The sequence below is a fragment of the Motacilla alba genome, chromosome 22 (assembly GCF_015832195.1).
Source record: "Motacilla alba alba isolate MOTALB_02 chromosome 22, Motacilla_alba_V1.0_pri, whole genome shotgun sequence".
Classification (NCBI taxonomy): Eukaryota; Metazoa; Chordata; class Aves; order Passeriformes; family Motacillidae; genus Motacilla; species Motacilla alba.
Genome location: NC_052037.1, coordinates 386,481 through 508,376, shown reverse-complemented (window position 1 = coordinate 508,376; position 121,896 = coordinate 386,481). Strand labels below are relative to the sequence as shown.

General features: G+C 57.1%; 3 protein-coding genes and 1 long non-coding RNA gene across 10 annotated transcripts; 3 read left to right on the top strand and 1 right to left on the bottom strand.

Annotated features, from left to right (window-relative positions):
• Positions 1-2,941: 2,941 nt before the first annotated feature.
• LOC119710854 (tumor necrosis factor receptor superfamily member 10B-like) lies at positions 2,942-12,848 on the top strand. 3 transcript variants are annotated; one of them, XM_038160325.1, is made up of 10 exons: positions 2,942-3,133; positions 7,348-7,486; positions 8,251-8,379; positions 8,765-8,879; positions 8,958-9,043; positions 9,146-9,238; positions 9,661-9,698; positions 10,220-10,333; positions 10,740-10,812; positions 10,897-12,848. In XM_038160325.1, exons 1-10 carry the CDS (start codon positions 3,086-3,088, stop codon positions 11,172-11,174), a joined length of 1,113 nt encoding a protein of 370 aa, XP_038016253.1. In that variant the 5' UTR covers positions 2,942-3,085; the 3' UTR covers positions 11,175-12,848. The 3 variants fall into 3 exon arrangements, with proteins under 3 accessions (XP_038016253.1, XP_038016254.1, XP_038016252.1); XM_038160326.1 differs by having other exon boundaries at positions 9,661-9,701; positions 10,235-10,333; XM_038160324.1 differs by having other exon boundaries at positions 9,661-9,701.
• Positions 12,849-14,301: 1,453 nt separating this feature from the next.
• Positions 14,302-28,840, bottom strand: RHOBTB2 (Rho related BTB domain containing 2). Of its 5 annotated transcripts, none has more exons than XM_038160321.1 (11): positions 28,760-28,840; positions 25,422-25,499; positions 18,988-19,189; positions 18,708-18,811; positions 18,437-18,622; positions 17,326-18,350; positions 16,368-16,486; positions 16,146-16,296; positions 15,974-16,062; positions 15,344-15,449; positions 14,302-15,264 (listed from the first exon to the last, which is right to left on the bottom strand). In XM_038160321.1, exons 2-11 carry the CDS (start codon positions 25,478-25,480, stop codon positions 15,026-15,028), a joined length of 2,280 nt encoding a protein of 759 aa, XP_038016249.1. In that variant the 5' UTR covers positions 25,481-25,499; positions 28,760-28,840; the 3' UTR covers positions 14,302-15,025. The 5 variants fall into 5 exon arrangements, with proteins under 5 accessions (XP_038016249.1, XP_038016247.1, XP_038016248.1 ...); XM_038160319.1 differs by lacking the exon at positions 28,760-28,840 and adding an exon at positions 25,841-25,994; XM_038160320.1 differs by lacking the exons at positions 25,422-25,499; positions 28,760-28,840 and adding an exon at positions 23,975-24,533.
• An 8,968-nt stretch (positions 28,841-37,808) lies between these two features.
• On the top strand, positions 37,809-79,377 carry LOC119710968 (phosphatidylethanolamine-binding protein 4-like). The gene is made up of 4 exons (XM_038160542.1): positions 37,809-38,433; positions 40,259-40,386; positions 43,785-43,917; positions 79,135-79,377. Exons 2-4 carry the CDS (start codon positions 40,265-40,267, stop codon positions 79,360-79,362), a joined length of 483 nt encoding a protein of 160 aa, XP_038016470.1. The 5' UTR covers positions 37,809-38,433; positions 40,259-40,264; the 3' UTR covers positions 79,363-79,377.
• Positions 79,378-110,733: 31,356 nt separating this feature from the next.
• On the top strand, positions 110,734-117,721 carry LOC119710969. Its single transcript, XR_005259642.1, has 3 exons — positions 110,734-110,773; positions 111,700-111,816; positions 117,441-117,721. It is a non-coding gene; the product is annotated as an uncharacterized LOC119710969 (long non-coding RNA).
• Positions 117,722-121,896: the final 4,175 nt, after the last annotated feature.

Genomic DNA, 121,896 nt, shown 5'->3' with positions numbered 1-121,896 from the left:
AATTGAGCTCCGTTCTCATGAAGTTCACAGCTCGCCAGAGCTGGTTTTGGTTTTGTTTTTTTTTTCTTTTTGCTGTTTCAAAGAGGAACTTGGAATTTATGAGCCAAATAATTCGTTTGTCAGGAGGAAGGGGGGGAAGGTCAAAATTGTCATGTGGCCTCAGAGCCCTGGCGGGCGCCAAAACAGGCAGGAGGCAGCACAGAACTGAAGGTATCACTGGATGGTGATGTTCAAAAATAAAACATGAATGGTCACGTACCCAAGCAGCTCCCCGGGGTGTGCTGAGGGTCACAGCCCCGAGAGAGACGCTCTGGAAGGGGAGATTAGAGCCTCCCACAGCCCCAGTCTTTGGTAGAGCTGGATGTTGAACAAAGGAAAGCTGAGTCAGACGGGATAGGAACGTTTGCAGAGTCTGGAGTGAGCCAGAGGAGGAGGTTACCCATTAACTGAGGCTGATAAGGCGCAGCTTCCCCAGTCACCTATTTACTGCTCATTCCCTGTGGGAATTTCATGCTCCAGACTCCCTTCTCTCCACAGCCAGAGTGCAGGAGTTCAGCCAAGCTCCTGCTCCAACCCTCACACTTGTTCTATTCTCCACTTGCAGCAGAACTGAGCAAGCCACGGGAGGATTTAAGACCCCAAAACTGGAGGGTCCCCTCATCTCAACACGCTCAATTTCCCCCCAGTGTTGTGCTGGGGTGCAGCCTCCTGGCTCCAGGGGATTCCAGGAGCAGAGGGAGCTGTGGCATAAACAGGCTGGGGGTGATAAAGGCTGGAGGTCTGGCCCTGGGAGATAAACACACACCCCATTCTCACTTGTGGCCAGAGCCTGCCCAAAACCCGCCTGAAATGAAAACCACAGTGGTTTTGTGCTTTTTCTGGGATGGGAATTGTTCCTGGGAGAGGGAAGGATGTGTCTGCCCAGTGTCCCGCTCCTGGGGATGGCTGGGGACTGGGCGAGGGTGACCACCCTGACCTCTCTCCACAGCTTTAAACCCCACTGAGCTGCCCTTGTGCAAACATTCCCCCTGTGGTTTGTCAGCACAGAAAACTCAGTTTTATAAATGGGGAGACCGAGACAGAAAGAGAAAACCCTGCGGCTTCCCGGCAGTGTCTGGTGGGAGGAGGATGGGATCCCAGGCTCTGGATGCTGGGGGGTGGCCTGCCCCCGCTGGGATGGCTGTGGGGCAAACTGGCATGTTCCACTTCCATGTGGAACACATCCCGGTGTTTCCTGGTTGAATTCAGGCACAGCAGTTCCCTAAAGAGCACCAGGTTGATTTTCAGACAGGACGAACAGAGAGGATGAATCCTTCCCCATCCCATTTGCACATGGATTAGCATTTAGCTGTAGTCCTAGACCTAAACCTCATTCTAGTTCTGCTCCAAGTGAGAAATGAATCATTCTCCGAGGACTCCAATGATTCAGCTGCAGTCAGTGGTGCCCAGAGCACAGAGCACATGGTTTTGGTTAAACAAAAGGCAGCACATACTTTTTGGGGCTTGTAATAGAAGTACCCACCCAGGAAACGAGCAGGAATTCTTCTCCTCGAAATCACGCTTCAGCTTCATTAACTGTGGCACAGCCAGGCCGAATAATTCCCCGTGCGAGGAGACAACCAGGTGGCCGCGGCTTGTCCTGCCACGAGCACAGCCAGCAAGGAGAAGGTGCTTCCCAAATATCCACATCCGGAGTGGGTTAGCTGTGATCCTCCTCATCCAGCTCAATCCAAGGAGCCTTCCTGCCCTCCTGCCAGGGCGGGGTGCTCAGCAGCTCCTTGGCACGATCGATGCAGCGAGCACTTCGTTTCCCGAGCGGTATTTTTCATGCCTTCGTGCCGGGTGCGTTTTTCAGGCTGTCTCCTGCAGATTTCCCTGCCTTGGGGCGCTTAGGAAAGCAAAAGCAAACCTGCTTTTCTACACCCTCCTATGAGTCACCGGAAGGGAACTCACGAGGATCAGTCCACAACTAGGAAAACATTAACAAGATAGAGTTCTCTGCCCCGGCTTTCTCTCAGAATCCTGGTTCTGGAACGATTTGGGTTGGAAGAAACCTGGAAAAGCTCTCTTGGAGCCCCTTTAGGTCCTGGAAGGCGCTCTGAAGTCTCCGGTTCCTGTCCTTCCTAAAGCTCCTCTACTGCTCCACTCCAACACTCCCACCACAGCTTCACCATCTCGGTAGAATCAGACTTTTCTTGGAATCATTTTTATAGCGTGCAGCCGCAGAGCCGTTTGTGTAACAGCAGAAAGCCCGAAGATGTAACTTCTTACATTGTTTTCATCCCGAGTTCTGCCCCACCAAAAAAAAAAAAAAAAAAAAAAAAAAAAAAAAAAATATTATATATATATATATATATATATAGAAAGAAAGAAAGAAAGAAAGAAAGAAAGAAAGAAAGAAAGAAAGAAAGAAAGAAAGAAAGAAAGAAAGAAAGAAAGAAAGAAAGAAAGAAAGAAAGAAAGAAAGAAAGAAAGAAAGAAAGAAAGAAAGAAAGAAAGAAAACCAACTACCAACGAGGCCGAACTTCCCCACTTCCCAGCTCTGGGGTGAGATGGCGACTTTTTTGCAAGGCTGCCGTGCCTTTGCGCCTTGAACCTCACCGGCATCCCGCGGGATTATCCACTTAACACCCTTTTCTCAGAACACAAAAACCCGCGGCTTTGCTCGTTCCAGCCCGATGAGCGATCGGGAAAAAATGCGAGAGGAGAAATCACTCCCGAGCGCTCCTGTGTGATTCGGGTGTTCTGGAACTCATCTGGTCACTTGAGCGGCGAGCGAAAATAACGAGTGGTTAAAAACTAAAAGGAAGGGGAACGGCGAAAGCCAATTCGGCTTCTCGGGCACCCCAAACCGCACACGAGAATTTAAGCGGTTTTCGCGCGAAGGGCGCGCACAGACGGGACCAGCCCAGGTACTCTGAGCTCATCCTCGTCCCGCCCCGTCCCTATAAAAGCTCCGCTCGGCGCACTCCTAACACACTTTCCTCCAAGTTGGGGGGAGCGGCGGTTGTCCCGGACGAGTGGCACAGCCCGTGTCCGGCCCTCGCCCGTAGCCCGCCCCGCGGAGCAGCGCGCTGCGCTCGCCATGCGCCGGCCCCGACGGCGCTGCCTCCCTGCGCTGCTGCTGGTCACGGTGAGCGGGGACGGGGCTCCTGGGGACCCTCCGGGAGCGCGGCCAGGGGGGTCCGGACCCCCGTCGGGGCCGCGCGGTGTTGTCGCGACATGCCCGGACTTGCCGCGCTGTCGAGGGGCTCGGAGCGGCGGAGCGGGACGGGGTCCGGGGAGGGGCTGGGGGCGAGGGGAGAGGGTGGGAAGGGGCATCGGGGTGTTGGGGGGCTGCCCTGGGGAGGCTCGGCCGAGCGGCGGGGGCTGTGCGAATGGGGGTGCCCCCGGATGGGTGAGGGGGGTGGGGTTACCTGGGCAGAGCGGCCGATGGGCCGCGCCTTCACCTGCGATTGCGGGGGGAAGGGCTCGTGTGACTCGGGGGAAACTGAGGCACGGAGGGGCTCACCTGCTCCGGGAGCCGTGGAGGGGAAGCTGGGCCGCTCCCGTGGTCTGGAGGCGACAGGGAAACGGGGCCGGTGGGGCTCACCTGGCCCAGGGCTGGGGGGGTTGAGGCGATGGGGCAGGGGGGTTCGGATGGACAGGCGGACCAGGGGTGTTCGGATGGGCCTGGGAGGACCCGGGGGATTCGGATGGACAGGCGGACCAGGGGTGTTCGGATGGACTGGCGGACCAGGGGTGTTCGGATGGGCCTGGGAGGACCCGGGGGATTCGGATGGACAGGCGGACCAGGGGTGTTCGGATGGGCCTGGGAGGACCCGGGGGATTCGGATGGACTGGCGGACCAGAGGGGTTCGGATGGGCCTGGGAGGACCCAGGGTGTTCGGATGGACAGGCGGACCAGAGGGGTTCGGATGGGCTTGCGAGGACACCTGGAAGGGGAATTTTTTTAATGGGAAAAGCGATCGCAGCCTCCCGGCTCCGAGCGCATGGCCCCGGCGGGGATTTGGCGGTGATAAAGGCGGCAGGCTGGACCTGGGGCTCATTGTCGCAGCCCAGGGAAGGGGATTTCCACTCCCAAGCCGTGTTTGCCATTCCGTGCTGGCATCTGGTGGCAGCACCGACACCCCTTTGGGATGTTTTAACACAAGGAATGCTCCCGGAGCAGGAATGCAACTCGCCCAAACCATGTCCCAGCCCTCAGCACAGGGGTTTAGGACATAAAATTCCACCTGGGCATATCATATTTCCCCGTGGATTGGAGAGTTGGGGAATACCTGAACTCTGTTGTCACTTGAAGTCTGACTAGGAGGATCCTGCCCTGAGTTTTATCCCAGAGATCCTGCCCTGACTTGTACCCCACGGCCCTGGAGGAGCCCAGCGGGCGCAGCTCCCGTGCTGGAATTACATCAGCGCTGCCCAAAACAGGTTTTCAGAGGGAGCTTCTTACCCAATTCATTCCCTACACTGTTCAGCAGAGTTTGCTTAGACTGGCCTGGTAAAGTCAAGCCTCACTAAACCCGTTGCCTAAGGGCACGCTGGTAACAGCCTCAGGGCTTTTTTTACTTTTTATCTCGTTTTTTGGAAGCAAGGTGTGGTGATTCACAGGCATGGTCCGATGGTCCGATGTTGCGTCATGTCCTCTCTCTTGCCTCATGGCTGGGCACAGGCCACGCGTTTTGAGGCTGGATCTTTGAGTTTGCTGGAGCTCGAATTCTGCTGGCGTGCGGGAATTCCAGGGGAAAATCCCAGCCTGCCCCGTGTCCTTGGAGCAGATGACATCAGGTGCCTGCCTGGCGCCGCTTTTATCCCGCTTCTCTTGCTGCCGTCAGGGGCTGTGGGAGGTGTTTCATCATCTTTCATCTCCGGAGTTCAGCCAGGGGTCTCTCCTTGGCTGCAGGGTCCAGCTCGTTTTGGGATCACCTCGGGAGAAAAACAAGTCGGGGATGGAAGCAGGGGAAGTTCAAAGCTTGATGCTTTCCTGAGCTTTTTCTCCAGACTTGATCCCCCAAGAAGGAAGAGCTGATGAAGGATTCCTGTGCCTCTAATTCTTCTGCCTCCAGGCTTTGTCGAGTTGTTTACTGTGGGTGAAAACTCCTCAATTCCGCCCTGCTGCATTCTCCAACTGATCGTTTGGTCAGGGATGGCAGCGGGGTGCTGTGGGCTGATAACCTTATCATGCACGTGTTGTGTTGTCTGTAAAGAAATGAAATCCTGTGGCTGAGGGGCCCTCCCGAACTGCAGAAAACGCTGTGGAGTCGCTGTGATCACCCTCACAGCGGGGCACAGTTCAGGTGGGGAAGAAACACGGATTTTTTTATTCCCCCCCCGTGGAAGTGGGACCAATTGTCCTTCACACCCAGGACTTCAAGACCAGAATGGGTGAAGCTGTTGTGGCTGGAGCTCCTCTAGCGGATAAAAAAATTTTACAAACTTGCCAACGTTCCTAGCTGGAGAAAAGAGGAGCAGAGGCAGATCCTGGGAGTCGTAGAGCTGGAAGGCATTGGAGGAACATGGATTTGATCCCTCTGAATCAGGGTCCAGAGCTGGCCCTGTTCCTGGCCAGGGCTCGGGGGCTCTGTGGCCTGGTCGTGGTGGGTGTTTGTCCTTGCCATGGCCTTGATGCCTTAAGTTTTAGCTTTGATATTTTTCAGATTCTGTGCTGCCTAGGTGTGCAGTTCTGAGCTTCATATCGATTGGTGTAAGCTCTCTTCACAGAGTAGCTAGACAAAACAATTCCTTTTCTCGCTTGGGGCCAAGGACAACCGATACAAGTTTCAGGCCCGAAAGCATAAACAATGGTGAATTGAGAGCAAAACAACGAGGATGGCACTTTGTAACCTAAAGCTACAATTGGACAATTGCTCCAATGTGCTGATGGACCAAAACTTCTAAAAGTGAGAGACCTCGTGTCTGGTCGTCCGTTTTGTGACCATTTTGGTTCATCCTGGGTGCAGCCCTGGCTGGGCTCTTGTGCTGCCCAAGGTGGATCATGGAGGAGATCCTTTCCATCAATCCCTGCTGTATTCTTCTGCCCAGCCTCTGCTCTAGGCCGGCCTTCCCAAGGCATGGGCCTGGCCATGTCAGTGGAGCTTTGTGGTGTCACCCTCTGCAGCCAGTTCTGCCTTTTCCTGTCGCGGGAAGCAAGCGGAGGAGGAGGAGGCAGGGGCTGGTGGGCAAACTCCATTGTTTCAGTGTTCCAGGCAGCTTCTGACTCACGGCAGAAATATTTGCGCATTTTACCCGTGTGTTGGGGAGGGGAGGGGAGCGGTGAAGTGTCTCCTGCAGCCCGTGAGGTTGTGACATGTCTGTCCCTGCCACCCCGGTGAGCTAGGGGCAGCTTTATATCCATGGATATCCCACTTTATATCCATGGATATGCAGCTTTATATCCATGGATATCCCGCTTTATATCCACAGATATCCGTGGATATGCAGCTTTCTATCCACGGATATCCCGCTTTATATCCACAGATATCCATGGATATGCAGCTTTCTATCCACGGATATCCCGCTTTATATCCACAGATATCCATGGATATGCAGCTTTCTATCCACGGATATCCCTGGAGCAGCTCTGTGCTGGCTCAGAGGCCAGTGGTGTTGTCCCCGTTGGGGACGTTAGGTGCCCAAAAGCCTAAGGGGACAAATGGCCATTCCTGCTGAGCGTCATCCCCCAGGAGTGACCCCGCCAGGGCGGAAGGAGCTGAGGCAGCACAAAAAGGGTGTGGAGAGCTAACGGAAATGTGACTTTTCTTCCTGATCCTCAGCAGAATAACAGGGAAAACACGAGGCCATGCTGTCCCCTGGGAGCCCCGAGTGACAACCCAGGGGTTTGTGCTGGGCACCGGAGCCACCTTCCAGCCTTGACACGGGGCTGTTTCCTCCCACAAACCCGTTCCTCTTCCCGACTCTTCCCTTCCACTCCGGCTGTTGGTGCACTCAGAAATTGGGGAAGGAAAAGGGTCCTTCTCAGAAATTGGGAAGGAAAGGGATCGTTAGTGACTCTTTGCCCTGCTGATAACCTGGCAGGCAGAATTCCCCTGCAAACCTCCAGATCTCTTCTTGGCTTTGCCAAAATAAAACTGGCCCTGTTTTGTGGGGAATGCCTTTGGCCGAGGTGGCTCTGAGCCATCCCAAAGCTCCTCCACTGCCATGGGGCTCCAGGCCAGCCCTGGGATACAAGTCAGGGCAGGATCTCTGGGATAAAACTCAGGGCAGGATCCTCAGGATCCTCCTGACTTCAAGTGACAGCAGAGTTCAGGTGTCTCACCCTGCCCTTTCTCCCTTTGCCCCATGGATTGGGGTGGTTTTTAACCCGAGGTTTTCTGCGTTTTTGAACAGGCGGCCGCTTTGGGAGCTAATGCTGTCACCCTGAGGAAGAGGGACAGCTTGGATTCCTTGGATTCCCCACTAGGCTGGGGAGGGGAAGATGATTACTACAGGAAGAGCGACGGGCTCTACTGCCGGAAGTGCCCCGCAGGTGAGATGGACTCTGCACTGATCCCATCTCTGCAGCCTCTCTGTGCTCCTGTTCCTGTCCTCGCTCCTCCTGAGGGGCAGCAGAGCTCCAGCTCTGCCCTGCTCCACTGTCATGGATCTAAGCGCTCCTTTTGGGAATATTTTCCTTTTCCTGGCTCGTTTGCCTCTGAGCTTCGCTGGTGGTGGAATCACAGAATCCTTCAGGTTGGAAAAGCCCTCCAAGGCCACCAAATCCAACCAGTGCCCGATGCCCACCCTGTCACTGAGTCCCCCATCCAGCCCTTCCTGGGACACTCCAGGCATGGGCACTCCAAACCCCCCTGGGCAGTTCCAGGGCCTGAGCCCCCTTTCCATGGGGACATTGCTGCTGTGCCCACCCTGAGCCCCCTTTCCATGGGGACATTCCTGCTGTGCCCACCCTGAGCTCCCTTTCCATGGGGACATTCCTGCTGTGCCCACCCTGAGCCCCTTTCCATGGGGACATTCCTGCTGTGCCCACCCTGAGCCCCCTTTCCATGGGGACATTCCTGCTGTGCCCACCCTGAGCTGCCCTGGCCCAGCCTGAGGCCGTTCCCTCTGCTCCTGTCCCTGTTCCTGGAGCACAGCCCGACCCCCCGGCTGTCCCCTCCTGGCAGGAGCTGTGCAGAGCCACAAGGGCCCCCCTGAGCCTCCTTTGCTCCAGGCTGAGCCCCTTCCCAGCTCCTTCAGCCTCTCCTGGGGCTCCAGCCACTTCCCTGTGTGTTCAGAGTTTCCCTTTCTCTTCAGGAGAGTACATTGCCAAGGAATGTGAGGAGCATAAGGGCTCTGGCAAGTGTGAGTCCTGCAGAGCCGGGGAATACATGGAATATCCAAACGCCTTCCAGTGGTGCCGGGACTGCTCGCAGTGCAGGGAAGGTACGAGCTGGGGGGCAGCAGGGCTGATGGCTCAGGCTGGGTCCAGCTGAGCTCTCACGGAGCACAGTGTCACCTGCAGTGTCCCCAGAGAGTGGCTGGGGCTGCTGCGATCTGTGCCAGACCCACATCTGTTAAAGGCCACATCCCTCATGCAAAGCTTGGACACGAGACTCCGCACAGAGCAGGAGGACGAGGCTGCCAGCAGCACTGGAAGCTGCTGGTGCAGTTTGATCCAGGCACTGCTTTTCCCTTGGTACGGGCAGCTGTGGGGCAGGGAAGGCTGGCACTCAACAGCAGGGAGGGACTCGGTCCTGCCCGGGCCTGCGGCTCAGTGGGGGTGGGAGCGCAGGAGCCAGGGTGGAGCCGTGTCCCCTCTGTCCCACAGATCAGGTGGAGCTGAGTCCCTGCCAGACCACCAAGAACACGGTGTGTGCCTGCAGGAACGGCACCTTCTGCCCCCCGGACCACCCCTGCGAGATGTGCCAGAAGTGCCAGCCCAGGTGGGTGCTGCGGCGGCTCCTGCGGGGTCTGTGCTGCTGAGCCGCAGCTGCTGAGCCCGCCCGTGTCCCCTCTCCCAGGTGTCCCGAGGGCCAAGTGGTGCTGAAACCCTGCACGCCTGACAGTGACCTCCAGTGTGGTCCTGACACGGACACCTCCCGCTCCTGTGAGTGGGGGCTGCTGGGGGAGGGCTGGGGGACGGGGGTGGGAGCTGCTGCTGAGGCTGAAGCAGGAGCAGCTGCTCACACCCCTGTTTTATCTGCTTTAGACCTCAAGGTCATCATCCCAGTGACTCTTGGGATCATAGCTGTGATCCTGTTAGGGATTGTGTTCTACAGGAAACAGCTCTGCAGCTCCCCAGGTGGGTGCAGGGGACCCCTGGAGCACCCGCCTTGGCCAGGGGCTCTGCACTGGTGTGGGCAGGGTGGGAAGAGAAACCCCGGGAGCACCCACCTGGTGTGGGCAGGGTGGGAAGAGAGACCCCGGGAGCACCCACCTGGTGTGGGCAGGGTGGGAAGAGAGACCCCGGGAGCACCCACCTGGTGTGGGCAGGGTGGGAAGAGAGACCCCGGGAGCACCCACCTGGTGTGGGCAGGGTGGGAAGAGAAACCCCGGGAGCACCCACCTGGTGTGGGCAGGGTGGGAAGAGAGACCCTGGGAGCACCCACCTGGTGTGGGCAGGGTGGGAAGAGAGACCCCGGGAGCACCCACCTGGTGTGGGCAGGGTGGGAAGAGGGTCCTGCCTGCGAGAAGAGGGATCACAGCGCTCTTTCCATCTTCCAGGGGATGGGAGACCCTCGAGCAGGAAGCCCTATGAAATGGTGGTGAGTTCCTGGGATGGCAGGAGGGAATGGCTCTGTTTGTGGGCTGGGGTAATGTCCCCGCTTCCCTTGGCTCCCCACTTGGCCAGCAGCTCCTGGGATGGCTGGAGGAGCAGGGGAATGAGGCTCATCCAGCAGTTTCTGGGAAGGCTGGAGGAGCAGGGGAATGAGGCTCATCCAGCAGTTTCTGGGAAGGCTGGAGGAACAGGGGAATGAGGCTCATCCAGCTCCTGGGATGGCTGGAGGAGCAGGGGATGAGGCTCATCCCTGCAGGGTTGTGGTAGAGCTGGGCCAAGGAGGAGGCTCTCTGGTAGTGCTCTGGGTGCTTCCAGCCCCCTCAGTGCCATTAACACTTTCCTGGTGGCAGTGCTGGCACATCCAGGATCCACAGTGGAGATCCCAGGGTAGGGGGGGGCTGTGCTCACCTAGAGCTCCTCCAAGCTCGGGATCCACACCCTTGGATCCATGGCGGGTTCCTGCCTTCCCAAACCACCACAGTTTGTGTTTCTCCCTTGCCACAGAGCTCTATGTTTCAGAAGCTGCTGTGGTGCAAGACAGAGAACGTGGGGGCAGAGGACAACATCACCAACACCCATGTAGAGAGGCATCAGCAACACACGGCAGCAGAGAGACAGGTACATGAGAGGCACCCTGTGCCCCGGCGTGCCAGGCCAAGATCTGATCATCCTGGGGGGCTTCCAGGGCTGGGATGCTCAGGGAGATGGTGAAGGGTCTCTTTGCGGGCTCAGGATGGCAAAATCTGCTCGTTGCAGTCGAGAGAGTCCTCGGAGGATTCAATGCTGATGCTGAGCAAACACAGCTCTGGTCTCCCCATCTCGGGGCCTGCTGCCACTGCAGAGACAGGAAACACAGGATGTCCTGGGGGTGGGTGGTGATCTCCTGCCCCAACAGCCCTGGGACAGGGGGAGAGGGCCTCCAATCCCCATTAATCACACATTGCTGCTGGGGCTTGGTGGGTGCTGTAGGACACGTCATTGCAGGAGTGACACTGTCATTCCAGGAGTGACATTGTCATTCCAGGAGATGCTGCCAAGTGGGAATGAGAGACCCTGGAGGAGTCTGGTTCCAGCACCAGAGGATACAACCGGTGAAAGTGAGTGCTGGGGCCCAGGGGATGTGCTGGGGCTGGGGCTCCTGCCCACTGCCCGTGCTCTGAGCTGTCCCTTTCCCCCTGCAGTGCTGCGCCGCTCCTTTTACATCTTCGCCAGGAAGGTGCCCATAGAGGACTGGAAGAGATTCGGCCACAGCCTGAACCTGGAGGACAATGACATCGCCACGGTCAACTCACAAGATGATTTCTACAACATGCTGCGCAAGTGGCAGAACAGGGAGGGGTCCAAGGCCTCCGTGCACACACTGCTGGACACCCTGGACTGGCTCAGCCTGGGCGGCGTGGCAGAGGAAATCTCCCTCATGCTGATCCAGAATGGACTTTTTCAGGATGCAACGAGCTGAAGGGAGCAGGGCACATGCTGCAACTCTCTCCTTCAAGCTACAGCTGTGAAGTACTTCTCCCAAGTATTAAGTTACTCAAGTATTCCCACTTGAACAGTAGCTGTTTGTAGCTTTCCTGTGGCTCCTCTCCTTTTGAAGCCACTATGAGTTCAGCTGAGCCAGGAGAAGCTGATCCTCATGTGAAGCATGAGCCCCAGGGTTCTCTGCTGGAGTTACAGGTTCAGTGTTGGTTCTTCCCCGTGGAATGCAAGCTGGTTTCTTGATTTCACTGGGTCAACACCAAGAGTTTCAAATAATTTCAATCTGCTTTGGACCATCTCTCTTAGAAGCATTGGTACTACCCGGATTTCTTTGGGATCCATGCAGAGAAGGGCTTTTGACATCCCTGTGCTTTTGAACTGGATCATGATGTGGAGTCTTGTGTCCAATCAAAGGATTCCTGGTGTCATAATGGCTTCTGCTTCTAGAACATCTCTAAGTAAGCTTCATTCTGCATGCTTGGTGGTTCTGCAAGCTCAGCTGGGGTCTTGGGTCTTTTTTTGTGAGCTAAATGTTCTTGGTTTTGTTTTTGTTTTACATGGTTCTGCTTGTTCTTAGGAGTCAGTTTAAAACTGCACTTGGAGGGGACAGGGGGAATGATTGATTTGCACTAGGAACACTGGGGTTGCCTGGGGAAAGGGACAATGCTGGGGTCACCCAGCCCAGCCCCCTGCCAGGGCCAGGGACATCTTCCACCAGGTTACTCCAAGCCCCATCCAGCCTGACCTTGAATATTTGCCAGGATGGGGCAGCTTATCTGGGCAGCCTTTCTGCCCGTGTTTACTCACCCTCATTGCGAAACGCTTCCTCGTAATATCTAACATAATGTGATCTTCATTCAGTTTAAAGCCATCCCCGTGTCCTGGCACTCCAGGCCCTTGTCCAGAGTCCCTCTCCAGCTCTCCTGGAGCCCCTTTAGGTACTGGAAGCAGCTTGAAGGTGTCCCAGAGCCTTCTCCAGGCTGGACAGCCCCAGCTCTCCCAGCCTGGCTGCAGAGTGGTTCCAGCCCTCGGACCAGCTCCGTGGCCTCTGGGTTTGCTCCAAGACCTCCACATCCTTGTGGAGGCCCCAGAGCTGCAGGTGGGGTCTCCCCGGAGCTGAGGAGAAGGGAAAAATCCCCACGTGGCCCTGCTGGGCCCAGGTTAGCCCCGTGGCTGCGGGGTGGCTCTGCTGTCCCTGTGTGCCCCACGAAGGGGTGAATGCACTGAGTGTGAGCGTGACTGTGGTACCTCCTGCCCACCACAGCCCGTGGGCAGCTCCTCAAGCACTGTGCCTCACACAGAGCTCAGGGACAACTAGCTGTAAAAACAGCTGGGAAAACTACTGCATTCTTTGAGCTGCCACCCCAGTCCAGCCCAGTCCACCAGGACCTTCCCCGGTGTGGTGGGAGGGCGCTCAGCACCCTTCCTGCTGCTCCCGTTCTCCCCCACCCTCCAACACGACAAGCAGGAATTTTGTACTTATTTATTTAGCAATTGTAAACATTACATATATTAACTTAAAAGTGATATAAAAATATTGGTTTTTTGTTATGCATGGTTGTGTGTTTTGTACAGAGCTCTGGCCCAGCCAGTTTGCTTTTCCAGTTTTTTACATTTCTCTGTTTATGAAGGGTTCACTTTTAAAAAAAAAAAATCCTGCCGATTTTCTGGTCTGGTTTGATTTGTTTTCCCCCCAGAACTCTGGTGAGGGCCTGTCTGGGGTCTCAATGGACTCCAGGGTCCAGGGTCCCAGTGCACATCAGCTGCTGCTCCATGTGGCGCTGAGGACTCAGCCCATGGAATTAATGCTCAGCCACCCCAGCATCCCGCCAGGAATGGCCCCCACCAGTCCCCAAGGGTCCTTTGTGCCAGGGAAGGCCCTCAGCAGCCATCCTGGCCTTTATCACCCTGCACCAGAGCAGGGGGTGCCACCCGTCCCTCGCGCCGGGGGTGGCACCGGCAGCGCCGCTCGGGGGCTCGGGCTCCTCCCAGCCAGGGCTCTGTGTGCTGCAGTAGCTGTGTTGCAAATCCATGCAGTGCTTGGTGAGAAAAGGGCTCTGCTCAGCCCCCACGAACGCCCCTGCGGCTGCTCCCGGCCCCTGTGCCGCGGAGGGGATTGTTAGGAGCGGGGGGCTGCGGTGAAAAGCAGGAGCTGTCCTTGACCTGCCCCGGGGGTTCGTGCCCAGGGGCCTCTCCTGGGCATCCCCTGGGCATGCAGACCGTGCCCGGGGCCTCTCCTGGGCATCCTCTGGGCATGCAGACCGTGCCCGGGGCCTCTCCTGGGCATCCCAACCGTGCCCGGGGCCTCTCCTGAGCATCCCCTGGGCATGCAGAGTGCCCATGGGCCTCTCCTGGGCATCCCAACCGTGCCCAGGGCCTCTCCTGGGCATCCCAACCGTGCCCGGGGCCTCTCCTGGGCATCCCCTGGGCATCCCAACCGTGCCCAGGGGCCTCTCCTGGGCATCCCCCGGGCATGCAGAGTGGGCAGCGGCTCCTGCAGGGCCAGGCACATGCAGGGCTCAGTGCCAGGGCTCGGGTCCTGGCCGGGGGAAGGCAAACAGGCCTCGGAAGCAGCGGTGGGCGCCCAGACTGTGTGAAAAGCAGAGAAAGTCGTGGTCCTACCTGCTCGCTGGGGCTGCCAAGGGACAGGACACAGAGGGTGAGGAGCCACCTCGCTCCTGCATGCCAGGCCCGAGGCTGAGGGCGTGCGTGCACAAGGGGAGGCTCCGGGGTGCTCCACGAGGCCAGCCGGCAAGAGGAGCAGCGTGGGGTGCAGGGGACACCACCGGGAGCACCCCCGGGTGCCCCTCCAGCAGCAGCCTCTGCAGGGATGGGCTCCGAGGAGCTTTCCCTATCCCAGCTGGGGAGGGTGAGGAGGTTTGGGTGCCTCCTGCCCTGCCTGGCCGCCCTGCAGGGACACAGGTGGGACGGGCAGAGTTAGTCCGATGGAAAAGCCACCTCGTGTTGAACCAGGGTTTGGGTCCTGCCAGGCCTCGCTGTCCCTGCCCGTCCCAGGAGTGCTGGCAGGGGGTGATGGCATCACCCCGAGCCTGGCACAAGGATGTGCCTGTCCAGCTGCTCCTCCCACACACACAGGGACCACGCCGGGCTTTTAAAATACCATTTATTACAATGGAGCCTTCCAGGCTAAAATCCCAAGCCAAGGGCTCGGGGTTGGTTTCTGGTGTGGCAGATTGAGGGGAGTGGGGTTTGGGTTTGGGGTTTTTTTTTTGCTTTAAGTTTCTGTCTAAACGAAACTGAAGAGTTCAGAACAGGGAGGAGAGGACTCCGGTCCTCTCCGTGCCCTGAATGAGGACAGACCCCACTTGTAGGGGAAATGCTGCAGTGCCTGGAGGCATTTGGGGACCAGGGTCCCCTGCCCTGTGCCTGACCCTGCTGTGAGTCCAAGGGGGTGGCAGGACCCCCACGGTGGCTCCAGGTGGTGAGATGCCATCAGACACCCAAACCACATCCCAGAGCTTCTGGTTCCAAATCAAAGTGGAAGCTGGATGTGTTTCTTCTTCTTCTTCATCTTCTTCCTCATGCTGATGATGTTCCAAAAAAACAAAACCAATTTCCAACAAAAATTCCACATGAAATGAAACCACAACACAGCCCTCGTGCTCCTGTAAACGTGAGTTTCTCCTGCTGCTCGGGCTCTGCCAGTCCTGCCGCGGGGAGAGCAGGGCCGAGCCCCTCCCCAGCGACCGCCCGTGGCCACCGCCGCCTGCGGGGCCAGTGCCGCTCCACGCCTGGCGCTGGGGCAGGGCATCCCACCCTTCCTCCTCCTCCTCCTCCTCCCCGTCTGGAGCCACGGCAAGGACGGGGCTTTCAAACCACAGCCGAGGAGGAGGAGGAGGAGGAGGAAGAGGAGGCTGTGGCTGCCGACGATGAAGGAGAGGAAGAAGGGGAGGAGGAGGCGTTCCAGAAGAGCCACCGCCTCTTGGGCTGCCGTTTGAGGTGGAGGTAGTCTTCCTTCTCCCGCTCCTTCTTCGCCCGCTGGTAGTGATCCTCCTCCTTCAGGTACCACACCGGCGGCCAGCGGTGCTTCTCGAAGTACTCCTGGTTCTCTGCGGGCACACGGGGTGGGTGAGGGCGGCGCCAGGACCGCAGGGACACCCCCGTCACCTCCCCCTGGCTGCCACTCACCTCCCGACATGGCCTTCATGTCGCGGGGGAACTTGCGGCAGACGTTGTTGTAGTTGGTGCAGATGTGGTGCAGGCACCAGTCGGCGAGCTGGTAGGCGCAGTGGAACTGGGAAAGGAGGGGACACCAGCTCAGGGCCACCAGGAACGGGCCAGCACCAGGGATTCACCTCATTTCTCCATGGACATCCAAGGCCAGACCTGGTTGCCCAGCTCCTGGAGCTGCCAGACCCCTCTGTGTGTCACCTGGAGCACCCCCAGCCCTGCCAGACCCCTCTGTGTGTCACCTCTTGCCCTGCCAGACCCCTCTGTGTGTCACCTGGAGCTCGTCCAGCCCTGCCAGACCCTTTGTGTCACCTCCTGCCCTTCCAGACCCCTCTGTGTGTCATCTGCAGCATGTCCAGCCCTGCCAGACCCCTCTCTGTCACCTCTTGCCCTGCCAGAACCCTCTCTGTGTCACCTCTTGCCCTTCCAGACCCCTGTGTGTCACCTGGAGCACCTCCAGCCCTGCCAGACCCCTCTGTGTCACCTCTTGCCCTGCCAGACCCCTTTGTGTCACCTCCTGCCCTTCCAGACCCCTCTGTGTGTCACCTGCAGCACCCCCAGCCCTGCCAGCACAGGCTCCTGTCCTACCTGAGCCAGCTCCAGGAACACGAGCACGTCCCCATCGATGTCCACCATCATCTGCGCCGCCTCCATCAGGCCGGTGACCGTGTACTGCTCTGCACAGGGGGACACGCGGGCTCAGGGGGTGGCTGGGACAGGGTGACAGTCACCCTGCCGTGCTGCGGCCACCCAGACTCACCTGTGAGAGCCACCAGGTGCGGCAGGCAGAGGCGGTTGGCGAGGATGATGAGCTTCATGTCGTCCAGGTCGGGGCTGGAGCTGAACTGCCCCGTGTACAGGTACTCCAGCACCGCCCGCATGCAGCTCTTGCTGGTGTGAGGAAGTGCCACCTGCCAGACGCACACATGGTCACCTCCGGGCCGTCCCCACCTGTGCCACCCTCCCAGGCAGCTCTCCTCACCTCGTTGGTGGAGCTCTCCACGAAGGGGCCGCCGAACATCGCGGCCATCCAGTCGCAGCTGGAGATGAGCAGGGGCTTGTGGGCACTGATAGCACCGTCATCCAGCACGAAGGTGACATCTGGGGACATGCACAGGGGTGCTGCTGGGACCGGCCCTGGCACCTGGGGCTCAGCCACAAAACACCTCACCCAGGGGAAAGCAGAGGGCAGGGGATGGAGCCTGCCGTATCCTGGATTTTCCCTAAAATATCGCTCATTTTCATCCAGCGTTCCCTGCCAGCTCAGAGGAGCTCGGGGAGGAGCCTCAGCGGTGCTCTGCCTGTTCCAAGGGCTGTTCCCAGGTCACCCCACAACACATCTGCCACATTTGCTGGGAAGCCAATGTCACACCTAAACTCGAGTCCTTGGAGAGCTGGGAAGGAGGCCGGGGATCTCCTGCCTCGCTCTCCGCAGCTTCTCCCAGGGGTAGGCAAGGGCCACCACACGTCTGTCCCTGACACGGACAGCCTGACCACATTAGGAGCCATCTCCATGAAACAAATCCAGCCGGAGGGAGGCTGGGACATTCACGTCCCCCTGGGATGTCACCTCGTGCTGGTGGCTCGTGGTGCTCACTGGAAAGCTGGGGAAATCTTACTAAGGGCACTTGCTCCTCATAAATCAGGATGACCCTGTGAAAATCCGAGCTGGGAGAGAGGGAAGTCGCCTTTGCAGCTCTTCCATAAACAAACAGAGCTGCGGGGCCAGCTGGGGAGCAGGAAACCCTGGGGAAGGCCTTCACACTCACTTTCTCAGGAGAAAAAAAAGCGATACAAATCCCCACAAAGCAAACTGTGACCAAAAACCCCGGGGGAGGCACAGCCACCTGCCCACGCACGGAGCAAAGCCAGGAGCTCCGAGCCCCCACCCACCCAGTGAGCCCCCAAAAAGGACCGGGCTGCTGCTCCCGGAGCCGTACCCGAGAAAGTCCCCTTGGCCAGGCATTCCTTCACCCGGTTGGTCCTCCGGACGTGGAAGGCTTTGGTGATCTCCTGGTTCATGAACGCCTCGTTGTTGAGGATGTTGGCCACCATCATGCGCAGGTCGAACACCTCCAGCAGCTCGGCGATGTGAGCGATGTGCATGAGGTCCCGCTCGTTCTCGTCCAGCTCGCCCGTGTACAGGTACTTCAGCACGGCCCGGAAAGGACCCGGCTGGATGGACGCGTCCATCTTCACCACCACCATCAGCTTGGACTTGTAGGTCAGCGGGTCCTCGGCCATCTCCTCCTGGATGCTGGTGAAGGCCCTGCTCCACGAGGAGAGGTTCCGGCCCCGCCGCAGCCCGCGCTCGCCGTTCTCGTAGCGGTTGCCCCGCAGGATCCCGTCACTGGTGGAGGCTCTAAGGCACGCTTTGCGCTGGCCGGGTCCGGCCTCCTCGGCGCTCTCGCAGATGTCGAAGCTGGCGGCCCTCAGGAGGAAATCCCGCCCGTGGTGCCTCTCCTCCTGGTGCAGCATCCGCTCGGCGGCCGCGGTGACGGCCACCCCGAAGCCGTGCCCCGCGGTGCTCTGCTGGTCCTCCTCGCTCAGGTCCATGAGGAACAGGTCGTAAAACTTGGAGGAGGAGGTGGAGAGGTAGATCTTGTGTGCGTAGATTTTGATCTTCTCTTGCAGCACCAGGATGACGTCCGCGCACAGGGGGTCCTCCAGAAGGTGGGCTGGACGCTCCTCGTTGTTGGAAGGGGGGTCTGGGACGATGATGATGGGAGGAGGGGGCTTGGGGGGCAGGAAGGGGGCTTGGAGCAGGGGCCGCTGCACGTTGCGCAGGTGGGACTTCCAGAACTGCAGGTGGCGGCGGGAGATGAGGGCGGCGCGGATGGCGTTGTCAAAGACGTCCTTGACGCCGAACTGGGCCACCACGCTCGTCTCGTAATAAGGGATCCCCAGCTCCTTGGCGACCTCCCTGCCTTTCTCCGGGGGAAGGATCTCGTTAGGTTTAATTGGCCTGAAATAGACAGGAGATAATTAATGAAGAGAGCTCTTGAGATAAGGAGGGCAGGCAGGGACGTCTCCAGGGCACGAGGGTCCCACCTGGCCAGGGGTCGCCGTGCCCGGTTGACGGCCTCCAGGTCGGCGTAGCGCAGGTCGAGCTGGCAGCCCACCAGGATGACGGGGGCGCGGGGGCAGAAGTGTTTGATCTCCGGGTACCACATGGTCTTCACATGGTGCAGGGAGTTGGGGTTGGCGATGGAGAAGCACAAAACCACAACGTCGGACCTGTGAGGGGACAAGGGAGTGGTCAAGCTCCGGTTTGGGGCCCCCCTCCCTGCCTGGGGTAGCGCCGGGCTCCGCCTCTCCCTACCTGCCGTAGGCAAAGCGCCTGTCCTTGTGGTGGTCACCAAAGGTGTCCCAGAGGCGCAAGGACACGCTGACATCATCTACCACATCCCGGGAGCGCTCCAGCACCTGCGGGAACAGAAACCATCCAGCTCCTCAGTCCCTGAGGCTCACAACCACAACAGCAGGGCCGTCCCCACCGCGGGGAGTCAGTCACAACCCGCTGCGAGCAGGACACGGCTCCACCTCCTCGGGATTCCCACGGGGTGTCCACGAGCCCCCCCAGCACCCTCGGCAGCCCTCACCTCCTGGCAGACGCGGTACTGGTCGATGGCCCACACCGTGGGCACGTGGGTGGCGAGGAGCTGGTACTGGGTCAAGGTGGCGTTGCAGGCACGGGCACAGATGAGCCGGGTCTTGCCCACCGCGTTGTCCCCGACCACGACGCACTTGATGGTTTCTACGTTTGGCCTCTCATAATCCATGTCAGAATCCATTAATTGGGACCTGTGGGGGGAACGAGGGCTCGGCAAACGCAGCCAGGGGGTGTCTCCAGGGCACCACAGGGGCACGGAGCAGGAGGATGCTGACACTCCCTGGCAGCCCGAGGAAGCTGCAGCAGCTGCCCAGCCCTTCCCAGCTCGCTGTGCCCGCCAGTCCCCTTTAAAATTTCATGTTCTGGTGGCAGTGTAGCTGCTGTGCCACGTCAGACACATGGCCTGCGTTGGATTGCGCCCTCCTCCCTCCCGGCTCTCCGGCTCATGCTTGTTCATGTGAGATGAGGTTTTTTTTTTTTTCCCTCTGCCTTCCTCCTCTTCCTTTTCTCCATCTCCAGCGTTTGCAAGAGAAGCTTCCAGAGCCGCCTGAGCGAGTGCACACACGGGCACTGCCCGGCTCCGCTGTCGGGCAGGGGACACCGACCTGGCCCCCTTTTCCCACCCCATTCCCAAGGGGATAGTTGCTCCCAGCTAAGAGCAGCAAGAAGAAACTCCTTAGGTTTCCCAGAGGCTCAGAAGCCACAGGGATTGGGAGAGCTCCCAGGAGCTCTCCTGAGAGAGAGCTGGTGCTGTGGGTGCTGCAAAGCTGATGAGCAGCACCCAGGTGTGCCCAGGTGTGTCACCCATTCCCTGCTCAAAGCCAGAGCCTAAATCAGCCAGAATTAACTCATCACAGCGTGAACCCGAGGGTTTATGTGGTTTCCAGGGGGAAAAGCACAGAGGGATTGAGAGATAGCAAAAAGGACAAAAAACCCCACATCTCAATTTCTCTGAGTTTTCCAAGGCTACGGATCTCTTCCCCCTTGGGATAACAAGGACAAAAACCCCCACATCCCAATTTCTCTGAACTTCCCAAGGCTATGGATCTCTTCCCCCTTGGGATAACAAGAAGGACAAAAACCCCCACATCTCAATTTCTCTGAATTTCCCAAGGCTATGGATCTCTTCCCCCTTGGGATAACAAGGACAAAAACCCCCACATCCCAATTTCTCTGAACTTCCCAAGGCCACGGATCTCTTCCCCCTCGTGGCTCCCTCCTGGCAGCGGCCTCCCGAGCTGCTATAATAAACCACCAGCGCAGTGAGCGAAAATACCCGGTAACGATGGCAACCGAGCCCTGCACGTGGGACCACAGCTCCCCAAACCGGCAGCCTGGCAAGGACTTCCCAATGTTAGCGCCTCCCTCCGTGCGCAGGCTCCCTGGGCACACCTGGATCCACGGGGCAGGAGCCACGAGCCCCGTGGCCAGCTGGAGGCAAAGGCAGGTGGCACAAATCCAGGTCACTTCGGGTGCCAGCGCTTCCACGCCGGGCTGGTCCCGAGGCAAAACTTCTCTGAGTAGCTGTCGCCACATTCCACGCCCCCTCCATCCTTTGGGATGCGGGGAATTCATCCCAAAGGGCACTGCAAACCAGGAGCGGCAGCAGGGCGGGTGGGCTCCTTCCCCATCAGCCCCTCAAAAGCCATTTCCATCCCCCTCTGCTGCCATGCCCTGTGCCCTGCTCCTCCCAGGGATCAGCTCGGCTCTGGAGGACCGGAGATCTCCCGGCTGGGGGGTGGGAGCTCGGGGAGCTTTGCTGTGGTTATTTTTAGGCCCAGCCGTGCTCCCGAGTCAGCCGAGCCCATCGGGATGGAGGGGGAAGGCACAGCAATGACAACCGCAGTTGGCACTTGGGATGTTTGTCCCTCGTGGGGAGCTCAGCCCACCCCCGGCCGAGCCAGCTCGGAAAGTCTGGTGCCTCATGGGAATTAAGGGCTAAATCCTGGTGGGATCAGTGCCTGCCATGAGGAGGGGAAGAGGGGGACAGCAGCAGGGGTAAAAGGGGTTCTCCCTCATTGGGGAGCTCTGTTGGCCACACGGTGGGGGGGTCACAGCCCCTCACACACGACACCACCCCAGGAGGGGCTGAACCTTCTCAAGCCCCCTCCTCACCTTCCCCACCATCACTTTTCTCCAGAGAACAGCTCCAAAATCCACCGCAGAGTAAAAATAACCCGAGATGGCGAGAGATTGGAGTTCCCCCAAAGGAAAAGCTCTTCCCAGAGGAGCAGGGCTGCTCCAGCCCGCAGCCCCCCAGCCCTGCTCTCCCTGCCCGCCGCAGCCCCCCACCCAAACCGCGGGCACCCAATTCACACCCACACCCCCCCCCCAAGGAGAACCCCAAAATTGCTCCTTCCAGGCGCCCAGCCCGCGGTTGCCAAGGCAACTGCACCATCACCCCGGGAGCCGTCGCTTAGCAACTCCCAGGCTCCAAATCCTCCATCCCGCGCCTCGCCAGGGGAGGAGAACCCCCAAACCGGGGCGAAACCGCCCCGAAACGGCGGCGATGCCCACAAATAACGGGGCGCTCGGGGCAGGCGCGGGGTGCGGCAGGGCCGGGGCCCGGGCGGCCCCGCGGAAGGGCCGGGGCTGGGGAGGCCGCGGCGGGAGGCGGTGCGGGAGAAACGGGGCCCCGAGCGGGGCTGCAGCACGGCCGGGCCCGGGGGATGCGGCGGGCGGGGGGCACCGGGATCGGGGGCGCGGGGCATCGCAGAGGGCACGGGGAGCACCGGGAGCATCGCAAAGGGCACGGGGGGCACCGGGAGAAGGCGCGGGATTCGGGGAGGGAGCGGGGAGCAGCCGGCTCGGGGGTGCGGGGAATTGCGAGGTGTCTCGGGGGTGCTCGGAGCATCCGGCTCGGGGGTGCGGGCATCGCAGAGGGGTCGGGAACACCGGGAGAGGGTGCGGACACGGCGAGGGGGCTCGGGAGGATCCGGAGCGGGTGCGGGCATCGCCAGGGGTCTCAGGGGTGTTCCAAGCAGCCGAACCGGGGCTTTGGGGCATTGCAAAGCGGACGGGAAGCACCGGGAGAGGGTGCAGGGCACGGAGAGGAGGTCGGGGAGGACCCAGGCCAGGCGTGCGGGACGTCACGAGGAGGTTGGGGGTGCTCGCAGCACCCAGATCGGGGGTGCGGGACATCGCAAGGAGACCGGGGAGGACCTAGGCCGGGGACGTGGGGCACCGCGGGGAGGCTCAGGAGAGCTCGGAGCAGCCGGATCGGGGCTGCGGGGCGTCGCGAGGCGGACGGGAAGCACCGGGAGGGGGTGCGGGACACGGCGAGGGGACTGGAGAGCACCGGGAGCCGGCGTGGGGCACGGGGAGGCGGCGAGGGGGGCCAGAGCCACCCGGATCGGGGCTGCGGGGCACGGCGGAGGGGCCGGGCCCTCGCTGTCCCCTGTCCGGGAGCCGGGCCGGGCCGGGCGGCGGGGCAGGATGCGCGGAGGCGGAGCGGGACGCGGGGCGGAAGCGCGGGGGGGTCCCCCGGTACTTACACCAACACAGACGAAGCGGCGGCTCCCAGGGGCCGGGGCCGGGCTCGCCCCTCCGGACATGGCCACGGCGCAGCTTGCGCGGCTCGGCTGGGCACGGCTGGGCGCCGCGCTGCGCGGCTCAGGGCCGGGGCCGCGGGGGCCCATGGCGGCTCCTCGGCCGCCCCGCTCTCCGCATCCGCGGCCCGCTGCGCTGCGCGGAGCCCTGCGCGGATCGCGGCCCTGCGCGCTGCGCCCAGCGGTGCGCGCTGCCCTGCGCGCTGCAGTCGCGGCCGCCCCGCCTTTCATTCACAAAAAACAAGCGGCCCCGGCCGAGCCCCGCCCCGGCCCCCCCCGCTGCCGCGCATTGGCTCCCAGAGACGCGGGGGGGCTCCCGGGGGGGTACGGGCGCGTCCCGCCGCCCCTGGGGACCCTCGGCAGGGCCCTTGCAGGAGGCTCCGTTGCGGCCCCGAGTCCTGCCGTGGGATCCCCATCCTGCCCCTGAATCCCGCCCCTGCTTTGTCATGCCCCCTAAATCCGCCTTGAGACCCCATAATGCCCTCTCACCCTCCCTTGCAGGGGGCTCCGTCAATTCTGCCTTCGGACCCCCTCGTGTCCCATCGTGTCCCTAATTCTCCCTTGCAGGGGACTCCTCTGTTCCCCTGAATCCTGCCTTCCATGTGACCCCATCCTGCCCCTAAATCTCCCTCTCAGGGGGCTCTGTTGTGCCCCCAGTTCTGCCTTGGGACCCCCATCCTGGCCCCCAACCCCTCATTCCATGGATCCCTATTCCCCTTCTGCATGAGACCCCCACCCTGCCCCCGCTCCTCCACCCTGCCCTCCATCCTCTGTGACATCCATGGGGGGGGATGACACCCTCACCCCCCCTAAATCTCACCTCCATCCTTCTTCTGCATCCCATCCCACCCCCCGTGCCCCCCAGTCCGTATCTGGGGCAGGGGTGCACCCTCTCCTGCATCCCTCTGGGACCTTTCCCTCTCCCCAGATTTCAGGGAGGTGCCAGCTCCCAGCTGGGCCATGTGTGGTGCTGCCGGTGGAGGAGACCCCTCACAAACCCCACAGCCCCCCCGGAACACCCCCAAACCCTCGCAGGGCTTCTCGCGGGGGGGAGCGAAGCTGCTCCATCCCTCCGTGCCCTCCGAGCGCAGGCCACAGCAATCCTGCCCTTTTACCCTTCTCTACGGGGCTTATTGCAGTCCCCTCCTCACCCCCAGGGCAGCTCCCCGAAATCTGAACCCTCGGGGCACAAAAAAATCTCCGAGTCATCTTTGCAGGGCGGCTGCCGGGAAGGCGGCGGGCAGCGCTCTGCTCTGACCCCGAATATCCGCGTCATGTGATCCTCGCCATCCATCCCTTCCCGAGGCCTTCAGCCGCCCTCCCTGCCCGGCCCGATCCCTGATCCCGGAGCGGGCCCGGCTCGGGGCTGGCAGCGCCGCAGCGAGCCAAGCACAGCCCCCCCAGCCCCGCCGCCGGCCCCCGCCTCACCGAACTCGCAGCACGGGGATCTGTCTCTCCATAGCAGAAGGAGATGGAGCCGCTACTTTGGGGAGGGGAAAGCCCTTTGGGGTTTCGAGCCGGCGAGAGGCGGCTCCCGGCGCTGCCTCGGTGCCCGCGCCGGGACCGGGAGGCGGCGGCGGAGCTCTGGAATCGCTGCCCCGGGAGCCGCGAGCAGCCGAGCCGCAGAGCCTGGAGCTTTCTGCTTCTCGGAGTGGGTCACGGGGAAGGAACACGTAAAGCTTGTTTGCCAGCCGCATGATTTGGCTTATTTGCTCTCTTCTAGCAGGTGCTTAATTATGGCAGAAAGGGTTCCCGGCAGCTTTCCGGGCAGCCAAATTCCCGCCTGCCCCTCTCGCAGCCAGGCAAAACAAAAGCACGATTGTCACCCGCAGGCGGAACGCTCCGGCTGCGGAGCTCGCACGGGCCTCCTTCCCGGGAGAAAAGGTTTCCCGGGAGGAGAGAGCCGGCAGATGGAGGCACCGAGGCGGGCACGGCCCGGGGAAAGGGGTCGGGAGCAGCTGTGCAGCACGTGGGTGCCGCTCACAGCCCCTCTCCTCCGAGGGAGGAGGACAACAAGCCCCAGCTGACTGTTCCCCAGCGAGCCCACGCTGTGGCATGGCTTGGCATGGCATGGCACAGTGTGGCACAGCTGCCCAGTGCCATCCCCCTCCCTCGGAGCCGCGATCCCCAGCAGGGCTGGGATTAAAAGGCCTTTTGCTTCCCACTCCCATCTCTCCAATTTAAGCCTCTTGAACCTGTCCCCAAGGAATTCCATCTGTCCAGCTCAATGATCCTGACTCCACACCCAAGGCTGAGCTCTGGGGGTCACACCAAGCCCCCTTTTCACCCCACAGCATCCTCCCTCCTCCTCCTCCCCAGCCAGGAATGAAGAAGCCCTCAGGATATCCAAGATATGAGTGGACGTTGCTCCAGCCCCAGTAAAATTTATCATGCTCCACTTTAAAGCCAAGGGCATTTCCACCCCTCCCAGGTGCTGCCAGGACCCTGCCCAGCCTCGCTGGGGACAGGACTCAGCAACCCAAACCCAAACCCAATTTTCCTTATGCTCCTTGGATGCTCTGCAACCGCTCCAGCTTTCCTGGCTCTGCTCCCCACCCTGCCCCCCAAATCCAGCATCGTTCACCTTGCAAGGGGCTGGAAGGCTGGCACAGCCCAAGGCAATTCATCCCTCAGTGAACAGAGCGGATTTAGGACAGGGCGACACCCCAAAAACCCTGGACCACACATTCCCAAAGCCCCCAGCGCCAGGACCCTGCCTTTGCCTTTTCTCTGACGTTTTCCACCTCATCCACGGGGAACGGAGGCGTTGCTGTGGCGTGGGTGGGATGGGAGCAAAGAGCAAAGTCCCCGGAGAAGGTGACCGGAGGAAAAGTGCCAGGAGCAGGGGCGGGAGGAGGCAGCGGGAGATACTCACAGGCTGTGAGCCATGGCTGTCATCTTCCCGGCAGGGCTGCCCTTCCCCGGGCTTTCCATCGCTTTCTCTTGGCAGGCTCTGCAAGGAGAGGGCACCGGGATCTGTGAGACCACCCCAAACACGGATTCACATCCTAAAGCCACCCCCTCCCCACTCCGGGGTGTCACCTGCCCACTCTGGAGACACAAAGGTTTTGGGAAGGCGAGTTCTGGGCTGGCCAAGCAGCGTCCTGGTGTGGGGACACCCCCGTTGTCCCCATGTCTCGCTGCCAGCTCTGCCCTCCTCCTGCCACCCTACAAATCAGCCAAAACATGGAACACGCACAGACCTGTCCCCTGCTCTGGAGGTTCCACGGTGACAACCTCCCCTCGGCGCCAGCGAGGCTCTCCCAGCTCCCACCCCCTCTCCAAGCACCTCACCCTTGGCCTAGGAGCCTTCCCTGTGCATCGGAGCTCCCCGGGCAGTGCCTGGCTCCTGGGGTGGCCAGCGGGCCACCGAGTCCCCTGGCATGGTGGCTTTGGCCAAGGCTCTGGAGCGAGGCAGGGCAAGGGGCTGTCCCTCCTTCCCCGTCACTGCTCCTGCTCACGTCACGAGCAGAGTCCAGCCGGGGATTTGCTCCTGGCACAGCCAGCAGAGCGCTGGCTCCTGGCAGGGAGGGGTTCCAGGCACCCACCACGGTGCTGGATCCACCCATGGATTCACCAGGAGGAGCAGCAAGGGTCATCCCTCCATTGTGCTCCTCTAGAATCCCAAATGCTGCGGCTTTGCTTCCTGGAGGAGGCTACAAGGGGTCTCCTTGCTCGGGAGAGCTGCTCCAAGCACCCCATGGGCCCCCAGGCCCATCAGCAGCCAGGGAGGGGGGTGGCAGCCCCGAAAAAATGGCATTTACAGGCTCAGTGTCCAACTGGAGCCGGGAGAAATCTTCAACCAGACCTTTGCAAAAATGGCAGAACCCAACCTTGACGGGGGAGCAGTGGGGACAAAAGGACACATCGGGATGTGCCACCACAGTGGCGGGGAGCAGAGCCTGGGAAACAGCTGATTCCAGAAGGAAAGGTCTAAAACAAGCAAAAAAGAACATTTTTGCACCTTCTATCCCCTGCCCTGCCAAAGCAGCAGGGCTGTCTGAGAGCCAGGAGTTTGGGGGGCTCTGGAAATTCCCTGCAGGCAGGAATTCTCTGCCCCAGCCCTGTCCCATGTCCCAGCCCTGGAATCAGCCACCTGACACCGCCCGGGTGACAGCTCACCCTGCCATCGATAGGGCTGCAGAACTCCAGGGAGTCATCACTCAGCTTATAAATATTTAAACGCAGAAGGAGCCGCGTGCTCCTGCGAAACGCGACTCCTTACACAAGCCCAGATCCCTTCGCCCCAGCGCTGAGCTGATCAACATTTGGGGCTCTCCAGACGGATCTTTTGCAGCTCGAAACCAGGTCAGGGCGAAACTCAAGGTCTCGATCCCCCCGTGCAGGGTCTCTGCACCCTCCAGCTGGGATCTGCTGTATTTACCACCCCGAGGGGTGCAGAAGGAGCTGCTGGGGTGCAATCACAGCCGAGGCTGCGCTTCCAGCTGCCTGTTCCCCACAGCCCAGGCAGGTTTTGGGGGGCACGGGCAGCCCCACACCCGGGGAGAGGCTGCAGCTGCAGCCCGCAGCACTGACAGGCTCCGCGGCTGCTCCAGGCAGGATTCACAGTTTCATCCAGCATTAAGAGCTGCTGACGCCTCGTGAAAAAACTGTGAAAAGCTTCTATTTTGGGGAAAGTTCCTCTTAGAACGGTGCATCCTGCGGCTTCTCTGTTTCCCTTTTCCTCCTGGTTTCTCTTGCTACGGAGAGCAGTGCAGAAAATAGGCGGATAATGTTGCCAACCAGCCTGGGCTCTTGGTCAGGAAAGGAAAATAACCCTCCAAGCCACCCCCAGCCGAGGAATTCATCCTCATGCCGCACCTGGGTGGGAGCCTGGGGCGAGGAGGGAGAAAATGGGACCCTCCTAGGACTTGTTCTGGGCACGAGGGTGGCGGGGCTTGGTGAGGTGTTGGCTATTTCCTGATGAGGAGGAAATGCTGGTTTTGCTTGGTTTAGACCTTTCCCTCTGGTGTCAGATCTTTCCTGGACTCTGCTCTCAGCCGGCGTGGTGGCACCCACCGTGCCATCGTCTGCCGCTATTCCCCCATTAAAAAATAAAAGGGATTAAAACATCAAAGAGCCAGGAGTCTGTCTCCAAGCAACTGTCTCCAAGTAGGGATGGAGAGCAGAGGAGAAGCTGTGTGGGGAGAAAACTTCTGGAGATCCCAGCGGGGAGAGGGAGGGAACAGCAGGAAAAGAGGGACATGGGGGTGACAGCCCTGGGAGCAGGCAGGAGCCCCAGGGCAGGAGGATTTCCCTCTTTCCTCACCCAAGCCCTGGCTTGTGAAACAGCTCCTGGCTCCCCAAAGGCACTTCCTACCCCAGGGCCGAGGGAGCAGCGCTGCAGGGCACGGGGAGGTGACCCAGCCCTGAGTGGCTGCGTGGCTGTGCTGCTGGAGCCACCAACAGCCCTGAGTGCCTTCACAGCCATGCTGCTGGCCTGCCAGGAGCCACCAACAGCCCTGAGTGCCTTCACAGCCATGCTGCTGGCCTGCCAGGAGCCACCAACAGCCCTGAGTGCCTTCACCACCCTGCTGCTGGCCTACCAGGAGCCACCAAGAGCCCTGAGTGGCTGCGTGGCTGTGCTGCTGACCTGCCAGGAGCCACCAACAGCCCTGAGTGCCTTCACGGCCGAGCTGCTGGCCTGCCAGGAGCCACCAGGAGCCACCAACAGCCCTGTGTGGCTTCATGGCCGTGCTGTTGGCCTGCCAGGAGCTGTCAACAGCTGTGACTGAAACAGGGAGCAGCGCCCGGGGAGAGGCACCGGCTTCATCCGCGGCTTTATCTCCCCTTCCCGTGGGAGAGCACGGCCAAATTCCGTGCTGGAAAACTCTTTGCCTGCACATCTCGGTGTCTCCTCACACGTGGCTCTGCCTGAGCAGCCTCTTCTCTGCCCTGAGGGCCGCCAAGGCACCCCACAGGCCCCACACCCCAATTCTCGACAGCTCCGAGGGGTGGTGAGGGAAGGAGGAGCTGCCCCTGCCGCCGCCCCGGAGGGGCTGCATCGCCCCTGGGCGCTGGGAGAAGCCTTGGGGGCGCTCGGAGCCGCTCCTAGGGCAGCATCCAGCCCTTCTCCAGCACAATTCCCCCATTTCCCAGCTCTCAGAGGCTTTGCATTCCCCTACAAATTGCCAGCGGAGAAACCCTGGCCCCCTCCGTGCCCCCCGGGCGCTCCCCGGGGAAATGGGGGATGATTCTCTCCGGGGAGGTTACCTGAGCGCAGGCCCTGCTCTGTCCCGCGGCTCTTCCTCTCTCCAGCAGCCGCCTTCCCTTTCCAGGTGCACGCTAGCCTGGACAGGCAGCACCCATTTTTATACGCTCGCCCATGTGATCCAAACAAATGCCCTAGGGATGAGTTTTTGCACTGACACAACTCAAGGGGCCGGGACTAAAAACCTGTTGGACCACAATCCCAGCTCAACGGACAGGAATTTTCCACTCGGAGCCGTGCAGGCCGGCTCTGGGTGCGCCGGCACGCGCCGGGGCCCGCGTCTCCCTGCTCCCCTCAAAAAAAATCCCATTTTTTCCCTGCAGTTCCCAAGTCTTTCAGACTCGTTCCTAAACGTTTCCTCTACTACAGCCGGAGAACAGGAACCATGGGATGGTTCCACGGAGGAAGGGATGGATGGGAAGTGTGAAGGAATATGTTTGAGGCACTGATTGCATCTAAATTCTGCAAAGCTTTTCATTTTCCCGTGATCCGTGGGAGAAAACAAACAAACAAACAAACAAACAAACAAACAAACAAACAAACCCCACAGCGCCAGCTAGGGTGAGAAATGGGGAGAAAAGGAATCTGGAAAAGGAAGCTCCCTGCAGCCTTGAGGCCTGGGATTAGCACTTTGCACGGGCTGGGAGGTGATTTTGGAGCTGCCCAGCCTGAGCGTCCTGCTCTGCCGTGCTCCTCGGGGATGCAGGGAGGGAAGGCAGGTCCCGGGCGAGCCCGAGTGACCAGAAATGCCCGGGATGGGAGCTGGGAAAGAGAGGGTGAGCTCTGAAGGGGTGAGTCAATGGGAACCGAGGCACCGGGGAAGCGGCCGCGGGCCACGGAAAGGAGGCACGGGCGTGACTCAGGGGGACCGAGCGGTGACTCCGTGGGAAAGGAGGGAGCGACGGGATAATGGGCAGCCATGGGATAATGGGCAGCCATGGGATAATGGGGCAGGAGGGGCCCCTCGAAGGCGCTCCTCTCGGCTGCTCCGCTCGCAGCGGCGCTGGAGAGCGCTGGCAGCGGGAGCTGGAGCTGCTCCCGGCGGGTTTGATAAGAGCAGGAACGTGCAGCCCGGCACACACGGGGCAGCGCTCGCCTCACCTCCAGCCCGAGGGGCTGCGGGGCTCTCGCACCTCCAGGATGTCCTGGCCCCACTGCGGGCACAGCCTTTGCTCCGGGAGGCGACTGGGGGGGATTTTTCCGCCTGATTTGGTGGGAGGCGCTGAAAGGCGGCTGTTTGCAGGGTCACAGAGCGAGGGAAACGTTCCCCGCCCGGAGCAAGGGCGGGTTTGCGACCGAGTCTCGGAGCGTCTGCAAATGGCCCCAATCTCGCCCAAATCGCCCCCAAATGATCGCCCTGGGGCGATCTCAGCCCCGGGGCTCTGCCGGAGCCGGCTGGGCACAGGCTCAGCCCTGCCCTGGCGCTGGGGATACTGGAGCTGGGAGGAGGGAGAGGTGGGAAAGGGGGGCCTGCCTGGCTGTGTTGGGGACCCCAGGCTGTTCTCGCTCGCTTTGCAGTTTCGGGGTTTTTGGGGCGTAGAGGCAGCGGCTCTGTGACCCTGCTGGTGTGAGGAACTGTAAATAGGGGAGATTTTGGGGTCCCCTTCAGAGCCAGGGGGCCAAGGAGCTGCGAAAAAAAAAAACAAAAAAAAAAAAAAACAAAAAAAAAAAAACAAAAAAAAAAAAACAAAAAAACAAAAAACAAAAAACAAAAAAAAAAAAAAACTTGGCAAGGGAGAAGCTGGAAAATGTTGTGGAGAAGATGCTCGCGTTGAAGGATTCCCCCCAAATAGAGGAAGTACCCTCACCTCCTTCCAGCCCCCAGACTGGTTTTGAGGGATCATGAGGGGGCTCAGAGCTTCCACCACCGCTGGGACTCAGCTGTGAGCTCGTTAAAGCTCTACCAGCCCCTGCCGCAAACCAGTTAAAGCCATTTAGGGAAGGGTTAAGCCAGTTCAGAGTGATTGGGGAGCCTATTGATGCAGAGGTTAATCTGGTATAAGTGCATCAACATCGGGGATTTGGACCAATTTAACTGTTCCAGCTCCAGGTGTTCCCTGCCGGATTTAGGGAAGCGTCCAGCCTGTGCTGCGGAGAGCCTTGGGAAGAGGGAGAAAACCAACCGGGGGCCGAGGGGAAGAGCCTGATGGAGGCCGAATGCGGAACGCTGCTGTTCTCAGCCCACCCTGCCCGGGATTCCAGGCGGGTCCCGGTGCCCAGCTGGCGCAGGGGAGCGGCAGGGTGGGCAGTGGGACCCTCCCGGTGCATCCCGGCCCCTGGGAGCAGGCTGAGCCCGAGCTGAGTCAGAGCAGAGGATGCTCCTTCCTCATCCCGGCTCCTCATTATCCCGCTGCCCCAGGGCTTTCCCACGAGCCTCATCCAGCCGGGCCGCGGCACCTGCAAGAGGTGTTTGTTTATTTTTTGCTGTCATCGCTGAAGGGCTGTAATCACAATTAGAGCGTCCACGAGGCACGGGGCACAGATTCATCTCCTTTCCAAGGCCGCGGTGCTCAGGAGAGTGGGAGGGGAAGAGGGAAAAGGTGGAGATGCTTCCATGCCGATCCCTGCGCCCACACGGCATCCCTGGGGAGCGCGGCGGGGTTGGCAGAGGTCACACCTGAGGGTTTCTCAATGCTTTCCCTCCACGCTGCTGTCGCGTGTCGGTGTTGCAGCAGCTCCCGGGGGCTTTTCCCGGCTGCAGGAGCCGGGAGTGGGGAGTGCTTAATGCAGGAACTCGAGCCGGGGACTTCCAGAGGGGCTCAGCGTGTGGGAGCGGAGGGATGGGACCGGGATTGGATCGGGCAGCACCTGGAGAGCCGCGGGCCGGGCTGGGCTGTGCCAGCACCGCTGGGATCCTGGGATCAGGGAGCTGCCAGGCTGCGGAGCTGCTGCCGGAGGAGAAGCGGCTCCCGCACCGCTCTGCGCTGCCTTGTGACTGCGAAATGAATGTGCTTAATATAGGCCAAGTGAAAACATTCTGCCCAAAATAGAAGCCCTTCCCCAGAAAGCGCCGCAGCTCCGGCAGGAGCAGTCACAAGGTGCCTGCCGTGGCACGGGGGGCTGTGCCAGGTGTGCCTGTGCCGCGCCGCACATCCCCTCCCGCCTGTCCCCAAGGTCACCTCCCCCGGGCTGCGGCTCCCCCCGACCCTCCCCGACCGTGCCAGAGGAGTTCAGGGGTGGGGCAGCCGCCCCCCGGGGCTGGGATTGGGGTGGGGGCCGCATCCCCCAATCCTGTGATCCCATGGGTGCTGCGGGGGATGGGATTGGGATAATGCCTGCTCCTGCTGGACCTGAGCTTTGGGATGGGAAGGGGGCGGCTCTGGGGGCTGCTGCCAGGCTCGGGAGGCTCGCTCAGCTGGGTGCTTTTCCCCAGAAAATATCGGATATTCCTCTGCTGCTGCTGGCTGCTGGGATGCCCGGCTGAGGCAGAGGAGTGGGGGCGCTGCCACGGGCGGGTTTGGGGGTCGCAGCAGCCCCGGGGCTGCTCGGTGCCGGGTTTGTGCCGCACTGGCAGCTCCTCCTGTTGGGATCCGTGCGGCAGCCGAGCTGCTGCCAGCCCCGAAGGCGAGCAGCACCGTGGATCCCTCCCCTGATCCCACGGAGATTGCTGCTCAGAGGGCGCTGCGGGCCGACCCCCTTTTCGGGGCTCTGACCTGTCCCCCGCGGTCACTCGTGACCTTCCTGGTGACAAGGTTTAATCCAGCTCGACCAGGCACAGCTGCCGGCCGGGAAAATGGGCCAGGAGGGGCCGAGAGTTCAGCGCTGGAGCTTTGGCAGGCATGAAGGGAAAAGGCAGAAATCCTTCCCTCGTCATCTCAGCCCGCACCAGGGATCTGCGTCCGCTGTCTAAAGCCCTGCTGTTCCAGCCTGCGGCTCGCAGGAGGCGTTTGGGGGGATAAATTCAACCCCCTCAGCCCAGATTTTGCCCCAGCATCTTATTAATGCTGGAAAACCCCAAAATTCCCCTTAACATGTGGCTCAGCCTTTTGTGCTGTGGGGTCTTTAACCCCTGCCCCCAAGGGGGCTCTGGACAGACCCAGGGGAACTCCCGAGCGCCATAAATCTGTCACATCCCTGAAATCCACTTAAAAATTCCCCAAGGAGCAGAGCCGGCCCCGCAAATCGCTTCAGATGCAAATTTATGGCGTGGCCCGGGCCAAGTGGGGTTTTTGATTCACAAAGCTCTGCCCAGGGGCTCGGCCAGGACAAGGTGAAGGCGACCTTGGGGCGGGTGGCTTGGGGCAGGGACCGAGCTCTTGGCCAGGGAAGGAGGGAAACGTGAGGACAGCCATGGAGAGGGCAGATAAGGGGCACAGGGAGCCCGGGCACAGCTGGAGCCGCTGAGCGAGGAGAGAGGATGTGGGTTTTGTTTCCTTTTCTGATTGCTGGGGAATTAAAGGGCTGGGAATGGGCTTCCTGCAGGGCCCAAGTGGAGGGAATTCCCCCGGCCACCAAGGCTCTGCCAAGCGCTTGCCTCGCTGCTGGGTATCAGCAGTGTAAATATGGTTTTTAAGCGATTTTTCAGCCTGTAGGTGTTGGTTTTTTGGAGTTGCTCAGGTGATTTGCTCAGTGGGCTCTGGGGCACGGAGGTGCCACCTGGAAATATTCGGATTTCTTCTCGAATCAGAGGAAAATGCTGGATTGCTGAAGGAAGAGCTGGGCTGATGCTTGTGGGGCTTGTTGGTAGCCCAAGGAGCATTTCTGTTGCTCAGAAATAACTGTGCTTGTGAAAGGCAGAACAAATCCTTATTTTCCAGAGCTTTGGCTCGCTGCTGAGGAAGGATTTGAGTTTTTTAATGGCTACAGTTGTGACTTCAAAATTTTGTCCAGCCTGAAGCTGGGAGCAAAAAAAAACCCCACGGAAGTGTGGACAGCAGAGCGTGGTGTCACCTCCGTGTCCCTGCAGGCCATGCACGCCTGGGCACAGCTGAGGCCACAACGAATGGGGTGGGAGCAAGCTGAAAATTCCAAGAAAATGGCTTTTTTTTATGGAGCAAGGAGAGCAGAAACCCGGAGGTGGGTGCTGGTTTATCTGGATTTCACATGAACAGGAAGCCACCTCCGGGGGGGGCGGGGGGAAGTTCCAAACAATGCTTTTCTGGGAAGTAAAACCAAGATTTTAATGAACTTTTAAGTGAAACTCTGCTCAGGAAGTGACGGTTCTGCATTAAATAAACAAAGAGCTGGAGGCTCTGCACGTGTGGGGGAGCTCTGAGAGCTCCTCACTCTCAGCTGATGGTCATGGGGAGCCTCGAAAATTTGCTATTTTTGCCTCAGCTGGATCTTAAAGCTCCCCTGAGGAATATCGCGGCTCCTTGGCAGCGATGGGAGAGTGCCCGGGGGGGATGTGCTGGGGGGTTTTGCCTCCTCTGCCCCTTCCTTCCCCTCTCAAAGCCCCGTTTTTGGCCCCGTGGCTCAGCCCGGGTGGAACTTGGCTCCCAGCTCGGCTGATTTGGCTTTCACGGGTGCTTTGTTGCTGTTAAAACAAGCCCCAGCCTTCTCCCTCCCTTCCCTGCCTTCAGGTGCTCGCCTTTTATTAAGAGCTTTTTAATCTCTGATATGAGCAGGAAAATCATTTCCTCAGCTACCTCTCGGTTTTGTCAGCTCTGGGAGGCTTTCGAGCAGCTTCTGGAGCTGTTTGCTGGGGATGCAAACGCAAAATATATTTATTTTTGTGTCTCTATTTAAATATCTGCTCCCAAATGAATTGATGTTGGGACTGCAGTGATTTTATTCCACTGATTCCCTCGTCTGATTAATTAAATTAATCTTGTGCTGATTACTGTGAAAGCTTTATTTTATTTATTAATTATTATAATGTGTTATGTATTTATTTTATTTTATTTTTGTAATTATTTGTTTTATTTCCAGAATATTGGGAAATGTCCCTCATGAAAGCTGGGAGAACTGAAGGGTTTTAAACAGGTTTTCAGTGCTGTTTTTATCCAAAGAAAAGTGAACATTTTGAAGCACAGGGCAGCATCTCTTTGTTTCTTGTCCCAGCCTGGAACGAGGGGGGAATTCCTGGACTTCCCTGGGCCCTGAACATCACACCCAGCTGGAAAAACCAGATTCCTGCGGTCCCACGGGGTTTAGTCAGGACAGGGAGCCTGGGAACACCCCGGGGTGGCCGGGACAGGAGCGGGGCTCGGCTCTGATGTCCTGGAAAGGCTGAGCTGGAGCAGAGGCTGGGCAGAGCTGAGGAATAGAGCAGGGATTGATGGAAAGGATCTCCATGGATCCACCTTGGGCAGCACGAGAGCCCAGCCGGGGCTGCACCCAGGATGAACCAAACTGGTCCCAAAATGAACCCAAAATGGTCCCAGGATGAATCAAAATGAACCAAACTGGTCCCAAAATGAACCCAAAAGGGTCCCAGGATAAACCAAAATGGTCCCAAAATGGTCCCAAAATGAACCCAAAATGGTCCCAGGATGAACCAAAATGGTCCCAAAATGGTCCCAAAACGAACACAAAATGAACCAAAGTGGGTCCCCAAATGAACCAAAATGGGTCCCAAAATGGTCCCAAAATGGTCCCAAAATAAACCCAAAATGAACCAAAATGGTCCCAAAATGAACCAAAGTGGTCCCAAAATGGTCCCAAAATGAACCAAAAGGGTCCCAAAATGAACCCAAAACGGTCCCAAAATGCACGACCGCTCACAGGGTCTCTCACTTTGGTCCCCTTGCATATTGGAGTTAATTGTCCAATTGCAGCTTCAGGTTATGAAGTCCCATCCTTGTTTTGTCTCCTCAGTCCACGTTGTTTCTGTTCTTGGGCCTGAAACTTGCACTGATTGTCCTTTGTCCCCAGCTAGAGAGGGAATTGTGTCACCCTCGTATTCTCTGGAAAAATCCCTTCCCCCAGGATTTCTCTCCTGGGAAGCTGAGAGGCCTCAGAGAAAAGGAAAACAATTTTATCTGCTTTGCTTCTGCTGTGTTTTGCTGCTGTGGAATGTGGCTGGGGATTGTTCACCCACAGGTGATTGTTCCATTGGTTCCTGGGAGTTGTTTTCACTCTTTGGCCGATCAGGGCCAGGCTGTGTCGGGGCTCTGGAGAGAGTCACGAGTTTCCATTATTATCTTTCAGCCTCTGGCTGTGTCCTTTCTGTATAATAATGTAATATAATGTAATATAATGTAATATAATATAATGTAATATGGTATGATATGATATGATATAGTATAATATGATATAATATAATATAGTATAATATAGTATAAACATAATACAATATAGTATAAATATAATATTAATATAATATAAATATAATATGCCTTTCTGTATAATATAATATAAATGTAATATAGTATAAATATAGTATAAATATAATCTAAATATTAAAAATATAGTATAATTTGCCTTCTGAGAGCATGGAGTCAGACTCATCATTCCTCCTGGCACCCCGCCAATACGACAGAATTGTTTTGTCCCCCTGCTCTGTGCAGAGAGCTCACCACCCCCAGTATGAAGCCCAGACCCACGCGCTAAAGAGCGCAGGATCTGAAAAACAGAGAAGCTCAAACCCGAGGGATCATTTCCCCCCACCCTGGTTTGACACCAAAGCTGCCTTTTCCTCCAGCAGGATCCTCTTCCAGAGGGGAAGCTGCTGCCTGCAGCCTCTGCTGGGGTTTTTCTGCTTCTGCCAGCTGGGAGAGCTCCAGGCACAAGCAGGAGGAGGAGGATTCCGGTGGAAATCACCCATCCCTGGGGTCGGATTTCCAGGAATGTGGCAGGGACAGCAAAGCCAGCAGCTCTGGAGTCACCCTGGCCTGGGTTTGGAAACCACAGGGGTTTAAAAATTAAATATCCCAGTGGTTTCCTGCCCCTTGGGAGCCTCGCACAGCAGAGGGTGTCTGGCCCTGGCAGCATTTTCCCATGGGTTTTTTATCCTGGTGGAAGCTGGCCACGTTTCCTGCTGCCCTTTAAACTCTCTCCTGAGTGGAGGAAATAAAATCTTTGTTTAAAAAAAACCCCAAAAAACTATTTTCTGTTTTTTTCTTTTTCTTTATTTTTTTTCTTTTTAGGGTGGAAGCCATGGTTCATCCTACATGGGAAGATGAAAAATTGTACAATTTTACATTTTTAAAAATGTAAAACCGTTGCTCCCATGAGCTTTGCTTCCTGAGCATCCCTGGGAGATTCCCCCTGCACCTCTTCCATCGGCAGACCCTTTTGGGATGATCTGTGAGAGGCCTCCAGGGGAAGCGGCTGATTTTGGCTCTGCAAAGGGCTTTTCTCAGCCTCTGGGCTTGGGAAAAAAACAAAACAAAACAAAACCAAACCTGTTCTGAGTTCATCCTGTTTCAGATTCTCAGTGTTTTTTGGGAACCTCTGCAAAGGGTTAACGAAAAAAAGAAAACCCAAAACACCGCAGAGGGTCTGGAGAGGATCCTGAGCCAGGCCTGGGGGCCACAGAGCTGCTCCAGGGCTGGAGCCCCTCTGGATCCTGGCAGAGCTGGGAATGCTCCTCTGGAGAAGGGAGGGATCCAGGAGAGCTCAGAGCCCCTGCCAGGGCCTGAAGGGGCTCCAGGAGAGCTGCAGAGGGACTGGGGACAAGGCCTGGAGGGACAGGAGCCAGGGAATGGCTCCCGCTGGGAAAGGGGAGATTTGGGTGGCATCTTGGGAAGGAATGAGGGTGGGCAGGGGCTGGGATGGATTCCCAGGGGCTGTGGCTGCCCCTGGATCCCTGGCAGTGCCCAAGGTGAGTTTGGAACACCCTGGGACAGTGGGAGGTGTCCCTGCCATGGCAGGGGTGGCTCTGGATGGGATTTCAGGTCCTTCCATCCCAAGCCATTCCATGTTTCACCAGGAGTCCTTTGTCCACATCTCCACCTCTCCCGGTGCCCAACTGCCCTGCCCTGCCTCTTGTTCAACTTCCATCCACATCCCCGTTTCTCCAAGGAAATTCCTGCTTTCCCCACCATTCCACGACCGCATTTCTGGGCGCTTTCTGCTGATCACCAGCTTCAGCCCGACGCTGGGGACCCCGAATTTTCCAGCCCCCCCATCCATGTGACACGGCGAGGGCGCAAACCCCAGCCCTGACTCAGCCCGCCCGGCACTCCTGGGAAAGCCTGACTCACGCGAGCCCGTTTGCCGGCTCAGGGCGCTAATTACGGGCTGTGCCCATCTCGGCAGCGTGGGAACGGGAGCCATTAAGCCCCTAAAAGCTCCCGATCATTCCCAATCCATTAATGTTTCTAATTAGTTAAGCCCGGCGCCTCTTTCTGTCGCTCGCGTTCCCCGAGCGTGCGGCCGCCGCTCCATTATGTAACGCTGCTGTAATCCCGCTCACACCGGGCTCTTTCCCGCTGGAATTTCATTTCATTTCATTTACTCGCGTGTGCCTCTTCCCCGGAGCCCATCGGGCAATGGGCGAGACGGGCGAGCCCAGGTTGTGCCGGCAGCGCTGCTGAGCGGCCCGAGCGGCTCCGGGGGCTCCGGGGGCTCCGGGGGCTGCGCCGGGCGGCGCCGGGGCCGCTCGGGGCCGTTGGGGCGGTTGCCGGGGGTTAAAGAGCCGTTGGCAGCCTCGGAGCAGCTGCTGCCCCTCGCCTGGGCTCTGGCTCTCGTTCCCAGTCCCCGTGTCCCTTCCTTCCAAGGAAACCATCTCCACGGCAACCTCAAACCTCCGGGCTCTGCCTCGGAGCTCTCAGCCGTCCCCAGGACCCCGGTAAGTGGCTCGCTGGTGGCCCGTGGCTGCCGGCTCGGCCAGGAGCTGGGGGCTGGCGCTGGGCTTGGCAGGGGTTGGGGGACCCAGCCCCGTGTCCCCCCGTCCCCCTCGAGGCTTAAAAAGGGGCGGCCGGAGTTGTCCCCGTGTGGGAAAAGCGCCGCAGGGGGTGGCCGGGTCAAGGTTCCCCCGCAGGGACCGTGCCTTGCGTTGGGGACGCATCCTGGTGTCCTGGCTGGGTGTGCGTCCTTGGGGACAGACCACAGCCACCCCTGATCCCGGCTTCCCACCGTATTTGGGAGAGCAGCAGGTGGAGATGGGGACTCGGTCCCCTCTCGGAGCGCGGTGTCCCCGGGATCGCCGCGGTGTCACCACGTGGGGACATTCCCGGGGCCACGTGGAGAATGTCCCCAGCCTTGCGGGAAAGGCTCCTCTGAGCTGCGCTGGGGCTCGGGATCTCCTGGCACAGGGGAGCAGGGAGCGGCTCCGTGCTGGAGTGAACGGGGTTGGAGTTGTGGAGCTGGAGGAGGAAATGATGGGCAGGTGTCAGGTCGGGTTCTGTTCTGTTCGGGGATGGGGTAAGTGAGGGGTTTGACCTGCCGGTGTGAAAAACGCCAGCCACTTGGGTTTAGAATTTTCAAAGTTTAATAGTAATAAAATGGTTATTAAAATAGCAATATAATAAGAGTAATGAAAATTTGAACAATTGAGGTTAGGACAATATGGGACAACAAACACAAAGAGTTACAGATAGTCCAGGTACCTTTTCTGGGCAAAATAAGCCCGAAAAAGGACCCACGTTCACAGAGGATTAACCCTTAAAAGCAACAGCCTCTTGCACATTCACACACCTCACCCATGATGCAGAAATTCCATTCACACCAAGGATTCTGGCTGGGCAGTGTCAGCTGCTTCCTCTGAATCCTGACGGCGTCTGCAGGGCTGAGCAGGCGGGAAGAAGTTCATTTCTCCTGATAACGGAGCAATAAATTCTCTTTCTCTGAAAGACTGAGCTGTCCTGTGGCTGCTGTCTGGGTGCGAGCACCTCATTCCTTTCTTTAGAAAATATCCCACATGTGTAGTTTCTGTTTTAACTACAAAAGTTACATTTTAACATTTTTAACTACATTTTTAACTACAAAACTTCATTTAGCATCCCATTAAAATGTTAATACAGCACTACTAATCAATACAGCATAATACACCTAGTAAATATCTGCGGAGAGCCATATAATATGCACTTTTCAGAGTTTGCAAGCCTTGAGATAAGAAATACTGACTTAGAAATACCAAAATATAGGACATTTTGATGAGAAATATAACTGGAAACAAGTTTCAAAGGATGGGCTCACGAATAAAACTAAATACTTTAGAGAAATAGAACAGTGAAAGATGCATTAGAGTAAAACCCACGAGGAGTAATTCTAGATAATTAACTTTAAAGCATTTACAGTATGGCATGGCAAAAGCTGATAGGCCAAAAAATGCTTATAATGTATTGTAATTAAAAAATAGTTGGCTTCTGATTGTAATGGTGTGAATGATAACAATTGAATATATAAAATATATATACTAGATATATAATATGTATGAATATTTAATATATATATTAAAAATATGTGTATAAATTGAATTATATCTGTATTGTCTCGCCCTTCACGTGAGACTAAAAATAAAATAAAAGTTTTTAAAGTGCTCCTCAGCTACCCCATCTCTAAATCAAAAAAGAACCTGATCCGACAGGCAGGGATGGGGCTGGGCCTGGGCTGGTTTGGGCTGGGGGCGCTGGCGTCCCGTGGGGCTGACCCTGCTGTCCCCGTGTCCCCAGGGCAGGATGAAGCTGCTGGGGGCCGTGCTGGTGGCGCTCACCCTGCTCCTCCCGGGCGCCCGGGGCAGCGAGGCCTCCCGGACCTGCATCTTCCAGACCCTCAGCGAGTCCGACCACGAGTTCTGCAGGTGAGCCTCGCCCCGAGGCCTCTGTGCCCTGCCTGTGCCCTGTCTGTCCCCTGCCCAGCCTGGCCTCTGGCCCCTGCCTGTGCCCTGCCTCATCTGGCTTCTGTCCCCTGCCTGTGCCCTGCCTGGCCTGGCCTCTGTCCCCTGCCTCATCTGGCCTCTGGCCCCTGCCTGTGCCCTGCCTCATCTGGCCTCTGTCCCCTGCCTGTCCCCTGCCCAGCCTGGCCTCTGTCCCCTGCCTGTGCCCTGCCTCATCTGGCCTCTGTCCCCTGCCTGTCCCCTGCCTCATCTGGCCTCTGTCCCCTGCCTGTCCCCTGCCTCATCTGGCCTCTGTCCCCTGCCTGTCCCCTGCTCAGCCTGGCCTCTGTCCCCTGCCTGTCCCCTGCCCCATCTGGCCTCTGTCCCCTGCCTGTCCCCTGCCTGTCCCCTGCCTGTGCCCTGCCCCATCTGGCCTCTGTCCCCTGCCTGTGCCCTGCCTGGCCTGGCCTCTGTCCCCTGCCTGTCCCCTGCCCCATCTGGCCTCTGTCCCCTGCCTGTCCCCTGCCCGGCCTGGCCTCTGTCCCCTGCCTGGCCTGGCCTCTGTCCCCTGCCCAGCCTGGCCTGGCCTGGCCTCTGTCCCCTGCCTGTCCCCTGCCCCATCTGGCCTCTGTCCCTTGCCCAGCCTGGCCTCTGTCCCCTGCCCGGCCCTGTGGCGGTGTCTGTGGGTCCCAGGACGAGGGAAGAGATGAGAATCTTGACTCTGTGTTTCAGAAGGCTGATATGATATGATATGAATTATATTATATTATATTATATTATATTATATTATATTATATTATATTAAAAATGCTCTACTGAAACCATACTAAAGGAAATAAGGGATACATCAGAAAGCTGGAATGAATGAATAATAAAAGCTCGTGACTCTCAGAGCCTCGACACCGCTGGACCATGACTGGTCATCAGTTACAAACAATCCACATGAGCCCAATCCAAGGTGCAGCTGCTGCTGGAGCATCTCCAGAGCGTTCTGCAGCCATCAGATAGTTACTGCTCGCATTTCTTTTCTGAGGCTCCTCAGCTTCTCAGAGAAAACCCTAGCAAAAGGATTTTCATAAAATACCACAGTGGCACAGCCTGGCCATTCCCTCTGTGTCACCTCCTGCCCGGCCATTCCCTCTGTGTGGTTGTGATATTTTATGAAAATCCCTTTGCTAGGATTTTCTTCTCCTGAGAAGCTGAAGGGCCTCAGCTTCGAGTGTGACCAGTTTGTGATCTGCTGCTGTGGGATGCAGCAGGTGCTGCCTCCATTGCTCAGTGTGGGATGTTTCTGCTTGGTGGCCAATCCAGGAGGCAGCAGCTCTGGGACTCTCTGGAGTCACAGAACTTTGTTATTCATTCCTCTCTATTCCTGTCTCGCCTTCTGATGAATCTTTCTCTCTGTTCTTTGTAGTACAGTTACAGTGTGGTCTTTTTTAATGTAATATATATCATAATATAATAAACCAGCCTTCTGAAATGGAGCCGAGATCTCTCCTTCCCTTCACCAAGTCCTGACTGCCCTGAAGCCCCACAGCAATGCCCTCTGTGTCACCTCCCGGCACCGTTCACTCCGGTGTCCCCTGGCTGTGGGTTCTGGCTGTTTTCCTCCTTTTCCCTGTTCCTGGCGTGTCCCTGGGGTTGTCCCCCAGCCCGCTGTGCAGAGCTCTGGGAGTGCCTTTGGCAGCGTCAGGGATGGCAGAAGTTTTCCATGGAAAGCTTCAGAGGAAGGAGGCTGCTTTCCCATGGAATCCTGGAGTGGCTCGGGTGGGAAGGGGGCCTAAAACCCACCCAGCTCCAACCCCAACACCTCCCACTGTCCCAGGGGGCTCCAGCCTGGCCTTGGACACTTCAGGGATCCAGGGGCAGCCCCAGCTCCTCTGGGAATTCCATCCTGTCGGGTCTCACCCCCGGATTGGGGTGACCCCGAAAGATGGAAAAGCCTCTCCTCCAACCCGTGCCTTCAAAGAAAGACTCAGCAGTCCTCTGTTGTCCGGTCTCAAGGTTGTTTATTGTTGGTTATCTAAAAGATTCTTCTCCTGAGCTGCTGTGGCCCGTTCAGCAGCTCAGACAGAGGCACACTGCCCTCCCAGGGGCTGCTGCCATCTTTTATATCACACATTCCGTGTTCCATGTTTATACTTTTCCCCCAATGCCTCCTGTCTATATTGAATGGTGACTTTCTACTCTAAACCAATCTGTGAGTGCCAACAGCACCAAAGACATGGAGGCTGGGAAGGAGAAAGAAGGAGGACAGGGCACACCCAAATCCCTCCATCTTAGAACCCCTGACCCCCATGTACAAAACTTGGACCCCTGGGTACAAGGCTTAAACCCCCCTGTACAGCACTCAGAAATCCTTCCTTTCACTTCGGGACTACTTCTGCTACAACACCTGAACTTGTGTGCCTCCTTGTTCTTCCTGCAAAGTTGGTAAACTGTTCCGTGGGTCAGATTCAAAGCCACAGGGGTCTCTGGCTGCATGCCAGGGTCTCAGATGCTTCTGACCTGGGTCTGGAACATCCGAGAATGTCTGCGGGACATTCTGGGTTCCCACACCATCCCAGCCCCTCCCCACCCTCTCAGGGAGGAATTCCTTCCCAAAATCTGCTGAAGAACACCCAAAAAGCACAGGAATTCAAATGTTCTTCAGCAGATTTAGGGAAGGAATTTATAATTATAATAATTATCACCCTTAGACCCCGCTGGCACTGCCAACCCCATCCCCAGCCCTCCCTGGCACCCGCTCCCACCTCCAGCTCTCGGTTTGTGTTGCTGAAATGGCTCCCGAGGTATTAAAGAGCCTTTTTCCCAGCCCTGTGACCGAAGAGAAGTGGAGATTCTCCTGTTCTGCTCCTCAAGGTTATTTATTTTTTCTTATTTAATCCATTTTTTCTCCAAGCTGCTGAGCTCTGGCTGGCAGCTCAGCCCGTGGCACCCTGACCGCCCTTGGGGCCGTGTTAGTTTTTTATACTAACAACCACGTGTGCTTTCTTTACAATGATTTTCCAATACCTGTCACCTGTGTTGGACAGTCTGTCTCCACTCTAAACCAATCCAAAAGTGCCACCATCACAGCAGAAGGTGGAGGACAAGAAGAAGGCCCAGATTCCTCCATTTGCCTCTTGAACCCCCATTCTAAACCCCCAAAATTCTACTTTTCCACCCTGTGACAAATCCACTATCACTCCACTCAAACTCTGTGGCTTGTAAATCCTCCCACAGAGCTGGAATTGTTTCCAGGGGTTCAGATCCAGGGGTGGCTGTGACTCCGTGCCGGGGTCTCTGAGCCCCTGCCCGGCTCTGGAGCCACCCAGGGCGGCCAGAGGGATCTCCTGCGTTCCCAGCTCCAGCCTCATTCTCCTCCCCGCGCCCTTTTCCAGGGGGGATCTGGAAGTCATCTACCCCGAGGTGGGCGACGTGAGCTGCTCCTACATCCCCAAGTGCCACGGCTACCGCCAGAAGCTCAGCCGGGACTGGGCCAAGCCGCGCGTCCGCTACCCCTGGGCCAAGAAGGTGAGGCCGCGGGGCTCCGGGGCCTGGGGAGCTTTGCCCGCCTCCCCTCCGTGGCTCAGGCCTCGGGCCGGGGGCTGAGCTGGGCACAAATGGAATTGCCTTTTTCGGTGATTTTTTGAAAATAATTTATTTTTATTTTTTTCCTACACTGTGGCCATTAAATCACCTTTTCTCACATTAAGACTTGTTTTTACTACACTGAAACCACTTTTATATTTTTATATTTTATATTTATAGTTCATATTATACTTCATTATTTTTCTATTTTATCATTTTTCTATGTTATCATTTTTCTATTTTATCATTTTTCTATTTTATCATTTTTCTAGTTCATTATTTTTATTTTTCTATTATTTTAATATTATTTTTCTATTTTTCTATTTTATTATTTTTCTATTTTATTATTTTTCTATTTTATTATTTTTCTATTTTATTATTTTTATTTTTCTATTATTTTAATATTATTTTATCATTTTTCTATTTTATCATTTTTCTATTTCATTATTTTTATTTTTCTATTATTTTTCTATTTTTCTATTTTTCTATTTTATTATTTTTCTCTTTTATAATTTTTCTACTTAATTTTTTTATTTTTCTATTTTTCTATTTTATTATTTTTATCTTTAATTATTTCTCTATATTTCATACTTCTACCTCTTTTTATATTTAAATTTTTAATGTTATATTTTTCCATTTGGCCATTTACTAACATTTTTTTCCTTTTCCAGCCATTCCAGCCACGTGTCCCATTTAATGAATTCTTTCCCCGTATCACCACATTTCAGTTTAGGATATTTGCTGCATTTTAACCATTATTTCCCCTATAAATCCAGCAATTTACAATTTCCCCACATCCACTTTTAAAACAATTAATTAAATTCTAACGTTCTGTGACCGTTTCAGTGGCCAGGATGCAGCAAAGCAATTAAATTCTTTTTTTCTGCTGCGCGTGGCCACTCAATAATTGAATTTTTTTGCTCTTTGTGGCCTCTTGATTTCATTTTGTGCTCCATCCTGGCTATGTTTAAAAAGGAAATAAACGGCCACAATGTAGGAAAAATAGGAATTAAACGGCCAGAAGCAGAGAAAATTTAATTAATTTTATATTTATGCTGTGGCAAGCGAATATTTCTAATTTTTACTACATTTTGCCCATTTCAATTTTATTTCCTCTACTTCAACCATTTAATTTTTGGTCTATTCTGGCTCTGGATTTTTTTTCTCTCCCTTGTGGCATTTTCATTTCTTTGCCCCAACTCAGCCAAAAAAAAAAAAACCCCAAAAACCAACGAAACCGAAAACCCCAAACCCCAAAGAAATTCAGGCTGAAATTTCCCACCGCGGATTTTATTGTGACGAATTCCTTTAATCAACTTCTCCAAACCCTCCCGCCCTGGGGATCCCTGAGCTCCGGGATCCGCGGGGGAGTTTGGGATTCTCGATGGAGTTTGGGATTCTCGATGGAGTTTGGGATCTGCTGAGGAATTTGGGATCGGGCTGGAATTGGGGATCCGCTGTGGAATTTGGGATTGGGGTGGAGTTTGAGATCTGCGTTGGAATTTGGGATTGGGGTGGAGTTTGAGATCTGCGTTGGAATTTGGGATTGGGGTGGAGTTTGAGATCTGCGTTGGAATTTGGGATTCTTGATGGAATTTGGGATCCGCTGTGGAATTTGGGATTGGGGTGGAGTTTGAGATCCGTGATGGAATTTGGGATTCTTGATGGAATTTGGGATCAGGGTGGAGTTTGAGATCTGCGTTGGAATTTGGGATTCTTGATGGAAATTGGGATTCTTGATGGAAGTTGGGATCCGCTGTGGAATTTGGGATTCTCGATGGAATTTGGGATTCTTGATGGAATTTGGGATCCGCTGTGGAATTTGGGATCGGGGTGGAGTTTGAGATCCGCGATGGAATTTGGGATTCTCAATGGAATTTGGCATCCGCAGTGGAATTTGGGATCGGGCTGGAATTTGGGATTCTCAATGGAATTTGGGATTCTCAGTGGAATTTGGGATTCTCGATGGAATTTGGGATCGGTCTGGAATTTGGGATTCTCGATGGAGTTTGGGATCCGCTGTGGAGTTTGGGATTCTCAATGGAATTTGGGATCCACAATGGAATTTGGGATCCGCTGTGGAGTTTGGGATCGGGCTGGAGTTTGGGATTCTTGATGGAATTTGGGATTCTTGATGGAATTTGGGATCGGCTGTGGAATTTGGGATTCTCAATGGAATTTGGGATCCGCTGTGGAATTTGGGATCCTTGATGGAATTTGGCATCCGCGGTGGAATTTGGGATCTGCAGTGGAGTTTGGGATCGGGCTGGAGTTTGGGATTCTCAATGGAATTTGGCATCCGCAGTGGAGTTTGGGATCGGTCTGGAATTTGGGATTCTCGATGGAGTTTGGGATCCGCTGTGGAATTTGGGATTCTCGATGGAATTTGGGATTCTCGATGGAATTTGGGATCCGCTGTGGAATTTGGGATTCTTGATGGAATTTGGGATCCACAGTGGAGTTTGGGATCCGTGGTGGAGTTTGGAGTCGGGCTGGAGTTTGGGATTCTTGATGGAATTTGGGATCCACTGTGGAATTTGGGATTCTTGATGGAATTTGGGATTCTTGAGGAATTTGGGATCCGCTGTAGAATTTGGGATCGGGCTGGAATTTGGGATCTGCTGTGGAATTTGGGATCGGGCTGGAATTTGGGATCCGCTTTGGAATTTGGGATCCGCTTTGGAATTTGGGATCGGGCTGGAAATTGGGATCCGCTGTGGATTTTGGGATCTGCTGTGGAATTTGGGATATGCTGTGGAATTTTGGATCGGGGTGGAGTTTGAGATCCGCGATGGAATTTGGGATTCTCAATGGAAATTGGGATTTTCAATGGAATTTGGGATCCGCGGTGGAGTTTGGGATCCATGGTGGAATTTGGGGTTTTCAGTGGGATTTGGGACTTTCAATGGAGTTTGGGATTTTCCATGGGGTTTGGGATTTTCCATGGGGTTTGGGATCCGCGGTGGAATTTGGGATCGGGGTGGGGGGGGGGAATCCCGGTGCTGCTGTTCCCCCCTGTCACCACCAGGTGGCAGCATTGAACTGCCCGAGCTCCAGCGCCGCCCGGCCGGGGGGAACTGGGGGGAACTGGGGGGACTGGGGGGAACTGGGGGGACTGGGGGGAACTGGGGGGAACTGGGGGGACTGGGAGAACTGGGGGAACTGGGGGGGACTGGGGGGGACTGGGGGGGACTGGGGGGAACTGGGGGGACTGGGGAGAACTGGGGGGACTGGGAGAACTGGGGGGACTGGGGGGAACTGGGGGAACTGGGGGGACTGGGGGAACTGGGGGGAACTGGGGGAACTGGGGGAACTGGGGGGACTGGGGGGAACTGGGGGAACTGGGGGGACTGGGGGAACTGGGGGAACTGGGGGGACTGGGGGAACTGGGGGGAACTGGGAGGAACTGGGGGGACTGGGGGAACTGGGGGGGACTGGGGGAACTGGGGGGACTGGGGGAACTGGGGGGACTGGGAGGAACTGGGGGAACTGGGAGGAACTGGGGAAACTGGGGGGACTGGGGGGACTGGGGGGAACTGGGGGGACTGGGGGAACTGGGGGGAAATGGGGGGAACTGGGGGAACTGGGAGGAACTGGGGGAACTGGGGGGAACTGGGAGGAACTAGGGGGGACTGGGGGAACTGGGAGGAACTGGGAGGAACTGGGAGGAACTGGGGGGAACTGGGGGGAACTGGGGAAACTGGGGGGAACTGGGGGAACTGGGGGGAACTGGGAGGAATGGGAGGAACTGGGAGCGCCGGGATCTGCGCTGAGGGCGCTGCGGGCACGGGAAGGAGACAATCAATGGCATGACCCTGGGGTACTTTAGGGGACACCCGTGCCGTGCCCTGCTGTGATCCCAAATCTGTCCCGGGATGCGGCATCGTCTCGTGGCGTTCCCAAATCCCGGTGGAATCCTCGCCGGCACCCCAAAAGCCGCCCTGTCCCAATAATTCCTGTCATTCCCATGGCCAGCTCCAGCCCGGGAGCTGCTGAGGGAGAAGGCAGCTCTGCTGGCGTTCCCTCGGAGTGTGAACAATCCGTCTCTCCGGCTCGGGGAAGTCTCTTCCCCCTGCGGATCACATGGTTGGAAGGAGAACTTTTCCCTAAAGATGATTCTGATTCTCCAAAAAAAAATCCTCCTTCCTGGCAGGGTCTGCTGCACGCAGCCCCATCCCCGGCTTTCCAGGAGTTTGAAGTTTCCCAGGGATGTGGGCAGTTGTTTTCCCTTTAATTTTAGTCCTGGAAAGCAAAGCAGGGCCGGGAGAAGGGAGGGGACTCTCCGGGGATGGAGCGCTGCTGCCGGCGGCTGTGGGAAGGATTTTGGGGACCGGAGCCAGACCCTGCCAGGCTGTGCCAGTGGGATGCGGGCTGTGCGTCCCAGAATCCGCAAAAAGCAGGGAAGGCTGAGCCGGGAGCTTGGGGGCGGCACCTGTTTATTTTGGGCTGGAATTCCAGCTGTGCCTCGGGGGTGGCAGGTCCCCAGGGAGCCCCTGGCACGGGTGGCGGCTCCCGCTGGCACCGGGAAGGCTCCGCTGAGGATTTGGCACCGTTTCCTTCCAAGACATCTCGGCACATCTTGCGCTGAGGCGGCATCTGAGGACACGGGGCCCCGCTGCTTCCCGGGCTTTGGGGTGGCTTTCTCCTCTGGCCTTCCCCAAAAATGCCTCCCCAGCTCTGCTGCAGCGTCCAGAGTTCATCTGCGTGGCCTTAAACCCCTCGTGGAGAGCCGGCTCTCCTCAGTTGTTTATTTTTAAACAGGAATATGCCATTTTCTTACTCCCGAACCTCTCAGGGTGCTTTGGGATAATCTTTTTCCCTCCTAAGCTCACCCTAAATTGAGTGGGAACAAGAGCTGCGGCGTGAGAGTTGTTTTTATGCTTTATGTGGGTATTTCTCAACCCAGGAAATTTGATTATTCCTAATTTATTCCCAAACGAGAGCGGGGAAATTTGGCAAAGCGAGGAGATCTCCATCTCCCTGTGGTGCTCCAGTGGGATGCTCCAGCTCGGTGATCCTGGATGGGGTGGGGAGGGCTGGCTGAAGGGCTGGAGATGCTTTTCCCGTCCAAATCCGTGGCAGAAAATCTCGGGGTTTGAGGATGCAAACTTGTGTAGGAAGTGTCGGCTCTCTGTGGAACACTTTGTCTCTTCAAGAAAAACAACCACCAGAAAAGCCAAATGCGGAGTGTTTGTTTTTCTCTCGAGAAATATTTATCAGTTTGCTGGAGGGGGGGGAATGGGAGGTTTCCCATTCTCGTCCCAGATATTTGGGATGGGTTTGGGGTCACCTTTGTGCCCTGCAGCTCCTCAGGGAAGGGAACATTGATGGTTTGGGGTGAGGAGCTGAAAGTGGGGTGGCGTCTTGCAAAGCTGAGCTCTGACGGCAGCAAAATCTGGCCTGGGGGACTTTAGTGCATCATTTCAGGGTGGATTTGAATATTTGGTCATGTTTAAACACTGAGCTGTCAAACCCAGCTTTATCAAACATCAGTTTACTGCCCCAAAAAAACCATCTGGGGGCAACTTTTAGCGCCATGAGGGCACCTGCTGTGTGTGGGGGCATCTCAGTGAGCGATGGGCTCAGGGAGGGAGTCAGGGGTCACTGCCAGCAACAGGAGAGTGGTTCTGGATGGCCTGGATACCCCGGAAAGCCTTGGACTGCCCTGTCCTGGTGGGCAAAGATCTGGGAATATCTCAGGAGATCAGCCCTGGGATGTTCAGGATGATTGATCCATGGGAGATCAGTCCTGGGATGTTCGGGATGATTGATCCATGGGAGATCAACCCTGGGATGTTCAGGATGTTCAATCCATGGGAGATCAGCCCTGGGATGTTCGGGATGATTGATCCATGGGAGATCAGCCCTGGGATGTTCAGGATGATTGATCCATGGGAGATCAGCCCTGGGATGTTCAGGATGATTGATCCATGGGAGATCAGCTCTGGGATGTTCAGGATGTTCAATCCATGGGAGATCAGCTCTGGGATGTTCAATCCATGGGACATCAGCCCTGGGATGCTCAGGATGATTGATCCATGGGAGATCAACCCTGGGATGTTCAGGATGATTGATCTTGTAGGAGATCAGCCCTGGGATGTTCAATCCAGGGGAGATCAGCCCTGGGATGTTCAGGATGTTCAATCCATGGGAGAACAGCCCTGGGATGTTCAGGATGTTCAATCCGTGGGAGATCAGCCCTGGGATGTTCAGTCCATGGGAGATGCAGCCCTGGGATGTTCAGTCCATGGGAGATCAGCCCTGGGATGTTCAGGATGGTTGATCTGTGGGAGATCAGCCCTGGGATGCTCAGTCCTCGCTGCAGAACTCTCCTGAGCACATCCCGATCCCCCTTTGGGCCGCGCTGCACAGACCTGACCTCCAAACCCCCGAGTACCCCCAGCACCTTCCCAAAACCCCCAGCCCGGGAGCTGCTGGAGGCCCTTTCCCAGCCCGGGGAAGGAGGAGAACATCTGGAAGGACGGGAAACGCGTCCTCCTCGTCCTGCCTCGATATTGCTTCGCTCAAGCAAAAATAAATTGGAAAAGAAAATTGGCCCTTGCACCAATTTGGGGCAGTTTCTGGATTGTGCAGCGTGGCAAAGCCCCCGACGGTGATGGATCGCTGCATTAACCCAAAGCTGCGTCCCCTGATTCCCTTTTATTACCACTCGGGGTGGCAGACAGAAAAACAGATTACACTGGAGATCAAATCGATAGGAACTTTATTTACTGGCCTTTTAAAAACATATTTCTGGGCTTTATAAAAACATACGGCAGATGCCAGGGATGGGCCTTGTCTCCTTGTTAAAAAGCAATTTACCTGGGCTGGAGCTGCTACCTTTTACCTGCTCCTCCAGATCTGTTTTCATCCCAAGGTTTGACAACTTCCTTAGAGGCTTCTTTAGGCCGTGCCATCACTTTTTTAGGATGCAGGAAGGAACTGGATTTTTTTTTTCACAACAAAATCTAGAAATAAAGTGTTTTTCTCAGGGTTTCTACCCCAAACTCAACTTTTTTTGGTTTTACAAGCAGCCGGTTTGCACATCCCTGAGCTCAGCTCCTTCCTGCTGCTCCCCAGCTCTCTGGGATGAAGCATTTCCAAGCTGGGCTGAACGGGAAAGGCAGCTGGAAAAGCCCCCCCGGGCTGTGTGAGCCAGGGGACGGGACCCTCAGGGACCCTTTGAGCTTTCTGTGCCTAAACCTGTGAGCAGCACCCAGGGGTGGGGCTGTGGGGCTGGAGGGGTGCTGGGAATCGGAGCTGTGTCCTCGGGCACGGGCGCCCTGGGAGGGGAGAGCAGCAGGAGGAGATTCTCCCGAGAACCCGCAGAAAATCCGCTCTGGTTCTTTTCCCCGATTCTCCCCCTTTTGTGAAGCACTTGGTGGCCTGGCTGGGGACGGGCCTGGCTCGGGACGAGCCCGGTTCATGAAGAGTTTTGTGTTCCCATTATTTGGGCGCCCATTTGCGCGAGGAAATCCATTCATTTTAACCACGGCGAGGGCAGCTTTGTTCCATCTCCTCCCGGGATGTGCTGCAGGGGTGGCAGGAGGGGACGTGCGGCCGGGGAGGGACCTTTTTGTGGCACTCAGGTCCCATCCCCGCCTTGCTGGAGAGGATGGTTGGAAGCAGAAGATTTCTGACAGTTTGTGTATCCCTGCTGGCTCATGGAGCCGTCTGGAGCCGAGGAGCCACCAGCGTGGTTTTCTGCCTCTCTCGGTCCTGTCTGGGCTCCTCGGGAACAATGGCCCAGCATTCCTTCCCGCTGCTGGCAGCCCGAGATTCCCGGGATTAGCCCAAGCCCCCGGTGATGAGCCCCTCCCTGCCGGCCGGGTTCCCATGCCCTGGGATCGCTCCGCGGCATTCCAGCCCCCCGCACTTCGGAGGGGGAATGGTGTGAGGGATCCGAGCTTCCAGAGGGGCTCTTGGAGGGCTTTGGAGCGGGGTGGCGAAGCCAAAATAAATGTGTGTGCCGAGGGCTCTGCACGCCGCCTCAGCCCTGTCCTCTGCTGACCCCCTGCCGCCGCTCCCATGGGGGATTAATCTGGGATGTGACCCCTCCGGGCCAAGCGCTGCTCGAATTCCCATCCTTTCGGGGAGCAGGGAGGTTTCCCCCCGATGGGAAGGGCTGCAGTGGCTCAGCAGCGTGGCAGGGGTGTTCTCCCGCAGCGGGGCCCTGTCCCGCAGCTGGTGCCGCACGCCAGGAGAGCTCGTTCCATGAGCGATCCTGGCAGGAATGTCACTTCGCATCCGTCTCCTGACCTCCCCGTTCGCCGGACCTTTAACCACCCGGGACAAACGTCGTGCCCCCGGAGGCAGGAGGCCGGGAAGCACCTCCAGGTCACCCCCGTGCCTCGGCATCCCCCGCTCGCTCCTCGTTTTCCGCAGCAAAAAAAAAAATGTTTGAAGCCGCCGCTGATTTTTCCCTTTGATCCCTGTAAACACTATCCAGTAATCAAAGTTTAAGCTGCTTTGGGTGAAATAATTGCTTAACAATCATATAAGACAAAGTGATTCAACAAATGACAATTAGGACTTGTGATCTACAGAACAGATGCATTCAGTGTAGCATATTATAATGTGCTAATAGGAGATTGACAGCACAATAATAGGAGAGAACAGCCACTCAGCCTATAATTCCCAACCAAATGTGAGGCTGTCCACAGAGCTCAAATCCGAACAGGCTGTAAAATTAGAGGTAAGAAGGCACAAGTTTCACAAAGACTCATTAGCAGGTTGGCTGTGAATTTCCAAGGAAGGGGGGAAAATTCCTGCTGGAGGATTTACTCGCGAAAGGAAGGAAGGGGAGGGGGGGAACCTCAACCTCCGCACGTCTTGAGGCTGGGAATGAGGAACCTCGATCGCACCGGGCTCCAACAGGCTGGAGCCGCCGCTGCTCCCGGTGCCAGCCAGGTTTTTGGAGCAGAGGGTGGCTCCCGAGCGTGGCAGCAGCCGGGCCCCGCTGCTCGTTCCGCGGGGGACGCGCTCGGCAGACCACGGTGCGAAGGACCAAATGAAATGAGGATTGATATGAGCACGGAGCTCCAGCGGGCGTTCCCGACGGGAATTGGGCACTTCCCAAGCCTTAAATGATACTGATGGGTGACAGGGGCACCCTTTAGCCCTGTCCATGGGAATTAAGGCTCGGGCTTTCTCTTCTCCGTGGGGACATCGAGGGAGTGGAGCTGTCAATCTCCAACCCTGGCACGTGCGGAGGCAGGAGCTGGGATCCATCCCTGCACCCCTCCACGCCCCGGGATAACGTTCTCTGAGCGCTGCTCTCTCCTCTCTCCTTCCCCAGCAGCTCTGGAGGCAGAGAGAGCAAAGGAACTTAAATTTCCAGCCCTGGTGACAAAACAGCTCGTCTCGTCCTTCCCGTGCTCCCCGCACGTGTTCCACCAGCGTGGAATTTGGCCATGTTTTATTATTAAATAAACGTGCCAGAAAATGCACTTTTTGTGCATGGGGGAGGATGAGAAGGTTTGGTAATTGAAACTTCCATCCGTCAACGCTTCGCTCCCAGAGATAACGGTGTGGATGGATGTTTTGTATGGAATTAACCCCCGGGAATTGGGGCTGCTGTGTCTGAGGGGATGGGATGTGCCAGGGGCTCTCCAGGATTCCAGTGGAATATCCTGGGGAAGGTGTGAGCATGCTCTGGTTGGGAATTTGTTGGGAATTTTCCTTTTTGTCTCAGTTTATTGCACAGGCAGGCGCTTTAGATCCACTTTATTTTCACTTGCAAATCCCAAAACTGCAGGGATGCACCTGCCGGGTGGGTCTGGCATGAAAAATATCGATTTTACATGAATTTTATTAATTGCAGAGCCAAACTGAGTTGTAGAAACAGATAAATCTGTTGAAAGCAATAAGATGTTTCCTTCCCCTTGCCCCATCTTTGGGTTTTCCCGGCATGCCCCAGCCAGCGTGGGCGTCGTTGGGCACTCGGAATTTCAGAGCCTTTAGCCAAGGTGACACGGGAGAAAAAGCTGCAAAGATCCCTCCCCTCACCCCGACTCCAGGATTTATTTTTGAGGAGACCCTTAGGAAGCGCTGCCCCCGCAGAGCCTGGAGCCCATCTGGGTTCCAGAGCTTCACGGGGTGATCGATGGCAGATCGATGAGCCCCGAGGGGACCTGTCACCCTCGCGGTGTCTCCTGACATGCCCCGGACCCGCCTGGGTTTTTCAAAAGGAATTAATGGCATTTTGGGTGGGCATGAGGGTTTATAGCAGCAGGCAGGTTCCTCCCGATGCTCCTGGCGCTTGAAAACGGAATCCGTGGGGTTTGGAATTGTGTTTAACCATGGGGGAGCTGGGTACGGCTCCCCTTCATCTTCCTCATCTTCCTGGCATCCTCCTCGTCTCCCCAGCTCCTCCTGATTCCGTGGAGCTTCCCTGCTCTGGCCTTGGACATATTTTTTTGGGCTGGGGAAGGCTCCAGGACCTCTGGAATTCTGGGCTGGGTGTCCTGGGGGGGTCTTTGCCCCGTCGCTCTCCCCACTCCAGGCAGGCCTTGCTCTCGCTGGTTCTCAGAGGGCTCTGGGAGCAGCCGGGCTCTCCCGGCTTTCTCCGGCGTGTGACAAGCCGCTGGATCCACGGCTGAAAAATCCGGGAATTGGGAATCACCAGGTGCTGGGTGGAGGGCAGCGAGGTGTGGGAGAGGTGTTTGCCTGGCAAGCACACCCTGACCCGGCTGCCACCCTCCCGTGGGATTATCCAAGCATCTCCCAGCCCGGCTCTGGCATCTGGGATGCCTCGAGCCTGCTCCGAGCCCGAGTTTTGGCAGCGGGCGCCCTTCAGCGGCCCTTGCCAGGTCCCTTCCTGGCAGGGAATCCTGCTCCGTCCTGCTCTGCCGCTCCAGCTGCACTTCCCAAACACCACCTCCCACAGCAGGGAGCATCCCGGGGAGCTCAGCCTCACCCCTGGGCTCGGAGCATCGTTCCGGGAGCCTTCCCTCCTCCCCTGCAGCCTCTTCCCCGGTGCCTCCCCGCCAGCACAGGAGCCTTTTTTCCATGGATGAGTAATTCTTCCCAATTTGGGGGCTCCTTCCTGCGCTGTAACAACCCGAGCTCGCCTGCCTTTTTCTTTTTCCAGCTGCCATCTCCAGCAGAAATTCCCCCTTTTTTTCTTTTTCTTTTTTTTTCCCCGGCGGAAAGGGAGGGGCTGGGGAGGGGGGGATCTCGGTTATACAATCCGGGGTTGGGGCGACTATTTTGGATCCCTCCTTCCTGCCTCCGAATTGCAGCTCCGAATGTGACAAGTTACAAAACACTTGAGTCATTTCTCTCCAGCGCGCGCTGCCTTTTTCCCCCACAAGGGTTTGGGTTGGTTTAAAAGGGAAAAAAAAAGAAAAAGGCAGGATGGGGATGGGGATGGGGATGGGGTTGGGGATGGGGATGGGGTTGGGGATGGGGAGGGGGGAAATGCGGCTCCCAGCGTCGCCTCCCAGCCCGGGGGGCTGCGGGCAGCCCCCACGCAGGGGAACTCGCGGGGCTGTTTATGTAAGATGCTCATGCTCTGCTGAGCTGCGGCGAGAGCTGCTGTCGATTCCCAGGAAAACCCACGGCTGCCCACGTAGGATCTCCCGAGCAGGGTTGTGTAACGGGGAGCCAGGCAGCCCGGGGGGGTGCGGGGGGGGTCGGGAGATCCTGCCTGGGGAGGGGGGGAAGCGGGGATGGCTGAATGGGAAAAGTCCTGGGTGCCGGGGAAAATGCGGCTGCGGGTGCCTCGCCAGGAGGTTTTGGGGAGCTCTGGGCTGGTCTCACCTCTCAGCACGGATCTGGAATGAATTGAGTCACTGGGTGACTTCCCAGCATCCCTGTTTGCTGTGGATCTTGGGAGGAAAGGGATTTCTGTGGTGAGGATCCGTGTGGGACTCGAAGGGAAGATCAGCGATGGTTCGGTGGAGGAGGTGGCCTGATCCTGAGCGCTCCTGGAGCTCCTGGGGTCGTCCCAAGGGGAGGTGCAGCTTGGACACCAGCAGGAATTCCCTTGTGGGAAGGGTTGTCAAACCTTGGAAGGGGAGGTTGGGAGTCCCCATCCCTGGGGGTGTCCAAGGAGCACCCAGACGTGGCGCTCAGGGACAAAGTGGGGATGGGGCACAGCTGGGACTCGGTGATCCTGGAGCTCTTTTCCAACCTGAACGATCCAAGGATTTGGGAAAAACCCCCTCATTTCCCACTGTCCCCAGTGGACCTGCACCACCAGCCTCAATACCTGAGGGAGGGGCTCCAAAGCAGCTCTGCACCGCACCAAAATCACCATTTCCGTGCTTTTTTCCCCAAATACCAAAAATCCGGGAATGCTGGTGGCTTGTGCCGTTGCAGCCCGCGAGGAGAGGAGCCCTCCCGAGGTGCTGGGATCGGAGCTGCGTGTGTTACATTTTTATCCCTGTTTATTCATGCAGAGCCGAGGCGCGGGGCGAGGCGCCCTGCTCGGGAGCGCTGCTCTCCATGAGAATGCTCCTTCATTTACATCCTCCCTCCTTCCCCACAACTGAACTTATCCGGGTTATTTTTATTCCTCATGTGTATTTTTTATTAAAAAAAAAAAAAAAAAGGTTGGGGGAAGGGGAGGAGAAAAAAAAAAATCCCAAAAAACCCAAGCATCACCACCCGTCTAAATTCACCTTATTTTTACTTCTATTAAAATTTCCCCTCTGGAATTTTGATAAGCCAGAAAAAAAATGAGGCACACGAGCGAGCTTCACCCGAGGGGAGAGCCGAGGCCCGGGGATGAGGGGGAGGAATGTGTTTTGGGGCAAAGAGTAAGTTTAGAACTATTTTTCCCTTAACTGGAGCACTTAGCTGCACTGCAAGCCATTCATCTTGTGCTGTAATAACTCATTCTCCCTGCGAGATGGGATATCACAGCCCTGGATATTGCTTTTCTTGGGATCCAGGATCAAAGATGAATCTGCTTCCTCTAATAAAATACGTTTTCATTGGAATTGAAATCGTTTTCTGCACCCTGATTTTCCCCTGAGTTTTGGGTGTCGAGCTCCTCTTTGCCCCAAATCCCCCTTGCTGGCCTGGTATTGATTTATTTCCCTTCCCAAACGATGGAAATACAAATTCCCTCATTTCCCCCCATCCCAGGGGAGCTCCAAGTGCTGCCGCTCGCCTCGGGCTGTCTCTAATCAATTGATAAATCAGATATTTATCATTTATCGAGGGTATTTTACATCCTGGGGTCTCCCTTGCCGTGGGAGCCGATGCATTTTCGGGGTGCCACGGGGTTTGTGACCATTTTATCCTTTTCCTGCCACTTCTTAATCAACAATTCATCCCCTGGAGCGAACATTTCCCCGTGCAGCAGCTTGTGCTTGTCCCCTGGGGGTGTGACGAGTTTGCAGGGCCCGGAGATCGGGCCGGGGAAGGAGGCTGGCAGCGCTCGGAATGCTGGAAGGGTTTTTCTGGGAGCAGAGGGAGCTCTCGGCTCGCGGCTCCGCCGCTTCCCGGCGCCGCCTCGCCGGGATGAAAATCCTGCAACAAAACTTCTCCCTTTCATGTCCCCCTCGGCCCGAGCGTCTCTTAACTGCGCATTTGATCTCGGCATCTCGGCGAGGAGGTTCAGGGCCTGATCAGGAATTAATGGGAAGCAGGAATTAAGCAGCGGATCAAAGCGGCCGCGGCGCTCGGGGAGCGCAGCGCGGCGGTGGCCGAGGGGGGGACGCGGTGCGGTGGCACCGGGGGACACGGGGGACACCGCGAGGTGGCTGCTCTCGCTCCAGGAGCACGGGGTCAAGTGCCAGGGATTGTCACCTCCCGTGGCTGGGGCTCCAGGGGCTCGTGGCTCTCTCTCTCCAGAGGTTTTCCAGGGTTTGGGAATGCTGGAGGCAGCCGCGCTTCCCACCCGGACGGGAATTCCCTCCTTAAACAAATATTTGGGGAGCGGGGAGAGGAGGGGAGGCAGCAGCGCTGATGAGCCCCCAAAATGCTGAGCCCACCAAAATGCTGCACAACCTCAAATGCTGCACTCCCCCAAAATGCTGCATTCCCCCAAATGCTGCACTCCCCAAAATGCTGAGCCCACCAAAATGCTGAGCTCCCCAAAATGCTGCACAACCCCAAATGCTGCACTCCCCCAAATGCTGCACTCCCCCAAAATGCTGAGCTCCCCAAAATGCTGCACAACCCCAAATGCTGCACTCCCCAAAATGCTGAGCCCACCAAAATGCTGAGCTCCCCAAAATGCTGCACAACCCCAAATGCTGCACTCCCCAAAATGCTGCACGGCCCCAAAATGCTGAGCTCCCCAAAATGCTGCACCGCCCCAAAATGCTGAGCCCCCAAAATGCTGCACTGCCCTGAAATGCTGAGCCCACCAAAATGCTGAGCCCCCAAAATGCTGCACTGGCCCAAAATGCTGAGCCCCCAAAATGCTGCACTGGCCCAAAATGTTGCAGCCCCCCAAAAATGCTGAGTTCCCCAGAATGCTGCTCTCCCCCAAATTGCTGAGCCCCTCCAAAATGCTGCAGAGCCCAAAATGCTGCAGCTCCTAGAGATGCTTCAGCCCCCAAAATTCTGCAATCCTTTAGGATGCTGCAGCCCCTCAAGATGCCACAGCCCCCCAAAATTCTGCACCCCCAAAAATTCTGCACCCCTTAAGATGCTGCCCGGCCCCTTCGGCATCACTCACAGCCCAGAGGAGGACAGTGACAGAGCCAGGATGACCCTGGGGTGGGAGCAGTGTCTTGCACCCACCAGATTTGCAAATTCAGAGTTTTTCTCCACTAAAACTGTTCAATTCCTGCCTGGACCCGGCTGTTTTGGGGGGATAATCCTGGATGGGAACGGGGGGCACGTGCTGGGCCCTGGGGTCAGGATTGAGCTGAGACTTTGCCCTGGTTTGTGGGGCAGCTGCTGGACCTCGGCCCGTCCTCGCTGCTCCCGGGAGCTCTCCCTCCTCACAGAGGGGCAGGTCACAGCAGCCTGGGGATTTGCCAGATTTCTTCCAGCTGGAGTGAAAAGTCTGGGAATTTGGATGGAGAGCTGGCTGTGAGGGAGATCAAGGCTCCTGGTGGTTGGGAACAGGAGCAGCTTGGCTGCTGGGTTGTGGTCAGAGTTTGGCTTTTTCCTTTTCCTTTTCCTTTTCCTTTTCCTTTTCCTTTTCCTTTTCCTTTTCCTTTTCCTTTTCCTTTTCCTTTTCCTTTTCCTTTTCCTTTTCCTTTTCCTTTTCCTTTTCCTTTTCCTTTTCCTTTCCCTTTCCCTTTCCCTTTTCCCTTCTCCTTTCTCTTTTTCATGGGGTATCCATGAGATGTGCTGGTCCTCAAGAGGCTGCTGGCAGAGAGGGAGCTGCTGTCTGGCACTTTTCCCTTTGGAAAGTGAAGGAATGTTTGGCAAAGTGGACTTTTGTTACCTTTTGGCCTTCTCTTGTTGGAATGTCTCTGCGGGGACAGAGGAGCGATGAGCAAAGCCGCTCTGGCCCCTGCAGTGGCTGCAGCCTTCACACACGTGGTTTTCCCAGCACAATCCAGTATTTGGGATGGGGATACCTGCAGGTGGATGGGGGGATCCCTGTGGGGTCCCTACCTGTGCGATACCACCCACATCCCACCCGGGCACCCGGAGTTTAAATCCCAGCAGACGCCGTCTTTCCAGGAAAATCCTTTATAAACCATGTACCCACCTACACCCAGAGGAGGAATCGCACTTTTCCCAAGGGCTTGAGGCCACGAGGCAGAGCTGCGGCCAAGGAAAGTCTCTGCCTCCTCTTTGCACACCTCAACACACCAAAAGACCTCGTCCACGAGGCCGAGCGTGCAATTAAAACCCCACTAGGCGCACGCACAAACCCGTGGCAGCCTCCAAACAGTGAACTAAACGAGGATGGAAGGCAAATGCCAGCTCTGGCAAAACCCTAGGAAAGGAGCCATCAGCTCTCCGCAGCGTCCTGGGAATTTCAAACCACGCCAATGGAATTTGGCCGCTCCATTTCGTTCGCTGTCAATCAGCGTCGCTGCTACTGATGCTTCCTCCTCGTTTTAGATCCCCCATTTCTTTTGGCGATGCCCAGAGCGCAGTTGTATCCCAGCCAGGCAGCCCTCATCACCAAGCGATTAAATCAGCGGGAAAAAACCCAGGAGAGACGTCTCTTCTCAGACATAATAGTAAAAAGGGGGCGGCAGGGACGGGGAGGGGGGCGACGGCTCCGGGTCTATTTCTGCTCTGATGTGTCCTGGCACCGCCGGAGCCTTCCCCGGGTGCCGAGCTGTGCCGGTGATCACCGGCTGCAGGTGGCAAAGTGGGATGTGCAGGGAGGGCTCCTGCACCGGGCTGGTTTTTCCTGGTGTTCCAAAGTCCCTGGGCCCAAGGGTTGGTTCTGTTTCGGGGCGTGTTTTGGGTTCTGTCCTGCCACAGCCGTGCCGGATTCCCGTGGGTGCTGTCACTGCGTGGAGGGATTGGGGTGTTGGGGAATGTGAGCATCACACCAGGGCCTGAGCACCTTGATCCCTGAGCATCCTGATCCTTGGGCGTCCTGATCCTTGGGCATCCTGATCTCTGAGCACCTTGATCCCTGAGCATCCTGATCCTTGGACATCCTGATCCCTGAACATCCTGATCTCTGAGCATCCTGATCCCTGAACATCCTGATCCTTGGACATCCTGATCTCTAAGCATCCTAATCCTTGGGCACCCTGATCCTTGGACACCCTGATCCTTGGGCATCCTGATCTCTGGGCATCCTGATCCTTGGGCATCCTGATCTCTGGGCATCCTGATCCTTGGGCATCCTGATCCTTGGGCATCCTGATCTCTGGGCATCTTGATCCTTGGGCATCCTGATCCCTGAACATCCTGATCCTTGGACATCCTGATCCTTGGGCATCCTGATCTCTGGGCATCCTGATCCTTGGACATCCTGATCTCTAAGCATCCTGATCCCTGAACATCCTGATCCTTGGGCATCCTGATCCTTGAACATCCTGATCCTTGGGCATCCTGATCCTCAAGCATCCAGATCTCTGAGCATCCTGATCCCTAGACATCCCAACCACTGAACATCCTGATCTCTGAGCACTTGATCCCTGAGCATCCTGATCCTTGGGCTTCTCAACCCCTGAACAACCTTTTCCCTGGCCATGCTGACATCTGAGGGTCCTGATCCCTGAGCACCCTGACCCCTCAGCATCCCTGGCCCCAATCATCCTGACCTCCAACCATCCCAGCCTCCAATCATCCCAGCCTCCAATCATGCCAGCCTCTGAGCATCCCAGCCTCGGAGCATCCTGACTCCGAACATCCCATCCTCCAAGTCCCCCAGCTGTTGATCATCCTGCCCCTCCAGCATCCCGCCTCCAAGCATCCCTGGCCCCGAGCATCCTGGCCCCTTGCCTTCCTCAGGGGCAGCTTCCTCCCAGCCTCTAAAATCAAGTGCTTTAATAACGGGCTGTAAAAGGACCGTGGAGAGAGGGGGGAAATAATTGTGTGATCCCGGGTTATCAGTTCCCCAAGTGTTTCCTGGCCTGGATTTGGCCATTCCCAGGATAAAACTGAGCGATGGGGGCTGCCTTAATGAAAATGCCTGTCCCTAGGAAACACCAGTGTGACCATTCCAACCCTGTTGGGTCCGAGTGTTCCTGAACCCCTTTTTCCTGCAGGAATTTGCAGCAGCAGCATGACCCTGGCTTTGTGTGCGTCAGTCCTGGGCTGTTGGAAATGGCTTTTATTTGTTTTATAGTTGTTTTTATTTCTTTTTAAGGATTTTATGTTTAAACATAAAGATTTAGGAAATCCCACACTGCTCATCGCATCCCTGGGGCAGCTCCAGCCACTGCCACCACACCTGGCTCTGTCCCGAGTGGCAAAGCCGGGCTCAGGTCCCAGCTTTTCCCACACAAAACAAAACCTCGGGGGCTGGGAATCCAAAACTTGCCGTCCCAGAGGAGCATCCACGAGTGGCTGCACATCCGGGCTGGGGAGTGACGGCTCTGGGGGGTTGTTTGTTTGGGAAACAGGATCAGAAATAAGCCCTGGAGTTGTGGTGCGGCCCCAGCGCAGGGCTGGGCCAGCCACTGCTTTTCCATTCCAGAAATGTCACTGAGTCACCAATGACTCAGAATTATAATGGGAGACATTTCCAACCCCGTGCATGACTCGGAGACGTCTTCCAGGGATATTAGAGCTGTTTGTAAAGTCCAGGCCTTGCCCTGGTGCTGTCCCTCCCTCCCTGGCTGCTTGGTGTCCCCCCCTTGGCCAAGGTGACAGCCCAGCGTGTGGTGGCAGCCGGGATGTGGCTGAGGACGCCCCTCCGTGTCCCGCGGGATCAGGGGGACGTTCTGTGGGATCAGGGGGACGCATTAACGCTCCCCATCAGGTGGCAGGTGTCTATTAAAGTGACTCCCGTCACCGCTGCCTCCGGCCTGCCCTTGACCCGGGGCTGGCCCGGCAGACAGCTCCGTGTCACGCTTGACCCCCGCGGGTGACCCCAGCGCCGAGGTGGCCATGGCTCCCATCGCGGGATTTGGGCTGTCAGAGGGGGGGATCTGTGTCTGAGCATCATCAGGGCTCACTCTGCCGCCCTTCGCTCCCCTTCCCACGCAGGGAAATTTCCCTCCTGCTCCTGGGTGACGGGAAAGGGACGGGTCTGTGAGGCGTCCCCCCCTCACGCCTGCGGCGGCACCGAGGGACAGTGCTCCCTTGGAGATTCCTCAGCAGCTCCTCTTCCCACAGCTCACCTCATCCCGGCCTCCAGAGCCGATTAATTAAGCAGGAATGAATTGAGGGAGGTGTTTGATCCGGTCAGACCAGCTCGGGGCTCTGGGTGACCGCCGTGGGTCGGTGCCGGCGCCGTTCCCGGTGCGATGCCGTGAGCCGGGCTCGGGGAGCCGCGCGCTTCCCTCCTCGCTGGAAATACTTTCTCACCAAATAGCATTAAATATTCCTGAGCTGTGAACATCTTGGACTGATTTTATTTTCCATAAATAAACTTGTTGGGAGATATTTGGAGATGGGCCTAAGCTGCAGAGCTTGGACTGGCTCCCAAATCTCGCTGCTGTTTGGGCTCGAGGGGTTGGTTCAGGATTGTTTCGAGCTTTATTTCGGTTTCATGGAGTTGGGATTAAAGAGGTGCCCTCAAACAGGACCCTCTCAGTGCTTTCCCAAAATCCCTGATCCCATCAAATGCTGTTGATGGCGGGAGAGGGGATCACAGGGGTCCCCTCCCCTCCTGACAGGGCTTTAGGGTTATATCTATAGGGGGTGGGCATTTTGGAAGCGTCATTTCCAGTGGGATCAGCTGGATTCTCCCAGAGGTGCCAAATCCCAGTTTATTGGGCTGGGACCATGCATGCTCCATGTTTTAGGCACTGCGGGGTTTTGGGGCACAAATCCGTCCACATCACACAGACAAGGTGGCCCTTGCCCAGCTGGAGATGCCTCCAGCCCATCCCAGCTTCTTGCTGGAAATTTGTTGCTTTCCAGATTGGACAAAGAAAAGCAGAAAAAGAGAGATAAAAAAAAAAAAGGAAAAAAAAAAAACAAACAATGATGTTTATTTATTTTCCAATGGGGAAATGAAGTGGGAGAGCTGCAAGGACGTGTTTGCAAACCTGCTGCTGGCACAGCTCATCCAGAGGAGGCCGGATCCGGATCCGTGGGGCGGGGAGGTTTAATTCCCGTCCTTCCCCGGCAGGGCCGAGCGCTCCCCGCCTGTCCCTGCGCCTGATTAACAGTGACAAGGACAGGATTGCTCTTTTGGTGAGCGCACATGCTCCCCAAACCCCTGGCCATCCCTCATCCTCGCCTTCCTTCTTCTCCCTCAGTCCCCAGGTTTATTCCGGGGGAAGAGGAGTCTAATCCACCCTGTAAACTCTGTCACGTCCTCATTAATTTGGCCATGTCTCCCTCGGTCGCCTTAGGGAAGCATCACATTTTTAACGAGGCTCTGGGGGGGCAAGGGCTTCATTTTGACAGCTGAGGTGGGAAAGGTGCAGCGTCAGGGCTCGCGCTGCGCCGGGGGCTGCGCTCCTTCGGCAGCTCCGCTGCGGGAGTTTCCTCTCGGCTTCTTCCCTTCCCCTCACCTGGGCTGAGGCCGCTGCTCCCGAATTTCCTGGGGTGAAAGCTGAGATGGGCACGGACCCAGAGGCCAGGGGTGCTGCTGGTTTTCCACGATTCCATGGGGTTGGCGCTGCCATCCCAGCGTGAGGCACTTGCAAACCTTTAGGAGAGCCCCATGGCTCAGGACCACCTGCCCTGGCTAATTCTGGCCACTTCTGGTTTTTTTCCCCCCATTATTCCTAAATTTGAATATTTTGTAGTGAAATCTCATGGCATGGCCTGAATTCCAAAGATCATTGTGAATATATTCCAAACAATCTCACATACATGACACATATTCCCAATTATTTTTATACATATTATGTACATGCCTAGTATTTTATAGATATGATGTATTTTCCCATTATTCCAAATATATTATGTGTATTCCCAATGTATTATATATATTACATATTTTCCCAATTTATTATCTACAATATTTATATTCCCAGTATATTAGATATAACACAGCTTTCCCATACATTCATTTTACATCCCATCCATTTCATGCTGCATCTGGCCCTGCATCCCGGAGTGGTTTTCTGCTCAGGGCGAGGATCCTTGGCTTTTCTGTGTGAGGCCAGTGGCTGATCCGTGGGGATCTCGCTCCATCCTGGGAGCTCTTCTAACCCATTCTAATGCAAATGTGCATTAGCTGATAATCGGAATGTTGAGTGGATTATTTCACCCCCAGACGAGCTGCTGCAAGGCACTTTTTTTTTTCTTTCCCTTTTAATATATTAAACCAAAAGAAAAAAAAAAAAAATCCAAGCCAATCCGCCCGGCCACAAAGAAACCCACCTTGGGATTAGGATTGATCCCCGGGGATCTGGGCAGGAAGCAGGATCTCTCTTTTTCCCTCTCGAGGCCATAAATAAATGAAGACCCACGACCTGGTGACACCCTCTAACAGCTTTGTGGCGTGTGCACCGTAATTGCAGCGGCAAACATTTGTGCTGTAATTAAAGCCAGGAGCCACCAAACCAAGAGAAATCAATTAAAAGGAATCCTGCCTGTGGGAGCAGCAGCCCAGCCCTCCTGCCTGTCCTGCTAAGACGCTGCTCCATCCTTTCTCTCCCCCCCAAAAACATCCCACAGAAGGGGCTGGTCGCCCTAAAGGGGGATTTTCCCTCCCAATCTCCTGGATGCTGGAGCCTCCCTGCCCTGTGGGGTCCCAGCCTCGCTGCTGCTGCTGATTTTGGGAGTGGAGGGGTTGCCCTGGCTGTGTCCCAATGTCCGCACGGGACGTGGGGTTTTTCTGGGAGCAGCCACAGGTTGGATGGTTAAAGACGCCGGGCTCAGCTCCTGCCAAGAGAAATGTGCAGGAAATGGGCATTTTTCCCAGCAGGGTTTGAATTTTGGGGTACAAACAGGGAAGGGAGATCAGCTCTTAGGAAGAGGACCCTGCCATGAGATCTCAGTAAAAAATGCTTAGGGATAATGGGAGAAATCTACACCCATCTGTCCCCAGAAGGGGCTTTGGGGTTTTTTTGGGGTTTGGGTATAAACAGGGAAAGGAGATCAGCCCTTAGGAACAGGGCCCTGCCGTGACATCTCAGTAACAGATGCTTTGGGATAATGGGAGAAATCTACACCCATCTGTCCCCAGAAAGGGCTTTGGGGATTTTTGGGGTTTAGTATGAAAAGAGAAGGGCCATCCCACTGCAGGAATCTTGGAATGCTGCTGTTGCCTCTGCTCCAACCCCTCAGCATCTTCCCCAAACCCCCTCTCACCCCAGGAGCAGCTTTTGGCTGAACCCATCATCCCAAAAAGTGGGAATTGCCCGGAAGCTGCCATCCCCCCCATCCTGCTCCAGCCACGGGACACTCCACCCACAGAGATTCAACTCCCCCCGTGCTCCAGGAGCTGGGAGAAAGGAGCTGAATCCACCAAAACAAACCCTTTCCCTGCACGTGTGGCTGCTTCCCCCGGGAGAGGCTGAAAGAGAGACTGAAGCGCATGTGACAGATGTTAATCGCATCATTTAATGCACTCCTGGAAGGCACTTGGATACAGGGATGGGGAGGAGCAGGAGAATGGAGCATTGTCTCCCGTTTCCTGCAGCGTCCCCTGGGAATGGAGAACCCCAGGATGCGCAGCTCACCCAGGGACCGAGGGAGGTGGGAATGGCAGCGAGGAAATTGGGGAGTTTTCGGGTGCCTGTGCCCGTTTTGGTGCAAGGGAGCGATGGAAAAAGGCAGAGGAATCGGGTTTGTTTGGTTTCCAAAGGGCTGTTTGGGGGGAAAGTGGAGAGGGTGAATAGGGATGGAGGGATCACTTCTGATCCACAGCCTGGACCAAACATGGATAAAGGAGAGGGAAAAATGGGGATTCAGGGATCGTGGCTGGCCCACATCCATGGGGAACATCCCTGGAGAAAGCAGGGAATGCAGGAGAGGGGAAATAGGGATGGAGGGACCACATCTGATCCACACCTGAGCATCCCTGGAGAAAACAGGGAATGCAGGAGAGGGGGAATAGGGATGGAGGGATCACATCTGATCCACACCTGAGCATCCCTGGAGAAAACAGGGAATGCAGGAGAGGGATAATAGGGATGGAGGGATCACTTCTGATCCACACCTGAGCATGCCTGGAGCAAGCAGGGAATGCAGGAGAGGGGAAATAGGGATGGAGGGATCACATCTAATCCACACCTGAGCATCCCTGGAGCAAGCAGGGAATGCGGGAGAGGGATAATAGGGATGGAGGGATCACACCTGATCCACACCTGAGCATCCCTGGAGCAAGCAGGGAATGCAGGAGAGGGGAAATAGGGATGGAGGGATCACATCTGACCTACACCTGAACATCTCTGGAGTGCACAGGGAATACAGGAGAGGGGAAATCGGGATGAAGGGATTTCACCTGACCAACACCTGGGCATCCCTGGAGCAAACATGGATACAGGAGAAGGGAAGTAGGGATGGAGGGATCATGTTTGATCCACACCTGGGCATCCCTGGAGAAAACAGCTAACACAGGAAAGGGGGAAATAGGGATGGAGGGAACGCACCTGATCTACACCTGAGCATCCCTGGACTAGAATTGGATACAGAAGAGGGGGAAATAGGGATGGAGGGATCGCACCTGATCCACACCTGAGCATCTCTAGACCAAACACAGATACAGGAGAGGGGAAATAGGGATGGAGGGGTCGGGTCTGATCCACCTCTGAGCATCCCTGTACAGAATGAGAGACACAAGAAGGAAAATTATTGTGGAAGGATCATTCCTGATGCACACCTGAGCATCCCTGGAGCAAACGCCTCCTGCTTGGCCTGGGGAACGATGAAAGCCCATCCGATTTCCATCGTGGGTGGGTTGGAGAGGGGAATTGCATTTCCAAGGCAGGAGCAGCATCCCATGGGCTGCTCCCCTGATTGAGTTCCCCCTCGGTGACCCGGGAAGGTAATTGAGGCGCAGGGGAGCCGGGGCAGATCGCACTGCCTGGAAATCAGCACCTCCAGGCACCCCCCTGGGCCGGGCAGCAATTGAGGCCAGCTGACTTCAAGGTGCCTAAAAGTAATCAACTTATTGCCTAATAGATTTCTCAGTCATGAATTCCCCGTGCTCCAGATGCCCCCCAATCAGAGCAATTATGGATTTAAATGGAGCTGGAATCCGTGGTGCAGAAAATGCCCGTTTTAGCGGGAGATTGGCCAGAGGTGAGGGACCTGGAACACCCCTGGTAATGAAAGCTCTTCACAGCTTGCCGTGTTCCACCCGGGAATAATTGCTGCAGCCTGTGATACGGATCCGGCTGCGTTAATGATGCCCTGCTCCTTTTCACAGGACTCATTGCAGCTTTCCCCCGGTTCCCTTTTTGGTTTTGTGGGGTTTTGTTTTGTTGGGTTTTTGTTTTTTGGGGTTTTTTTTCCGCCGGGATTTCAAAGCGCCGAGGCACGGTGGGAATTAACGCGTTAACGCGGCTGTCGTGGGGCTCGGGGTATTTCCAAATGCGGGATCCATTAACAAAGCGCCGGGGATCAGGAGCCGCGGGAAAGGGTGGCTGGAGGGGAATGGAGTGTGACACGGGTGTCATCCCTCTCTCCATCCCAGCTGGAATTTATTCGCCATGACAGGATGGATTTATCAGAACAAAACATACATCAGGAATTAAAAAAAAAAAAAAAAAAAAAAAAAAAATTGGATTGGAAATAAAACTCCCATTAACTTCCAAATGAAAACCACATCCAAGGGAGACAGTTGGCTTCTCCTCTGAGTTTATTATTAAATATTTTACCAGGGAGGGAAGTTCTGAGCTGAGCATCTTTTCCCTCCTGTTCCTGGCAAGAGCAGTTTGTGTGGAGGGAGGGTGAGCTCTTGGTTGTTTTCCCGAAGCTCTTTCTGGGGGTAGCTGGGTGTAGATTTCTCCCATTATCCCTAGATTTAAACTATTCCTCAGTGATATTGGGAAGATATCTTCCCATGTGTCTCTATCTATCTGGAATATCGTATTTCCATACAGCGCCTACCTAGAATATGTAAACATTATATAGATAATACACAGAGTACACACAGAGAATACACAGGGAATGCATAGAGAATGTAGTCTGTATTTCCGTGTAGAATATGTTAAAACATTCCAGAAATATATACTAAAATATACAAATACATCCATTATATATGGAAATATATATAGAATATTTATTCCAAATATCTATTATACATTATACATTGTATATTATATATAATACATTGTATATTATATATTATATATTATATAGTATATATTATATAGTATATAGTATATAGTATATAGTATATATACTATATAGTATATAGTATATTTTTTTAATTTTTTATTTTATATTTTATAATATATTAATTATATACTATATAGTAATACTATATAGTATATATTATATAGTGTATAGTGTATATTATGTAATAGATACAATATACTATATTATATATTACATATTACATATTACAGTATATAGTATATATTGTATCTGTTTTATAGTTATTTTCTTTGGTGCTCAGGGCCGGGAGAAAGGCCCTGTCTGTTCTTCTGGGTACTCTCGACTCAGCCGCAGCGAGTCCCGCGGCTGGCAGGGGGCTGCAGCGGGCGGGCGATGCCGTGGGTGGGTCGGTGCCGCATCCCCGGGGACGGAGCCGGGCCGAGCAGCTCCCGCCGCTGCTCAAACGCTTTAATTTCCCCCCCAGATGGAACCGAGAGATGTTTTTCCCCTCCGTGGCCGTGCGATGGCTCCGGCGGAGGCTCCCGAGGGGCCCCGGGATTAATTTCCTCGGGTGACCCTGGGGGCCGCGGCCGCCTGACCCCGGCGCCGGAGGGGACCCGCGGCCGCTGATAAGGAGCTCGGGGCGCTCCCGCTTTGCGCAGCTCGGAAATGGCATTTCCACCTCGCTCAATCCCGGAGCGGCCCCGAGAGCCGAGATTCAATTACCGGCCCCGGCAGCGCCGTCCCTGGGGACAGCAGTGTCACCGTGCCCCCGCCGGCCCGCGGCCTCCCCGGGACCCCCGGTGGCCTCGGGGGCGGCCTCGGCTCCCTGCAGAGGGGTCGGGGTGTGCTGGGGAATGATCAACGAGCTGGGGGAGTGTAGGAATGGGAATTCATCCCTGTGAGGAGTCAGGCCGTGGATTTTGTCTCGGAGCAGAGCTGGGGTTTGGTGGCCGTGGTACCCCGAGGATCGTCCCGTGTCCCTCTCTCCACACAGGGCATGGGGCAGAGCCAGGCAGCTCCCACCGGGCCCTGTCCATGTCTGGATGATTTTAAGGCTGATGCCAGTGGAGGAGGGGATGGGAGAGAGGCTGGGGAGAAGCCGGGGAGGCTCCTCTCAGTGCCACTGTGAGATTCCTCACAAAGACCACAGGGACATCTCCTGGGACAGTGGCCACGTTCCTGACGCGGGCCACGCTCAGGTCACCTGGATTTCCCACAACCAGGGTCCGTCCTTATCCCCAGATCCTCCTCCCTCAGAATCACGGAATGGTTGGGGGTGGAAAAGGCCTCCGGGATCGCCGAGTCCAACCAGTGCCCAATGCCCACCCTGTCACTGAGTGCCCCGTCCAGCCCTTCTGGGACACTCCAGGCATGGGCACTCCAAACTCCCTGGGCAGTTCCAGGGCCTGAGCCCCCTTTCCATGGGGACATTGCTGCTGTGCCCACCCTGCGTCCCCTTTCCATGGGGACATTGCTGCTGTGCCCACCCTGAGCCCCCTTTCCATGGGGACATTGCTGCTGTGCCCACCCTGAGCCTCCTTTCCATGGGGACATTGCTGCTGTGCCCACCCTGAGCTGCCCTGGCCCAGCCTGAGGCCGTTCCCTCTGCTCCTGTCCCTGTTCCTGGAGCACAGCCCGACCCCCCGGCTGTCCCCTCCTGGCAGGAGCTGTGCAGAGCCACAGGGGCCCCCCTGAGCCTCCTTTTCTCCTTCCCAGCTCCCTCAGCCTCTCCTGGGGCTCCAGCCCCTTCCCCAGCTCCGTTTCTCTGTTTGGGACAGTTTGGGACAGTCTGGGACGTGTGCTGGGGGTTTGGCACAGCCTCGATCCCAGCCAGGATTGTGACCCTGGGATAATTCCACTTGTGCTGGAGCCTGTGAAAATGCTCTTTCTTTTCACAGCGCAGAATCTAATCCAGAAGAGAAGAAAACATTCATTATTTAATTTTCCCCAGTATTTTTGCGTGCTCATGGGATTTTGATGGTATTAATTATTATTTAATTTGCACTTTGGCAATTCATTCGTGCTGAGCTGTTCTGGCATTTGAGAGCCAGTGATGCTCAATCCCTTTAGCATCTCCATTCACGCTGCTGCTCTGCAGCCCTTCTTCCCAGGGGTCCACGCATCCCTCAGTCCCATCCACCTTTCTTCCAAGTACTCATCCTGTCCCATCCAAAGCATCTCCTCATGTCCACCTCCCCCTTTACTGGATTTTCTTTATAATCTCCAGCTACCAGACCCCAGCTGGGAAAATCCGAGCAAGGACCATCAGCCTGGAGTCACAGCATGGAGGAGCTGGTGCCTCCTGGGTGTTGCTGGTGCAGAACCCCCATCCGTGGGGCCAACATCCCGCTGTCTCCATGGAAACATCCCTCTAATCCCTCTCAAGCATCCCTAAATCCCCATCCCTCCGTCTCCATGACCATTCATCTCTCAATTCCCCTCTCTCCATCTCCACACATTCCAAAGCGTTCTTCCATCCACATTCCTCAACATTCTTCCATTCCGTTCTTCCACTGACAGCGTCCCTCCAGCCCTCCATCCCCATGAGAGAATCCTTCCATCTCCACACAAAGCATCCTCCATTCCTGTCCCTCCAGCTCCTCACGAGCATCTTTCCATGTCCACAGAAGAATTCCTCCATCTCCATTGAGCATTCCTCCATTCCCAACCCTCCATCTCCATTGAGCATTCCTCCATTCCCATCCCTCCAGCTCCAGAGAGATTCCTCCATTCCCAACCCTCCATCTCCATTGAGCATTCCTCCATTCCCAACCCTCCAGCTCCATGTGAGCTTCCTCCATTCCCAACCCTCCAGCTCCTCACGAGCATCATTCCATGTCCACAGAAGAATTCCTCCATCTCCATTGAGCATTCCTCCATTCCTGTCCCTCCATCTCCATGAGAGATTCCTCCATTCCCAACCCTCCAGCTCCATGTGAGCTTCCTCCATTCCTATGCCTCCATCTTCTTGTGAACATTCCTCCATTCCCATCCCTACATCTCCATGAGAGATTCCTCCATTCCAATCCCTCCAGCTCCACAGGACCATCCCTTCATCTTCATGTGAGCATCTCTCCTTATCCATATGAACATCCTTTCATCTTCTCCATTTCCATGTGCACATCGATTCATTCTGGGCGAGGCTCCCTCCACTCCCCTCCACTCCCCTCCATTGCCCTCCGCTCCCCTCCATTCCTCTCCATTGCCCTCCATTGCCCTCCATTCCCCTCCATTGCCCTCCATTCCCATCCTTCCAGCTCCACAGGAGCATCCCTCCACCTGCAATCCCCCCATTTCTGTGTGAGCATCCTCTGATCCCATGTGAAAACCTCTCCATCCCCATCTCTCCATTTCCGTGTATCCATCCCTCCATCCCATCCCAGCCTCCTCCATCCCATCCCAGCCTCCCTCCATTCCAGCCTCCTTCCATCCCATTCCAGCCTCCCTCCATTCCAGCCTCCTTCCATCCCATTCCAGCCTCCTCCATCCCATCCCAGCCTCCCTCCATCCCCCTTCATCCCCTCCATCCCACCCCAGCCTCCTCCATCCCATCCCAGCCTCCCTCCATCCCATTCCAGCCTCCTCCATCCCATCCCAGCCTCCTCCATCCCATCCCAGCCTCCCTCCACCGCCATCCTCACATTTCCAAGCCAGCCTCCCTTCATCCCATCGAGCCTCCCTCCATCCCATCCCATCCCATCCCAGCCTCCTCCATCCCCTCCATCCCATCCCAGCCTTCTCCATCCCCTCCATCCCATCCCAGCCTCCTCCATCCCATCCCAGCCTCCCTCCATCCCATCCCAGCCTCCCTCCATCCCATCCCAGCCTCCTCCATCCCATCCCAGCCTCCTCCATCCCATCCTAGCCTCCTCCATCCCATCCCATCCCATCCCAGCCTCCTCCATCCCATTCCAGCCTTGTCCATCCCATCCTAGCCTCCTCCATCCCATCCCAGCCTCCTCCATCCCATCCTAGCCTCCTCCATCCCATTCCAGCCTCCCTCCATCCCATCCCAGCCTCCTCCATCCCATCCCAGCCTCCCTCCACCGCCATCCTCACATTTCCAAGCCAGCCTCCCTTCATCCCATCGAGCCTCCCTCCATCCCCCTCCATCCCCGCCACTTCCCCAGATAATGAGAGCGAGTTTAAAAAACTTAAAGCCTCTTCCTGCCCGCGGTGAGTGACACAAATGGAGTTCATATTTAATCATCTGTTAACTCGTTGTCTATTATAGCTCTTTAATAGCACCAGAGATATTCTTAATGAAGCATGATTTAAGGTATTTACAGCTCTAGGACCGACAGACATCACTCACAGTGTGCAGGTAATGAGGCGTAAAACAGCTCTGGAAACCGTAAAAATGGGAGAGAGAGAGCGAGGAGGGAGAGAAAGCAGGCGAGGAGTTCGGAGCTGAATTGTTCCAGGGTTTGTTTTAAAATGTTTAGGCATTTAAAGTCATTTCAGCTTCGCCGAGGTGTCTGGTAGCACCGAGTTCAGCAATTCCCAGCGCTGAGAACCCCTGCCTTGCCAGGAGGGGTCTGGCCCCCCGATGCTCCGAGCTGAGACGTCTCAGGAATCATGGGAGGGAGCAGGGAAAAAGCTCTTGAGGGTCTCCAAGGGCCTTGTGGGTGCAGGGGAGCAAAGCCTGGAATTTCTGGGTGCAGTTTCCCCTTTGTTTTCCCACTTGGTGGCACAGCCACCTTTGCTCACGGAGGGGACACCGCGACCCTTCCCTTTGCTCGCCTGCGAATGCCACCCCTGTGCAACGCTTTTATTGTTTTCTCCCCCAGTAAAAGAAAAAAAAAATTAAAAAAAAATAATTAAAACCCCATCAGAACCCAAGCCAAGTTTTGCAAAATAATTTGTGACGGAGGTGCCATTCTGCATCAAAATATTGTGTAGAAAATGTCAAATGTCACCAATCCATGTGTCCCCCCGCGTGACAGTAATTGGGCTGGAAGGCTGCGCTCTGCCACCGCGGCCGCTGGCCGCCTCCTCCTCCTCCTCCTCACACTCGGCTCGGGAGATGTGTCGCCTCCCGAGTCCGTCCGGGCTGCCCCGCCCGCGGAGCGGGGCCGGCCGCGGTGTCCCCAGCCCGGGGACGAGCGCGCGGTGCTCATTAGGCTGCAGCGGTGACAAACAGCTCCGGGGGAAAAGGGGGGCACGGGGCGGCAGCTGGAGCGGGCGGCTCTCGGGGTGTTGGTTCCCTCCTGGATTTGGGACGTGTGGCCTCATTCCCTGGTGTTTTCTCCTTGAGGATTTTGGGGGAATCCCCTCCATTTGGGGAACCCAAAGCAGAGCCACAGTGGGGTCTCTGACTGAGGAATCACAGCCTGTTGCTCCCCAAAAGCACTCCAGAGGCACCGACACCTGCATTTCCAGCACCATGGACCCTTTGGAATATTTATCCCACTTTGTGCCTGGTTGTGTATTGTGTGTAACACCCCCACTGCTGCTTTATTGCTGCTACCAGGGAAAACAAACTGTTCTTTCAGAGCAAATAATCCATTCCTTAAAGCATCCCAAGCCCTTAATCTGGGAACAGACCTTTCACACACACTCCTTAACCATCCCGGATGAATCAATCCTCATTAGGACATCAGGCTGCATAAATATTTGGCCGGTGAGGGAGCCCCAAGGGAGAGCAGGTGGATGGGGAGAGTTGCAGTTGGAAATTCAATGAAGTTCCCTTCGGCAGTGGGAGCCAGGCCTGGGAGAGTTGGGTCAAGCCTTCAGCCGGTGCCACTTGTCCCCTTGGGCAAGTCCTGCGGAGCAGGGTTAATTTTGCTGACCTATTTTTTTGCCCGTGGAAGTGGCGAGGTGCAGGTGGGAAGGGAGGAGGTGAAATCCTGCCGCGCTCGGCAGCTCCTTCCCCAGGCCGCAGCACAACGCGGTCACAAACAATTTCCTTGCCGCCGAGGAAGGAGCTGGAATTTCTCCCTGGCGAGGCAGCAGCAGCAGAATTGCGAAGCCGGTGCCTGTTATAGAAACTTTTTAGTACTGGGGACAAGCCAAGAAAAGAGCCCAGATTGATCTCAAATCTCAGCTGGTGCTGGCGGCGCTTCCACCTCCGACTCCTGCACTGGTGGGACACGAGCTGGACCCTCCACGCATCCCTGAGGAGAGCTGGGATGTTTCCCAGCGTTCTGGGTACTCTTCCCAGCTCCCTGCCCAGCCAGGAGCTCCTGGCCTGTTCTGGAAAGTGGTTTTGGGATAGACTGAGGGGTTTTTGTTTGTAATTTCATAAACCCAGCTCTTCCCCGCCTCCATCCGCCGTCCCATCTCCACACCAGGGGGACCAGCCTGGACCATCTCATGCCATCAAAATCCTCCCCAGCAGGATGATCCAGGCTGGGGCAATGCCAGGCTGCAGCTCCCGGGGAGGTGAAAGGTTTTTTGGCTCAGATACCATCACAACCTGTCCGTGACTGCCACGATTTCCTCCAGCAGCCAGGGAAATTCCTCAGGAGCTGTCAAGGATGTGGTGGCAATGGGGCAGCTGGAAATTTCACCTCATGCCTTGGGTGGTGAGGGGCTGGTGCAGGGAACACGCTGTGCCGTGGGTGTGCCCAGCTCTGAGGGGTGGGTGAGCTGGGAGGATCCAGGCTGGATCCATGCAAACCTGTTCATTCCCATGTTGGGAAGCGGGCGCCAGGCTGGGGCTTGGCCCAGTTTTGGGATGGAACTCCTACGGCAAAGCTTGGGCACCGTCCATCTCCCCTCCACAGAATAAAGCACATTTTAATCCGTTTTTCCTCCGTGCCCCGGATAAACGGATGCCAACGGGATGGGCACACCAACACGGCCACCCCTGGGCTCCTCCAGCTCCGCGCCCAGCCCGAGCCGGGTATCCCTGGCAGGGCAGAGCTCCGGGGCCGCCCCGGCGCCGCCGAAAATGCCGGAGCGCTGCATGTGTGCTGCTTCCATGTGCGCCGGTTTCCAAGGAAACCGCTCGCTCTACATGTGTGTCGCTTAACACCCTATTTGCTTTCATTTGGATAAGTCTTTAATTCCTGTGCAGCCCCGGCTCGGCGGGATCTGTTGAGCTCCATGTGTATCCTCAGCGCACAAAATCCCTCTCCTGCCTGCCTGCCTCTTGGAATAGTCGCTGCCTGCTCGGAGCGAGTTTCCTAAACCTGTGCCTAATTGGAGCAGCTAATGCTTTCTGCAGGAATAACGGGAGATTTCGCTGCTGCCTCCCCTCTAGAAACAATTAGCAGGGAAAACACGGAATGCGGGGCTCTCGTCACCTGCCACCGGCTCTGCTGCTCCAGCTTTGTGTCAGGTGCAGGAGCAGGGCAGGGACGCCCCTTCCCAGGGGCGTGGGGGGCAAAGCTGGGCGGTGCAGACGTGGGTTTGAGTCCTTGGCAAGGCAGCAGCCCCTGTCAGTGGTTAAATGTTGATTTTGAAGTGTCCTGGGGTGAGGAAAGCAGGGAAGGGCGGCCATGGAGGAGTGACCCAGCTGGTGTCACACGTGAGCCTGGAGAAGGGAAGGATCCAGGGAGAGCTCGGAGCCCTTTCCAGGGCCTGGAGGGGCTCCAGGAGAGCTGCAGAGGGACTGGGGACAAGGGATGGAGGGACAGGACACAGGGAATGGCTCCCACTGCCAGAGAGATGGGATATCGGGAAGGAATTCCTGGCTAGGAGGATGGGAAAGGGGATGGAATTCCCAGAGCAGCAGTGGCTGCCCCTGGATCCCTGGAAGCACCCAAGGCCAGGTTGGAGCAACCTGGGACACTGGAAGGGGTCCCTGCCCAGGGGATGGAGCTGGATGGAATTCAAGGTGTCTTCCCAGCCAAGCCATTCCATGATCCCATGACTCTGACAGGACGCTCTGGGTGCTGCACTCCAGCAGCTCCTCCACGCCTTGGGCCAAGCAGGAATGAGCGACAAAGCTCTGGGGGTGTTTTTCTCCCCCAAATTTTCATTCACAGTGTCCCAAAGAGGCTTTTTCTTCCCTCTCCCCCTTCCTCCCTTCCCTTTGCACAGCAAGATGCCTCCTGCTCTTGTGCACTGGAGGAATTTTCTGATCTAAAGCCATTTTCCTCCTCTCCCAAAATCCCTGGGGCTGGCTCACGCTTGCAGAGCTGAGCAGCTCCCGTGTCACTCGGGGCTGGCTCCCGTCTGCAGCCCTGACAGCAGCTAATGCTGTTAGCCTGTGTCGAGGAGGGATTTCAGCATCAAAAACCCCCAAAATCACCACACTCGGGCTGCTCTGCTGCTTGCAAGCAGTTCAAAAACATCCCCCCCCGTGTTTGGGGTGCCTGGCACGGCCCAGGGACGCCGCACAGGGGGTGTTGGGGTGGCTTTGGGGTGGCTTTGGGGGCCGCTGCAGCCTCGGGAGCGGCGCAGGATGAGCAGCCTGGATTAACTCGGCTCGGGGAGGGCTTTGCTATCTTTAGGTGGAAGGTGAGGGATTGTGGCTCTTAGGGTGGCCGGCAGGTGAGGAGAGAGAAAAATCCCCCGGGGCCAGCCCGGCTCAGGGCGCTGACCCCAGCTCCTGTCCCCAGCGGGGTCTGGCCCTGCCGGCCCCCGGCCGCGTGCGCTGTCACCTTTCTAGGCCACAATCTGTCCCCAATTCCAAGCCTGCTGTTAGCTTCACTTGCACTCTATTCTCGTGTTTGCTGTTATTTTTTAACACTTTTTTTTTTCTCCTCCCCATTTTTTTTCCTTTTTATTTTTTTTATTTTTTTTAATAATTTTTTTTTTGCATAAAAACACTATCCTCTCCCCAGAGCCTGCCTGGAGCGAAGGCATGGTCTGTACAACTGCAATTATTTCGAAGAACAGATGGAGTGAGGAGCAGAAAGTCTGTTAATAGTAATAGAAATGCTACATGTTAACCTGGACAGCACACGATGACAGTCCCATGACTACACGTTCTGTTCCCACCAGCTGGGCTCCGAGCGGAGCCGAGAGATTCAGAAACGCCGAGCTCGGCTCCGCACCCTCCCCAAAGTTAGAGCTCAAATTCCTTCACACTTCCAGCCTGGGGTTTTTGGGTTGTCGGGCTTCTTCTCCCCCTCCCCTCCTCCTCCTTCCTATTAAACGCTGATTTCGGCGCTGTTAAGGAATTTTGCTGCTTCTTCCCTTTTTTTTTTTTCCCTCAGCCGGCTGCAGCTGGGAGCGCGGTGGGGATGATGGTGGCGGCTCAGCCTCGAGGTCCTGACCTTCAGCCTCACGCGGTGCCGCCAGCACGGCCCCTTTCCCACGCTCACATCTGCAGGCTCGATGGCATTCCCCCACCCTGGGTGATGCCAGGCTGGGATTTGTGGAGCGGGGCGGCAGCGCTCCCGGGCGGGGCGGTTTGAGGGAGTTTGGGATTTTCTCTGTTGCGAGCTAAATGGGTTGAAATCTGCATCTTCTGGTTAAAAATGGTGCTCCCTGTGGAGGTGGGGTCTTCAAGAGACGTGTGGGATGCCAAGGGAGAGGGGCGCAGGTTATGGCAACACCCCGGGGGGGTTTTTGCCTCTTTACCCCAGCCAGAGGTTGGGAAACGGAGCAAAAATATTGTGTCAGCCCCAGGAACCTCACGGTGCAAATCCCTGCCCGGTTTCACCGGGGAGGGGACGCAGCCACGGAGCTCCAGCTAATTCCAGTGGGAATTGCAGGGCTAAATCCCAGGGCTGTTTGTGACAGCCCAGCCCCGGGGCGGCTGGAGCGGAGCGTGGCACCGCTGGCGCCCTGACAGACGCACCTGGAGCTTTTACTCGGATATAGATCCCTTAATCTGCGTGCTTGTGGGATAATCTGGTGCCTGAGGTCCTGCTAAATCCCTGGAGATCAGCAGGTTTTCCCTCCAGAGGTCACTTCCAACTCAGTTCCATCCTCAGCGGACCAAACTATCCACGTGGGCTCCGTGCTGGTGGCACCTTTGGGTGCCCGGTACCCTCAGTGGGGACCGGGGCCGGGCTGTGAGGGTTTCCTGGGGGCTAAACCGGTGTTATCCATCAATCCCAGCTCTCTTTGCCCAATTCCCTCACCCAGGAGTGGTACCTGACCCCCAGGTGCTGCTTGTTGCAGCATCCCGGGAACATCTTTTGGTTATTTTGGGAAGTTTGGGGTAGAGTTTGGCTCCCCACAGCCACCCCCATGGAGGGTGGGGTACCCAGCTTGTCCCCAACCAACTCAGGATCCCGAAAATACCAGAGTGGCTGCAATCCTGCGCCTCAGTGGGATGTGCTGAGAAGCAGAGGGAATTCTCCTTGGTGCCTTTTCTTTGGAGGAGGCAGAACCTACATTTTTCCTCTGGAAAGATTTGGGATTAAATCGTCCCCAGGGGGTTTCTGGCCTTCCCTGGCGCCTGTTCCTCGCTCACCTCTGGGGTGATACCACCAGAGCGCTCCTGCTGGGAAAGAGTGGAAAAATGGGAATTTGGGGCCTTTTTGCTGTCACCCCATGGCCACAGCATCCCCCTCTCTTCTCTTGCAGAACAAGAAATATGTCCTGGTGATGGTGGACCCCGACTGTCCCAACAGGGAAAACCCCCGGCACCGCTTCTGGAGGCACTGGCTGGTCACCGACATCCTGGTGAGTGCACGGGGATCACTGCCAAGCATCCGGGGAGGGCTGGAATCCCATGGGATGCAAACTCCTCCTGAGATCATTCCCGAGCATCCGGGGAGGGCTGGAATCCCATGGGATGCAAACTCCTCCTGAGATCATTCCCGAGCATCCGGGGAGGGCTGGAATCCCATGGGATGCAAACTCCTCCTGAGATCATTCCCGAGCATCCGGGGAGGGCTGGAATCCCATGGGATGCAAACTCCTCCTGAGATCATTCCCGAGCATCCGGGGAGGGCTGGAATCCCATGGGATGCAAACTCCTCCTGGAGAAACCCCGGAGGGGAGGACGAGCGCTTGCCAGGGAAATGTAAATGGTGCTGGGCGTGTAGGTAGGGAAGTGCTTCCTCAGGCTATAAAGAGCCAGGCTGGTCCAAAAATATTGCTGCTTGGGTTTTTGGTTTTTTTCTTTCCCCTCCTTCTCCTGAGGAAATGCTGGGAAAAAAAACCCAAAAAACACTTTGCCAGCTCCCCACCGTCGCTTTTCTCTGCGGAGACAACGCGTCCTTCCAAACAGCTCCTGTTGCTGGTTGGGTTTTGGGCTTAAAAAAGTGGGTTTGGTGAAAATCTCAATTAATTCTCTAGTTGTTGAATGTTTTTTTGGATTAAAAATGATTTGAATTCAGTGAGAAAACAAGGGGGGAAATGAGTTTGGGATGAATTGTGGCGCTTCCCAGCGCTGTGTCCACGGGATGAGTCCTTCTCCCTGTCCCAGCGTGTCATGGCTTTGCTCACAGAAATATTTTGGAAAAGCTTTTTTTTTTCCTTTCCTGCTTGTTTTATGTCTTCAAAAAATGAGATGTTGCAGCCCTAAATCAATCTAACTGATAATCTGGGTACTAAAGCCTAATTAAGATATCAATTAATTTGCAGCGTGCATTTAACAAGAAATATCGCGTCGTTCTCCTCTATTATTCTCTGAAATTACTGCTGAGGGCTCTTTGTACAGATACCTTAATTAGACTTTTTATTGTTAATGGGCATATTAAGCAAATTAAAACAGGATATTAATACTTTCCATGAATTCCATAATTAGCTGAAAAATAGGAAGCATCGGGAATAATTGCAGGAATTTGTGTACAGGGCTTGGGGTTTTTTTTTCATGTTGTTTTGTGTTTTTATCCTTCACAGAAACCCTTCTGCATTTCTAACAACAGGGTCCTGAAAGTCTCTCATTAATTTTAATATTTACCAAACGCAAAGGAGCCCAAGCTCCTGTGTTTCCTTCTGTACACAGATCCTTCGGAGCCGTTCCCTCTTGCTAATTATTGTGGTTTTCCTTTTTTTTCCTTTTTTTTTTTTGGAGTGTGAAATCTTTTAAGCAAAGGAGGGAAATAGGGAAATGTGGGATTCAAACCTCCAGCACAAATGGAAAGTGGGATTTTTTCCCCCTGGCGTTTGGGTGATGCCATTTGTGATCTCGACGGTCAAAAATTCTGTGTTAGGCCATGAAAGAGGGCAGGAAAAAGGAGATTTTGGGGAGGGAAAAGGGTTTTTCCCTATCTGCCAGGGACAGGGTGGATCCCCACCCCAACAATTCCTTAAGCTTTCTTATCACGAGATCAATTCATTTATAAATATAAACACACATTTCCAAGCAGGGATTTGGCCTCGGTGCTCTTGATGGTCCCTTCCAACGTGAGGTATTCACTGATTCCATGCAATATTCTATATAAAACCTATATATTGATGTGATCCCTATAATGATGGGATAAATATATCCCCTCTGTCTCCCGTGGGTGTGTGTATATGTATCTCTCCTCTACACGCACAGAAACGCGTATAAATCCCCCAAATCCCACAAATGCCCAATAAACCTCCAAAAAATCCTCCCCATCCCATGAGGACCAAACCCCTCAGCTCGGTGCCCGTGGCTGGGGGTGCAGGGGGGGGTGCTGCCGTCTCTGGGAGGAGTTTTCCCGATCCCCCAGCCCCGAACCCGGGTGCGGAGCCGGCGGGCTCAGCCACATGGTGTCTCGTTGAGATGCAGATCCTTGGGGGGATATGGAAGTCTTGGCTCCGAGGAGCTTCAGCTGACAGCCTTATTTGCACACTGGCTCTAAAATAACCGTGTAGGCTTTACATGACACCTTCTGTTGCTTTGGTGCAGAGAGGGGCTTGCAAGTGCCTTTCTCCGGGAGGGATGGGGCGGCCGGTGCCGTGCCGGGGGGCTGGCGGAGCCCCTGCGCCCACCCGCGCCCCGGTGTCACCCCAGCGTCACCCAGTGTCACCCCAGCACGGAGACAGCATCACCCCAGTATCGCCCAGTGTCACTCCAGTGTGCCCAGCAGTGCTTGGGTACCACCCCAGTATCGCCCAGTGTCACCCCAGTATCACCCAGCAGTGCTTGGTACCACCCCAGTATCACCCAGTGTCACTCCAGTATCACCCAGCAGTGCTTGGTACCACCCCAGTATCACCCAGTGTCACTCCAGTATCATCCAGTGTCACCCCAGTATCACCCACTGTCACCCCAGCACCGAGACAGCGTCACCCCAGTATCATCCAGTGTCACCCCAGCACCGAGACAGCATCACCCCAGTACCGTCCAGTGTCACTTCAGTGTGCCCAGCAGTGCTTGGGTACCACTTCAGTATCACCCAGCACCACCCCAATATCATCCAGTGTCATTCCAGTATCATCCAGTGTCACCCCAGTGTTGCTCAGCAGTGCTTGGTACTACCCCAGTGTCACCCCAGTGTTGCCCAGCACCACAAGGGTAGTCAGCATCACCCAGCATCATCCCAGCATTGCCCAGCATCCCTTGGGTATCATCCCAGCATCACCCAGCATCACCTGGGTATTGCCCTGCCTTTGCCCCAGCATCCCCCAGGAATCATGTGGGCATCACCCCAGCATCCCCCAGCATCCCTTGGGTACCACCCCAGCATCCCCTGGGCATCACCCCAGCATCTCTTGGGTACCACCCTGGCATCCCTCAGGCATTAACCCAGCATCCCTTGGGCATTAGTCCCGCATCCCTTGGGTACCACCCCAGCATCCCTCAGGCATCAGCCCAGCATCCCTTGGGTACCACCCCAGCATCCCCTGGGCACCACCCCAGCATCCCTTGGGCATCAGCCCAGCATCCCTTGGGTACCACCCCAGCATCCCCTGGGCACCACCCCAGCATCCCTTGGGCATCAGCCCAGCATCCCTTGGGTGCCACCCCAGCATCCCCTGGGCATCACCCCAGCACCCCTCGGTATCAGCCCAGCATCCCTTGGGTATCAGCCCAGCATCCCTCAGGCATCACGCCAGCATTCCTCGGGTGTCACCCCAGCATCCCTCGGGCATCAGCCCAGCATCCCTCGGGTGTCACCCCAGCATCCCTCGGGTGTCACCCCAGCCTCCCCCCGGCATCGCTTGCGTATTGCCCTGGCATCCCTCGGCGTCACCCAGGCTTTGCCATCCCGCAGTTTGGAGGCAAGCCGCTCCAGCAGCACAAAATGCCACTCCTGGGTGCTGCAGTACTTTGGCACGCCACCAGCTTTGGGGTTTGGCTCGGGATTTGCTCTCCCAGGTGGGTTTTTGGGATGGAACCATCCCGTCCCCTCGGCGCCGCTCGCCGTTCCTTATCAGCCGCTGCTCCGTCGCCGCTCCGATTGTCAAACACGAGAGATGCTTTCACTCCTATTCAAAATAATTTAAATAAAAATGTTGCTACAAAGTGGAATAATATCTTTTGATGAATGTTTTTAAAGCCCTTTAGGTTTTCATGGTAATTTGCAGTGTAAAATTATTTAGAGATAAGAGCCAAATTAGCTCTTATAGGCGGAGGTCGATATGTCCCGTTATCCATGGAAGCAGTGTTTAAATATAATCAGCCTTTACTCTAATGCAGCATAATTGTTCATTTGAAATAGCTTTTTTTTTCCTCTCTTTTTTTTTTTTTTTTTACTCCATTCAATGAGTCATTAAAATATTCAAAGGATAATGCAGTGAATTGGAAATGAATTTATCACATTATCCTGTACATACTGTAGAGCATCAGGTAACCAGGCAGAGTCGGAACTGGTTTACAGCCAATCCCCGGTAAACAAGGTTTTCCATTTTGTATTCAGTGGGGAAAGAAGAAGAAGAAGGGAGAAAATACTGCCCTTCAAATGGAAAGCTTTCCGTCTTTATTCCCCCTCCTCGGGGAGGAGGAAGGGGGAGGGCGAGAGCAGCGAATTTGTACTCCACTAAAGCCTCGCCGCTTTAACTTTATTTTTATCAAAATATGTTTGTAACAGAAAGTCGTTATGGAAACGGGTTCTGCCAGCCGGGAGAAATCCTGCGCCAGGATGGAACCGAGCGGGACCCGCCGGGCTCTGCTGCCACCAGCACCGCCTGGATCCGCCCTGATCCCCTTCCCAGGGCAGGGCCCTGGGGAAACTGAGGCACGGAGCTGCCACAGGCAACTCTGGGGTCGCACAGGGGAGGTGATCCGGTGTTTTTGAAGGAGAGCCGTTGGCACCCGTCGCTCACCCCGGCCTTCCCCCCACTGTGGGCGCAGCTCCCGCTGCTCCAGCCCCTCCCGTGGCAGAGCCGGGACCCCAGGGATGGGCATTGGCGCGTTCGGGTGCTGAGGGACGGTGGCACCGCTGTCCCCAGAGGTGCTGGCGGCACCGCTGGCCTTCCCCACGGTGTCCTTCCCGGCGGTGGCTGCGCTGTCACCGCGCGCGGCGTCGCCGTTGATAAACAGGCTCTGGGTTGCAAGTGTCACCATAGAAACAGGTGCTGTCTTAAGCAAACAAGGGTTTATTAACCTTAAAAATTATGGGGTTTTTGCACAAGGGAGGGATGGAAATGGAGCTGCAGGGCTGCTCGCCTGTGCCCCTGGCCCTGTCCCCTGGCTCGGTCCCCATCCCAAAGGGACGTGTGCTCTGCGGGGAACTTTTCCTCTGTAGCACACAGGACTCAGCTCCAGCTCCTCCAGAATGCTGGATTGATCAAAAATCAGAGAATCCGGCGGGTAATTGCTGGCTGCTGCCTCCCCGGCTCCTCGGCTGCTGGGTGAAGAGTCATAGGGACACCTTGGGGACACTTTTGCCGAGCACTCGTGATGCAGGTGCACTCACCATCCCAGCAGGAGAAAAAAGTCAGGGCAAGGAATGATTTTAATAATTAATCGATGCTGAGGAGGGGGAATATCAGCTTTTGGGTTCCCTGCAGACAGGAGGGCTCCACATTTTGGGAGCTGTTGAAGGTGCTGGGGCAGCTTTCCTTGCCCGTGCCATGCAGCATCCGTGGTTCCCACGGATCCGTGGAATTGTGGGATCGCCGATCCCCGCCTCGCCGGGGGGGAGCAGGGGCAGATGTAGGAGTTGGTGCCCTGCTATTGTTCCTCCTCGCTGGAGCCCTCTCGACTCTGCTTTTCGGTGATGAAACCGAGGGTTTGAAAGGGAAAGAACAGAGGGAAATGTTGGTTTAATTGATGACTTGGCTCCTCGGAATACTCAGTTCCCTGGTGTGAGTTTCTGTCGCTGCTCGTTAATGAAGCCTTTATTAATAAAAGAAATTAAAAAAAAAAAACAACACAAAGTAAGTAAAGAGGCTGCAGCTCAGGGGGAAGTTTTCTTGGCTCTCCAAGCTCCTGTGGAAGGAATTCTTCCCTGTGAGGGTAGTGAGGCCCTGGGATGGATTTCCCAGAGAAGCTGTGGCTGCCTCTGGATCCCTGGAAGTGTCCAAGGCCAGGCTGGACAGGATTTGGAGCACCCCGGGACAGTGAAGGTGTCCCTGCCCATGGAACTGGAGGAGATTTCAGATCCCTTCCCACCCAAACCACTCTTGATTTCACGAATTTCTCATCCTGAGAAATGTTTGAAAGGAGATTCTGTGCCTAGAAGGAGGCTGTGGACTGGCAGGGAGCAGTTTCTTCTCCCAGGCATCCAATGACAGGACAGAAGTTGTGCCAGGAAGGGTTCAGGTTGGATTTTGGGAAGATTTTTTCCCTGTGAGGGTTGTCCAGCCCAGGGCAGTGGTGGGGTCACCGTTCCAGCAGGGATCCAGTGCGGATGTGGCACCTGGGAACACGGTTTGGTGCTGACCCTGGCAGTGTTGGGGGATTGCCTGGCCTCGATAATCCTAGAGGGCTTTTCCCAAACAATTCCATGATTCTGCGATCCCACCAGCGTCGGAGTGCTCTGTCCAGAGGGAAATTCTGTCCCGGGGCGCTGCGGGTTGATGCAATCCCAGCACTCCCACCCCACAGGAGCCGCTGGCACGCTCCCTGCTCGGCCTTGTGCTCACCTGGAGAGTAATTAACACTGCCGGGTAATTGCGCTCCCAAAGCCCCGAGAGAGCCGTCACCGAGCCTTTCCCACTGGGACAGGAGCTGGGAGCGCCCGTGGGACCAGCGACGGCTCTGCTGGATTTTGGGGATGGCCATCCCGCATGGATGGAGGGAGAGTGTTGGAAACAGGGGGAAAGCACCCCAAAATCTCCCTTCCCTCTGGGAGGGAGGGTAGGGCTGGCCTGGGACACGCAGCCGTGGCTGCGCTCCCTGGCTCATCCCTTGGGAATGCTGCTGAATGCTGCTCCCTCCTCCCTGGAGCCGCGGGATGCCAGGCTGGGCACAGAGGTGCCTTTTAGGATTATTTTAGGGTTATTATCGTGGATCCCTGATGAACGGGGCGTTAACAGAGGCTCCCGGGGCTGCTGGATTTACCCACACCCCAGCCTCATCCTGACCCTGCCGTTCCCTAGGGATGAGTTCAGGGTGGAGCCACAGCACTGAAGTGTTCAGCACCCTGCCAGGTTTTGGGGTTATTTGGGATTTTTCCACACTGGCCAGGAGTTGCTCTCTCTGCTCCGTGTCCATGGCAAGGATCGTTATCCAAATAGGAATTCAGGGTTTTTTTCCCTCAATGCTTCTGTTTCATTTAACACGCAGAGGCTACTAATTTGTCACAATTCAATAAAGCCAAGGTTACAAACACTCCGGCTGCTGTTTATTTAAACGCTGGTTTGTTAATTAGCTCCTCATAACGAGGAGAGAATAAATCAGATAAATCCTACCAAAAAAACGGCAGGGAGAGATTTCACAGATTAATTTTATTTTCCAGCTGAGGTATTCCTGGCAGCCAAGCTGCCACTTCCATCCCAAGCTGCTTCCCTGTGCAGGTGCAGGTGTGTGAGGCCCTGGGATGATTCTTGGCCTTGCTTACCAGGGGTACAAAAAGGGCTTTTCTGGCTCCTTTCTGGCTCCTTTCTGGCTCCTTTCTGGCTCTTTTCTGGCTCCTTTCTGGCTCTTTTCTGGCTCTTTTCTGGTTCTTTTCTGGCTCCTTTCTGGCTCTTTTCTGGCTCTTTTCTGGCTCTTTTCTGGCTCCTTTCTGGCTCCTTTCTGGCTCTTTTCTGGCTCTTTTCTGGCTCTTTTCTGCTGTTGGGTTCTATCCCCCAGCCTGATCACGGTGGGGGGTGACCCTCTGCTGTTTCAGTTTTCCCTCTGTTTAATCTGAGGAAGTTTGGGATGGAATCAAAGCTCAGATCCTGAATAAAGCTGGTGCAGTTGGGAGTTCGGGGAAGGTTTATCCGCCACCATCAGCAGCGCCGAGCTCCGACCCCACCGCTGGCTCCTGTCACCAACCCGTCCCACCACCACGGGAAAATTCCATTTACAGCCTGCAAAACCTGTCCGGGGATGGGATTTCTTACAAACTCCTGCCTGTGTTCCCTACTTGGGGACATTTGTGAGCATCCAGGGACCTCGGGAGCATCCCGGTGGCCGGAGGAGAGCGCTGGAGCCGGGCGTGCCTTGCGGGAGAGACACTGATCAATGATTAATCGGGCATGTGTGTGGTTGTGTGGGAGCGATTTGTGTTGGAGGAGGGAACTCCTACAGCACCCCGGTCATGAATCATTTGAAGAGCAAATTTGTGCAGTTACCAAGGGAACGGAAGAAAGGAAGGGACTTCCCTTGCCGAAATGACTCGCGCTCTGATGCGGCTGAGAAAATCGCTCCAAAAAAAAAAAAAAAAAAAAAAGGGAAAGGGAAAAAAAAAAAAAAAAAAGAGTCGAAGCTGTGACTAAGCAGCAGAAGTTATGTAAAGTGCTCGCTGGGAAGTGCAGGGGAGGGACAGCACATCCTGCCGCTGCCCACGGCGGTGGCGGGGGGCGGCCGCCGGCCCCCTTCTCGCCTCCCCGGGGAGCGGGGGCGAAGCCGCCGGCTGGGCCGGGCCCGCTCCCGCCTCTTGCCCCGGCCCAGGCAGGGCTTGCGAAGGCTGGGGAAGAGCCTCGGTGTCGCCGTGGAGTGGGGCAGTGTCGCCAGGCTGGGACCGCCGCGCGTGTCCCAGCCCTCGGTGCCACCCCCTGTCGCTGTCCCCCAGGGAGGTGTCCGGGCTCCGGGCAAGGGGGGCGGTTTTGGGGTGCTTGGGGGCCCTCATCCAGCTGGGTGCGTGGAGCTGGGATTTGCCATGGGGAACGGGAGGGTGTGGGAGGCGATGTCTGCACGGGGCTCGCGGTGATGACCTTGCGGTGGCCACTTTGTCACGCCTCAGTCAGGACTGGAGTGGCGGCCGAGGGTGGCATCCTCTGCTCCGCTCCCCGGGCCAGGGCCAAATACCCATTTTGGGGCTCAGCACCCAAATTTAACGGCGCTCACCCACATTTGAGGATGCTCATCCAAAGGGCACCAAAGCCCCGACGGCCCCTCCGCGGCAGGGGATGCGCGGGGCACCTTCAGACCGCGGGAATGTGCTTTTCCCGGGGAAAATTCCCCTGGGGCTGTGCAAGGCAGAGCAGCAGAGGCTGCGGCAGCACAGCCATCCGCAGCAGCGGCGGCGGCACCGCCGGAAAGATGCTTGGGATCTTTCCAACTTCCGCCCGGGAGCCCCCGAGCCCGGCGGGGAGCCGCGATCGCTCCCGAAAAGGGAATGCAGAGGCAGCTGCGCGGCGAAGGAAAACCCTCTGCCTGCCCTCCCCTGGTGCCACAGACACCCGGTGTCTGAGCGATTAGTCACCGCCGAGGCTTCCCTCCTCCACAGCAGAGCCTGTCCCCCCACACAGGGAGCCAGCGGAATGCTTAATTGGAGTTCCTCACACCTACCCGGGGGTAGCCTGGAACGAAGCGACAGCGCCGAGCCAAGTGCCGGAGTCAGAGCCCGAGCTGCGGGCGGCTCTGGAGCCCCCGGGTTCGCAGTTCAGGAGCAAAGGGAAGGAGTGGTGTGGATGGGTGCGGGTGGGGGTCCCGAGGGCGGGGTGCTGCACGGTGATCCCGTGGGATGGGGAAGGTGCGGGGCTCGTCCCTGAGGGGTTCTGCTCCTCGGTGGGACGCTCGGCCCCAAAAAGGCGTTTTGTGCCCCATAAAAGGGTCAGGATTTGGGATTGATGAGAAACGCTGTAAGGCTTCTGAATCCTGGGGATGGAAAGGGGCAGGGAAGCTCATCCCTGAATCCTGGGGATGGAAAGGGGCAGGGAAGCTCATCCCTTAATTCTTGGGTATGGAAAGGGGCAGGGAAGCTCATCCCTGAATCCTGGGGATGGAATGGGGCAGGGAAACTCATCCCTGAATCCTGGGGATGGAATGGGGCAGGGAAACTCATCCTTGAATCCTGGGGATGGAATGGAGTAGGAAAGCTCATCCCTGAATCCTGGGTATGGAAAGGGGCAGGGAAGCTCATCCCTGAATCCTGGGGAGGGGGAAGAGGGTAAGAAATCAGATCCCTGAATCTCGTGCGTGGGAAGGGGTGAGAAAACTCATTCCTTCATTCTGCGGTATGGGAATGGGTCAGGGAAGCTCATCCCTGAATCTTGGGGATGGAAAGGGTAGAAAAGCTCCTCTCTGCCTTCCATGCATAAAGAAAAGGGAAGGAAAGCTGATCCCTGCATCCCATGCTTGGGAAGGAGTAGGAAAACTCATTCCTTCGTGCTGAAGGAGGGGAAGGGGGGAGGGAAGCGCATCCCTGCATCCTGTGCATGGGAAGGGGTAGGGAAACTCCTTCCTTCACGCTGCAGCCTGGGAAGGGGGTAGGGATCCCTGCATCCTGTGAGGGGGAGGAGGTTGGGAAGCTCAGCATGACTGGGAGCATCCCACGGGATCCAGGCGAGGCTTTTCCTTCCAGATGAACTTTGGAACTCTCAGATGCACCAGGGAAGTCCCTGGTGACCATGTCCCAGGGTGGGATGTCTGTCCCCGGGGTGGGATGTCTGTCCCAGGGGTGGGATATCTGTCCCAGGGGTGGGATGTCTGTCCCAGGGGTGGGATGTCTGTCCCAGGGGTGGGATATCTGTCCCAGACATGGCAGCACAGTCTCCACACGGCCTGGGTCCGGAGGCAGCTGCGCTGGAGTTGGACCAAAGGATTCATTTTCCTGCCTGAAATTCCCAGTGAGGATTTTAAACCCTTTAAACCAGTTCCTCCTCCTAGCAGGGCCAAGCATCACGGTCTGGTTTGACCAGCCAAGGGGACAGAGCAGCGCTGGGACCTCCCTTAATGTCCCATCCCCCTCTCAGAGCAGCCCATCACCTTCATCTTCCTCCAAAATATGCTTGGCTTAAACTCCCTGGTGTTTCTTTTTTTAAATTTAAATGTGGAGAGTGGGGTCCCAGGACCTGAGTCCCCCCCAGTGCTCCTCACCTGGGGGAGCCTGGACGTTTGCCTTCCCTCAGGAGAAGGAAATTACGGCTTCATTCCCGTCAGGAACGACTTCTTTTCCTCAAAACAGAGCAGGAAAACAGGATATCGTTTGTGGTTTCATGAAAAAGTCATCTTCTTCTTCTTCTTCTTCTTCTTTTTTTTTTTTTTATTCTCGTCACTTTAGGTTCTATTTAAAATTTGGGTATTCTGAGAAGGAAAGTTATTTCAAAAGGGCAAAAACACGTCAAGCTCCAGAAAACGGTGAAATCAGCTCCATGGTGGCTTTCTTTTTTTAATTTTTTTTTTCTTTTTTTTGGAAGCACAGTTCTCCCCCAAACTCCCCCAGTGCAGGATCCTGCCTTCGCCACAGCACTGCTCAAGGAGCATCCCGGTACCAAAATGCCATTTTCCACCCCAAACTGTCACCCAGCTGATGGGCTGGATGTATTCCTGAGGGATTTTCCTCCCTCCGGAGCCTCTCAGTTGCCTTGAACCCGACCCCAAACCCGCGGGGGCGGCGAGGGACGATCGTTGCAGCCCCATCGATCCAGCTAAAGGGCCCCTCATCGATAAGGCATCGACTCTCACGGGGCATTCCCACCTTAAAAAGATCATCTAGAAGCGAGAGCTTTCGCTTCGCAGTGATTAATTAGTGTCTTGTGAGCGGCTCGCCGAGGAGGTGGCCGGTAAATGCGAGAGCAATTAAATCCGAACGCCTCCGACCCCTCGCCCGCCACATCGATCTCCCCGGGCAGCCTCTGGGGTGGGCTGAGCCGGGATCGGATCCCCCAGGCACGGGGGAAAATGACTTTCCGGGGCCTGGGAAGGGCTGCTGGCTCTCGGCGCTCCCCTGCCGAGCGCGCTGGGCTCGCTCCCCGCTGCTCCTCAACGAGAGGGATGGAACAAGGTAGGAGAGCGAGGGAAAACCCTCCGCTGGCTTCCCTTGATGAACTGAGCTAATTTCTCTCTTAATGGTTAGCTCCGGAGCTGAATGTGAGGCTTTCCTCCTGCACAGCAAACCCTCTCCCACACACAGACAAATAGGCTGAATATTTAATTGGAATTCCTCACACCTACAGGGTAAAGCCTTGTCAGTAGAAATAGAGCCCATCGCCAGCTGGCATCCCCGCACGCCACCCACCTTCGCTCGGAAAAAGAGATCCCTCCCCGTCCTCCCCTCTTTTCCGCACACCCACAGCACCCCCCGGCCGCGGCAGGAGCTGCCCCCCGCTCCCGGGGTGCCCTCCCCGGGCTGGGGCTGCCGGGCAGCACCCGAACCGACAGGTCCCGCCAGGAGGAGATTCCGGCGGCTCGGGCGCTGCCCAGGCCAGAGCAGCCCCACGGGGATGGCCCAAAGAGCCCCCCGCGGAAAGTGGGGACCCCAGGGCAGGGCCAGGCTGGTGGCGGGGGACGGGGAGCACCAGAGGGCACTGCCGGGCTGTCCCTCCGTGCCATCCCCGCCAGCCCGGAGCGATGGAACGTTGGGGGAAGCCTATCCCGGCCCTGGGGAGCATGGAGAGGATGGTGGCTGGCAGGGGCGTGTGGAGTCCCATGTGTGCCAGCCCCGGGGGTGGTAAAACCACGGCTTTCACTCCCCGGAATGACTTTCCTTCCTGTCCCCATGCTGTCCCGGCTGCTGTGGGACGTGATCTGTGTGGGAGCACCGCCATGGAATGCAGTACCTCAAGGCTCCCCTCTTGGGGCAGGTTCTGGAGTGTCCCTTGGGGCTGCAGGTGCGGGTAACCCAGCCCAGAGGAATCCCCCAGCTCAGATTTCCCAGGGATGGATGAAGTGGGAGGAGGAAGGAGTCACCCCGTGTCCCCCCCTGCACCAGGAGGGACCGCCCAGTGCCAGGCAGAGCACGGCGCCATCCCTGTGGTGACATGGTCCCGTGGTGGCCCTGTCCCTGTGGTGGCACTGTCCCTGTGGTGGCACAGTCCCTATGGTGGCCCTGTCCCTGTGGTGACACGGTCCCGTGGTGGCCCTGTCCCTGTGGTGGCACTGTCCCTGTGGTGACACGGTCCCGCGGTGGCACGGCACAGGCAGACCCTCCCCTTATCCCTGGGAAGGTCAGGGATGGGGCTGTGTGTTCCCAGCTGGATGCACAGCCCAGGCCTACAGGATTTGGGGTGGGATATGGCAGTGCAGGGACAGGGATGTTCCGTCCTGATCCTCCCTGACCCTTGGGATCACCAGGATGGAGGAGCTGCTGGGGACAGGGATGTTCCATCCTGATCCTCCCTGACCCTTGGGATCACCAGGATGGAGGAGCTGCTGGAATGGTCCTGCCTGTCCTGCCCCTGCCCCTTCCCACCTCCATCCCGTGGGGCAGTTCTGGCTCCAGAGCGCCCCTGGGCAGGAGCTGGGTTTGCTCCTCTTCTGAGGGATGTGGAACCTCCTGGAGGAGGAGGAGGAGGAGGAGGAGGAAGGCATTGGGTCATGACCCCTGGGACACTCCAGCACCGCACTCTGCCTTTTAAGCTGTGGACTCTGCCTGGGAGAGCAGCACTTGCATCCCCCCCACCCCCCCAGATTTCCTTTGCTTTCCCAAAGAGCTGCTCTTTTCTCATCCCCCTCTTCTCCTTTTCTGCTCTTCTTCCCTCTCTCCTTCTTGTACCTCTCTCATCCCAGGTTTCAAAGACCCCCCCCATGCATCCCCTGCAGGGACCTGCCACCATCTGCGGTTTTTCTTTTCCCTTTTATTTTCCCCCCTCTTTTTAAAGTTTCCCGTGCCTTTGTCTTAACGAGCCAGGTTAAATATTCTGTAATCGGTGTAATAATACACCTGGACTCGCTCGCGAGATATCTGCCTTTTGTACTGCGACAGGACATTAATAGTAATTATTCTGCTTTGTAATTGGAGCTTTAAATACTAATTCAAACAGCCAGAGGAAAACCAATTAGTGCTAATTTATCTCTATGTGTTTTGGAGAGCCTGTGTCTGTCATACTGTGAAGAAATAGGTTGGTAATTAGTACAGTTGGGTGGTAGATAGAAGTAATTATCAGATTCTTTCATGTTCTTTAAAGGAAGGGGAAAAAAAAAACCCAACAAAAAAAAACTCTAAAGGCTGCATGACTCTTCCTTTCTGAGGAAGTTTGCACCTCGAAGGAAGGGCCCAGCCAGCGCCGGCTCCGCGCGGCGTTCCCGACGCTCCCGCCCGGATCCGTGGGACCCGGTGCCACGCGGAGCGGGATTGATCCTGGGAACGGGGTGTGTGGGCATGGACAGAACATCCACGGCCTCGTGTGGCGCTTTGGCGGGGCAGGGGGTGGCCTTGGAGTGACCCGGCAGTGACAAAGTGTCCGTGGCAGGAGGAGCTGCGCCCTTGGGACGGCCGGAGGGACGGTCCTGGGGCTGGAGTGACCCAGGGCAGGGAGAAACGGAGCTGGGGAAGGGCTGGAGCCCCAGGAGAGGCTGAGGGAGCTGGGAAGGGGCTCAGCCTGGAGCAAAGGAGGCTCAGGGGGGCCCTTGTGGCTCTGCACAGCTCCTGCCAGGAGGGGACAGCCGGGGGGTCGGGCTGTGCTCCAGGAACAGGGACAGGAGCAGAGGGAACGGCCTCAGGCTGGGCCAGGGCAGCTCAGGGTGGGCACAGCAGGAATGTCCCCATGGAAAGGGGGCTCAGGGTGGGCACAGCAGGAATGTCCCCATGGAAAGGGGGCTCAGGGTGGGCACAGCAGGAATGTCCCCATGGAAAGGGGGCTCAGGGTGGGCACAGCAGGAATGTCCCCATGGAAAGGGGGCTCAGGGTGGGCACAGCAGGAATGTCCCCATGGAAAGGGGGCTCAGGGTGGGCACAGCAGGAATGTCCCCATGGAAAGGGGGCTCAGGGTGGGCCCAGCAGGAATGTCCCCATGGAAAGGGGGCTCAGGCCCTGGAACTGCCCAGGGGGGTTTGGAGTGCCCATCCCTGGAGTGTCCCAGAAGGGCTGGACGTGGCACTCAGTGACAGGGTGGGCATGGGGCGCAGGTTGGACTCGGTGACCTTGGAGGGCTTTTCCAAGCTGAACAATTCCATGATTCTGCAATCCTATGGCCTCTCCTTTTGAGCTGTGACCTGTGCATGTGAATCCAGCTCAGTTTACTTGAGCCATAACTCCTGTTCATGAAGCCTGCCCCGCGCTTTTGGGCCAGGCCCCACATTTACGGAGCCAGCCCTGGGCCTTTAGGATCCTTCAATCCCAGAATGGTTTGGCTTGGAAGGGACCTTAAATCCCATCCCATCCCACCCCTGCCATGGGCAGGAACACCTCCCACCATCCCAGCTTGCTCCAGCCTGTCTCCCTCTTCCTTGGAGCCCCCTCAGACCCCTGGAAGGTGCTGCGAGGCAGGAAAGTTGCAATTTGAAGGAGATCCTCTGTGTTGGAGCCTTTTCTGACAAATTTCAGCCACACCTCGTGCTATTGAGCCGGACCTTGAGCATTTAGGGGAATATTTATGGTCCAACAGCCCTCGTGCCCCTCATCTGTGTCCCCAGCACCTCTTCCCAGCTTTCCCATGGTTTCCCAGGAGGAAGCAGCAGGTTCCTTGAGGACACCCGGGCCTGTCACACGCTGCTCTTTTATTTTTCCACTTCTTGGATGAGAAGATCGCGAGGTTTTCAGCGCAGGGAGGATTTATTTGCGGCGACTTCAATCTCCCCCCTCCGCCCAAGTTGTGCTATTAAAAAAATAAATAATTCATGGAGTAGTTGTTCCCCCCATCAGGAATTCTGGCCGAGCCAGACCAGGAGTGCAGCAGGATCTGCAGGAATTCATTAATGGCCCATTCTGTGTTTCCTTTTCCCTTTAAAACCCCAGTGGAGTTACCTTGGTAATAATAAAGTGCATGATTCCAGGAGGGAGGGAACAGGTTCTTATTTGGATTAAACGGATTTCTCCTCCTCCCCTCTTTTTACCCCTTTTTATTCCTGCCAATTTAAAAAAAAAAAAATTGTTTAGGGGGAAGAAACAAAATTATAAGCAAATGTTAACGCTGGAAAGGAGAAAAAAAAAAAAGCACATTTTTTTCAGGGAGGGGAGAAAATGCTTTTGGAAGTGTTCTATGCAAAGAGATGCCGGGGGGCACGATATATCAAAGAAAATATAATACACCCAGGTTAAAACTAATGATTGCCATATAATTAGATGTGAAGCATTGTGCTATAAATGTGTATTCTTCAGCGTGCTGTGATTTTACTGTAAGAGAGAGAGAGAGAGAGAAAGAAAGACAGAAAAACACAGAACCCAGCAACATACTATAAAAAGCACTCTGTTGACTTTTCGGCTGTTTAGTATTCCTTGCCCGTACTCCCCCGGGAGTATGTAATTAGTGCTTTATGAAGAGTGCATTTAAAGCAGTTTAATATTCACCTCATTCAGTCTGAAACAATGTGATCACTGCTTAGACAAATCACTGCTCCTCACTGACATCCTCTGTCAGAACATTACCTCTGAAAAGACCTTTCAAGAGGCTCCGATGTTAATTAGTTGTCTGTCATGGATAAACAGAGCAGTGAGCAGAAGGGCTGCGCCAGGCCACAGACACACAGGGAAATACTGGGAATGCTGTGGGATTTTTTTTTTCTTTTTCATCCCCTCTCTCTCTCTCTCTCTCTCCTCCTTTTTGTGAAAATTCCTGGCTTTCTCCCCCGGCTTCGCAGAGTTTGGCACGGCCTGGAGTGGAGCCTGGGTTTTCCCAGGGTTGGGTGAAATCCTTGGGATGCTGAGCCAGGCTGGCACTGCCAGAGAGGTGCTGGCAGATCCCAAAGGGATCCAGGAGCATCCTGTGCCCTGGTGGGACACCTGCTGAGCTGCCCTGCTGTGCCCCACAGTGGGAACATCCCAGGCAGCATCCCAGTGCCGCATCCCAGCGCCACATCCCAGTGCCATGTCCCAGTGCCACGTCCCAGTGCCATGTCCCAGTGCCACGTCCCAGTGCCACGTCCCAGAGCCACATCCCAGTGCCACGTCCCAGGCAACATTCCAGTGCCACATCCCAGCGCCACATCCCAGACAACATCCCAGTGCCGCATCCCAGCGCCACATCCCAGTGCCATGTCCCAGAGCCACATCCCAGTGCCACGTCCCAGTGCCATGTCCCAGAGCCACATCCCAGGCAACATTCCAGTGCCACATCCCAGCGCCACATCCCAGAGCTCTATCCCAGTGCCACATCCCAGACAACATCCCAGTGCCGCATCCCAGTGCCATGTCCCAGTGCCATGTCCCAGTGCCATGTCCCAGAGCCACATCCCAGTGCCACGTCCCAGGCAACATTCCAGAGCTGTATCCCAGTGCCATGTCCCAGTGCCACATCCCAGAGCTGTATCCCAGTGCCACATCCCAGTGCTTTACCCCAGTGCAATCTCCCAGTGCCAATCCCCAGTTCCATACCCTCTGCTCTATCCCTGGGTCATATCCCAGTACCACATTGCAGCCCTGCTCCCAGAGCTGTGCTCCAGGACAACACCCCAGCCCTGCATCCCAATCCTCAGTCCCAGCCCTGCATCCCAATCCTCAGTCCCAGCCCTGCATCCCAGCCCTGTGTCCCTGTGCTGTATCCCACCCAACCCTGCATCCAACCCTGCATCCCAGCCCTGCATCCCGTCCTGCGTCCCTGTGCTATATCCCACCCAACCCTGCATCCTGGCCCCTCATCCCAATAATGCATCCCAGCCTTGCATCCCAGCCCTGCATCCCAATATTTCATTTCCATCCTGCATCCCAGTGCTAAATCCTGGCCCCTCATCCCAATAATGCATCCCAGCCCTGCATCCCAATATTTCATCCCAACCCTGCATCCCAGTGCTAAATCCTGGCCCCTCATCCCAATAATGCATCCCAGCCCTGCATCCCAATATTTCATCTCCATCCTGCATCCCAGTGCTAAATCCTGGCCCCTCATCCCAGCCCTGCATCCCAGCCATGCACCCCAATGCTGCATCCCAGTCCCAAACCTGTACCCCAGCCCTGCATCCCATGCCCTTGCTGCAGCCCAGAGTGGCTCTTTAGCCATTCCAAGGGACTCTTCCCATTTCCGTTGTGTGTGAAATGTTGGATAATGCGCTCACCTGGTCCCACCTGCTCCTGGTTTCCATTTCCCAGGAAAACCCAGCAGGTCTGGGGCAGTGCTCGCCCTGCCGTGCGTCGCTCATCCCCATCCAGCCCCATCCCTGCAGGATGCTCCCCCTTGCAGCCCTGAAGCTGGAATTCCTCCTTCCCTGGAGCAGCTCCTTCCCTGTGCGCATCCCTGCGTCCTCCCCGTGTCCCCCGTGCGTTCCCGGTGTCCCCTCGAGGGTCCCAGGAGCTGCTCCTGGCTCTGCTCGTGGCTCCTTTGGGCTCCCTGCTTGGGATGGAAGGTTTGGAGCCACAGGAATTCCATTGCCAGCCCCCACCTGGCAGCTCCCAGGTTTTGGGGAGCCAAATCCAGCAAAGCCAACGCTTCCCGGGGCCGAGGGAGCCGCGAGCTCCTCGCTGAGGGGTTTAAGGGGCACACAAGCCCCAGCACCTTCCTTTCCCTCTGGGAAGGAGCAGCCACAGAATGCTGCTCCCTCTGCTCCTGGGAACGACGGCCAAGGCTTGGAACCTGGGGTGGGTTTGGGTGAGAGCCCCCCACAGCCCACGAGGGGCTCCATCCCCACGCACATCCCGTCCTGCAGCGGGAATGCGCGGGCCATCCCCGTGGGACACCTTCCGGAGCCTTCCCAGCCTCCAAGCACCCTCCAGCTCAGGGTTTTTCCCCCTTTCACTCCCTTTTCCTGCAGTTTGTTTCCCTGGCTCTCTTAGTCACGAAGGTGAGGCCCTGACAGAGACACAGACATCAAAAACAAGAGGTGATGAAACGCCGGGAATAATTAAGTTGCACTAAATCACCGGGCCCGGCGGAACGCTGCCAGGGAGCTCGGGAAAACTGGAGCACCACGGAGCCGAGTTATTATTAATAATCACCCTGGTGAACAACAACCTATTTCCCACCTATTTTTTGGGAAGGGGTTGGGATGAGGAGAGAACCTCCAGCATGGAGGGCAGGAGGGCGAGGTTTTCTCCCGTGCCGCACATCCCAGGATATTCCAGCCCGGATCCATCCCGGGGCTGCCGGCACGGTCCGGGCTGAGCCCAGAGCAAGTCTGCTCCCGCCACGGATCCTCCACGCAACCCCGGGCCTTACGTAAGGGCAGCTTTATCCTCCCTGCATCGGGGCCCGGCCTGCAGCTCCCGTTCCCAGTGTGTGGGTGAGCCACTCGCCCCGGGCTGGGAATTGCACAGCTCCCGCAGCTCTGCCTTGCTCCACGCATGCAAGCGGCTGCAATTCCCGATGGGCAGATGATAGCAGGCCGGGCTGCCAGCCCTGCGTTTGTTGGGTGTTTGGGGTGTGCTTCCCTCACATTCTGTCGGGATTTATCTTTGGGAATGCTCGGAAGGGGTTGTTGGATGTGCAGGATTCGCTGCCCCGCAGCCTCACCGTGGTTGTGTGGTTTAAGGTCCAGCCATCGCTGCTGGAGGTGCTGGTGGAAGGGATGCTCCAACTCCCAAAAATCTGGAATGTCACTGAGATTTTTGAGGAGAGAAAAGAGATTTTAGTGCAAAGATTCCTTCTCCAATGAACGCTGAGGCGACGGCTTTACCTCGTGCAGCTTTAGGGTTTGATCCCATTTGGCTCCATCTCTGCAAGAGCCCAGACAGGTTCAGGGTTTTGGGCTGATTTTGGGTGCCACGTGGCCATGGGTTAAGCCTCAGCCCCAATTCCCACCGCTGTTGCCACCAGGTTTCATCAGGGAAACCATCCAGACCCGGTCAAAATCCTCCCTGGCGGGGTAAACCCGAGGGTGTCGAAATTTGGGAGAGCTGTAAATCTCGTGTGTTTGTAAAATCTTTAAGCCTCCGTCTGCAACGCGCAGGTAAACCTTTAATTCCCTGACAATACCGAGCTAACTCCCGGCTAAATCCTTAATTCCCGTGCACCTTAGCCCTGTGGATTCTTCTGCCTGTCTGCAGCCCAGGTCTTGTCTGCAGCATCCACCTTTGGGTGTGGAAAAATCCCCCCAAAAATAGTTGTGTCCAAGGTTCTGGTGCTGCAAAAATCCCCCAACTGTGCCCGAGGTTCTGGTGCTGCAAAAATCCCCCCAAAATTGCTGTGCCCAAGGTTCTGGTGCTGGAAAAGTCCCCCAAAATCACTGTGCTCAAGGTTCTGGTGCTGGAAAAATCCCCCAAAAATTCCCAACATTACTGTGCCCGAGGTTCTGGTGCTGCAAAAATTCCCCCAAAATTGCTGTGCCCAAGGTTCTGGTGCTGGAAAAATTCCCCCAAAATTGCTGTGCCTGAGGTTCTGGTGCTGGAAAAATTCCCCAAAAATAGTTGTGTCCAAGGTTCTGGTGCTGGAAAAATCCCCCAAAATCGCTGTGCCCAAGGTTCTCGTGCTGGAAAAATCCCTCAAAAATAGATATTACCGAGGTTCTGGTGCTGGGAAAAATCCCCACAAAAATTGCTGCGCCCAAGGTTCTGATGCTGCAAAAATCCCCCAAAAATGTGCCCAAGGTGCTAGGATTTTTGCTCTGTTAATCAAAACCTCTGAAATGCTCTTGCAACTCTCAAATTGGGAATGATGATGGATCCTGCATCCCTGCAGCAGCCAGTGCCTGCCCTGAGGTCACAGCATGCAGGAGGACGAGGAAAAGCCACCAATTTGGGGTTCAGCCTTCTGAAGGACATTGGCTGTGACACGTGGGAACGATCCCATTGCTGCTGCGCTGTCACCAGCAGCTGCTGACAGATTTCCCCCTGATCCAACCGGATCCCATCCCGGGCGAGAGGGACGGGGCGCAGCTGCGGGGCCCCGTGCAGGTGGAGGGGACGCCGAGGAGCCCGACGGGTTTGGGAGCTCGTCAGCCCCGTGATGACAGCCGGGCTGGGATCGGGATTGCTCCACGCGGGTCCCAGCCGCTGGCAGGACATTTCCCAACCTGGAGAAACCTGTACGGACGACCACCCTTTCTTAGGCAATTTTCCTGACTCAAGATCCCATCCCAAACCAGCAGCAGATGGATCTCTGCTGCCTCTTGCAACACAGCTCCATCCAAACTGGTTTTCCCATTAATCCTTTCTCCAGTGGTTTTTCCCCCCTTTTTTCCTCGGGTGACCGTGGGTGCTGTTGCTCTTTAGGAGGGTGTTTGATGCTGCTTTTCCTGGCATGGGGGTCTGAGCCCACCCAGCACAGATGAGCCAAAATCGTGTCTTTTAGGACCCAGGAGGGAAGGGAATGATTCCTCTTGGAGCTGGGCAGGTGACACAATGGAGGGACAGTCCAGCAGCCTTTTTGTTAAGATTGGTGTCCCAAATATTGATCTGGAACAAACCCAGAGGACAGCGCCGTGTTCATGCCCGTGGATCTACAGCTGATCTCTGGGGGGTGAATATTTTTGTAGAGGAGTGAGAAGTTGCTGAAGTGCCCAGCAAAGCACAGAAATGTGGAATAGCCTGAGCTGGAAGGGACCCACAAGGACAAAGGACGATGATCCCTTGTGGGATCCCTAGTGGGCTAAAAACTCTTAATTACACATCCCAAATATATCCGGAACATCTGTTGTGATCTCCACCTTGCCCAACGCACTTATAAATTAATTTGGGGGTCTTGGGCGCCACCTGCCCCACCTCACCTGGGTCCTGCCAGGTCCTGCAGCCGGTCCTGGCAGCTGAAGGGTTACTCAGCCCCATCTGCTCAGCTCCCCATTTCACAAGGGCGGGTTCGGAGTTTTACTACAAGTTTCAGACAATGAAGGTGTGTCTGCGCTCCGAGCCTCGTTTGCCCGTTGTGTAGGCGTCGGGTTCAGCGCCGTCTTGTCAACACTTGAATATGTTGAGCATCACTCACGGGGCATTCTGTAAGAAACCTATTAAGTTAATTACCGAGGCTGTGTGTGAGAGAGAGAGCGTGTGTGCTGCTCCTGTAAAAAATTTGGCTTTCTTCGTTGCAAGACACTTGTGATGCAAGCCCCGGGCTCTCGGTGTGATGACATCTCGTCTGCTGCTGTAACTGAGCCGGGGCTCGGGCGAGCTGCCTGCGAGGGAGGGGGGTCAAGGGAGGACCCCCACTCGTCCTGCCTTGGGGACACCCACCCGAGCACTGGGACCTGCTGCGGCGTCCCCGGCCCCGGGGGGGAATTGGGGTGTAAATCCTGAATCTGTGGGGTTTGAGCCCCGAGCAGTGTGGGGGGAGTTGGAGCATCTCTGTGGGGAAGAGCAGCCTCTGTTCATGTTTCTGCTTTTACGTTTCTGCCCCATCCAAATTCCTGGGAAAAAGCAGTTCCATGGGATCGCGGAGTGGTTTGGGTTGGAAGGGAGCTTAAAACTCATCTGGTCCCATTCCTCCCAGCCCAGGGCGCTCCAAACCCCGTCCGACCTGGCCTGGGACACTTCCCAGGATGGGGCAGCCACAGCTTCTCTGGGACACCCCTTGGCTGGGGGTCAGGGCTGGGAAAAGACCTCTTGGTCCTTATATTTACACCACCATCCTCAGGCATCCCAAAATAATCAGGGCTGGAGCGGGGGGGCTGTTATGGGGTGCTGGGAGGGCCAAGCTCGGTTTGGGAAGGGGATGGAGCAGGAGGAGGCTCCACGGGGGGACACCCCTCGTGTTTGTCCTCTCCCTGCTTCCCACCAGCCTCTCCAGCGCCTTTCCACCCCCGCGGGGAAGGAGCTCCGGGTCTCCTGGGGGGGAGCAGGGCTGCTGGAGCGCTGCTGGAACTCCGTGAGGAGCAGCACGTGCTGCCCCAGCCCGGCCATCCCTTCCCGGTTTTTTTCCCCACATCCCTTCCCAGCTCGGCTGGAGCGGGGCCGCCTCGCGCTTTCCCGCCCCCAAAATACGTTAAAAAAAGGAAAAAAAAATAAAAAAAAAAAAAGAAAGAAAAAAGTTTTCCCCTCGGCGGAGCCCGAGCCGGGGCAGGGAGCGGGGCGAGCGCTGGCTCCCGAGGTGGTTTGGGTTTTTGGGTTTTTTGGGAGGCGCTGCACAAACAGCCCCCGGCGCTTGCACGCGCCCCAGGTAGGGCGGCTCAGCCCCCTCCCCGAGCATCCCACGGGAGCCCGGATCCGGAGGACTTTTATGGAAGAAAGGGAAGTCCGTGGCACCGCCGGAGCGGCTCTTGGCAGGCGAGAGCGGCAGCAGCGCTGCCGTTAACCCCTCGTCCTCCTCCTGCTGCTGCCGTTGCATTTCTGGGGGGGATCAGCAGCTCCTCTGCGGCTCTGCCAAGAACCTGCGGGCCGTGGGATGCTCAGCAGCCGAAAAGCTGCGAATGAAGGCGCGTTTGGCTCATCTTCGTTATCCAAAGGCGCGCAAAGCGCTCCCGAGCATCCCATCCTGCCCGAGCGGCCGCTCCCCGAGCGCATCCCAGGCGGGAGGGAAAAGCCAGGAGAGCTTGTGCTGCCCGGAGAGTTTCCGCCTGGCGTTCCTCCCGTCCCAAGGGCAGCTCTGGACTCTCCCTCCGAGCGCTGCCAATTCCAGCCGTCAGGAAGCGGCGTGGGGGGGTTTTGGGGGGAGCGGCGAGGCCGAGCCCGCCCGGATGCGCTGGCGGGGGCCGGGCAGCGCCGTCCCCTCCCGGCCGGGGCTGTCGTCACCGGGGGCGAAAGGGAGAAATTTGAATTTTTTTGGCCAGCGGAAGTGAAAAGCAAAAAAAAAAAAAAAAAAAAAAAAAAAAAAAAGAAAACAACACAAAAACACCCCAAAAAACCGTCAGAGGAATAAATGAGCCCCCCCCCCAAGCCCAAGCTCCCGCTCCCATCAGATTAGGGAAGCAGAAATAGCCAAATTGGCCCAGAGCGGGAGCAGGACTGGCACGCGCGGGCTTTGATCCGCCCCCGCGCCCGGGAAGGTGCCCGGGACGGGGATCAGACACCCCAGGGAGGAGGAATGTGCAGGGGAGGGCTTTGCGGTGTGTGAGAGCACCCCCGGACCCCCGGCAGCCCCCCCGGCCGGCTGTGGGGTGGGATTTGGTGTCCGTGTGGGATCTGGGGAGGGATGGGCTCAGCGTCCGACCCCAAACCCCAGCGAGATCTGTTGGTGGTCACGGCTGGGTGCAAGCCCCAGAATCGCCCCAGCACGGCCAGAAAGTGCAGGGAGGGGATTCTTCCCCCTCTGCCCCGCTCTGGGGACCCCCCACCTGCAGCTCAGGGTCCCCAACATCACAAGGACACAGAGCAGCTGGGATGGGCCCAGAGGAGAACACGGAGCTGCTCGGGGCTGGAGCCCCTCTGCTCTGCAGCCAGGCCCGGGAATGTTCCCCTGGAGAGGAGACGGCTCCAGGGAGAGCTCAGAGCCCCTTCCAGGGCCTTAAAGGGAGCCAGGAGAGCTGGAGAGGGGCTGGGGACAAGGGATGGAGGGACAGGACACAGGGAATGGCTCCCACTGCCCGAGGGCAGGGATGGATGGGATTTGGGAATTGGGAATTCCTGGCTGGGAGGGTGGGGAGGGGCTGCGTTGGAATTCCCAGAGCAGCTGGGGCTGCCCCTGGATCCCTGAAGTGCCCGAGGCCAGGCTGGAGCCCCCTGGGACACTGGGAGGTGTCTCTAGGCATGGCAGGGGGTGGCACTGGGTGGGTTTAAATCCCTTCCCACCAAACCATTCTGGGATTCCAGCCTGGCTGTGCCTGGCAGAGGGATGTGTGGCTCAGAGGTGAGGCCCTCGTGCCCCACGGCCGTGGTTATTGCTGGTGACCACAGCCTGGCTGGTGGCAGCACCGGGAATGTTCCCAGCCACCCCAGGAAACCATCCCGGTCCCCAAAGGTGACACAGCAGCAGAGCCTCCCCGGGGCTGCATCCCAAGGGAAGGTTCCGGTGCAGGCTCCGCTCTCATCCGCACAGAATTCGGGCTACGGGCCTTTAAATGACTGAATTAGGCAAAATTTGGTGTTTCTCCAAGAATCCTCCGGAAATCTGCTGCTGGAAAAGCAAACTCATCTTAAAGCCACACGCACGCAGGGCGAGCGAGTTTTCCACTCTCAAGGAATGGGGTGGAAAAGACCTTCCCAGTCCTACCCTGCCCTTCTTTCTGGCCAGGTCAGGCTTGTTCCTCCTGCTGCAATCTCAGGGGCTTTGTGGGGACCTCGCGCAGCTCGCCTTTCTTGGGAGCTCTTGTGGCATTTTGGGGGTGTCCCATCAGAGCTGGGGGTGACGGGGGAGCACCGAGGGAGCCCAAATCCACGGGGTGGATGAAGGGAGGTCCTGGTGGAGCTCCTGGGAAGGACGGGGCTGGTGACAAAGCCCAGGGCACCAAGTGCAGGCGTGGTCACACCCGGGTGTCACAAGTGGCCTTTGAGCAGTGCCACCATCACAGCGAGGGGCACAAAGTGCCCTTCTCTTTGTGCCTGAGCCATCCTCATCCCCTCCTCCTCCTCCTCCTCCTCCTCCTCCAGATCCAGCACCAATTCCCACGCCAGCAGAGCAGAGTGCCACTGAGGAGGTGGAGGATGCTCCAGGGGGCTCCTGGCCGGATCCTGAGCCGGACAAATCCCACCCCAGCCCTCCCCTGGCCGGGCCAGCCCCGGGCCAGCGGGTCAGGGTGATTCATCCAGCAGCCAGCTCCGCCGGGAGCTCGCCCGGAATTGCGACACCGTGGGGCTGTTAAAGGCAGCCAGCGCCGAGCCCGGCATGCAGGCAGCTTCCTAACACACCCCTGGGGTTGCTATCAACAGCCCTGTTGTTCTTAGCAATCGCATCCCTCGTTTATCATCCCGGATTTACAGCAGCGGGAGCCGGGGTGTGACCGTGCGGGACGCCAGGAGGGGCTTTGGGGTGCAGCCACCCCCCAATCCCCCGGGGTCCAGAGCCTGGCAAGCAGGGAGTGCACAACCCTCTCCACAACCTGGTGCCACCATCATTTGTTCAACCATCGTTTCGTTCAACTTCCCTTCTATTCCACCATCATTTGTTCAACCATCGTTTCATTCAACTTCCCCTCTATTCCACCATCATTTGTTCAACCATCATTTCATTCAACTTCCCCTCTATTCCACCATCATTTTATTCGGCCGTCGTTTGTTCAACCTTCATTTTATTCAACTTTGATTTTGTTCAGCCTCCATCTCCCTCAACTTTCTCTCTTCAGAAGCCCCTGGTTCTTCCCTGCATGGGAGCAGAGGAGGGGGCAGCAGGGAAACTCCTGCATGAGGTTTCTTGGCAAAGCCAGCGGCCTCGACTCCCAGATCCAGCGTTCCAACCACGCCAGGAGTGTCCTGGCACAGCCACGTCTCCCGTGCCCTCCCACAGCAGCTCTGCTGCACTTTGGGAAGGCAGCCCAGCATCCTGCATCCCATTCTCACCCCCGGCTGCCTCCACAATCCTGCAGGTGTTTTATAAAAAATAACAAAACAACGACATCCCTCTCCTTTTCCAACACAAATGTTTTGTCTGAGGTTTCAAAACCCTCCCGGTGTCATCACAGCCTCCGCCCCGCTCAGACCCCTCACCTAGAGCCTGCAGGAGAGGTGCAGATGGGCCCAGCAGCCGTGCCAGCTGCGCCTGAGCCGGGCAGGATCTGTCTGCGGCTGGAAATGCACCCGGCAGAGCCTCCCTCGGTGCACAGGGAGATGCTGGCGCTGGGAATGCCATCCTGGGGCTGCCAGCAGGGAGGCAGGAGCCTGGGAAGGCCCCTGACAGGGATGGTTCGGGTTATGGAGCGCAGGGTTTTACTTCTAGATGAAGAAAACCTTGCAAAAGCCAGGCACAGAGGTGATTTATGTTTATTTTGCTCAGTTAATAACCCGTGGCACGTCCTCCCCTGCGGCGTTAGGGTGGATCAGACAAAGCTGCATTTAAATTACAACCGTGCCCGATATTTATTTTTTAATATATTTTTATGGTCGCCTTCCCCACGTATCATGAGCTAGAAAAACGTGCCAAGGGCTGCCTAAGGATCCTAAAGGCTGTAGGGGTAAATCCTTGGAGTTCAGACCCTGGAAAAGTGGGAGAGGCTCTTCAGATCCGTGCTGGAGAGGTGACATTCCTGGGCCTGCTCCAGCCTGAGCCTCCCAAGGGCGACAGTGGGACCCCTCCTGCTCCCTGGGGACCCTCAGCAAATTTTCTCAGGAGCTGTGATGAGCCCCAGAGGATTTTTGGGGGTGAGGGTGTGCAGTGAGTGTCGGTCAGTGCCGGCTGGGACGGGGTGTCCTGACATGATTTTGGGGTTAAGATCACCCTGTGCTGGTGCTTGTGGTTGTGTCAGCCCTCAGACAAATCCAACCCGCCCAGGTTTAGCTTTCCTGGGGTTCTTATTCTGCCCTGCAAAGAAGTTCCCTGCAGAAGGAGAAGTGCCTTCTCCACTCTTTTTCTGCCCGGATGTGGCTCAGACCACGTTGGTTTGTCAATTTTTCAGGTGCAGACTGAGAGGGAACAAGTCAAATATCACTTGGAATGGTGAAATTCCATGAACATAAAATGTAATGAATGAAAACAATGGGCTCTGGGTGAGGGGCTTGGCAGCTGGAGATGGGTGATTCCATGCATCCCACCCTCCTTGGGGACCACAGGGCTGGGCTGGACATCCCTGGAGCCTGTGAGAGGAGCAGGAGGTCTGGAGAGAGGATTGACTCCTGTTCCTTACAGAGCAAACAGCTGGGCACTGAGGATCCAGGTGGGAAGTTTGGATGGAGCTGTGGGGTGCAGGGAAATTCTGGGAATCATTCCTGCCTCAGGCCCAGGGTGGCCTGGCCACGTCTGCAGCCGTGCCTGGAGAGCGAGACCGGCTCGGAGCACAAAGCCAGGGCCCTGAGTCATCCCAGGATCCAGGAACTGGGGCTGCGGGGAAGCACCAGAGCAGGAGGCTCGGGAGAGGGTTTGGGGCTGGGAAAGCTGGGCTGGCTCCAGCAGGAAGGGGAGGTTTCTCTGGAACTGGGGTGTGATGGGATCCAACCTCTCTGGGGTCTCGTCCCAGCCCCGGGAATGCTGTCGAAACACTTTTGGAGTAACAGAGCAGCCAGGAGGGGCCATTCCCGACGAAACCTTTCCCATCCTGGCTGGAAGGTGGCTCTCCCACCCTGGTTCTTGCACGAAAACCATTTCTGTGTTTCTCTGTATTTTTTTCCTCTTTCTCCCAGTTTCTCTCCCGACGGAGAGCCCACGACAATCCAGCGGCACGGCAGGGCTGGCATAATGGGATGTGACATTTCTCATCACAAAAGGACTCGCAGGGTCGGGGCTGACAGGCTCCTTCAGGCACCAAAGCCCGGCTTGACGCTGACGGGAAAAGCAAGGCTGGGCTCGGAGCGAGAGGGTCGGGGCGGCGTGGGTGAGCCGGAGCCCTTTGGGAGCATCCCATGCCCCAGATCCAGCAGCAGGGTCCCCCTGGAAGCGAGCTGCTGCTCACACAGGCGGCTGAGCTGGGAAATGCCGGAGTTTGGGAGCGCTGGGAGCTGGCCGGGCCCTGCCCTGCTCTCTCCTGGCCTCCCTGAGTGCGGGGATAATGGGAGGAGAGTTCCTCTTGGATCGGCTCCTCGCTCACATGCTTTGTGTTGGAAAGCAGGACGAGCCTGGATGTTTCTGGGAGCTGGGGGAGGAGTGGTCCTCCCCTCATCTGCTGGCTTTGGTGGGGAGGAGGAAACCCCAAAACCTTCACCTTCCTCTGCAAGGACACGGTGGAACAGCTCCAGATCCACCTGCAATTAGCATCTCATCCTTTTATTCCCCGTTCTAGCCTCGCAGGGAAGCTGGGTTGCCATCCCAGCGGCTCTACCTTTCCCGGGATGCTCCTCTGCGCTCGCTGAGCCAATTCCTCCATCCTGACCTCATTCCAAAGATCACAGGAACTGAGGAGAACAAATCTGGGCTCCCGCTGGGCCGGCTTTGAAGCCGCTCAGCCCCGTCGAACTCCTGCTCGTGAGGAGCAGTGCGGGAGGAACCCCGGGTGTTTGGGATCAGCTTCCCCCTGGGATAATTGTCGGTTCATCCCATCCCATGGGATGCAGCCCCCGCACCTGGCTGAGCCCCCCGGTGTCCCCAGGTCCCCGGGGCCGGCTCGGGACGCGCTCCCGGCGAGGCAGGAGCAGCCCAGCCCTGCTCGGCTGCACTTCCCCGGGTCCCATCCGTCATCTGTTTGTCCTGGTCCCCTGCCAGCGATTGTGCCGATTCCCACACCCACTTTCCATAAACCCTCCGTCCTCGCCCGGGCGAATCGCTGGCGAGAGCTCGCCACCCATCCCTTTCCCCTCCTCTCCGATGGGATCAGACACGTTCTGGAGAGGGGGAAGAAAGGGAAGGGGGTGAAAGGAAAACAAAAAGATCAAGAGGAAAACACAAGGTGACTCACTGCCTTTAATTTATTTGTGTTTATTTATTTATTCCCCCCTCCCTCGGCTGCGACGTGCAGGCAGCAGCGAGGGCTGCCCGTGAGCTCCCAGGGAGCGTCGCTCGGTGCCCGGGGCACCAGAAATGACAGGGATAAAATTCCCCACTCCTTTGGCCGAGGAAAAGACCGCGGAGAGCAGCTCCCGGCGCTCGAGCTGTGTGGCACAGATTTTTCAGCCTTCCCCGGTCTCCGCACGAGCATCCCGTGCCCCGCCAGCTCTCGACACCGCCCGCCACAGACCGGAGGGTGGGAATATCTAATTCCACCTCCTACACCGTGTCCTCGGCAGGGGAAAGAGAGAAAGAGGAGATAAAAGGCTGGGAAGCTCAAATGGTGTCATTAGGAACTATTAATGCTCTCATAAAAGGGCATTAATAAACGCGGCGGCTCATCAGTGTCCATTAGCTCGGCTCGTGGCAGGGATCTTTGGGAGCTGCCGGAGTGTGATGCTCCCCTCGCCCTCACCGGCGTGTCAGCGGAGGGGGAAAGGGCTGGAGGGGGGGTTGTTCCTCCGACAAACCATTCCCTGAGCAAAAAACGAGGAGAAACTGTCACAGGGCGTCACACCCCACCTCTCCAATCCCCCCCGTATCTCCGCAGCCGTGCCCAGAGCTTGCTCCTTGCTCTCGGGATGGCTGTTTACTATTAAAGAAAAAAAAAGAAAAAAAAATAGGCAGGCAGGGTTTGGAGCGCTCATCCCGACTTTCTCCCTCCCGCCCTCTTCCTGTTCTTGCCTCTTAAAAAGGAGTTTTATTCTTTGACTCTCCCATGCCCGGGGCTAGCGAGGAACCCGCAGCACCTCGGGCCGAGCAGGCAGCCCACATCAGCGGGCAGGGAGGCGGGGAGGAGGCCCGGCCCGGCCCGATAAGCCCCTGGCAAAGCCAGGAATAGCAGCGCGGTCCCCGCACGGGAGCGTTCCTGCCGGGAGCGGAGAGAAACCCGCAGCCCGTGCCTTTGAAGAGCTGCGGCTGGCAGCCGGCCCGGCCACGGCGAGCTCGGGACGGGCTCGGGACGGGCTCGGGATGCGCCGGCAGCTTCCCCCCGCCGGGCAGAGACACATCTGGGCGAGCAGGCACAGCTGGAGGGCTCGGGCACGTGTGCACATCTGGGCGGAGGAGGGGCGAGCCCGTGTGGGTGGGCTGGCGGGGCACATCTGGATGGGCGCTGCCGAGCATCTGCGCGGAGCCGGTGTGCGCAGCTGGATAGCGCGGGTTTGCACATCTGGATGGCGCGGGTTTGCACATCTGGATAGCACGGATTTGCGCATTTGGATGGCGCAGGTTTGCGCATCTGGATAGCGCGGGTTTGCACATCTGGATAGCGCGGCTTTGCACATCTGGATAGCGCGGGTTTGCACATCTGGATAACGCGGGTTTGCGCATCTGGGCAGGGCCACAGCAGCCCCACGGCCCCGTGTGTCCCCTCCACACCCCCCTGGTGTTCCCTCCTCACATCCTGCGCTGCGCCTCCCCCTCCCGCTGCGATCCCAGGCCCCCGGCCCTGCCCGGGCCCTCCCTCGTCGCCTCCCTGTCACCGGGACATTGCAGCTACAGCTGCCAAGGTGGCGAGCCGGGGTCGGGGAGCCGAAATCCGAGGCTCTGAGGGAGCTCCTGGCTCCGCGGTGACCTTTGGTGTGCCAGGGGCGGCTGGCAGGAGGCTGTCACCGGCCGTGAGTCAGTGCACAGCAGTTTCCTGCGGAGGGAGAGGGAAGCTTTGAGGGCGGGGAGCCGAGGCACCAAACCCCGCTCCCCACGTGCACTTTTGCTGGGAGTTATCTGAGGCATCTTTTTTTTGGGATAATAACTCCCAGGGCAGGTTAGGACGGAGGAGGCCTGGCAGAGGAGCGTGTGTGGGCAGGACTGGAATAACGGGTGCTGTAGGAGAGGATTTACGAGCGCTGGGAGGTTGGGAATGGCCGGGAATAGCACAGCAGGTCAGGGGTGAGGTGGGATGTGCAGGGCCAGGATGTGGATGCAGCTCCCGGTGTTGTCCCTTTGTCTCCCACACAGTCCCCACAGGACGCTCGGTGTCCCAGGAAAGGCTCCCTGCTCCCGGGAAGCATCCCAGGATGGGGATGGAGAGCCGAGCCTCCAGTGGGACAAGCTCTGTGAGCAGGAGGTCGTTGAGAGCAAAGCCAAAGCTTTGCTGTGGGAATGCTGCTGGAAATCATCCCAATCCCACCTGGAATGGGCCAGCTCTCCCAGATGCCGGGGTGCCGAGCAGCACCCAGGCTTTTCACAGAATTACTGTGGCTTTCCCGGGTGCCACAGCCTGGATCCCTGGCCTGGATCTCCAGACTGTGAACAGTCTCTGTGTGCAGGGGACAGAAGTGTCACCTGTGTCAGGGCATCGTGGCTCGAGCCCCTAAATCCCAACGAGCCAAAGAAAAGCCCTGGCACGCTCCCTCCCACCCACCTGAAGAGAATTCTCTTTACAAGGAAATGATGAATGATCTTCACCAGGCCAACACACAAAATGCTGGGAAATGGATCCCCGGGGGAGGTGGGCACAGCTGTGGGGACAGGAGGGGTCCCTGCCCCCGTGTGATTCTCCCGAGGATGCCAGTTTCACCAAACTCCCTCTTTTTGTCCTTCCAGGGCTCAGATCTGAGGGTTGGGAAGATCAAAGGGAAGGTCCTGACAGGTGAGTGCAGACCCCAAGTGAGGGGATGGGGTCTCAGCCAGCTGGGACAAGGGGGTGGCAGTGCTGGCAGGGTGGGCACACCAGGACACGAGCGAGGGACACAAGGGGGGACACAAGGAGCTCCCTAGGGCACGGCTGGGCACTGTCTGAAATAGGAGCCACTTTTTTCTCTTATTTTTTCTAGAGGCAAAAGTGGTTTAAAAACTCCCCAGCAGCTGGAAAGGCTCCAAACCAGTGTAAAAAGAGGGGGGAGGGATAAAACCCAAAAGAAAAACACAAGATAAAAGTGGGTGAATCCCAACAACTCCTGTGATGTTGCAGGAACAAAGACTTTCGGTTCCAAATGGGGCCAGACGTGGCTCGGGGAGGTCACACCCCAGGGGAGAGGGGCTGGGGGCTCACCTGGCTGCAGGTGACTGGGTCCTGGTGGAGCTTCAGCCCCTTGTCCCTTGGCGTCACCTCCTCCTGTCCCGGGTGGGGTGGCTGTGCTGTGCATCCCACGGGTGTCCCTTTGCCAGGGACAACCTCTGTCCTCAGCAGCCGGACATGCCCTGAGCCAGCTGCAGCCACACATCTGGGCAGCTGTGCCCTGCTCACCCCCAGCCCGGAGCACAGCGTGGACCCCAAAACCCCCTGGGGCAGCCCAAGGGGTGCAGGCCGTGCCCTGGTGGGGGCTGGGGGGGTCTCAGCTTTGTCCCCCTGCCCAGGGGAGGCTGCAGCCGGCAGGGAGGGTGCAGGCATGGGAAGGGGGATGGATGTGGTGAGGAGGGGTCGGGGTGGAACACCTGAGCTGATCCGTCTGAGGGGTCCCAGCGCAGGGAGCTGCGTGGAAGAGCTGCTCCCAGCCGGGAGGAGGGTGGTGGATAGCTGGTTCTGGTGGGAGTCTCAGCTCAGAGGGACGCTCACCCTTCTCTCCTGCGTCCCAGATTACAGCCGGCCCAAACCCTCGCGCTACAGCGGCTACCACCGCTACCAGTTCCGCCTGTACCGGCAGCCGCAGCACCAGACCATCTCCCTGAGCTCCGAGGAGCAGCAATCGCTGGGTAAGGACCCGCCGTGCCCTCGCTCCCCGCCCCGAGGGACTGTTCCAGGGCTGCGGGCAATGCCGCAGGCTGGGGATGCCCGCTCGGTGCAGAGGGATCCTCACAGGGGACGTGGGTGAGGTGTTAAATCCTTGCCAGGCAGCGGAAACCCTTGGAAAACGTCTGGTAACGGCCTGGCTAGCGGGATCGGAAGCAGGGAGAGATGTGGGCTGTGAAATGCAGCCCTTGCTGGCACATCCCCCCCAGCCCCAGCCGCGGGAGTTGCATCAGCGGCACCTCGGAGCGGGCGGATAAGGATCAGCCGCGGAGAAGGTTTAGCAAGGATTGCTCAAACCGGGCTGACACAACGCCCGCCAACTCCCAGCTCCTCCCAAAACCTTTCACGGAAGGGATGGAGCGGCCGAGCCCCCCAAAATGCCGAGGGAACCGTTCGTGCTGCTCCATCCCGGGAGCCGGGGATGGGCAGGGATCCGTCCTGCCCGGTGCCAGGCGTGGGCTCCCCCCTGCCCTGCCCGGAGCTCGGGGCTCTGTGCCTCACGTGGCCTCCACAAGGGAAATTTCAAAACTTTCCCAGCTGGGACCACATGAGCAGGGCTCGACGGGCAGGTCAGGTCGGTGTGTCTGGGCTGCGCTGCCTGACTCACCCCGCGCCTGGGCACCCACAGCCCCGGCCCGGCGCGGGGGCTGGCCCCGGGGGGCTCTCGGACAGCCCCTGGCCCTTCCCCGGCACCGAGCCCTGCTGCTATCCCGTGGCCGCGAGTCTCGCTGCGGGTCGTCCCTGCCCTCGGCTTTGTTTTCTGGCTCATTAGCTCCGCTTCTTAACGACACCGCCGATGTCACCCCCCTGCCAGCCCCTCGTTCATGCCGGGAGGAGGGGGCTCCGTGTTGTCCCCACACTCCCACCGCAGCATCCCGGAGCCGGGAAGGGAAGCAGAGACACCCACCATGGAGCTTTTCCCAGATAAATCCTCTTTTTAGCAGGATGTGCGGCTCCAGCCCCCCAGATGTCACCCCCGCGGGAGGTCCCCCAGCACTCGCTGTCCCCCAGGCGGGGGTGGCCGGGCATTCCCCAGCTGCCGCTGTCCCCACCCCATCTGCGTTTCCCAGCCCTTCCCGCACTTCCTGGGAAAGACCCAGCGGATATTTTGGATATTTTTCCGCAGGATCCGGTGCCTCAGCATCGTTTGTCAGGCAGCTGTGGGGGTCTGGCGGGGGCTCGTGTTTAACGAGTCGGTTGAAGGTTATTTTTAACCATTTCACTGCTGCATCACATCCTGGGCCCGGCTGGGGGGTGCTGCTGGATTCAGACGCCGACAGCCCATCATCTTTATTCCCAGGGAATGAGCCCTAAAAGCAGCCAAAGGATGAGATTTTGGCGTCTCAAAGGTTCTAAATGAATCCATCCCCGAGGCAGTGGGACGAGCGCCGATGGATCTGCTGGTGCCTCCAGCTCGGTGGGGCACAGGCAGCGCACGGGGAGGAGGAGCAGACACCTTTGGCAGAAGGTGGGAACAAGGAGGGGGTGACCCCAATCCCAAAGGATCACGAATGAGGAGCCAGCCCGGGCTCTGCCTTGCTCCTCTCCTGCAGCAGAAGCGATGCAGGTTCTCCCGGTGATGCCGCAGGCACAGTTTGCATCCTTGCTCAGAATTTCCCATCCTATTTGGCCTCAAATGAACCCCTTCTTGCTGTTTTCACTCCGTCCTGCGTCTGGTGACAGCGACATCTGTGTCTCACCGAGGCTGGGGACACCCATCATCACCAGCCCTGGACAGGGACGTGTCCTGGCCGGGCACGGGGAGTGGCGCTGGCCCATCCCAGCCTCGGGATGTGTCCAGCCTCCGGTGCTGCATCCCCGTGCTGGGCATGGCTCCCTCTGGCAGCTCGTCCCCCGGCAGAGCTGAACCCCACCAGAGCGTTTCTGTTCAGCTCCCAGAAAAATTCCCTCCTGGCGTTGGATCTGTTCAGGCGGCCAGGCCAGACGAGGTCCCAGGCCAAGCGCGGCCGAGCCCGGGGAGGTGACAGTGCCAGGCGGGATGGCAGGAGCTCGGCCGGAGCCTCCAGAAGAGGGCACTAAAGCAGGACCTGCCCGCGACGCCTGTCCCTGCTCCTGGAAAAGATCCCTGGGAATTCAAAACGCGAGGGGCAACGGCGAGCGTGGAAAACAAATCCCTGTTCCTTCTCCCTCCTTGCCTGGCTGCGCAGCGCCAGCAGCTCAGAGGCAGCGGGGACATTTCCAGCCTGCCGTGGGGCTGTCCCGGTTGGGATGGCGCTGAGGGGCACAGGTCGGGTGCAGGAGGGGCTGCAGGACCTGGACACGTCCTCCTGTCACTCGTGACAATGCGGAAATCAGCTCTTTACGGCCGAGGTGTTTCTCCAGGGCGGCTCTCGAGCAAAAATCTTGTTTCACCCGGGAAAAAAACCACCCTGGTCCTTCCCCGTGAGCGTTTCTGATCAATCCCAGCACCAGCCGTTCCATGTGACCTCGGGCAAATAACTCAGAGCCTCGGTTTGTCCTCTGGGGTCTGATTCACTTCACTTTTTGGCCTTGCCACTAAATTGTCACTGAGCACCGGCTCCGTCCCCGCTCGGTACCGAAGGTGGGGACGTTTGGGGTGTCCCCACGGCTCTTCCTGCCACTCACCCCACTTCCCTCGCAGCCAGGAGTGTTACAAGCCGTGGCTGTGTTTTGGGGAGATGCAAGATAATAATTTGTGGTCTGCGAAATGTCACAGCCGCCGTCGCATCCCGAGGCGGCGGCGCCCACCACAGGCTCTCGATCCACGGAAAATCCCTCAGCTGGGGGAATTCAGGCACCCACCAGACCCGGGCTGCGGTGCTGGGCAATTACAGTTCCCCCGCAGCTTTCATCGAGGGGGATCTTTAATTAGCACAAAATCTTGAGGCTTAATTGCACCTGAATTCATCCCCCTGCTTCCACCTTTTCCCATCAGCTGAGGCGAGCAGGGAAGGTGCTCCCGCATTCCCAAAGCCCCTCCTGCCCTGGAAAGATGTTTTACAACCGGGAATGGATTTTTTACCTCCCAGAAATTTTGCCTCCGGGAAGCAACAAGTCTTTTGGGGAGCAGGGATGGGGATGAGCCCGGCCAGCCCGTGGCTCCATCCAGCTCCAGCTCCGGATCGGGGCCGCGGCGTTGACTCATGAGCCGACCTCGTGCGCCTCCGATCCGATCCACCCAGCTGGAAAATCGGGTTGGACTGGGCCCCGGCGGGGAGGGAAAGGCTGCGGCCGGGACGGGAGGCGGCAAAGGGCTGCGGGGAGAGCGCGGTGCCGGCCCGAGTCCCCGGGTGTCACTTAATGGTGACCAAAGCAGCTGCCGGCCTCCCGCCCACCTCCGCTGGGACATCATTAATCTTGGCAGAGGAGCATCAGGGCTCCCATCAGGAGAGCGCTGCCGCTGATGAGGCTGATAAATTACAGCCGGGGGGCCGGGGGAGGAGGGGACCGGCCTTTGGGGGGTGGGCAGGACACAACGGCAGCGCTGGGAAACCTGTGGGATCAGAGGGATGCCGAGCTCCCCGAGCCCAGCGGTTGCCTCGTGCCTCAGTTTCCCCATCGGGTGCTCCGGGCTCAGGCGGCCGCGCACGTGTGGGTGTCAGCGGGCACTCCTCTTCCTCCGGCGGGTGTGCAGATAAGAGCCAAGTGGGATGATTTAATCCTTTGGGAAATGAGCTTGAAAACGGACCAAGCCGCGGATGAAACGCCGTATTGTTGTGGCGGGGAGAGGGGACGGTGACACCGCGACCTCGGCTCCCCGGCCGGCCCCCTGCTCCTTTCCCGGCTCCGTGGTCCCGGTGACTCACAGTCCCCAGCCTCGGGAGCCGGCTGGGGTGATTTGGGATGGCCGGCGCAGGGAGTGGGTCGCGCCGGGATGGGGCACCCGCTTTGGGGATGCGCCCGAGGGGCTGGATTTGCTGTAGGGGGTCCCGGCGCCCCAAATCTGGCACCCCCTGTGCATCCCCCCTTGGCCACACCCGCGGCTGCCCCGGGCTTTCCGTGGCCCGACGGGCCGGGCACAGCCGGTGCCAGGGCAGGTAGGAAAGTAGGTCAGGAAAAACCCCGGCCCCACGAGCGGGGCGAGGGCCGGGGCCGGCGCCTGCAGCCCCCCGAGGCTCTGCCTCCCCCGGCTCCTTTCATCCGCGCCTCTCCGGAGGCTCCGCGAACATCAGTGGCAGCTCCGGCCCCCCTGGGAGTCGGGGGTGCCGCGGCTCGCTCTCACCCCGGCCCCGCGCGGCACCGGCGGCTCTCCCGTGGGCTTTTCCCGGCGCTTTGAAAGGCTCCGGATGAAAGGCACCCACCCGGCACAGCGGGAGCGGCCCCCCCGAGGCTCCTTCCCCTGGTGCCGCCTTCACCGGGACCCCCGGCACGGAGGGGGCTGGGCTGAGCCCCCCGAGTGGGGAGCCGCTCCTGCTGCCGAGGTGGAATTGGGGGCTCGTGGCTCTGTGTCCCGGCTGGCGGTGACCCCAGTGCGGGACACTGGGACTGTCCTCGCTCTCGGCTTGGTTTGTGTCCTCGGAGGGTGGCAGGGGACACCTGGGAGCCTGCAGCGGCAGCCTGGTGCCTTCCAGCATCTCATCCCAGCCGGAATGTGGGATGCGGGTGCTTCCTGAGCAGCCTGTGAGCTCCTTCCCTGGCCCTGGAGCGCCCTAGCCGCGGCCTCCCGCAGCTCCGGGGTGCGGTGCCGTCACCTCGAGAATCTCCAGAGCTTTTTTTGGAGCTCTGAGCCCGAGGTGGGGAGCAGGTGGGAGCTGCAGCAGCTCCCCCGGCCTTCGCCACCCCACCGAGGTGATGCGGCAGCTCAGGTTTTGCTCAGCACTTTTGCAAGAGCAAAGGGGCCGCTGTGCTCCGGTCGGGGCTGAGATGTGGCAGCAGATAAAGGCTGCCAGGCCGCCGCGTGACATTCAAGAGCAGCCAGGAAGAGGAGAGGACAGGTTTGAGATAAACAACGGGCTCCTTTCCCCGGTGGCCCGCAAGGAGGGGCAGCGTGAGCTGTTTGGGCGCCAGGGAAAGCCCCCCCCCGGTCGGGACAGGATGCTCCCACAGCCGCCAGCCAGACACAGGCTCGGTGCCCGACCCTGGCAGGGCACAGGGGGATTTCTGCCCCACAGGGGCCGGGTATGAGGGAATCCCTCCTGCCTGTCGACCTGGAGAGAGTTTCCCTGCTGCCTACGAGGGAAAAACCACAGAAGATCCGGCAGAAGCTGCCCCCAGAGCTCCGGGATCCCGGGGCCAGGGCAGGCAGCGGGGGAGGAGGGTGAGGAATGAGGAACCCCCTCGGCTGCAGCAGCCTGTGGAGCAGCAGCTCAGTGAATGCCACCGAGGGGGACGGGGGTGTGACATGCCCAGGGGGATTTCCAGCCGGGCCACCCCGGGGTGGGCTCGTAGGAAGCCGTAGGAAGATCTGCTGCAAAGGTCAGGGGGCACGAGAGGAGCCTCGGTACCCCCAGGACGCTCAGAGCTGGGGTCCCTGTGACTCCTCGCTGTCCCTGGGGCCTCCTGGGGTGTGCAGGATGTGGTTTGGGGCAGAGCAGCAGCTGCACAGGGCTGCTCCCCTCTCCAGCCCTCCTCCAGCCCTGCTCACCCCCTTTTCCTCTCTCCCCAGGCACCTGGGACTTGAAGGACTTCGTGGAGGATTTTCATCTGGGCCACCCTGTGGCCTCGACCCAGTTCCTCACCAAAAACTACAAGGATTAACCCCGACCGTCCCTTCCTTGCCCTGCTCATCCCCACACCACAGAGCCGCCTCTGCCTGGAGCAGAGGGGACCCCAGGAGCCAGTGAGGATGAACCCACCCTGCTCCCAGCCCCAGCCCCTTCCCTCCCAAAGCCAAGTTCTCTTTCCCTCCGGGGAACATGCCAGGAGGCGCCCCAGCTCGCCTGGCTATCCCCGATATTCTGGCACCTTCCCTTCTCCCCCTTCACCCCATTTCTGACTTGACCCCCTGCATGTCCCCCTGGCACTTTGGGGACTTGATGCCTGCAGCTTCCTGAATAAAATTCGGATGGAGCACGCGGGGCTCTGTGGTGGCAGCGAGCGCGGGGCAGGGGCAGTGCCGGGTGAGTCTGGCCTTTCGGGATCTGCGTGGGATGAGCAGACCCCCGTGGGCAATGGGAGCAGGGGGTGGCCAGCCAGACCCTCGTCACCCAGGAGGGGACAGGGACGGTGATGCCTGTCCGGGGGTCCCTTGGTGGCACCGCCTGGGAACCGGGCACTGCCCCGGCCCTGCCCTGCCTTTGCTCTCAGCCCGTTTCTCTTGGAAAGCAAAACCAAAATTAAAGGCATAAATCAGCAGAGCTCTGCCTACTGGCCACTTAGCCGGACCTCCCCTTTAATTAGCTCCTTAATTAGGCTTTCATCTAAGACTCAGTTTTCTCCGAGGCTCAGATTCACCCGCCTGCAGCTCCTCCTTGGAGCACACCCCGGTGTCTGCGCCGTGACAAAGCCACCTCTGTCCTGCCCATGGCCAGGAATAATTTTCCCCTTGGAACAAACCATGGAGAGCAGGAGCCCAGGACATTCCGCAGGCAGGGGAAACTGAGGCACGAGGGAATGACTCGCTCAGGGCTGGGCAGGGAGGCCTGGGATCCTTCAGAGGAGTTGTGATGCTCTGGTTGCTGCCTCTCAGCTCTGCATCAGTGCCTGGGCCTGGAGCAGAGCAACCTGATCCCAAAAAACATCTCTGTGCCATCCTGCTGGTCACCTTCCCTGGGCCCCTGGCTGTGACAGCAGATTTCAGTCCTGCCTGGGGGCTTGAACGTGGATTTCAGTCCTGGGATGTTAAACTTGGATTTCAGTCCTGCACTGTGGGGTTAAACTTGGATTTCAGTCCTGGGATGTTAAACCTGGATTTCAGTCCTGCACTGTGGGGTTAAATGTGGATTTCAGTCCTGCCTGGGGGGTGAAATGTGAATTTCTGCACCGGGGGATTAAACTTGGCTGGGACTTTCCCTCCAGGAAGTGGCTGTTCGCCTCGGAGGGGCTGAATCACAGCGGGGTCCTGCAGAGCTCTGTCCCCTCAGGAAGGGTCGGGGTGTCCAGGGGGGATGCAGGAGCAGGATCCAGCCTTGCCCTGGGCGCACGAGGCCGGGTGAAGCCGCAGGAGCTGGCGGGAAGCAAAGCAACAAGAAAAGGAAGCTGGGTAACACCACAAGCCAGGGAAAAAAACCATGAACCCCGCTGCCACGGGGGCTAAGATTAGCAGCAGAGGAAATGACACCGAGGTGTCATGGAAGTCTGCTAAAGTTGGATTTCTCCTTTTTCTCTGCCTGCCCTCAGAGCAGGGTGTAATTGGCCGGGCAGGCGGGAGCGAGGCTCGGGTGTAAATGAGAGGTCACGGCTGGGCTGACATCCTGCAGCCCAACGCCAGCAGCCTCCCCTCCCTGCCGCGGCTCCCCGTGGCTGCCGTGGTTATTTTTGGTGGAGAAAAGGCAACGGGATGTTTGTCCTTCTAGGAAATGATCAGCCCTGGGTTTAAATGGGGACGGGACGGGTCGAGCTGAGCTGGGGTTGGGATCGCTGGGAGCCAGAGTGATCCACGGGCCTGTGTGACACAGATGGGATGGGATGGGATGGAGAATGGAGAATGGAGATGGGATGGAGAATGGAGAATGGAATGGGATGGAGAATGGGATGGAATGGGAATGGAAATGGGATGGGATGGGATCCATGGGATGGAGAATGGAGAATGGAATGGGATGGGATAGGAATGGGAATGGAAATGGGATGGAGACCAGGAATGGAAATGAGGACAGAGATGGAGAATGGGCATGGGATGGAGAATGGAAATGGAATGAGAATGGAAATGGGATAAGATGGAGGATGGGATGGGGTGGGATGGAGAATGGAAATGAGATGGAGAATGGAAAGGGAATGAGAATGGGCTGGGATGAAGAATGGAAATGGGATAGGATGGAGAATAGAGATGGGAATGGGATGGGATGGAGAATGGAAATGGAATGAGAATGGGCTGGGATGGAGAATGGAAATGGGAATGGGGGCGAAGATGGAGAATGGGGATGAGGGCACAGATGGGGGTGGAGATGGAAATGGAGGTGGGGATGTGGATGGGAAATAGGATGGAGAACAAGGATGGGAGTGAGGTGAAGATGGAGAAGGAGGGGGAGTGGAGATGAGATTGGGGATGGGATGAAGATGGAGGTGGGGATGAAGGAACATGGATGGAGATGAGGATGGGGATGGAGGTAAAATGGGATGGAAATGGGGTGGAAATAAAATGGGATGGGATGGGGATTGAGAATGGGGATAGGGATTGAGAGTGGGAACACGGAGGAGGATGGAGAATGGGAATAGGGATGGGGATAAAAGTGGAGATGGAGATGGAGATGGGGGCAGGAATGATCAGACCAGGAATCTGCCCAGCTGGCTGCAATATCCCTGTGGTGGGATGATCCCTGCCAGGACACAGCACCAGGCACCCGTGGCCTTGTGGGGGCACTCAGGGCTGCAAACGCAGCAGCCCTGGCCAGCCCTGCACCACAAACTCTCACTGGGATGCACACGAGGCCTCCACGGCATGGAAAATATTAATTGTGGTTTTCTGGTTGGCTTTTCGATTATTTAGAAAGAGTGAAGGAAAAAACTCACAAGGAGGAAGCCAGGTACAGTCACTTCGTGCTGGTCCCACCCCCTTTATCTCTCCTTCCATTCGCTCACCATCGGCGCGAGAGAGAAAAGAGAAGCTGAGCCTCTCAGCTGCCTAAATGTAGAAAGTTTTGCTTCTAAATCAGTTTGTGATGGAAAGGAAACACGTCACGTCCCTGGGGAAGTGGCTGGTTTTGAGCAGCCACAACCCCAGCGCCGAGTGCTGCAATGGAACAGCCCAACACTGAAATAGCTCCACGCTCTGTTATTGTCACCCAGAGAAGTTTTTTCACTGTCTACGGGTGTCATTTTTAGCCTCCAGAGGAAGTTTTATTTGTATTTGTTACCTCGACTTTCCACTGTCATGGCTTCGTGACTTTTTTGTGCAAAGGTCTGGGAGAAAACAGAGTTGGGTGAGTTCAGGTGTGGGGTGTAAGCTGGGACCTACAGCACCAGGGGCAAATCCCAGGAATTCCAGCATGGATTCACCAGCCCTGCAGAGCCCACCTGCATTCCAAGGCCACAAACCCATGGAAACACGGAATTCCAGGGATTCTGGGGGGCTGTGAGCTGAGCTGAGCCCAGGCGTGGCTGTGGGATGGACACAGCCCCCCTCTGCTCGCCCAGGATGGGCTCTGAGCTGGGTTTGGGCAATTCCAGCCCCTTCCCGCAGCAAACCCGCCCACTCCATGGCACGACTGAGGGAGAAGAGGACTTGGAGTTTAAAAACTAACAATGAACTCGTGAAAATTGAGTGTTCCTGGTGAGGAACAGCAGCAGCCAGCAGCACATGGGGGGTGTTCCTTGCCAAAACTGGGCTGGAGGCCAGGAGAAGCTCGTGCTAAACACGAGCCCTAAGAAAAGAGGATAACAATTACCTGTTTTTAATAATCACTGAAATAATTAATGGGAGAAAGTCTCAGCCCAAGGGGGGCAGCCCTGGGTCTGATGCAGAGGGCTCACCCCAGGGAAATGCAGATTTAAGGCCGGAGCAGGTACTGGGGGACATCCCTGGCACCCCCAAAGCCTCGGTGGCACCTGGGGATGCCACAGAGACAGCCCAGCTGCCAGGAGCTCGGCAGTGCCAGGCAGCAGCTCCCCCTCAGCCCGGGACTTGCTCAAGAAGGGATTAGCAGGATCAGCTGATGATGATCTAAGCGCATAACTATATCAACCTGCGAATTAATTCCTGATATCTCACACCTCGGAGCTCCTCTATCTGCAGATCTCTGCACTCCCCAAGCGTTCCCTGAGCTAAGCCCGGCTGCACCCCCCGGGAAATAGGTCAGGAGGGATAATCCCCGAATCCCCACGTGCTGCTGGGGACGAGCGGCGCTGCCCGATTTGGGAGCCGACGTGGGAGAATCCCCCGGCCAGCTGAACATCAGCAGCCCCACGGGATGCTGAGGCACCCGGCTCCGCGCGTCAGCCAGGGGTGGGCGACGCCGGCACGATCC

Coding starts and splice junctions, on each gene's coding strand:
- LOC119710854 (XM_038160324.1), top strand. CDS start 3,086: ATGCGCCGGCCCCGACGGCGCTGCCTCCCTGCGCTGCTGCTGGTCACG. Junction 3,134..7,347: donor CTGCGCTGCTGCTGGTCACG/GTGAGCGGGGAC, acceptor GTTTTTGAACAG/GCGGCCGCTTTGGGAGCTAA. Junction 8,880..8,957: donor TGCCAGAAGTGCCAGCCCAG/GTGGGTGCTGCG, acceptor CCCCTCTCCCAG/GTGTCCCGAGGGCCAAGTGG.
- LOC119710968 (XM_038160542.1), top strand. CDS start 40,265: ATGAAGCTGCTGGGGGCCGTGCTGGTGGCGCTCACCCTGCTCCTCCCG. Junction 40,387..43,784: donor TCCGACCACGAGTTCTGCAG/GTGAGCCTCGCC, acceptor GCCCTTTTCCAG/GGGGGATCTGGAAGTCATCT. Junction 43,918..79,134: donor GCTACCCCTGGGCCAAGAAG/GTGAGGCCGCGG, acceptor CTTCTCTTGCAG/AACAAGAAATATGTCCTGGT.
- RHOBTB2 (XM_038160320.1), bottom strand. CDS start 24,243: ATGCGGCTGGCAAACAAGCTTTACGTGTTCCTTCCCCGTGACCCACTC. Junction 18,812..18,987: donor AGTACCGCGTCTGCCAGGAG/GTGAGGGCTGCC, acceptor CTGTTCCCGCAG/GTGCTGGAGCGCTCCCGGGA. Junction 18,351..18,436: donor GCACGGCGACCCCTGGCCAG/GTGGGACCCTCG, acceptor TGTCTATTTCAG/GCCAATTAAACCTAACGAGA.